The sequence below is a fragment of the Ranitomeya variabilis genome, chromosome 4, assembly GCF_051348905.1.
Source record: "Ranitomeya variabilis isolate aRanVar5 chromosome 4, aRanVar5.hap1, whole genome shotgun sequence".
In the NCBI taxonomy this organism is placed as follows: Eukaryota; Metazoa; Chordata; class Amphibia; order Anura; family Dendrobatidae; genus Ranitomeya; species Ranitomeya variabilis.
The window spans coordinates 753,085,843-753,230,021 of record NC_135235.1 but is presented as its reverse complement, the minus strand read 5'-3'; the positions used below and the strand labels follow the sequence as shown (position 1 = coordinate 753,230,021).

The 144,179-nt window shown below is 46.9% G+C and overlaps 2 protein-coding genes across 3 annotated transcripts; both read right to left on the bottom strand.

Annotated features, from left to right (window-relative positions):
* Positions 1-37,952: 37,952 nt before the first annotated feature.
* On the bottom strand, positions 37,953-47,370 carry LOC143766803 (uncharacterized). Of its 2 annotated transcripts, none has more exons than XM_077254765.1 (7): positions 47,264-47,370; positions 43,619-43,768; positions 43,310-43,489; positions 43,103-43,226; positions 42,922-43,019; positions 42,635-42,725; positions 37,953-39,447 (listed from the first exon to the last, which is right to left on the bottom strand). In XM_077254765.1, the coding sequence occupies exons 1-7, from the start codon at positions 47,267-47,269 to the stop codon at positions 38,006-38,008; spliced, it is 2,091 nt and encodes a 696-aa protein (XP_077110880.1). In that variant the 5' UTR covers positions 47,270-47,370; the 3' UTR covers positions 37,953-38,005. The 2 variants fall into 2 exon arrangements, with proteins under 2 accessions (XP_077110880.1, XP_077110881.1); XM_077254766.1 differs by having other exon boundaries at positions 37,953-39,444.
* A 32,289-nt stretch (positions 47,371-79,659) lies between these two features.
* LOC143768268 (uncharacterized) lies at positions 79,660-143,928 on the bottom strand. Its single transcript, XM_077256961.1, has 8 exons — positions 143,788-143,928; positions 103,091-103,240; positions 102,782-102,961; positions 102,575-102,698; positions 102,401-102,495; positions 102,114-102,204; positions 86,887-90,711; positions 79,660-79,795 (listed from the first exon to the last, which is right to left on the bottom strand). Exons 1-7 carry the CDS (start codon positions 143,926-143,928, stop codon positions 89,270-89,272), a joined length of 2,223 nt encoding a protein of 740 aa, XP_077113076.1. The 3' UTR covers positions 79,660-79,795; positions 86,887-89,269.
* Between the last annotated feature and the right edge of the window lie 251 nt (positions 143,929-144,179).

Genomic DNA, 144,179 nt, shown 5'->3' with positions numbered 1-144,179 from the left:
TCCGGCCGAACCTGTGGACGCTCCCCCATGGCTACGGCCCCACCCCCTTGACTAACCCCAACTACCGGGGAAAACAATAATAATGGCGACAAAACAGACACAGAATTGTCCTCACCAGGCTGCAAGGGAGCTGACGTCCCCCCAGCCGCAGTCGTCCCGCTCATCCAGCCGACGTCCGCTACCGATCCGCTGTGATGTGGACCCATCTGCTCTGGCCCCGTCCCGGCCTGCTGCCGATGATGCCGATGCGGCCCTGCCTGGTGGCACCTGGGGCCCACCGCTGTAGCCGGCGCCAGCCGGCCCTCTGCCGAGACTCCTTCCAGATCCAGCCGACCGCGTATGAGAAGGTCCGGCATCCCTGGTCGGGCACGACAGCTCCGCAAGTCCGGCGGCGCTGCCTGCCGCTGCAGCCGCAGGAGCTCTCCCACGTTGTCCAGGACAAGCAGGTGAAGCAGGCCGCTGGGCAGCGCCATTACCGCGGCGCCCTGCTGTGACGTCAGCGGAAGTGAAGGAAGATCCGGCGCGTGGAGGCCCCGCCCCCCGAAGTGAGGGAGAAGGCCTGTCCACCGCCGCAGGCCCCAGCGCGGCAGGTGGATTCCTCCCAGACCGGGCCCTGCTCGGACGCTTGCTGGCGGGCGCTCGGTCCGGAGGGTCCCTGGAGGGGCTCCGACGCCGTCGCTGAAGCTGAGGCACGTCGGGGGAGAAACGCTCCGGAGGCTGGACTCGCCGGGAGCGCCGCTCGCCTGCCGACGCCACCAGGACATCCCCGCTGCCTCCATCTAAAATGCCGGTCACTTGGGCTTCCAGCCAGCCAGGAGGCTGATTCGCAGCCGCTGCCCGCAGCCTCTGAAGCACCTGGTCTACGGCCGACATGGCAGGTCCTCGCTATTTGGCCTCCAGAGCGGGAACTGGCCAACCCCACCCCCTCCTAGCCCTATAAACCCCCCCTAATGCATACTATCCCCCTCCCCTAAAGCATGCCCCACCCCATCTATCCTCCCTCTCCAAACCCCTGTCATGACGGCCTGCACGTACGCCTTCTGGGGGGGGGAGGGGACGGCTCGCTCCGGCCTGCTCTGTATTAACGCACCGGGTATTCTACAATATGTATGTACGTATATAGCAGCCACATAGTATATAGCACAGGCCACGTAATATTTGTCTGCTATATACTACATGGCTCCTATATACTACATGGCCTGTGCTATATACTATGTGGCTGCTAGATACATACATACATACATATTCTAGAACACCCGATGCGTTAGAAATCGGGCCACCATCTAGTGGTTAATAAGTAATAAGAATGAATGTCAGCCTGGGGTGTTACATAGTGAGAAATAGAAGTGCTGGCAAAACAAGAAATTGATTGAATCTTGTATGTGACGGCTGTCTATTCGAAGAGCGCGTGTTGGTTCCTGATCACGGCTGTTCTGGTAACAGGAGACATTAACCTAGTGAGCATGTATCGGGGTCAGCTACTATGGTGGAAGCTGATAGAATGTGTAGTGAATGGGAGTAAGGAAAAATGAGGGAGGTGTTGTTGATGAGGGGAATAATGCGATACGAAGAGCGTCGGCTGACCACTCAGGCTACAGAATGGAGGATCCATTGGAGGAGCTCTCTGGATGCCAGAGACAATGAAAAAACTGGGGAACGAACTACACTAGTGATGAGCGAGCATACTCCGTAATGCTCGGTACTGGCCAGAGCATCGCTGTACCGAGCATTTCCGGGTTTGCTCGGCGGGAGTTCGGGTCCCCGCCAGGGGCGGATTATAATAGGGTCAATCTGGCCGGTAGCCCAGGGCCCAGCGGTGTGGGGGGCCCTTGGCTACCGCTCAGATTGCCCAACGCCTGTCAGGGCATTACTGCCCTGATTGGCGTATGGGCCCGGTGCGCAGAGAGGGGGCCCGCATCGGGCCCCATCTCATATGCTCAGCGGGCCCCTACCGGTGCTGGAGCAGTTTCACCTATTGACGTGCGGGCACGCGCCCGCACGTCAATAGTTAACAACAGCCGCCAGCCAATTGGAGGCTGGCAGCTGAAGTCTGCCGCAGGCGCAGCTCACACGTCGCCGGCGTCTGACGTCATTGTCAGTTGCCGGCGAGTGCGAGCTGCTGGAGGGAGCTCGCCGCTGGAGCGCACTGGTCAGGTGAGGAGAACTTTGTTTTGGGTTTTTTTCTTTGCGAACGGACAGATTGCTGGTCACACTGGGGGCAATATTGGAGACACTGACTGGGGCAGAATGCTGGACAGACTGGGGGCAATATGCTGGAGACACTGGGGCAGATTGCTGGACAGACTGGGGGCAATATTGGAGACACTGGGGGCAGATTGCTGGAGACACTGGGAGCAGATTGCTGGAGACACTGTGGGCAATATTGGACAGACTGGGGCAGAATGCTGGACAGACTGGGGCAGAATGCTGGACAGACTGGGGCAGAATGCTGGACACCCTGGGGGCAGATTGCTGGACACACTTGGGGCAGATTGCTGGACAGACTGGGGGCAATATTGGAGACACTGGGGGCAGATTGCTGGAGACACTGGGGGCAGATTGCTGGAGACACTGGGGGCAATATTGGACAGACTGGGGCAGAATGCTGGACACACTGGGGGCAGAAAGCTGGACACACTGGGGGCAGATTGCTGGACACACTGGGGGCAGATTGCTGGACACACTGGGGGCAGATTGCTGGACACACTGGGGGCAATATGCTGGACACACTGGGGGCAATATGCTGGACACTGGGGCAGATTGCTGGGCACACTGGGGGTAATATGCTGGACACACTGGGGCAGATTGCTGGACACACTGGGGGTAATATGCTGGACACACTGGGGCAATATGCTGGAGACACTGGAGCAGATTGCTGGACAGACTGGGGGCAATATTGGACAGACTGGGGGCAATATTGGACACACTGGGGCAGGATGCTGGACAGACTGGGGGCAATATTGGACACACTGGGGCAGAATGCTGGACACACTGGGGGCAACATGCTGGACACACTGGGGGCAGTATGCTGGACACACGGGGCAGATTGCTGGGCACAGTGGGGGTAATATGCTGGACACACTGGGGCAGATTGCTGGAAACACTGGGGAAGATTGCTGGACACACTGGGGGTAATATGTTGGACACACTGGGGCAATATGCTGGAGACACTGGAGCAGATTGCTGGACAGACTGGGGGCAATATTGGACAGACTGGGGGCAATATTGGACACAATGGGGCAGGATGCTGGACACACTGGAGCAGGATGCTGGACACACTGGGGCAGATTGCTGGACAGACTGGGGGCAATATTGGACAGACTGGGGGCAATATTGGACAGACTGGGGGCAATATTGGACACACTGGGGCAGGATGCTGGACACACTGGGGCAGGATGCTGGACACACTGGGGCAGGATGCTGGACATACTGGGGTAGATTGCTGGACACACTTGGGGCAGATTGCTGGACAGACTGGGGGCAATATTGGAGACACTGGGGGCAGATTGCTGGAGACACTGGAGGCAGATTGCTGGAGACACTGGGGGCAGATTGCTGGAGACACTGGGGCAGATTGCTGGAGACACTGGGGGCAATATTGGACAGACTGGGGCAGAATGCTGGACACACTGGGGGCAGAATGCTGGACACACTGGGGGCAGATTGCTGGACACACTGGGGGCAATATGCTGGACACACTGGGGGCAATATGCTGGACACACTGGGGGCAATATGCTGAACACACTGGGGGTAATATGGTGGACACACTGGGGGCAATATGCTGGAGACACTGGAGCAGATTGCTGGACAGACTGGGGGCAATATTGGAGACACTGGGGCAGAATGCTGGAGACACTGGGGCAGAATTCTGGACACACTGGGGGCATATTGCTGGACAGATTGGGGGCAATATTGAAGACACTGGGGGCAGAATGCTGGACACACGGGGACAGATTGCTGGGCACACTGGGGGTAATATGCTGGACACACTGGGGCAGATTGCTGGGCACACTGGGGGTAATATGCTGGACACACTGGGGCAGATTGCTGGACACACTGGGGGTAATATGCTGGACACACTGGGGCAATATGCTGGAGACACTGGAGCAGATTGCTGGACAGACTGGGGGCAATATTGGACAGACTGGGGGCAATATTGGACACACTGGGGCAGGATGCTGGACACACTGGGGCAGGATGCTGGACACACTGGGGCAGGATGCTGGACACACTGGGGCAGGATGCTGGACACACTGGGGGCAATATGCTGGACACACTGGAGCAGATTGCTGGACAGACTGGGGGCAATATTGGACACACTGGGGCAGAATGCTGGACACACTGGGGGCAACATGCTGGACACACTGGGGGCAGTATGCTGGACACACGGGGCAGATTGCTGGGCACACTGGGGGTAATATGCTGGACACACTGGGGAAGATTGCTGGACACACTGGGGGTAATATGCTGGACACACTGGGGGCAATATGCTGGACACACTGGGGGCAATATGCTGGACACTGGGGCAGATTGCTGGGCACACTGGGGGTAATATGCTGGACACACTGGGGCAGATTGCTGGACACACTGGGGGTAATATGCTGGACACACTGGGGCAATATGCTGGAGACACTGGAGCAGATTGCTGGACAGACTGGGGGCAATATTGGACAGACTGGGGGCAATATTGGACACACTGGGGCAGGATGCTGGACACACTGGGGCAGGATGCTGGACACACTGGGGGCAATATGCTGGACACACTGGAGCAGATTGCTGGACAGACTGGGGGCAATATTGGACACACTGGGGCAGAATGCTGGACACACTGGGGGCAACATGCTGGACACACTGGGGGCAGTATGCTGGACACACGGGGCAGATTGCTGGGCACAGTGGGGGTAATATGCTGGACACACTGGGGCAGATTGCTGGAAACACTGGGGAAGATTGCTGGACACACTGGGGGTAATATGTTGGACACACTGGGGCAATATGCTGGAGACACTGGAGCAGATTGCTGGACAGACTGGGGGCAATATTGGACAGACTGGGGGCAATATTGGACACAATGGGGCAGGATGCTGGACACACTGGGGCAGGATGCTGGACACACTGGGGCAGATTGCTGGACAGACTGGGGGCAATATTGGACAGACTGGGGGCAATATTGGACACACTGGGGCAGGATGCTGGACACACTGGGGCAGGATGCTGGACACACTGGGGCAGGATGCTGGACATACTGGGGTAGATTGCTGGACACACTTGGGGCAGATTGCTGGACAGACTGGGGGCAATATTGGAGACACTGGGGGCAGATTGCTGGAGACACTGGAGGCAGATTGCTGGAGACACTGGGGGCAATATTGGACAGACTGGGGCAGAATGCTGGACACACTGGGGGCAGAATGCTGGACACACTGGGGGCAATATGCTGGACACACTGGGGGCAATATGCTGGACACACTGGGGGCAATATGCTGGACACACTGGGGGTAATATGGTGGACACACTGGGGGCAATATGCTGGAGACACTGGAGCAGATTGCTGGACAGACTGGGGGCAATATTGGAGACACTGGGGCAGAATGCTGGAGACACTGGGGCAGAATTCTGGACACACTGGGGGCATATTGCTGGACAGATTGGGGGCAATATTGAAGACACTGGGGGCAGAATGCTGGACACACGGGGACAGATTGCTGGGCACACTGGGGGTAATATGCTGGACACACTGGGGCAGATTGCTGGGCACACTGGGGGTAATATGCTGGACACACTGGGGCAGATTGCTGGAGACACTGGAGCAGATTGCTGGACAGACTGGGGGCAATATTGGACAGACTGGGGGCAATATTGGACAGACTGGGGGCAATATTGGACACACTGGGGCAGGATGCTGGACACACTGGGGCAGGATGCTGGACACACTGGGGCAGGAGGCTGGACACACTGGGGCAGGAGGCTGGACACACTGGGGCAGGATGCTGGACACACTGGGGGCAATATGCTGGACACACTGGAGCAGATTGCTGGACAGACTGGGGGCAATATTGGACACACTGGGGCAGAATGCTGGACACACTGGGGGCAACATGCTGGACACACTGGGGGCAGTATGCTGTACACACGGGGCAGATTGCTGGGCACACTGGGGGTAATATGCTGGACACACTGGGGAAGATTGCTGGACACACTGGGGGTAATATGTTGGACACACTGGGGCAATATGCTGGAGACACTGGAGCAGATTGCTGGACAGACTGGGGGCAATATTGGACAGACTGGGGGCAATATTGGACACACTGGGGCAGGATGCTGGACACACTGGGGCAGATTGCTGGACACACTGGGGCAGGATGCTGGACACACTGGGGGCAATATGCTGGTGTTAAATATTAATTATTTATTGAATTATTCTGAATCTGAATTCAGTACATAGCACATTGCTTCTTGCTGACAGTACAAAGAGCTATTTTTGTGTATGTATAAGTCAACTCCATATACAGGGAACACGTGATCCGTAGAGAAGATATATAAGCATCTCTTAGGAGGGTGTGGGGGCCTTTTGTCACGTGGGACTGTCACCTCCCATCTTTACTTCATTCTCCATGGATGTCTGAGGAGGAAGCAACAGCTGGTAGCTGCAGCCATGATGACCTTCAAACTTCAGACACACAGACAGATGGCTTCCATTCGGAACTTGGGAAAGAGGGGTAACTAATGCTGATCTCTACACATGGACAATCCGTTCATAACTATTTTCATCTGTTTTATGTTTTTGCTGCAACCTGATTTTTCTGTGGACAATTCAATAAACCACTACCTTTTTTATGTGAATATGACGACATTTTTCTTTTAAGAATAACGCACCTGGTTAAGTCCTGATTTAAATGAATGTGCAGAATAAGCATATTTAACATTGCCGAAGCCAGCCAGTTTTGATTTTTGTGCTATTTTTTCGTGAATTTCCTTCATTTTTGCACACGGGGGGAAGACAGAAGAGTTTGCAAGATTTTGTGCAAGTATTCAGAAATTTCACTTCAAAACTTCAAGTCACAAAGATCTCACAAGAAGAACCTACGAATTACGGAGACTTTAACGGGTGTTAGTTGAATTGACAAGTAGTAGGAGTACTACAAGTGCTGGACGTGTTGAAAATAGACGTGCTAAAAATAGCCGTGGTGAAGTGAAGTTTGGAGCCCAGCAAAAGAACTACAAGCTGAGATTTCAAGGTAAGACAAATGGATTTGATTACCGTATATACTCGAGTATAAGCCGACCCGAGTATAAGCCGACCCCCCTAATTTTGCCACAAAAAACTGGGAAAACTTATTGACTCGAGTATAAGCCTAGGGTGGAAAATGCAACAGCTACCGGTGAATTTCAAAAATAAAAATAGATGCTCCATACTGTTCATTATGGCCCCATAGCTGTGCCATATAGTGCTCTGCACCATTATTGCCCCATAGCTGTGCCATATAGTGCTCTGCACCATTATTGCCCCATAGCTGTGCCATACAGTGCTCTGCACCATTACTGCCCCATAGCTGTGCCATACAGTGCTCTGCACCATTACTGCCCCATAGCTGTGCCATATAGTGCTCTGCACCATTACTGCCCCATAGCTGTGCCATACAGTGCTCTGCACCATTACTGCCCCATAGCTGTGCCATATAGTGCTCTGCACCATTACTGCCCCATAGCTGTGCCATACAGTGCTCTGCACCATTACTGCCCCATAGCTGTGCCATATAGTGCTCTGCACCATTACTGCCCCATAGCTGTGCCATACAGTGCTCTGCACCATTACTGCCCCATAGCTGTGCCATATAGTGCTCTGCACCATTACTGCCCCATAGCTGTGCCATACAGTGCTCTGCACCATTGCCCCATAGCTCTGCCATATAGTGCTGTGCACCGTCCATTATTGCCCCATAGCTGTGCTGCTGCTGCTGCAATAAAAATAATAAAACACATACTCACCTGTCTTGCTTGCAGCTTCTCGGCGCCATCTTCCCGGCGTCTCCCTGCACTGACTGATCAGGCAGAGGGCGGCGCGCACACTACATGCGTCATAGCGCCCTCTGCCTGATCAGTCAGAGCGGAGAGAGAGACGCCGGGAAGATGGAGACAGCGCCCGGCGTGTGGAACCAGGACAGGTGAATATGACATACTTACCTGCTCCCGGCGTCCCGCTCCTTCCCCCTGCCTGTGTTCGGTGCCGCAGCCTCTTCCTCTGTCAGCGGTCACCGGCACCGCTTCATTAGAGAAATGAATAGGCGGCTCCGCCCCTATGGGAGGTGGAGCAGCCTATTCATTTCTCTAATGAGCGGTCCCACGTGACCGCTCAGGGGAAGAGGCTGCTGCACCCGGAGACCGTGGGACGGGCAGGGGGAGTGACAGGATCGCCGGGACTAGGTAAGTATGCCTCAGCGCCCTCTCCCCCTCACCCGCCGACCCTGCCACAGACCGTGACTCGAGTATAAGCCGAGGGGGCACTTTCAGCCCAAAAATTTGGGCTGAAAATCTCGGCTTATACTCGAGTATATACGGTAATTCATATGCTAAATCAAGTCAGATAGAATTTGTAAGTTTGTATAGATCTAGTGTAGAAATATTTTGGTTTTCGTTATTTGCGGAATGCAGAATCGCAAATTTGAAGTTAGATTCTAAGCTAGTATCTAGGAAAAAAGAAAAAGAGCAACTGAAAAATATATTACATATGGTTAATGTATTTCATGAGTTTGTTACAGAGAAGTCCAAAAAAGACAGTGTAGAAAGAATTTCTAAGGAAAAGGAAATTAATGATGTCCCCAAGATTGAGTGTAAAGTAAAGAGTGAGGAAGATGAAGAGGTGACGCACGTGTCTGTTATGACCACCCAAGGTGACCTTGACTTTGTGCCTCATGATGAAAAACAAGATGGAGGACACGTAGGAGACATGACAACTGACAAAGATGATGTGGAAGGGCCACTAAAAATAGAAGACGGCTCAGAGGCCCAACTCCAAACTAAATCTAGGAAGACCTTGTTGAAATTATGTAAAATCATTCCTGCATATGATGACAAAATCGATGTGTGCAGAAATTCAGAAATATTTGAAAGTTTTGCCGATAAGTATGATCTGACTAATCAGGAGAAAAATAAATTATTTAAAATTTGGCTACCAGTAACTTTCTCCAGAAAATTCTCATTAAAAATGCAGAATGAAGAATTCCATGAAGAGATGACTGATGTAGAGAGATTAAAAATTTTGATATTTTGTGGACTAAAAGAAAATTATCCAGATCTTGATATTCTTCTAAAATTGAGGATTGGCCGGAAAGAATGTACGTTTACATTCATGTCCATTTTTGAAAGGGTTTACAGACTGATCAGTACTAATTCCAGTAGAAAATCAATGATAAATTGTTTTGTAAACAAATTCAGATTCCTAAATCCTGTATCTCGTGTTATTGCGTCACAGAAAGGTTCTTTATATGAATGTGCAGTCCATTGAATTTTTTAGAAAACATGAGAATCTTGAAAGGAAAACAAATCATACTAAGGTTTTTAAATCAGACAGAATTATATCTGATCAGAAGCCAAAATCAAAATCTCCAAAACTGACCCAGAATCACATCTATGAAGAACGAAGAAAATTACATATCTGCTACAAACCCTATAATGAAATGCAGAAGTCTCCCATTGAAGTTGTTCTTCTGAAAGGGTTAAAAGCTGAAGGGTCAGATCTGTCTGTAAAAATGGCGGAAATTGACAGACAGAAACAAGTGGTGAGTATCCCCGGGCCTGTTCAACTGAACACTCCATTATCTCAGTTCATAAGTTTAAAGATGATTTTATTAAATAGTGCTGTCCAACAAATTATCAACAGAGAGATAAATTTTGGGTTAGGAATTGGCTAAAAATGTAATCAATTATATGAGGTGTAGGGGAGTTATACAATGTATTATTTATTAATATGTAATTATTTTATACAATATATTTCTGCAGTTATATATATATTAATATAGTATACAGTAAGTACTGTAGCATATTTGTATAAGTAGAGATTATAGTAACTGTATATATATATATATATATATATATATATATATATATATATATATATATATATATATATACATACACACTCACCGGCCACTTTATTAGGTACACCTGTCCAACTTCTTGTTAACACTTAATTTCTAATCAGCCAATCACATGGCGGCAACTCAGTGCATTTAGGCATGTAGACATGGTCAAGACAATCTCCTGCAGTTCAAACCGAGCATCAGTATGGGGAAGAAAGGTGATTTGAGTGCCTTTGAACGTGGCATGGTTGTTGGTGCCAGAAGGGCTGGTCTGAGTATTTCAGAAACTGCTGATCTACTGGGATTTTCACGCACAACCATCTCTAGGGTTTACAGAGAATGGTCCGAAAAAGAAAAAAAATCCAGTGAGCGGCAGTTCTGTGGGCGGAAATGCCTTGTTGATGCCAGAGGTCAGAGGAGAATGGGCAGACTGGTTCGAGCTGATAGAAAGGCAACAGTGACTCAAATCGCCACCCGTTACAACCAAGGTAGGCCTAAGAGCATCTCTGAACGCACAGTGCGTCGAACTTTGAGGCAGATGGGCTACAGCAGCAGAAGACCACACCGGGTACCACTCCTTTCAGCTAAGAACAGGAAACTGAGGCTACAATTTGTACAAGCTCATCGAAATTGGACAGTAGAAGATTGGAAAAACGTTGCTTGGTCTGATGAGTCTCGATTTCTGCTGCGACATTCGGATGGTAGGGTCAGAATTTGGCGTAAACAACATGAAAGCATGGATCCATCCTGCCTTGTATGGAGCATCTTTGGGATGTGCAGCCGACAAATCTGCGGCAACTGTGTGATGCCATCATGTCAATATGGACCAAAATCTCTGAGGAATGCTTCCAGCACCTTGTTGAATCTATGCCACGAAGAATTGAGGCAGTTCTGAAGGCAAAAGGGGGTCCAACCCGTTACTAGCATGGTGTACCTAATAAAGTGGCCGGTGAGTGTATATATATATGTATGTATGTATATGGGTATAGTGAAATAATTAGAATTTATTCCAGTAATCATACTTAGAATTACATTAATTACATATATTAAATATATACATATGTATAACATATTTAAATTATTTTGTTTTTAAATAAATATGAAATTAACCTTTATCTTTTATTCTTCCTTAGAACTTTCATTTCAAAACAGGAATTGAACAAAAAACCTTCTTACATGAATTTATGTTTTATTTACACAGGAAGCTATAATATCTGCATGATTATATATTTAACACTTAATAAAAAAATAATACATAACTAATAAACTAAAAACTTGTTTTTTTCCCTTTGCATGGTAATAATAATGTAGTTTTTTTCTTCACTGCATGGGGTGACAGGTCACACTCTCTTGTTTCAACTTAAAGCTGTAAGAAGAAACTTTAGAAGCTCCTCAGCCTTTACATTCAAACGGATTCAGTTGCAGACTTGTACTAAATATAATTGTACAACAAATGCACACATTTCATATGGAAGAGTCCTATCTATAGGTTAGAACATAGTGTTAAGTTAGATAGTGTTAGATATATTTGGGGAATATTCAAAAAATATTAGAATACTAAATTTAATAATTTACAAATGCGCATTGATTGATAATTAGGATACAATATTTTGGGTTAATATACATGTCTTTGTATGTAATATATGTAGTGTCAACTTATATGTGAGTCATAGTTTGAGTGACATATGACAGATGAGCATTTGCTAAGTGCACTTAACGTAAGAGTGAAGTTAACGAAGGAGCGTGGAATGTGGAATGTACAGTATGTAAGAGGCCTCATGACTTATGGTATGTGGAGAGAAAGAAATAACAAAAAACTTGTGTGTATGAAAATAAGATTCAGTTAAATTACAAATGTTAAGATATATTGAAATATTATTTATTCAACATATTTCTATATTTCTTTAGTAATTATTTATTGATTTAGTTAATAGTGAATAAGTGCAATCACACATCAATATGGTTTATCAAGTCTACATTTAGAACATTTTCCAAATTATAATTTTTTTATATATATATCTAGTGTATTTTTTATTGATTACATAAATGCATACCCATTTTCAAACAAATATATGGCACAAGCTGATATGACAGTTATAAAATTAATTATTTTTAATTTTGGTTTTTACAAATTTATTTTTTTCATAAAATAATATTTTTTGGTATTAAGGGGGAAATGTGTTTTTGATCCAGATTACATCATCACATTTCATCAATACCTCTTTTTCACACATTTTAATAAAAAAGAAATATTAATAAGGTATTATTGGGTACAATACAATAAGTATTATAAAAGTCATTTTTTTTTCTCTAATGAAGGTTATTATATGCAAAGTTGCATAATTTCAATATTTTGGTAATCCAAGGTTATGACAACATCTAGATAATGGAAATATTAAAGGGAATGTGTTATTGAGACATAACCTTTGCATTCATCATCAACATATAAAGGCCTTATTTTTATTTTTATTTTTTATTTTCCACTTTTCATTTTTCACTTTATCTTCAATTTTTATTGTCAATTTTTATTTTTCATTTTTCACTTTTTTCTTCAATTTTTATTCTTAAATTTCATTTTTTTATCTCAAAAAGAAAAATCAATATTTAATAAAGTAATGTCTAATACAAGTATATTGCTTTATCAAATATAATGATCATATGGTTTCATTATATAAGAAATGTTTCAATTCTGAGTTAAATACAACAATTCATTCATTTATTCATATTCATATATATTTATCCTTATTTTGGTTCATGGCTACACATTCTTACATATTATTGGTTATAGTTTATTAATAAAGTTTTAGTAATATCAGCACTTGTTACATAAAAGACACACTGACATCTATGGGTTCAAAAAGAAATTACACCCATGACATAAAAATGTCCTATCACATGAAGAATATGGCTAATAATATATTATCATTATTATTATTATTTTATTTTTCCAAATATGAATTCCATATTAATATAATTTAATAATTATATGGATATTATTGATTGCTATGGTAAGCTATGATATTATAGGTTAGGAAAATTACCAGATTTGGTATAGAATAGGGAATGAAGACTTCAATCAAGATACTAAAGTTACGTTAATAAAGACTTTGTATATTTTTATATTCAATTAAAAGTTACAAGAAAAAGACGTTATCTAGAAGTTTCACAAGGTAACAATGCTATGATTTCTGAGTAATAATAGACTGTGTCAAATACAATTCATGTCACCACACACAACTACAGCATCCATTGCTGACAACTATGAGTACTGTATCTTACCTGCCAACCACGGAGAGGACGATGATCCTATGATGCTAAGATGAACTGTGTTATTACGTTCCAGTGGTTTCCTATCACCTATAAGACTTCCATGAAAGCTGGTGAACAATCAGGTGATTGTCAGGACGCTACAACCCTGACATGTGTCCGGTGCACTAAAGACTGGTTATGGTGCTATGTTTAGCAGGGAAGAGTCAATTTAACCCTTGCTGTGCTGACCAAAAACACCTGTTCCAAAACCACTACGGATGATATGGAGATTCCAGATGATTTCCAAGGCGAGCCAATGTAAGTCCAGGTTTCTAAAGGTGACACTGCACAGATATTAAAGCTACATCACATCTATGAACTTTGTTTTCTTATCAACATTTGAATTTATGGACTTTGATTGACACATGACACACAGTCTCTACAATATCTACATGCTATCATCTATTTCATAAGAATTATGATAAAGATTGTTTAAAAAGATCCAAGAAGAAGACATCAAGATGAAGACCAGATGACATCAGATGACATCAGACCTGAGATGCTTCAAGTAGATATAGGGAAGTATAATCACATATATTTTATATGAATATTAGTCACGGCTTACCATAACATGAATTTACATAACATTATATTATTGAGTACGTATAACAATATTATTATTATTATTGATATTATAAACACTAAATTATTTTGCTAAAGAAGAAAAGAAGATATTAATATATTTAATTTGAGGGTTCCAATCAATGAATGTCTTTCACCCTCAAAAGGGGGAATTGTTAAATATTAATTATTTATTGAATTATTCTGAATCTGAATTCAGTACAGAGCACATTGCTTCTTGCTGACAGTACAAAGAGCTATTTTTGTGTATGTATAAGTCAACTCCATATACAGGGAACACGTGATCCGTAGAGAAGATATATAAGCATCTCTTAGGAGGGTGTGGGGGCCTTTTGTCACGTGGGACTGTCACCTCCCATCTTCACTTCATTCTCCATGGATGTCTGAGGAGGAAGCAACAGCTGGTAGCTGCAGCCATGATGACCTTCAAACTTCAGACACACAGACAGATGGCTTCCATTCGGAACTTGGGAAAGAGGGGTAACTAATGCTGATCTCTACACATGGACAATCCGTTCGTAACTATTTTCATCTGTTTTATGTTTTTGCTGCAACCTGATTTTTCTGTGGACAATTCAATAAACCACTACCTTTTTTATGTGAATATGATGACATTTTTCTTTTAAGAATAACGCACCTGGTTAAGTCCTGATTTAAATGAATGTGCAGAATAAGCATATTTAACAGCTGGACACACTGGAGCAAATTGCTGGACAGACTGGGGGCAATATTGGAGACACTGGGGCAGAATGCTGGACACACTGGAGGCAGTATGCTGGACATACTTGGGGTAATATGCTGGACACACTGGGGGCAGTATGCTGGACATACTTGGGGTAATATGCTGGACACACTGGGGCAGATTGCTGGACACACTGGGGGCAGGACTGGAGACATGAGCAGAATGTAGATATGGGGCAGGATAAGATCATGGGCCAGGATGGATATGATGGAGACAGATGGGGCAGGATGGGGAGATCATATTGGGTAGAATGGATACTCATGAGGGCAGGATGCGAGAAGATATGGCTGGAGCCAGGAATGAGACACAAGGGGCCAGGGTGGGGAATATTATTACCATAGGGGCTAATTAAGGGATATTATTACTGCAGTGATGTATTTATTTTATTTTGAGTATATTGTTTTAAATGAGGGGGCGGTCCTGTTACTTTGCAGAGTGACACTATATCGCCTTTTTTTCTTCATGTGGTGTAATGTAGATGTTGGGAAAAATTAAGTAATGTGTTCTGCAAGCTGAGCTCTAGATAACTGTTATTTCCTGCAGAGACGAGCCCTGGCTGGAAGAAATGATGGCGGTCTGTGCTGGTTGAAAGATGGAGGACTTCACCTTGAGACGTCACTGGTGAGTCAGTGTTACCTATACACTGACACTATACACTGTATACTATATACAGAGGTCCTTTGTACAATGTCACCGGTGATCACTGTATAACCTCTACACAGACACTGCATACTAAGTACAGATCCCCTGTGAATACTGGCACTTATGGTGATAGTATTGTGTTTGTTTTGTTTTTTTTATCACTGATCAGTATTGTAGTATTCAGTCACTATGTGGTAGTAACATGTGGTCTGGAAATGGTGTTGTGGTATTTGTCCCTTGTATGTGCTATTTGGTCACCATGTGGTGGTAATATGTGGTCGTGACATGGTGTAGCGGTATTTGTTCCCTGTATGTGATATTATTCGATCACTGTAGTTGCAATATGTGGTCTGGTCATGGTGCGGTGGTATTTGTTCCTTGTATGTGATATTATTAGTCATTTTAAAAATTGAAAAATAAATCAAAATATACTTAAATTGTATTGCATATTTTAACAAATATTTAATAGGTTACAGTAGAGTAGGGCCCGGCCAAAAGTGTCTACCGTGTTATGGTGGCGGCTTACAAAATCTTTGTCACATGACCCCGTCACATGACCCCGGGGGGCCCACAGTGTCTGAACAGCCCGGGGCCCTGGCTACCCTTAATCCACCCCTGGTCCCCGCGCTGCATGTTTGGCGCTCTTTAGAGAGCCAATAAACATGCAGGGATTGTCTGCCATGCACTGTAAGGCAGTGTGCACACGATGCAGATTTAGTGCGGATCCGCAGGGTTTTTTCCGCGTAGAAACGCTGCAGTTCCGCAAAGTGATTTACAGTACAATGTAAATCAGTTGGAAAAAAAAATGCTGTGCTAATGGTGCAGAAAAATCTGCATGAAAACCGCTGCGGATCAAAAGAAGTAGCATGTCACTTCTTTGGTGTGGAACTGCAGCGTTTATCAACCCTTCCATTATAGAAATCCGCAGAGGTAAAAAAGCGCAGAAAATCCGCAACAAAAACGCACAAACTCAGCATAAAAAAGTGTCAAATCCGCACCTGCGTTTTCTGCCAGGAGATGCGGATTTTGTGCAGAAAATTCTGCACCCCAGTCCGCAACGTGTGCACATAGCCTAATGCCGTAGCCATGTTGGTTGTGGCATTACAGTGATTGGCGGATACACAGCTGATAGTCCTACCGAATAGACTGTTAGAATTTGTATTATGGCAAGAAAAAAGCAGCTAAGTAAAGAAAAACGAGTGGCCATCATTACTATAAGAAATGAAGGTCAGTCAGTCCAAAAAATTGGGAAAACTTTGAAAGTGTCCCCAAGTGCAGTGGCAAAAACCATCAAGCGCTACAAAGAAACTGTCTCACACAAGGACCTCCCCAGGAAAGGAAGACCAAGAGTCACCTCTGCTTCTAAAGATAAATTTATCCGAGTCACAAACCTCAGAAATCGCAGGTTAACAGCAGCTCAGATTAGAGACCAGATTAATGCCACACAGAGTTCTAGCAGCAGATGCATCTCTACAACTGGTAAGAGAAGACTTTGTGTGGCAGGCCTTCTGTTATGATCCTTAATGGCTGAGGATCACAAATAGACCAGCAAGTGAATAAACTAAGGACGAGCTCTAGGGAGATGGTAACTGGACTGATCGCAAATCTGAACCTATCCAACACAACTAGAGGTAGCCGGTGAACGTGCCTAAAAAATTTCTAGACGTCTCGAGCCAGCCTGAGGAACTAGCTACCCCTAAAGAGAAAGAAAGACCTCGCTTGCCTCCAGAGAAATAATCACCAAAGATATAGAAGCCCCCAACAAATATTAACGGTGAAGTAAGAAGAAGGCACATACATAGGGATGAAATCAGATTCAGCAAAAGAGGCCCACTAGTACTAGAAAGCAGAAAATAGAGCAGGGGTCTATGCGATCAATAAAAAACCCTTACAAAATATCCATCCTGAGATTTCAAGAACCCACACACCAACTAACGGTGTGTGGGGAGAAACTCAGCCCACTAGAGCAACCAGCAAGCGAGGGAATTACATTTTAGCAAGCTGGACAAGAAAACATGATAAACACTGCTGATCAAAAAAATGAGCAAACAAAACTTAGCTTATCCTGGATGGACTGGGAGCAAGGTAGACAGAAGGAATCTGAGTAGCACTGATTACATCGACAGCCGGCAACAAGTGGAAGCAACACAAAGCTATATAGGAACCTCCCAGAGGATAACGAACCAGCTGATAGCCAGAGACCAGCAGGATAACAGACAAAGCCACCAGGGGGAGCCCAAAGCAAAAGTCACACCATACCACCAGTGACCACAAGAGGGAGCCTGAAAACAGAGCTCACAACAGTACCCCCCCTTGAGGAGGGGTCACCAAACCCTCATGAAAACCGCCAGGGCGATCAGGATGAGCCACATGGAAGGCACGAACCAAATAGGCCGCATGAACATCAGAGGCGACCACCCAATAATTATCCTCCTGACCATAGCCCTTCCATTTAACCAAATACTGGAGCTTCCGTCTAGAAATACGAGAATCCAAGATCTTCTCCACCACGTATTCCAATTCTCCCTCAACCAGCACCGGGGCAGGAGGCTCAACCGGAGGAACCACAGGCACCACATACCTCCGCAACAACGAGCGATGGAACACTGTAATGAACTATACTTTTTGGCTCCCTCTTGTGGTCACTAGCGGTATGGCTCTTGGATACTCTTTCCCCAGGTTGGTAGTCACCTGGTTCGTTAAGACTCTGGGTGTTTCTATTTAAACTTCCTGGAGTCTTAGTCCATTGCCTGGCATCCATGTAATCAGTCCTTGTCTAGTTGCTCTTGTCTACTGGTCCTGATTTTTGCAACTTAAGCTAAGTCCTGCTTTCTTGTTTTTTGTTTATTTGTATTACTCTGTTTTTTGTCCAGCTTGTTCATAATGTGATTCCTGATTTTGCTGGAAGCTCTAAGGGGGCTGATATTCTCCCCCCATACCGTTAGTCGGTACGGGGGTTCTTGGATATTCAGCGTGGATATTTTTGTAGGGTTTTTCGCTGACCACATAAGTCCGCTTTCTATATTTCTGCTATTATTTAGTGGGCCTCTCTTTGCTGAATCTAGTTCATACTTACGTTTGTCCTTTCCTCTTACCTCACCGTTATTATTTGTTGGGGGCCTGTATCTACTTTGGGGTACCTTTCTCTGGAGGCAAGTGAGGTCTGTATTTTCTCTGAAAGGGTTAGTTAGATCTCCGGCTGGCGCGAGACATCTAGAACCAACGTAGGTACGTTCCCCGGCTGCTATTAGTTGTGGGCTAGGATCAGGTATGTGGTCAGCTCAGTTACCACCTCCCTAAGAGCTAGTTTTTATGTTTGCAGACTTTGCTGAAGACCCTGAGATCCTCTGCCATTAGGATCACAACAGTTTGCCAGGCGCTGTGGTTTTGTCCTGGAGCCTTTGGAAAATCCTATTCCTCTTAGAGGAATTGATGCTACGCCATTGGCGGAGAATAAGCCGCAGTATTGGACACAAGTGACCATGTGCATGACTCCTGAACATCGGGAGGTGATTCGTTTTCTTGTTCTGCATAAAATGCATGATTTGGTCGTTTTGGGTCTGCCATGGTTACAGGCTCATAATCCTGTTCTGGATTGGAGGGCTATGTCTGTGTCAAGTTGGGGTTGTCAGGGAATTCATTGCGATTCCCCGTCGGTGTCTATTGCTTCCTCCACTCCTTCAGAAGTTCCTGAGTATTTGCTTGACTATCAGGATGTGTTCAGTGAGTCCAGTGTTCTTCCTCCTCATAGGGACTGTGACTGCGCTATAGATTTGATTCCTGGTAGTAAGTTTCCTAAGGGACGATTATTTAATCTGTCGGTACCTGAGCATGCCGCAATGCGTTCTTATATAAAGTAGTCTTTGGAGAAAGGACATATTCGTCCATCCTCTTCCCCTCTTGGTGCGGGATTCTTTTTTGTGGCCAAGAAAGACGGATCTTTGAGACCTTGTATAGACTATCGGCTTCTGAATAAAATCACGGTTAAATTTCAATACCCTCTGCCACTATTGTCGGACTTGTTTGCTCGGATTAAGGGTGCCTGTTGGTTCACCAAGATAGATCTTCGTGGTGCGTACAACCTTGTGCGCATTAGGCAGGGAGATGAATGGAAAACTGCATTTAATACGCCCGAAGGTCATTTTGAGTACTTGGTGATGCCTTTTGGGCTCTCTAATGCTCCTTCAGTGTTTCAATCCTTTATGCATGACATCTTCTGGAAGTATCTAGATAAATTTATGATTGTTTATCTGGATGACATTTTAGTTTTTTCTGATGATTGGGATTCTCATGTAAAGCAGGTCAGGATGGTGTTTCAGGTTTTGCGTGATAATGCTTTGTTTGTGAAGGGCTCAAAGTGTCTCTTTGGAGTGCAGAAGGTTTATTTTTTGGGTTTTATTTTTTCCCCTTCTGCTGTGGAGATGGACCCAGTCAAGGTCCGAGCTATTCATGATTGGACTCAACCCACGTCTGTTAAGAGTCTTCAGAAGTTTTTGGGTTTTGCTAATTTCTACCGTCGTTTTATTGCTAACTTTTCTAGCGTTGTTAAACCTCTGACGGATATGACCAAGAAAGGTTCTGATGTCGCTAATTGGGCTCCTGCGGCCATTGAGGCCTTCCGGGAGCTGAAGCGCCGGTTTACCTCGGCGCCTCTTTTGTGCCAGCCTGATGTCTCACTTCCCTTTCAGGTTGAAGTGGATGCTTCTGAGATCGGTGCAGGAGCTGTTTTGTCGCAGAGAGGCTCTGGTTGCTCTGTGATGAAACCATGTGCTTTCTTTTCCAGGAAGTTTTCGCCGGCTGAGCGGAACTATGATGTTGGTAATCGGGACTTGTTGGCCATGAAGTGGGCATTTGAGGAGTGGCGTCATTGGCTTGAGGGAGCTAAGCATCGTGTGGTGGTCTTGACTGATCACAAGAATCTGATGTACCTCGAGTCTGCTAAACGCCTGAATCCTAGACAGGCTCATTGGTCATTGTTTTTCTCCCGTTTTGACTTTGTGGTCTCATACCTGCCTGGTTCGAAAAATGTGAAGGCTGATGCTCTCTCTAGGAGCTTTGTGCCTGACTCTCCTGGAGTCTCAGAGCCGGCTGGTATTCTTAAAGAGGGAGTGATTTTGTCGGCCATTTCTCATGTTTTGCGACGTGTGTTGCAGAGATTTCAGGCTGGTAGACCTGACTCTTGTCCACCTGATAGACTGTTTGTTCCTGATAAATGGACCAGCAGAGTTATTTCCGAGGTTCATTCCTCGGTGTTGGCAGGGCATCCTGGGATTTTTGGTACCAGAGATTTGGTGGCTAGGTCCTTTTGGTGGCCTTCCTTGTCACAGGATGTGCGTTCTTTTGTGCAGTCCTGTGGGACTTGTGCTCGGGCTAAGCCTTGCTGTTCTCGTGCCAGCGGGTTGCTTTTGCCCTTGCCCGTCCCGAAGAGGCCTTGGACACACATTTCCATGGATTTCATTTCAGATCTTCCGGTGTCTCAGGGAATGTCTGTTATCTGGGTGGTGTGTGATCGTTTTTCCAAGATGGTCCATTTGGTGCCCTTGCCTAAGTTGCCTTCCTCTTCCGATCTGGTTCCTTTGTTTTTTCAGAATGTGGTTCGTTTACACGGCATTCCTGAGAATATCGTGTCTGACAGAGGATCCCAGTTTGTGTCCAGATTCTGGCGATCTTTTTGTGCTAAGATGGGCATTGATCTGTCATTCTCGTCTGCCTTTCATCCTCAGACTAATGGCCAAACGGAGCGAACTAATCAGAGGCTGGAGGCTTATTTGAGATGTTTTGTTTCTGCGGATCAGGATGATTGGGTGACCTTCTTGCCATTGGCTGAGTTTGCCCTCAATATTCGGGCTAGTTCCGCTACTTTGGTTTCGCCTTTTTTTTGTAATTCAGGGTTTCATCCTCGTTTTTCCTCGGGTCAGGTGGAGCCTTCTGACTGTCCTGGAGTGGATGTTGTGGTGGATAGGTTGCATCAGATTTGGAATCATGTGGTGGACAATTTGAAGCTGTCACAAGAGAAGGCTCAGCGTTTTGCCAACCGCCGCCGCGGTGTGGGTCCCCGACTTCGTGTTGGGGATTTGGTTTGGTTGTCTTCTCGGTTTGTCCCTCTGAAGGTTTCCTCTCCTAAGTTTAAGCCTCGCTTTATTGGTCCTTATAGAATTTTGGAGGTCCTTAATCCGGTGTCTTTTCGTTTGGATCTTCCTGTGTCGTTTGCCATTCACAATGTGTTCCATAGGTCTTTGTTGTGGCGGTACATTGTGCCTGTGGTTCCTGCTGTTGACCCACCTGCTCCGGTCTTGGTTGAGGGCGAGTTGGAGTATGTGGTGGAGAAGATCTTAGATTCTCGTCTCTCTAGACGGAGGCTTCAGTATCTGGTCAAATGGAAGGGCTATGGTCAGGAGGATAATTCCTGGGTGGTCGCCTCTGATGTTCATGCGGCCGATTTGGTTCGTGCCTTTCACGCTGCCCATCCTGATCACCCTGGTGGTCGTAGTGAGGGTTCGGTGACCCCTCCTTAAAGGGGGGGTACTGTTATGAACTATTCTTTTTGGCTCCCTCTTGTGGTCACTAGCGGTATGTGTCATGGTTCCCAATGGCAGGGACTCAGGCAAAAACGGACTAGCTCTAGGAATGATGGAATCTCAGATGACCGCGACGCTGAACCTAACACGCAACTAATAGTAGCCAGGGGGTGTGCCTACGATTATCCCTAGACACCTCGCACCAGCCGGAGATCTAGTTACCCCCTAGTAGAGGAATACACAGACCTGGCTTGCCTCCAGGGAAACCCCAAAAGTGATAGTAGCCCCCCACATATAATAACGGTTAGGTAAGAGGAAAACACGTACGCAGTATGAATATAGATTCAGCAAAGAGAGGCCCTCTGACTAGATAGCAGAAAATACAAAAGAGGACTTCGCGGTCACCTCAAAACCCTAAACAGCCATCCTGAAATTACTTTAACTCCGTTATCAACTCATGACACCGGAGTAGTAATTTCAGATCACTAGAGCTTCCAGCAGCAAGAGAAATATAAATGCATGCTGGACAAACAAACACAAAAAATGCCAAAGATCCAACTTAGCTGAATTGCAGACTTGGAGCAGGTAGCAAGCAACAGAGGTGCTCTGGTAACATTGATTGCCGGCACTAGAATGACTGAGAAGCCAGACTAAATAGGAAACTCCCAGATTCCTGATGGGAACAGGTGCAAGACAAAAGTCAGCCAGTACCACCAGTAACCACCAGAGGGAGCCCAAAAACAGAATTCACAACAGTACCCCCCCCTTAAGGCTACTTTCACACTAGCGTCGGGAAAGACCCGTCGCTGTGCGTCGGGTCGACGTTCCCGACGCTAGCGTGGTCTCTGCCGCACAACGGGGGCAGCGGATGTATTTTTCCAACACATCCGCTGCCCCATTGTGAGGTGCGGGGAAGTGCGGGGAGGTGGGGGCGGAGTTCCGGCCGCGCATGCGCGGTCAGAAAAAGCGGACCGTCGTGAGCAAAAAACGTTACATGTAACGTTTTTTTCTCCCGACGGTCCGCTACCACACGCCCAAGCGTCGCAAAACGGACGTGACGTTTGGCAATGCGTCGCAAATGCATCGCTAATGTTAGTCTATGGCGAAAAAACGTATCCAGCAAGAACTTTTGCTGGATGCGTATTTTCGGCAAAACGACGCATTTGCGACGTATTGCAGTTAGCGCTAGTGTGAAAGTAGCCTAAGGAGGGGGCACCGAACCCTCATGAGAACCACCAGGGCGATCTGGATGCGCCCTATGAAAGGCGCGAACCAAATCAGAGGCATGAACATCGGAGGCAGTCACCCAAGAATTATCCTCCTGACCGTATCCCTTCCATTTAACCAAATATTGAAGTCTCCGTCTGGAAACGCGAGAGTCCAAAATCTTCTCCACAACATACTCCAATTCACCCTCCACCAACACAGGAGCAGGAGGCTCAACAGAAGGAACAACCGGTACCTCGTACCTCCGCAACAACGACCGATGGAAGACATTATGAATGGTGAAAGATGCTGGTAGGTCCAAACGAAAAGATACAGGATTAAGAATCTCCAAAATCTTATAAGGACCTATGAACCGAGGTTTAAACTTAGGAGAAGAGACCTTCATAGGGACAAAATGAGAAGATAACCACACCAAGTCCCCAACGCGGAGATGATGACCCACACGACGATGACGATTAGCAAACTGCTGAGTCTTCTCCTGAGACAACTTCAAATTGTCCACCACATGACTCCAAATCCGGTGCAGTCTATCCACCACCGTGTCCACTCCAGGGCAATCCGAAGATTCCACCTGGCCAGATGAAAAACGAGGGTGAAACCCTGAATTGCAAAAGAAAGGAGAAACCAGAGTGGCAGAACTGGCCCGATTATTGAGGGCAAACTCTGCCAACGGCAAAAAGGCGACCCAATCATCCTGATCAGCAGACACAAAACACCTCAAATAAGTCTCCAAGGTCTGATTAGTTCGCTCCGTCTGGCCATTAGTCTGAGGATGGAATGCAGACGAAAAAGACAAATCAATGCCCATCCTGGCACAGAACGCTCGCCAGAACCTAAACACAAATTGAGACCCCCTGTCAGAAACGATGTTTTCCGGGATACCATGTAAACGAACCACATTCTGAAAAAATAAAGGAACCAACTCAGATGAAGAAGGCAATTTGGGCAAGGGTACCAAATGAACCATCTTAGAAAAACGGTCACACACCACCCAAATGACGGACATTTTCTGAGAAACCGGGAGGTCCGAGATAAAGTCCATAGAGATGTGCGTCCACGGCCTCTTCGGAATAGGCAAGGACAACAACAATCCACTAGCCCGAGAACAGCAAGGCTTGGCCCGAGCACAAACATCACAAGACTGTACAAAGGCACGCACATCCCGAGACAGGGAAGGCCACCAGAAGGACCTGGCCACCAAATCTCTGGTACCAAAAATTCCAGGGTGACCTGCCAACACAGAAGAATGAACCTCCGAGATGACTCCACTGGTCCATTCATCTGGAACAAACAGTCTCCCAGGCGGACAACGATCAGGCCTATCAGTTTGAAACTCCTGCAAAGCACGTCGCAAGTCTGGGGAGACAGCAGACAAAATCACCCCATCCTTAAGGATACCCGTAGGCTCAGAATCACCAGAGGAGTCAGACTCAAAACTCCTAGAAAGGGCATCTGCCTTCACATTTTTTTGAACCCAGCAAGTATGAAACCACAAAATTAAACCGGGAGAAAAACAACGACCAGCGCGCCTGTCTAGGATTCAGACGCCTGGCAGACTCAAGGTAAATCAGATTCTTGTGATCAGTCAAGACCACCACCTGATGTCTAGCACCCTCAAGCCAATGACGCCACTCCTCAAATGCCCACTTCATAGCCAAGAGCTCCCGATTACCGACATCATAATTTCGCTCGGCGGGCGAAAACTTTCGAGAGAAGAATGCACATGGTCTCATCACTGAGCAATCGGGACTTCTCTGCGACAAAACCGCCCCCGCTCCAATCTCGGAAGCATCAACCTCGACCTGAAAAGGGAGCGAAACATCAGGCTGGCGCAACACAGGGGCGGAAGAAAAGCGGCGCTTAAGCTCCCGAAAGGCCTCCACAGCCGCAGAGGACCAATTGGCAACATCAGCACCCTTCTTAGTCAAATCAGTCAGAGGTTTAGCAACACTTGAAAACCCAGTTATAAATCGACGATAGAAATTAGCAAAGCCCAAGAACTTCTGAAGACTCTTCTGGGAAGTAGGCTGCGTCCAATCACAAATAGCCCGAACCTTGACAGGATCCATCTCAACAAAGAAGGGGAAAAAATATACCCCAAAAAGGAGATCTTCTGAACCCCAAAAATACACTTTGAACCCTTTACAAACAAAGAATTGGCCCGCAAAACCTGAAAAACCTTCCTAACCTGTTGAACATGCGACTCCCAGTCATCCGAAAAAATCAAAATATCATCCAAATACACAATCATAAATTTATCCAGGTATTTACGGAAAATATCGTGCATAAAGGACTGAAAGACTGAAGGAGCATTAGAAAGACCAAAAGGCATTACCAAATACTCAAAATGGCCCTCGGGCGTATTAAATGCAGTTTTCCACTCATCTCCCTGCTTAATCCGCACCAAATTATACGCACCCCGAAGATCAATCTTAGAGAACCACTTTGCCCCTTTAATACGAGCAAATAAATCAGTCAATAGTGGCAAAGGATACTGGTATTTGACTGTAATCTTATTTAACAGGCGATAATCAATACAGGGCCTCAGGGAGCCATCTTTTTTACCCACGAAAAAAAAACCTGCTCCTAAAGGGGATGAGGATGGACGGATATGTCCCTTTTCCAAGGACTCCTTAATATACTCTCGCATAGCAGCATGTTCAGGCACAGACAGATTAAACAAACGACCCTTGGGAAACTTGCTGCCCGGAATCAAGTCTATAGCACAATCACAATCCCTGTGAGGGGGGAGAGAACTAAGTTTGGGCTCCTCAAAAACATCACAATAGTCAGACAAAAATGCCGGAATTTCAGAGGGAGTAGATGAAGCAATGGAAACCAAAGGTACTTCCCCATGAGCCCCCTGACATCCCCAGCTTAACACAGACATTGTTTTCCAGTCAAGGACTGGATTATGAGTTTGCAACCATGGCAATCCAAGCACTAAGACATCATGCAAGTTATGCAACACAAGGAAGCGAATCACCTCCCGATGGTCAGGAGTCATACACATAGTCACTTGTGTCCAGTATTGTGGTTTATTCCTAGCCAATGGTGTGGAGTCGATACCCTTCAGAGGGATAGGAATTTCCAAAGGCTCTAGGCTAAACCCACAGCGTCTGGCAAAGGACAAATCCATAAGACTCAAGGAAGCGCCAGAATCCACATAGGCATCCACAGTAATAGATGATAATGAACAGATCAAAGTTACAGACAAAATAAACTTAGACTGTAAAGTGCCAATTGCAAAAGACTTATCAACCTTTTTTGTGCGTTTAGAGCATGCTGATATAACATGAGCAGAATCACCACAGTAGAAGCACAACCCATTTTTACGCCTATAATTCTGCCGTTCACTTCTGGACAGAATTCTATCACATTGCATAATCTCCGGTGTCTGCTCAGAAGACACCACCAAATGGTGCACAGGTTTGCGCTCCCGTAAACGCCGATCAATCTGAATAGCCATAGTCATGGATTCATTCAGACCTGTGGGCGTAGGAAACCCCACCATGACATCTTTAACGGCGTCAGAGAGACCTTCTCTGAAATTCGCCGCCAGGGCGCACTCATTCCACTGAGTAAGCACAGACCATTTTCGAAATTTTTGACAATATATTTCAGCTTCATCATGCCCCTGAGAGAGGGCTATCAAGGCCTTTTCAGCCTGAATCTCCAAATTAGGTTCCTCATAGAGCAACCCCAGTGCCAGAAAAAACGCATCCACATTGAGCAGCGCAGGATCCCCTGGTGCCAATGCAAATGCCCAATTCTGGGGGTCACCCCGCAACAAGGAAATCACAATTTTAACCTGCTGAGCGGAGTCTCCAGCGGAGCGAGATCTCAGAGAAAGATACAATTTACAATTGTGCTTAAAATTCAAAAAACGAGATCTATCTCCAGAAAAGAACTCAGGTATAGGAATCTTGGGTTCTGACATAGGAGCATGTATAACATAGTCTTGGATATTTTGAACCTTAGAAGCAAGAGCACTCAGGCCTGTAGCTAAACTCTGGATATCCATTTCTCAACAGCTGAGATCTGAGCCATTCAGGGGTTAAGAGGAGAGAAAAAAGCAGCAGATTGCAATTATGGCTAGACAGAACTTCTGAGTAAAAAAAAAAAAAAAAAAGTGTCAGAAACTTCTTCTTTTCTCTCTTTCTTCAGCCAATACCTTTAATACATTTGTGGCCGGCAATACTGTCATGGTTCCCAATGGCAGGGACTCAGGCAAAAATGGACTAGCTCTAGGAATGATGGAATCTCAGATGACCGCGACGCTGAACCTAACACGCAACTAATAGTAGCCAGGGGGTGTGCCTACGATTATCCCTAGACACCTCGCACCAGCTGGAGATCTAGTTACCCCCTAGTAGAGGAATACACAGACCTGGCTTGCCTCCAGGGAAACCCCAAAAGTGATAGTAGCCCCCCACATATAATAACGGTTAGGTAAGAGGAAAACACGTACGCAGTATGAATATAGATTCAGCAAAGAGAGGCCCTCTGACTAGATAGCAGAAAATACAAAAGAGGACTTCGCGGTCACCTCAAAACCCTAAACAGCCATCCTGAAATTACTTTAACTCCGTTATCAACTCATGACACCGGAGTAGTAATTTCAGATCACTAGAGCTTCCAGCAGCAAGAGAAATATAAATGCATGCTGGACAAACAAACACAAAAAATGCCAAAGATCCAACTTAGCTGAATTGCAGACTTGGAGCAGGTAGCAAGCAACAGAGGTGCTCTGGTAACATTGATTGCCGGCACTAGAATGACTGAGAAGCCAGACTAAATAGGAAACTCCCAGATTCCTGATGGGAACAGGTGCAAGACAAAAGTCAGCCAGTACCACCAGTAACCACCAGAGGGAGCCCAAAAACAGAATTCACAACAGGTATGGCTCTTGGATACTCTTTCCCCAGGTTGGTAGTCACCTGGTTCGTTAAGACTCTGGGTGTTTCTATTTAAACTTCCTGGAGTCTTAGTCCATTGCCTGGCATCCATGTAATCAGTCCTTGTCTGGTTGCTCTTGTCTACTGGTCTTGATTTTTGCAACTTAAGCTAAGTCCTGCTTTCTTGTTTTTTGTTTATTTGTATTACTCTGTTTTTTGTCCAGCTTGTTCATATGTGATTCCTGATTTTGCTGGAAGCTCTAAGGGGGCTGATATTCTCCCCCCATACCGTTAGTCGGTACAGGGGTTCTTGGATATTCAGCGTGGATATTTTTGTAGGGTTTTTCGCTGACCACATAAGTCCGCTTTCTATATTTCTGCTATTATTTAGTGGGCCTCTCTTTGCTGAATCTAGTTCATACTTACGTTTGTCCTTTCCTCTTACCTCACCGTTATTATTTGTTGGGGGCCTGTATCTACTTTGGGGTACCTTTCTCTGGAGGCAAGTGAGGTCTGTATTTTCTCTGAAAGGGTTAGTTAGATCTCCGGCTGGCGCGAGACGTCTAGAACCAACGTAGGTACGTTCCCCGGCTGCTATTAGTTGTGGGCTAGGATCAGGTATGTGGTCAGCTCAGTTACCACCTCCCTAAGAGCTAGTTTTTATGTTTGCAGACTTTGCTGAAGACCCTGAGATCCTCTGCCATTAGGATCACAACAGAACACATTATGAATAGCAAATGATGCTGGGAGGTCCAGACGAAATGACACAGGGCCAAGGACTTCCAGAATCTTATAAGGACCGATAAACCGAGGCTTGAACTTAGGAGAGGAGACCTTCATAGGAACGAAGCGAGAAGACAACCACACCAAGTCCCCAACGCGAAGTCGGGGACCCACACAGCGACGGCGGTTGGCAAAGAGCTGAGCCTTCTCTTGAGACAGCTTCAAATTGTACACCACATGATTCCAAATCTGATACAACCTATCAACCACAACATCCACTCCAGGACAGTCAGAAGGCTCCACCTGACCCGAGGAAAAACGAGGATGAAACCCCGAATTACAAAAAAAAGGAGAAACCAAAGTAGCAGAACTAGCCCGATTATTAAGGGCAAACTCGGCCAACGGCAAAAAAGTGACCCAGTCGTCCTGATCAGCAGAAACAAAACATCTTAAATAAGTCTCCAAGGTCTGATTAGTTCGCTCGGTTTGGCCATTCGTCTGAGGATGGAAGGCCAACGAAAAAGACAAATCAATGCCCAATTTAGCACAAAAGGTCCGCCAAAATCTAGACACAAACTGGGATCCTCTGTCAGAAACAATGTTCTCAGGAATCCCGTGCAAACGAACCACATTTTGAAAAAACAGTGGAACCAACTCGGAGGAGGAAGGCAACTTAGGCAAGGGCACCAAATGGACCATCTTAGAAAAACGATCACACACCACCCAGATGACAGACATTCTCTGAGAGACAGGGAGATCTGAAATAAAATCCATGGAAATGTGCGTCCAAGGCCTCTTCGGGACAGGCAAAGGTAACAGCAAACCACTGGCTCGAGAACAGCAAGGCTTAGCCCGAGCACAAATTCCACAAGACTGCACAAAGGAACGCACATCCCGCGACAAGGAAGGCCACCAAAAAGACCTGGCCACCAAGTCTCTGGTACCAAATATTCCAGGATGGCCCGCCAACACCGAAGAATGAACCTCGGAGAGGACTCTGTTGGTCCATCTATCCGGGACAAACAGTCTCTCCGGTGGACAGCGATCAGGTCTATCCGCCTGAAACTCTTGCAGCACACGTCGCAAATCTGGGGAGATGGCAGACAAAATCACCCCTTCTCTAAGGATACCAGCCGGCTCTGAATCTCCAGGAGAGTCAGGCACAAAACTCCTAGAAAGAGCATCAGCCTTCACATTCTTCGAACCAGGCAGGTACGAAACCACGAAATCAAAACGAGAGAAAAACAACGACCAGCGAGCCTGTCTGAGATTCAGCCGCTTGGCCGACTCGAGGTAAATCAAATTCTTGTGATCAGTCAAGACCACCACACGATGCTTAGCTCCCTCGAGCCAATGTCGCAACTCCTCAAATGCCCACTTCATAGCCAACAACTCCCGATTACCGACATCATAATTCCGCTCGGCAGGCGAAAACTTTCTTGAAAAGAAAGCACATGGCTTCATCACAGAGTCATCGGAGCTTCTCTGCGACAAAACAGCCCCCGCTCCAATCTCGGAAGCATCAACCTCCACCTGGAAGGGAAGTGAGACATCTGGCTGACATAAGACCGGAGCCGAAGAAAACCGGCGCTTCAGCTCCCGAAAGGCCTCCACAGCCGCAGAGGACCAATTAGTCACATCAGAACCTTTCTTGGTCAAATCCGTCAAAGGCTTAACAACACCAGAAAAATTAGCTATGAAGCGACGGTAAAAATTAGCAAAACCCAAGAACTTCTGAAGACTCTTAACAGATGTAGGCTGCGTCCAGTCATGAATAGCCTGAACCTTGACTGGGTCCATCTCAATAGTAGAAGGAGAAAAAAATGAAACCCAAAAAAGAAATCTTCTGGACTCCAAAAAGACATTTTGAGCCTTTCACAAATAAAGCATTGTCACGCAGGACCTGAAAGACCATCCTGACCTGCTTAACATGAGACTCCCAATCATCCGAAAAAACCAGAATATCATCCAGATACACAATCATAAACTTATCCAGATATTCACGGAAGATGTCTTGCATGAAGGACTGAAAGACAGAAGGAGCATTAGAAAGTCCAAAAGGCATCACCAGGTACTCAAAATGGCCTTCAGGCGTATTAAATGCAGTTTTCCATTCATCACCCTGTTTTATACGCACAAGGTTATACGCACCACGAAGATCTATCTTGGTGAACCAACTAGACCCCCTAATGCGAGCAAACAAATCAGTTAACAATGGCAAAGGATACTGAAATTTGACCGTGATTTTATTCAAAAGGCGATAATCAATACAAGGTCCAGGGAACCATACTTCTTAGCCACAAAAAAGAATCCTGCACCAAGAGGGGAAGAGGATGGGCGAATATGTCTCTTCTCCAAAGACTCCTTTATATAACTCCGCATGGCAGCATGCTCCGGCACAGATAAATTGAAAAGTCGTCCCTTAGGAAACTTACTACCAGGAATCAAATTTATAGCACAATCACAGTCCCTATGAGGAGGTAGAGAATTGAGTTTGGGCTCCTCAAATACATCCTGGTAGTCTGACAAAAACGTAGGGACTTCAGAAGGAGTGGACGAAGCAATTGACACCACAGGAGCGTCACCATGAATTCCCGGACAACCCCAACTTGACACAGACATAGCTTTCCAATCCAGGACTGGATTATGAGTCTGCAACCATGGTATACCCAACACGACGACATCATGCAAATTATGCAATACAAGAAAGCGAATCACCTCCTGATGAACAGGAGTCATGCACATGGTCACTTGTGTCCAGTACTGAGGTCTATTCGTAGCCAATGGTGTAGAGTCAATTCCCCTTAGTGGAATAGGGAATTTTAAAGGCTCCAAATCAAAACCACAGCGCCTGGCAAATGACCAATCCATCAGACTCAGGGCAGCACCTGAATCTACAAAGGCATTAACCGGGTAAGATGACAGGGAACAAATCAGGGTAACAGACAAAATGAACTTAGACTGTAAAGTACCAATGGTGACAGATTTATCAACCTTTTTTTTGCGTTTAGAGCATGCTGAGATAACATGAGCTGAGTCACCACAGTAAAAGCACAACCCATTTTGCCGTCTATAATTTTGCCGTTCACTTCTGGTCAGAATTCTGTCACATTGCATAGATTCAGGTGTCTGTTCAGAAGACACCGCCAAATGGTGCACAGGTTTGCGCTCCCGCAACCGCCGATCAATCTGAATGGCCAGAGTCATTGACTCATTCAGACCTGCAGGCGTAGGGAACCCCACCATGACATTCTTAATGGCTTCAGAAAGACCTTCTCTGAAATTAGCAGCCAGGGCACACTCATTCCACTGAGTAAGCACTGACCATTTCCGAAATTTCTGGCAGTACACCTCTGCTTCATCTTGCCCCTGCGAGAGGGCCAATAACGCTTTTTCAGCCTGGTTCTCAAGATTAGGTTCCTCATAGAGCAATCCAAGGGCCAGAAAAAACACATCTACACTAAGCAATGCAGGATCCCCTGGCGCCAATGCGAAGGCCCAATCTTGTGGGTCACCACGCAAAAAGGAAATGATAATCTTAACTTGCTGAACGGCATCACCAGAGGAACGAGGTTTGAAAGAAAGAAACAACTTACAATTGTTCCTAAAATTCAGGAACCTAGATCTATCTCCAGAAAACAACTCCGGAACAGGTATTCTAGGCTCAGACATAGGACTGTGAACAACAAAATCCTGAATACTTTGAACCCTAGCAGCAAGATGATCCAGACTGGAAGCCAAGCTCTGGACATCCATGTCAGCAGCTGAACTCAGAGCCACACCAAGATTAAGAGGAGGAGAGAAGCTAGCACAGCAGCTAGACACACGGCAACAACAAGAAAAAAAAAATAAAAAAATTCTCAAGGCTTCTTTTCTCCTGCTTCTGCCATGCAATTAACACTTTGTAGGCCGGCTGTACTGTTATGATCCTTAATGGCTGAGGATCACAAATAGACCAGCAAGTGAATAAACTAAGGACGAGCTCTAGGGAGATGGTAACTGGACTGATCGCAAATCTGAACCTATCCAACACAACTAGAGGTAGCCGGTGAACGTGCCTAAAAAATTTCTAGACGTCTCGAGCCAGCCTGAGGAATTAGCTACCCCTAAAGAGAAAGAAAGACCTCGCTTGCCTCCAGAGAAATAATCACCAAAGATATAGAAGCCCCCAACAAATATTAACGGTGAAGTAAGAAGAAGGCACATACATAGGGATGAAATCAGATTCAGCAAAAGAGGCCCACTAGTACTAGAAAGCAGAAAATAGAGCAGGGGTCTATGCGATCAATAAAAAACCCTTACAAAATATCCATCCTGAGATTTCAAGAACCCACACACCAACTAACGGTGTGTGGGGAGAAACTCAGCCCACTAGAGCAACCAGCAAGCGAGGGAATTACATTTTAGCAAGCTGGACAAGAAAACATGATAAACACTGCTGATCAAAAAAATGAGCAAACAAAACTTAGCTTATCCTGGATGGACTGGGAGCAAGGTAGACAGAAGGAATCTGAGTAGCACTGATTACATCGACAGCCGGCAACAAGTGGAAGCAACACAGAGCTATATAGGAACCTCCCAGAGGATAACGAACCAGCTGATAGCCAGAGACCAGCAGGATAACAGACAAAGCCACCAGGGGGAGCCCAAAGCAAAAGTCACACCATACCACCAGTGACCACAAGAGGGAGCCTGAAAACAGAGCTCACAACAGCCTTCATGCTAAAACAGCTGCTCGGAAACCACTGCTAAGGACAGGCAACAAGCAGAAGAGACTTGTTTGGGCTAAAGAACACAAGGAATGGACATTAGACCAGTGGAAATCTGTGCTTTGGTCTGATGAGTCCAAATTTGAGATCTTTGGTTCCAACCACCGTGTCTTTGTGCGACGCAGAAAAGGTGAACAGATGGACTCTACATGCCTGGTTCCCACCGTGACGCATGGAGGAGGAGGTGTGATGGTGTGGGGGTTCTTTGCTGGTGACACTGTTGGGGATTTATTCAAAATTGAAGGCATACTGAACAAGCATGGCTACCACAGCATCTTGCAGCGGCATGCTATTCCATCCGGTTTGCATTTAGTTGTACCATCATTTATTTTTCAACAGGACAATGACCCCAAACACACCTCGAGTCTGCGTAAGGGCTATTTGATGAAGAAGGAGAGTGATGGGGTGCTATGCCAGATGCCCTGGCCTCAACAGTCACCTGACCTGAACCCAATCCAGATGGTTTGGGGTGAGCTGGACCGCAGAGTGAAGGTGAAGGTAAAAGGGCCAACAAGTGCTAAGCATCTCTGGGAAATCCTTCAAGATTGTTGGAAGACCATTCCCGGTGACTACCTCTTGCTCATCAAGAGAATGCCAAGAGTGTGTAAAGCCATCATCAAAGCAAAAGGTGGCTACTTTGAAGAACCTAGAATATAAGACATATTTTCAGTTGTTTCACACTTTTTTGTTAAGTATATAATCCCACATGTGTTAATTCATAGTTTTGATGCCTTCAGTGTGAATGTACAATTTTCATAGTAATGAAAATACAGAAAAAAATCTTTAAATGAGAAGGTGTGTCCAAACTTTTGGTCGGTACTGTACCTGTGTGTCATCTCCTCCTGTATATAGTATATACTTTTGTGTCATCTCCCTTGTATATAGTATATATCTGTGTGTCCTCTCCCTTGCATATAGTATATACCTGTGTCTCGTCTCCAGGTTCCCTCCTGTCTGCACACGGTGTCCTCGCAGCACAGAGCATTTCAGTAATACCATTTAGTTAGAGATTGTATAGAAGGAGTCATTTAGAGCGGCATTAGTTGTAGCTGTATAAATAGGTGTACAGTGAACCCGGCATTGTCAGGGTGACGCTGTTACACCGAGTAAAATGGTTCCTGGGTTGGAGAAATCCGTCTTGTGGTTCTTTCTTTAATCTGTGGTTGAAGTTAATGAGAAGCTTCATGCCAGACAAAGAAGTTCCTGATTCTGGGCCCCCTGCAGTCTGTGGCAGAGGGTGGTCTGTTTCGGCACGGTAATAAATTGTGTCATTTCCAGCTTTACAGAAGGACAATAACACCATAGAAATGAGAGGAATAATAGGCCTCAGTTACCACAACTGTCTACAAGGAAAACTGTTGCTCATAGCAGCCAATCACAGCTCAGCTTTCATGTTCTAAACAGCTCTGGTGAAATGAAAGTTGCTTAGTGATTGGTTGCTATGGGCAACACAGGCAGTGTAAGCTATTGTGGTCAAGAAGATGTGCCTATGAAATAGATATATTAGATATTATACGGGGCTTTGCGTGTGGAGTGAGTGTGGCTATGTGAAATGGGCGGGGCTTCATACACACATACATATATGTATGTATACATGATTGATTACAACTTCTGTCTCTGTAAAAACAATCCCCATTTAACCCCTAAATGTACGCTGATGTCAGACTCCCTCCCTTTGATGTGGGCTCCAGCGCTGAGCCACATCTTTTCTGGCACGTCAGCAAGCGCGCCAGAAATCCCGCTCATCAGTGATCCCGCCACATGATCGTGGCTCACCGATGGGTTGGCATGACAACCAGAGGTCTCCAGCAGAAGTCTATGGTTGTCACTGCCGGATTGCTATGAGCTCCGCCCGCTAGCCAAAAACGCATGCACCAGGGATGGTCTCACTGAACCCCCCCCCCCCCCCTCTCCTTTTAACATGGGCAAAACGCTACTCAGGCAACACAGGGTGAGGGTAAAACAGTGAGGCAATGCTTTATTGTACCACAAAACAGGCAGATAACACATAGAACAGTCCCAGCAAACATCCCAAGATGGTGCACATTAGAGTCTCGCCCTTCCGCTGACTCGCTGGGATAATAGCACCTGTGACTAGAGATCTTCCAGGGTCGCTACCCCACCTGTGGCATGCACAGAGAGGAGGTAACTACAAGCGTAGGAAGATCAGTCCACTGAGTCCATACAAGCTACAAGGCCAGTGGATCTAAGGATCACAACCTGGCTTCATATTCCAGGGTCGGTTACTCCACCTGTGGCACGCACACAGAGAGGAGGTACCAACAAGTGTAGGAAGATGACAGTCCACCGAGTCCATACAAGGTACAAGGCCAGTTGATCTGAGGATCACAACCTGGCTTCTCCAAACGTATCCATGGTTCAGCGATGGTCTATGGAACAGATCTGTATTCTTCCAACTGAGGCTGAAAACCCCTAGGTTGTTACCTATAGAATGATAGCTCCATGTCCCTCGTAATGGAGCCATGATGTAAAATAGCTGCTGTCCTTTCTCTGGTCCTTTTGAGATATATGGATGTCTTGGCAGAATCTCTCTGGCTGTTTCTCAGTATCTTTATACAGAGGCATGTAACCTATTTTTAGACTTAACAAGTGGTCCTCATTCAGTATTTACATGAAGGGTAAGAATGCAGACGAGATCAAATAGCATTACTTGATTATTTAAACTATCTGCATAGCTTTTCCCTCTCTGCTTTAGAAGTCAATAAACATGCTAAATATGCATTGTTTTATTGAGCCAAACAGCAAACATCACTAGTGATCAAGGATAAGCCACAATAAGGGTATGTGCACACGTCAGGATTTCTTGCAGATATTTTCCTGACAAAAAAAACGGACATTTCTGCCAGAAATCCGCATGCGTTTTTACCGCATTTGATGCATTTTTGACACGCTTTTGGTGCGTTTTTTTCCCAAATGCATAGAATAGCGGGAAAAACGCAGAAAATCCGCAAAATTAATGAACATGCTGCTTTTTTTACCGCGATGCGTTTTCGCGGAAAAAAAACGCATTAATGTGCACAAAACATGCAGAATGCATTCTAAATGATAGGATGCATAATGTATGCGTTTTTAATGAGTTTTTATAGCGTTTTTACCACAAAAAAACGCGAAAAAAACTGAACGTGTGCCCATAGCCTAAAAGTCAATATTCCAGGCTTACACTAACAAAAGTCTGTTTTCTTGACCAACCAGAAAACAACACTTAAATTTGAAAACAAACAAACATACAGATAACATTCTATTATTCTTCATTTGCTAAGAATAGTTTTCTGGTTAATTAAGATACAATGCTGTATGTTGCTTGGTCGTGTCACACTGGGCCAGTCACTCCGTGACATTTTCACACTAAATAATGGCACAGATCCTCCATACATTATGGTTGCACACATCCCTAGTCTTTATAAGGATATTTCACTCATTCCTTGACAGACCGCAGCCTGGCCATTAGAAGCTGCTATTGATCTTTGGAGCAGGTAAGGCTAGGTTCACATTGCGTTAGTGCAGTCCGTTCAACGCATACGTTAAACGGACTGCGTTAACGCAAGTGCCGAAAAAGATTGCGTTTATGCGATCGCACTAGCACAGATGCTCTATCTGTGCTAGCGGTGACGGACCTGAAAACACTGCAGACTGCGTCCGAGGGTCCGTCACAGAATGACGGCACATCGCTAACGCATGCCGATTATGACATGCGTTGGTAATGCGCTACATAATGGCAGTTAATGGGTGCACTAACGCATCCGTTACATAGCGTTAGTGCCGCTATGTAACGGATGCCGTCAGCGCATTGCTATTAACGCAATGTGAACCCAGCTTAAGGTTTCCCTGAGTAGTACATATTGGGCCATCTGAAAACTGAGTTTAGCCTAGGAGAGCTTGCCCTACTAATTAACAGCTGTTACAATACCAAACTAGGGAAGTCACTATAGGAGAAAAACACAAGAATTATACTGTATTTTTCACATACTATCTATTCCTGACACTGGAGTGGCTTATAATTATAAACTTATGAAGTATATAGTTTGAGGTCTGGGATCTGCCAATATGTGGCTGGTTTTCTGACTGTTTCGGATAACATGATACATGGTTTTAGTTTTTTGTCTAGTTTTGCTTAAATATAGGTCAATATTAGTCTCCTGATGAGTTGCCTTTGGTGAGGACGATGAAACCCGTAGAAATGAGAGGCTTGGAGAGTGAGTGTGTATACGTCACCTCACCCTATATACTGAACTGTGGGGTACATGTTTTTTCTATTAGTCACCTACTGACTAACCTTCAGGGGGTAAATTATGGGTATAGTTTTACATTTGGAATTAATAAAGTGTAGTTTATCCTTTTGTCAGCAAACATGAGGAATGACAAGAGACAACCCATTTAAGAAGATTCAATTTTGGTTAAAACTATTCCAACATTATGAACATAAAAAAGGCTTCTCCCCTATGTGATGTCTCTGATGTTTATTAACAGTTGATTTCCAAGTAAAGTATTTCCCACATTAAGAAAATGAAAAAGGCTTCTCTGTGTGACTGCTCTGATGCCTAACAAGAAGCGCTTTCCTGTTAAAACATATCCCACATTCTGAACAGGAAAAAGGCTTCTCCCCTGTGTGAGTTCTATGGTGCCTAACCAAATCTGATTTCAGGTGAAAACTTTTCCCACATTCTGAACAGGAAAAAGGCTTCTCCCCTGTGTGAGTTCTATGATGCCTAACCAAACCTGATTTCAGGTTAAAATATTTCCCACATTCTGAACAGGAAAAAGGCTTCTCCCCTGTGTGAGTTCTATGGTGCCTAACCAAATCTGATTCATGTATAAAACATTTCCCACATTCTGAACAGGAAAAAGGCTTCTCCTCTTTGTGAGTTCTCTGGTGAGTAACAAGATTCCATTTCTGGTTAAAACATTTCCCACATTCAGAACAGGAAAAAGGCTTCTCCCCTGTGTGAGTTCTATGATGCCTAACCAAACCTGATTTCAGGTTAAAATATTTCCCACATTCTGAACAGGAAAAAGGCTTCTCCCCTGTGTGAGTTATATGATGCCTAACCAAACCTGATTTCAGGTTAAAATATTTCCCACATTCTGAACAGGAAAAAGGCTTCTCCCCTGTGTGAGTTCTATGGTGCCTAACCAAATCTGATTTCAGGTTAAAACATTTCCCACATTCTGAACAGGAAAAAGGCTTCTTCTCTTTGTGACTGCTCTGATGTCTAACAAGATTCCTTTTCTGGTTAAAACATTTCCCACATTCTAAACAGGAAAAAGGCTTCTCCCCTGTGTGGGTTCTCTGGTGACTAACACGATTCCTTTTCTGGTTAAAACATTTCCCACATTCTGAACAGGAAAAAGGCTTCTCCCCTGTGTGAGTTCTATGGTGATTAGCCAAATCTATTTTCAATTTAAAACCTTTCCCACACTCTGAACAGGAAAAAGGTTTCTGCCCTGTGTGGATTCTTTGATGGCTATCAAGATTTATTTTCCAATTAAAACATTTCCCACATTCTGAACAGGAAAAAGGCTTCTCTTCTGTGTGATTTCTCTGGTGACTAACAAGATGCCATTTCTGGTTAAAACATTTCCCACATTCTGAACAGGAAAAAGGTTTCTCCCCTGTGTGAGTCCTATGGTGCCTAACCAAATCTGATTTCTGGTTATAACATTTACCACATTCTGAACAAGAAAATGACTTATTTGCTTTAGGAGCAGTTTGTCTTTTAATGCCTCGTTTATGACTTTGATTTTCCTTAGTAGTTAGCAATGAATCAGAAGATGGGACCTGTTTCATAGGACCAGATGACAGATCTTTACTGTGAATGGATGATGATATATCTGGAGTAATGGCATTCACTTCAGTTGTATCTTGTAGGATCTCAAGATCATCAGATTTAAAAACTGAAGATGTCAACTGTCCCTCTGATCTCCTGGTACAGTCATCTGCTAAGATAAAAAAAACAACATATTTTTAATAAAATATCCTTGAGTTTTATATTTTTGAACATTTCAACTTAAACCATCCATAAAAATGGCAAGCTATGTAAAAACTTTATTTACTAAACAATAACTGTTCACAGTCTAAGGCCGGGATCACACATACGCGAGATACGTCCGAGTCTCGCAGGTGAAAACCCAGCTCTGGTGCCGGCACTCCGGAGCGGAGCGTGCAGCCGCACAGCAACACATGGAGCCGCACGCTCCGCTCTGGAGTGCCGGTGCCAGATCTGGGTTTTCACCTGCGAGACTCGGACGTATCTCGCATATGTGTGATCCCGGCCTAATAGAAAATCTTGTTGGATGAACCAGTAGTGTGTGGTGTTCAACTGTTTGTTCATTCTGCCTCCCAAATATTGAATAAAAAGAATCAATCAATGTTATGTAGGCAAAAATAATACCAATTCTCATCTCACAAAAAAACAAGTCCCCTGTCAGGTCCATCATCGATCAATGGATAAACAGAGGTTAGAATATAGCACGGAGAGTCTCCCAATAATTAAAACTTAACTTTTAATCACTAAGATAAAATGGACAAACTAACATGACAAAATTAACACATGTGAATAAGGTGCTCATGAAAACCAGTGCGCAAGATAAAAATTGGTTTGGTCTCACCAATGGGAACGACAAACGTCCACAGCAGGTTCCTCCTGTTGCCTTCTCTAGATAGGAGGAGAGGAAAGAGAGGGAGGGGGTTATAGGGCTTTACTAAACTCCCTGTCGTGCCCCTTGTATTGCTCCTGTCCTAACAAGGACAGGCCCCAAGTTTACCCTGCTAGGGACAACAACCATCCACTACATATAATATATAAGTCTCCCTACGTGTTTCCTCCCCAGTCACACAAATTCATTAGGGGAGTTGATTTAAAGCCAATGGGACAAAGTATAAAAAAAAATTAAGTGTCCGTCATCTAGGTAACCCTGCAGTGCCAGGGTACCTATGAATGGATGTGACAATATGTGTCACTGCCTATGGGTAGTTATGAATCCCTGTGACTGGGGAGGAAACGCGTAGGGAGACCTATATATTAGATGTCGTGGATGGTGATTGTCCCTAGCAGGGTATACTTGGGGCCTGTCCTTGTTAGGACAGGGGCAATACAAGGGGCACGACAGGGAGTTTAGTAAAGCCCTATACCCCCTCCCTCTCGTTCCTCCCCTCCTATTTAGAGAAGGCAACAGGAGGAATCTGCTGTGGACATTTGTCTGTTCCCATTGGTGAGATCAAACCAATTTTTATCTTGAGCACTGGTTTGCACGAGCACCTTATTCACATGTGTTAATTGTGTCATGTTAGTTTGTCCATTTTATCTTAGTGATTAAAAGTTACGTTTTCATTATTGGGAGACTCTCCGTGCTATATTCTACTGATATACAACACCTATTGTATAGGTGTGACCCATCTCACACTTTTGCTAGGTTTGAAAAACAGGTTCCCACACTATTAGCAGCTCAAAGGCTGTTGAAAAGCAACAGAGTCTCTATAAACCAATCCAGAAAAATCCGCTCTCACTTCTGAGTCTTGCAGTGAGCTCAAACAACATTTAGGATCCCTGTATTTAGCAAAATTATAGTGAGAAGAATCCACTTACTCTGCGGTGTGTGTCTCCTGGAGCACAATCTGGGCACTATGTGCTGGGTAATAAAATGGCAAATGTGTAATTTTCACATCCACTTCGTGCTAATTTCCAGAAAGTGGATGTGGATTCAAAATATTCACTCCTCCTACACACGTGGTCAAAATTGTTGGTACCCCTCGTTTAATGACAGAAAACCCCACAATGGTCACAGAAATAACTTGAATCTGACAAAAGTAATAAATCACAAATCTATGAAAATGAACAAATAAAAGTCTGACATTACTTTTCAACCATGCTTCCACAGATTTAAAAAAATAAATAAAACTCAGGAAATAGACCTGGACAGAAATGATGATACCCTTAAATTAACCGCTTTGTGACCGCCAACGGTAGATAAACGTCAGCGCTGCACAAAGCCCTGCTAGCGCCAACGTTTATCTACCGTTTGTCGGTTTTGTGCTCATCAGGACCCCCACGTACCTTATAACGAGAGGATTCTGGCGCACAACACTTACTGTGACCCCCGACCTCATTGAGACTTGATTGGTTCAGGTCGTGATGACGTCAGCGTCACACCAGCCAATGAGACAAATCACTAAGAAAGTGTGTTGTAGCAATTAACTTTCCCGGGCGATCTGCCTCATAAAAACGCTGTTTCTCCTCAGATGTCCATTCAGTGAGAGATTAGAGGAGAATCAGTGTTACAAGTGCTGCTGGCAACAGCTGTGTCAGTCAGCGATCTTGTTATAAAGTAAAAATAACAGATAAGGCAGGTTAGGGTTAGTGCTATAGTTAGGGTTAGTGCTATAGTTAGGGTTAGTGTTGGGGCTAAAGTTAGGGTTTATTCTAAAGTTAGGGTTAGGCTAAAGAATTAAGCTGTTCTCAATTGTCTCCCCAATAATTTGGTCACATCAGTGTTTTCTATTTCCGAAAAAAACAGAAAAACAAATAAAATGGCCCATCAGTATTATAGTGTAGAGGAGGCTTATGCACTTTTATGTTATGACAGCGAAGACAGCGCAGTGCCGGATGGGGATGTGGATTTCGAGGGCTTTAGTAGCAGTGACAGTGATAGCTCAGAAATGAGCAGTGATTCTGGTCGATCCTCACACACAAGGACCAGTACAACAAGAAGGACCAGTAACGCTTCTGGAAAAATGTCTCCAACTCAGGGAACAATGCCCAGTACTAGCAATGTCCCTAGTGCCCGTGAGTTGGTGCACACCAATGTCCAAAGGGCTTTGCCTCTTGATGTAGCATTTCCCAGATGGGAGGATTCGGATTCGGCTACTCCATTCATCCCTAATTTTACTGCCATTCCTGGTATAATGTGGAGGTGGAATATTTTGGACCAATCAATTTTTTTTAATTTGTTTGACAGATAGCTTGCTAGAGCATAGTGTCCTACAAAGAAATTTATGTGTGTCCCAATTCATCAGCCAGAATCCATGGCAATCATGGTAATACGGCCGGACTACACCACCGATAAAGCAGCCACAGCCGGTGACTGAGAAGAATCTGTGACCTCTCTGCATTTAGTGATTACTACTCACCTGGGTAGTCATATGTGGGAATCTCCTCTTTACACCACTCATCCCCCCTCACATATGTCTCTGTAGCATTAATATGGGTCAGATCTTCACCCTGAAACAAATATTATAAGTCACCGACAGATGGAGAAGTCACATCTATGATCAGCTCTAATCCTGCCATCTCCACCGTTCTCATTACACAAGTATAAAACATATAATACTGGTGGATAAAACAAGACTGAGCACAAGACCTTCACCGGCGTCTACACATCATAGGGGAGATCTCCTGACACCTTCTCTCCATCTACCTGATGATCCTGAGGAGCATTGGGATATTCTTGCTTGCAGTCCTGTGGAAGAAGAGGACGGGGACATCTCTCTGGTGTTGTCCTCTTACTGGATAGATCTGGAGGAAACACATACAGGGACTGAATTCATTCTTTACATACAGATAATTATAGGCCGTGTATATTTAGTCCTGTCTATTACCTGGTGATGTGAGGGGCTGGGGAACCTCCATTATGGCGTTTTTGTACAGATCTCTGTGTCCTTCTAAATACTCCCACTCCTCCATGGAGAAATAGACAGCGACATCCTGACACCTTATAGGAACCTGACACATACAATGATACCGTCATCCCCCCTATCCCTTCATAGCGTTACTGTATAATGTCCCAGCATTCCCAGCAGTGTCACCTCTCCAGTCAGCAGCTCAATCATCTTGTAGATGAGTTCTAGGATCTTCTGGTCATTGATGTCCTCATGGATCAGGGGGTGAGGTGGAGGCCCCGTGATTGGGCTCAGGGGTCTTCCCCATCCCTCAGACACAGGGTCCTGACAGCGATCACTAGAGGTCTTCTTCACCACTGTGTAATCCTGGTAATGGAGAGACACATTAATAAATCTCACTACAGACATTTCCAGAGTCCTCACCTCTCCAGTTCTGTCCATCTGTTATTCCCATAGATAAGAATGATGTAATGTGACGTCATCAGAATCTCTCACCTCTCCAGTAAGCCGGAAGAGGATCTCTAGGGTGAGGTGTAATATCCTCTCCGCCATCTTGTCTCTGTCCATATCCATCTGTGATGGGTAAATCAGGAAAATTCTCTTTTGTAGAAGATCTTCACTGAGAGGATCCGATATTGTAGAGACCTGAATGAGAAGATGAGCCGATGTAACATCATAAGAATCCTGTGTAATAATACAATTACTGGAGATAATAAGGGAAACATATGAGGAGATTTATTATTTTACAGTATTTAGTTTCCTTCTTTACATCTACTAATAAATCCTATATATTTAGGCCACAGACAACAAGCAGTTTCTTCCTCGGAGTCGGCAGCTGAATACGTTCCTCATAGACTCATCTTCCATAACGCTAATTCTCGTCTCATTTACCGACCCTGGAATCGGCATTAGCAATACTGCAGGAGATATTCATTACACGCGACATGAGAAATAACTACTTCATGATGAGGACGACATCTTCATCTTCTACTACGGCTCTAGAGACATATTTGGCCAGAGTCGGTCACTGACTCCATCACCACCGGCCGTCTATATGAAGGTTTCCCGTCTTCCTCGCACTGTAATCTTCTATCACGTTAGATCTCAGCTCTGATTCACACACAGAAGTTTGAGGCTTTTAAGGCCCCGTCTCACATAGCGAGATCGCTAGCGAGCTCGCTGCTGAGTCACTAGTTTTGTGACGCAACAGCGACCTCCATAGCGATCTCGCTATGTGTGACACGTACCAGCGATCAGGCCCCTGCTGTGAGATCGCTGGTCGTGTCCGAATGGCCTGGACCTTTTTTTGGTCGTTGAGGTCCCGCTGACATCGCTGAATCGGTGTGTGTGACACCGATCCAGCGATGTCTTCACTGGTAACCAGGGTAAACATCGGGTTACTAAGCGCAGGGCCGCGCTTAGTAACCCGATGTTTACCCTGGTTACCAGCGTAAATGTAAAAAAAAACAAACAGTACATACTCGCCTTTCGGTGTCCAGGTCCCTCGCCGTCTGCTTCCTGCTCTCACTGACTGCCGGCCGTACAGTGAGAAGTGAGAGCGCAGCAGTGACATCACTGCTGTGATCTGCTCTCACTATACGGCCGGATCTCAGTCAGAGCAGGAAGCAGATGGCGAGGGACCTGGACACCGAAAGGCGAGTATGTACTGTTTGTTTTTTTTGGTAACCAGGGTAAACATCGGGTTACTAAGCGCGGCCCTGCGCTTAGTAACCCGATGTTTACCCTGGTTACCCGGGTGCTGCAGGGGGACTTCGGCATCGTTGAAGACAGTTTCAACGATGCCGAAGTCGTTCCCCTGATCGTTGGTCGCTGGAGAGAGCGGTCTGTGTGACAGCTCCCCAGCAACCACACAGCGACTTACCAACGATCACGGCCAGGTCGTATCGCTGGTCGTGATCGTTGGTAAATCGTTTAGTGAGACGGGGCCCTTAGAAAAGCTGTTTTCTTTCCACAATCAACACGGACAGAAATTATCTGATCCCAAAGTCTCCATGTACAGTGATTTATGGGGTTTATTTCTGGCCTTAGGCTTTCCGATATTACAAGAAAAACACCAGAAAAACAAGATATTAAAATGTTTCTAAAGAAAATTGGCTCCAACAATTCTTGTAAAAAGAAAAAAAAACATGGAAAAAGCAGAAGACACATTTTATAATTTTTAACTTGTTAAACATCTATTAAAAATAAATTAATCTTTTAGTGCCCCAGAACATAGATGTGCACCGCAGGGACGGCACAGATGAGGCTTCAACAAAAACCCTGGCAGTTTAACCACTTGCTGCTGTGAAAAGCAAACATGACATCTAAGAAGGTGACAGAGTTTGGCTGAACGCCCCCCGCCCCCAAGTACTCGATAGTATGGGGCGGCCTAGTTATTACGATACTTACATGCCTAATAATGGGGTCTGGGCAGCAATGTATGAAGGTCTATTAGGCCAGAGGCAGCGTCCAATAAGTTACCTTTTACCGCCCCCATACACATTAGACTAAAGTTACATGAAAGCACTGATTTCGGGGGTTTGGGTGACTATATAATGTATTTGGGGCCTCCCGACAGATGATGTCAGGGCAGAGAAGGATCTGACATCCTGAATTTCAGAGGATAATCCGTTTGTTCTTCCTGTAGATAATCCTCCGCTAGAGGAGTCTGGAGGCGACTCTCTCATACAGACCCCAGGAAAGCTGGAATATTTGTGTGTATGGGGGAGTCGGGAGAGATGGCCGTCTGCCAAATGACCGTTCAGCCAACTCTTATCTCATGTGTATGGCATACCTCAACTTTTGAAGAAAGGAAAGAGGGACAAAGTTTGTGGCACGTGCAGTGGCAAATTTTAGGCCACGCCTCTAACCACACCCATTTCACAACTAGTCACACCCATATCCATGCCCCAACACACCTATTTAGCACTGCTGATCACACTGTTTCATAAACAATAATTATAAACGAAAAAAATATGGCCACACAGTGCTCCATACTGTATAATGGCTACACACAGTGCTCCATACTGTATAATGGCCACACAGTGTTCCATACTGTATGATGGCTACACATAGTGCTCCGTACTGTATAACGGACCCACATGACGCTCCATAATGTATAATAGCCCCCTTTTCCTCATAGATTGTAAGCTTGCGAGCAGCAGGGCCCTCATTCCTCCTGGTATCTGTTTTGAACTGTGATTTCTGTTATGCTGTAATGTCTGTTGTCTGTATAAGTCCCCTCTATAAGTTGTAAAGCGCTGCGGAATATGTTGGCGCTATATAAATAAAATTATTATTATTATTATTATTATTATTTAATAGCCCCACATGATGCTCCATACTGTATAATGGCCACACATGATGCTCCATACTGTATAATGGCCCCACATGATGCTCCATTCTGTATAATGGCCCCACATGATGCTGGGTACAGTATAATGGCACCACATGATAATGCGTACAGTATGATGGTCACACATGGTTACCTCACCCTCATAATTGCCTTCTCCATCACTACACACACACCCCTACACACAAACACACACACACCTTTCAACGCGCTCCCTAGCAGCAGCCGGCAGCTTCCATTCCCACTGCGCTGAATGATATCATCCAGCCACACCGTACCGCTGACTGCTCACGTCGCTGCAGCTCCGATACGCCACTGATGAAGACCTCTCCGTGTCTCCTGTGCCAGTCAGTGTCAGAGCGAGGAGCAATATCTGATCCGACCCGACACAGCTAGCTAGTGTACACTTCATACACACGCAACTCTGCTTCGTACACACACGACTCCGCTCTGTACACCTCGCACACACGCGGCTCCGCTCCGTACACCTCGCACACACGTGGCTCCCCTTCGTACACCTCGTTCACATGTGGCTCCGCTCCGTACACCTCGTACACACGCGGTTCTGCTCCGTACACACAAACATCTCTGCTCCATATACTTTGCACACGTGGCTCCGCTCCGTACACTTCATACACACATGGCTCCACCTCCGGACACCACTGCTCTGCGCCGTTCACATGCGGCTCCGCTACTTACACCTTGTACACACACAACTCTGCTCTGTACACACACAGCTCTGCTACAGCCACACTGTAAACACCTCCTGACCCCACACACAAACTTACCCTCATCCAGCACCATGACACCCAGCAGAGTACTGCATGTATACACAGAGGCCTCAATGATGTGACCCCTGACTCCTCCCCTCCTGTGACCTCATCACAGGTTCTGTGCACACAGAGCAGCCATATATGTGGTGTGCTGCTCTGCAGGTGGAGGGATGAGGCTGAGGCTCACATTGCAGTGCGGGAAAAGTGAGATCCCGCCTGTGACAGCGGGGTAGACTGTCAAAATCGGGACTGCCCGCTGGATCTGGGATGGTTGGGAGGTATGGTATGGGGCCATTAGTATTACACTGACAGGCAGTGATCATACACTACAGTAGTACAGGGCATCATCGGAGACCTGGTTAATCCAGGCAACGTCCGAGCCGGCATGACTCTCTTTGCTCTTGACACTCTCGTTTATTGAGGTGAGAACATTATACTGTGTGTGAGGGGGATGCCAATCCTGTGGAAAACATTATCCTGTGTCTGTGTGAAGCCACTATTGTGGGAACAAAATACTGTGAGTGGTGGATGATGGTACTGTGGGAACTTTATACTGTGTGTGGGGGTATGGTGATACTGTGAGAACATTATACTATGTGCGGTGGGATGGCGGTACTGTGAGAACATTTTACTGTGCGTGGGGGTATGGCGGTACTGTGAGAAGATTATACTCTTTGTGGTGGGATGGAGGTACTGTAGGAACATTATACTGTGTGTGGGGGTATGGCAGTACTGGGAGAACATTAAACTGTGTGTGGGGGGTATGGCGGTACTATGAGAACATTATACTGTGTGTGGGGGTATGGCGGTACTATGAGAACATTATACTGTGTGTGGGGGTATGGCGGTAGTGTGAAAATACCTTTTTTACGAGAGATGCCAGTGCTGTGGGAACATTATACTGTGTGAGCGGCATCATATATATTACATAAGGGGTGTAAAAAGGAGCATCATAAAAAAGACTCCTCAGGGCTGTGCTGCATTTGTACAGACCGCTATCTGCCGTCCAGACGGGACCATGTGACACCAATGGGAAGAGGGAGGGTTTCTGGAGGGAAGAGTCTAGAGGGTGCACCTGTTCAGGAGACCTTGATGGCGCAGTTACTGATATTATAAAGGCCGGAGCCCCAAAGGCAGAACAGATTTGGCGCCAAGCAAAGGAAAGGGGTGCGGGGAAGAATCTGAGGTACCAGCTCATGGTAAAGTGCCCGAGGCAGCTGGTTGTGGGGCAGAACCCTGCTTACAGGGCATAATGGGGGCATTACACTGTGTGGGGCCAAGAAAGGGGCCCTGTACTAGGAGAACAATCCGTTCCCTCACTTCCTGTCCTCCATAGTTGGTGTTGGAGACAACATGGACAATGCACGTATCATAGAAATCACTGAGATATATTGAATTTATGAGTGCTGAATATTTCCTGGACTCTGTTGATGAGATAAACCAGATACAAGACTGTGTAAAACTATTAAGGTACCGTCACACTCAGCGACGCTGCAGCGATATAGACAACGAGCCGATCGCTGCAGCGTCGCTGTTTAGGTCGCTGTAGAGATGTCAAACACAGCAGCTCCACAACGATGCAGGAGCGATCCTGTGACGTAACGGTGACTCACTTATCGTTCTCACAGGTCGTTAGCTCCATGTTTAACATTGCTGACATTGTTGCTTTTGCTGTCAAACACGACGATACACGCCGATCTGACGACCAAATAAAGTTCTGGACTTCTAGCTCCGACCAGCGATATCACAGCCGGATCCAGATCGCTGCTGCGTGTCAAACACAACGAGATCGCTATCCAGGACACTGCAACGTCATGGATCGTTGTCGTTCTCGTTGGAAAGTTGTTTAGTGTGAAGGTACCTTTAGGCCATGTGCACACGTACAGTATTTTTCGAAAATAATTTCACGAAAAAAACGCTTACATATTACTCCCATTATTTTAAGTGTATTCCGCATTTCTTGTGCAAATGTTGCTTTTTTTTCCGCAAAAAAAAAAGCAACATGTTCATTAAATTTGCGGAATTGCAGGGTTCCGCACACCTAGGAATGCATTTATCTACTTACTTTCCACATGTGGCTGTGCACACCATGCGGGAAGTAAGCAGATCATGTGCGGTTGGTACCCAGGGTGGAGGAGAGGAGACTCTCCTCCACGGACTGGGCACCGTATAATTGGTAAAAAAAAAAGAATTAAAATAAAAAAATCGGGATATACTCACCTTCGATGGCCCCCGCCCCTCAGCGCTGCCTGCTGCCGCTTCGGTTCCTATAGATGGTGTGGTGAAGGACCTGCGATGACGTCGCGGTCTTGTGATTGGTCGCGTGACCGCTCATGTGACCGGTCACGTGACCGCGACGTCATCGAAGGTCCTGCGCACACACACCATCTATGGGAATGGACGCCGCTGAGGAGATCGGCTGTCTGCAGGTGAGTATAACCATTTTTTTTAATTATTTTTAAACATTCTTTTACTATTGATGCTGCATAGGCAGCATCTATAGTAAAAAGTTAGTCACACATGTCAAACACTATGTTTGACAAGTGTGACCAACCTGTCAGTCAGTTTTCCAAGCGATGCTACAGATCGGTTGGAAAACTTTAGCATTCTGCAAGCTAATTTCGCTTGCAAAATGCTAAAAAAAAGCGAAAAAAATGGGAAAAAAACGCAAAAAAAAATGCGGATTTCTTGCAGAAAATTTCCGGTTTTCTTCAGGAAATTTCTGCAAGAAATCCTGATGTGTGCACATACCCTTAGGCGGTCAGGCCTGTGTTCTTTTGTGTGATGTCCTTTGTGTGATGTCCTTTGTTTCAGTGATAAGGCAGAGGTGCATCTACATACTAAATGAATATTAGCCCTCCAACCTAATGGAGGATATAGGTGTACACTGTGGAAATCTTGAATGAATAGCCTGTATCCTGTTATGATCCGGTGACCTTGGAGCAGCATGAGACTTTCTCTGGAGTAGGTGGAACCTGTACTGACCGCAAACCCTAAACTGACACCGCAACTAGAAGTAGCCGTGGGGTGTACCTAACACATCCTAGACACCTCGACACAGCCGGAGGACTAAATACCCCTATAGATAGAAATGGGAATACTATCTTGCCTCAGAGCAGAACCCCAAAGGATAGGCAGCCCCCCACAAATATTGACTGTGAGTAGGAGAGGGAAGACACACGCAGACTGAAAACAGGATTTAGCAAAGGAGGCCACTCTAGCTAAATAGGAAAGGATAGGACAGAATACTAAGCGGTCAGTATTAAAACCCTAAAAAATATCCACAGCAGATAATACAAAAATTCCACCATCTAACTAAGGGTACTGTCACACTATACGATTTACCAACGATCATGACCAGCGATACGACCTGGCCGTGATCGTTGGTAAGTGGTTGTGTGGTCGCTGGGGAGCTGTCACACAGTCAGCTCTCCAGTGACCAACGATGCCGAAGGCCCCGGGTAACCAGGGTAAACATCGGGTTACTAAGCGCAGGGCCGCGCTTAGTAACCCGATGTTTACCGTGGTTACCAGCATAAAAGTTAAAAAAAACAAACCGTACATACTTACATTCCGGTGTCTGTCCCCCGGCGTTCTGCTTCTCTCCACTGTGTCTGCGCCAGCCGGAAAGCACAGCGTTGACGTCAGACGTCACCGCTGTGCTCGCTTTCCGGCTGGCCGGCGCTCACAATGCAGAGAAGCAGAACGCCGGGGGACAGACACCGGAATGTAAGTATGTACGGTTTGTTTTTTTAACTTTTACGCTGGTAACCACGGTAAACATCGGGTTACTAAGCGCGGCCCTGCGCTTAGTAACCCGATGTTTACCCTGGTTACAAGCAAACGCATCGCTGGATCGCTGTCACACACAACGATCCAGCGATGACAGCGGGAGATCCAGCGACGAAAGAAAGTTCCAAACGATCTGCTACGACGTACGATTCTAAGCAGGGTCCCTGATTGCTGCTGCGTGTCAGACACTGCGATATCATATGGATATCGCTGGAACGTCACGGATCGTACCGTCGTAGCGACAAAAGTGCCACTGTGTGACAGTACCCTTAAGACATGGAATGTATACCTGTATCTCCTGAGAATCCAACTTGACTGAATAAATCCTTACACAGTCTAAGCTGGACAAGAAAAAACAATGAATAGTACTGAATTGTAAAGCACACAGCATGTGTGCTGCTGAAACAAAAACCAGACACTTATCTATGCTGATATGGCAGCAGGGCAGGAGGAACCAGACAGAGATGCAAAACCTCCAAGAACAATGGACAACTGGCAAGGACTGATGAATCCTGCACACCTAAATACCCCAGTGAGAACAGCAATAAGCAGGAACACCTGAGCAGGATTACAACCCAGGGACAACTGCAATACCACCAACAACCACTGGAGGGAACCAAAGAGCAGAATTCACAACAGTACCCCCCCCTTGAGGAGGGGTCACCGAACCCTGACCAGAGCCCCCAGGCCGATTAGGACGAGCCAGATGAAAGGCACGGACCAAATCAGCAGCATGGACATCAGAGGCAAAAACCCAAGAATTATCCTCCTGGCCATAACCCTTCCATTTGACAAGGTACTGAAGCCTCCGCCTCGAAAAGCGAGAATCCAAAATCTTCTCAACCACATACTCCAACTCCCCATCAACCAACACAGGGGCCGGAGGATCAACAGAAGGAACAACGGGCACCACATATTTCTGCAACAAAGATCTATGGAAGACATTATGGATAGCAAAAGAGGCCGGAAGGGCCAATCGAAAAGACACCGGATTAATAATCTCAGAAATCCTATAAGGACCAATAAATGACGGGAAGACAACCAGACCAGATCCCCAACCCGAAGCCGGGAACCAACACACCGACGACGGTTAGCAAAACGTTGAGCCTCCTCCTGAGACAACACCAAATTGTCCACCACATGAGCCCAAATTTGCTGCAACCTATCAACCACAGAATCCACACCAGGACAGTCAGAAGGCTCAACCTGCCCCGAAGAAAAACGAGGATGAAAACCAAAATTGCAAAAGAAGGGCGAAACCAAAGTAGCCGAACTAGCCCGATTATTAAGGGCAAACTCGGCCAATGGCAAGAAAGCCACCCAATCATCCTGATCAGCAGACACAAAGCATCTCAAATAGGTTTCCAAAGTCTGATTAGTTCGTTCGGTATGGCCATTTGTCTGAGGATGAAATGCGGAAGAAAAAGACAAATCAATGCCCAGCCTAGCACAAAAGGCCCGCCAAAACCTAGAAACAAACTGGGAACCTCTGTCAGACACAATATTCTCCGTAATACCATACAAACAAACCACATGCTGAAAAAACAACGGAACCAAATCAGAAGAAGAAGGCAATCTAGGCAAAGGCACCAAATGAACCATCTTAGAGAACCGGTCACAAACAACCCAGATAACCGACATCCTCTGGGAAACCGGAAGATCAGAAATAAAATCCATAGAAATATGCGTCCAGGGCCTCTCAGGGACCGGCAATGGCAAAAGTAACCCACTAGCACGGGAACAACAAGGCTTGGCCCGCGCACAAGTCCCACAGGACTGCACAAAAGAACGCACATCACGTGACAAAGAAGGCCACCAAAAGGACCTACCAACCAAATCCCTGGTACCAAAAATACCAGGATGGCCAGCCAACACAGAACAATGAACCTCAGAAATCACTCTACTTGTCCATCTATCAGGAACAAACAGTTTCCCCACTGGACAGCGGTCAGGTTTGTCAGCCTGAAATTCCTGAAGAACCCGTCGTAAATCAGGGGAAATGGCAGAAAGGACCACCCCTTCTTTCAAAATGCCGAGCGGTTCAAGGACCTCAGGAGAATCAGGCAAAAAACTCCTAGAGAGGGCATCAGCCTTAATATTCTTAGAACCCGGAAGATACGAGACCACGAAATCGAAACGGGAAAAAAACAAGGACCATCGAGCCTGCCTAGGATTCAGCCGTCTGGCAGACTCGAGGTAAATCAGATTCTTATGATCGGTCAAGACCACAATACGGTGCTTAGCTCCCTCAAGCCAATGTCGCCACTCCTCAAACGCCCACTTCATAGCCAAGAACTCCCGATTGCCGACATCATAATAGCGTTCAGCAGGCGAAAACTTATGGAAAAAGAAGGCACACGGTTTCAACAAGGAACCAACAGAATCCCTCTGGGACAAAACGGCCCCTGCCCCAATCTCAGAAGCGTCAACCTCAACCTGAAACGGAAGAGAAACATCCGGTTGACGCAACACCGGGGCAGAAGTAAATCGGCGTTTAAGCTCCTGAAAGGCAGAGACAGCCGCAGAGGACCAATTCGTCACATCAGCGCCTTTCTTCGTCAAATCGGTCAAGGGTTTAACCACACTGGAGAAGTTAGCAATGAAACAGCGATAAAAATTAGCAAACCCCAAAAATTTCTGAAGGCTCTTCACGGATGTGAGTTGAATCCAATCATGAATGGCCTGAACCTTAACCGGATCCATCTCTATAGATGAGGGAGAAAAAATAAAGCCCAAAAAAGAAACCATCTGCACTCCAAAGAGACATTTAGACCCCTTCACAAACAAGGCATTATCACGAAGGATTTGAAATACCATCCTGACCTGTTCCACATGAGACTCCCAATCATCGGAAAAAATTAAAATGTCATCCAAATATACAATCATGAATTTATCAAGATAAGTCCGGAAAATATCGTGCATAAAGGATTGAAAAACAGAAGGAGCATTAGAGAGCCCGAATGGCATCACAAGGTATTCAAAATGACCTTCGGGCGTTTTAAACGCAGTTTTCCATTCATCACCCTGCTTAATACGAACAAGATTATATGCCCCCCAAAGGTCAATCTTCGTAAACCAACTAGCCCCCTTAATCGTAGCAAACAAATCGGAAAGCAGAGGTAAAGGGTATTGAAACTTGACCGTGATCTTATTCAAGAGGCGATAATCAATACAGGGTCTCAAGGATCCATCCTTCTTAGCAACAAAAAAAAATCCCGCTCCCAATGGTGAAGAAGATGGCCGAATATGCCCTTTCTCCAAAGACTCCTTAACATAACTCCGCATGGCGGTATGTTCAGGCACAGACAGGTTGAAAAGTCTGGAATTTCAAAAGAGGAAGAAGAGGAGATTGACATCAAAGGAACGTCATTATGAGCCTCCTGACAACTCCAACTAATCACAGACATAGACTTCCAATCCAACACAGGATTATGTACCTGCAACCACGGAAATCCCAGCACGATAGTGCAGCGCCCCAGAGTCCTGGTCGTTGCAGTACTATGGCTCCGCCGCTAAGGGGGGGCTATGGTACGTCTGATGGCACTGAAGGAGTTCATCTGACCAGGTATCACATACACCAATACATTTCACAGTCTGGCCTCCAGGGGGAGCTAAGGGTACTATTCATTAGGCCACTCCTCACAGTCTGGTAAAACTGGGGGTTAGGCAGGAAGTGAGAGAGAACGCTGACTGGGTTGGAACCAGGCAACACCTTGTGGCAGAGGGTGTTGTAGGGGAAGATTCGGTAGGGTCCCTGTCAGGGGTGGGATCCTGACAGAGGCCTGGCAAACAGAGAGAAAGCTACGGGACCGCGCCTGCACTTCATAGCGGCGTTGCCCTAAGAAAGGATAAGAAGCGAGATTTATTGTGCTGAGTGAGAAACGAGATCAAAGCAAGAAGGAGAATACCAGTAGGAGTCATGCTGTAAGATCGAGGCAACATCCTACTGAGGCGTAAACAACCGGCGGCCGGAACACCGAGGAGGTACAGAGCTCTAAGCCATACTTCAAACCAACGGCAGGACAGTCAGTCATAGGCGGGCTGTCTCACCTAAATCACCTACGCAGACATAGGGGGCAACCTTTGGAGAGGGGCGACTCTAGGGTCCCGGAAGAGCTCCGAGCCTACCCGTCATACGGGTGCGTCCCAACCATTACATCTGGGAGGGACGGAAGATTAGCAGAAGATCATCTAATCGAGTTGTGAGGGAACACGAGAAACAGACACAACAGTTGTGGGGACTATCCCGTAAGCTCAGCAGGGGAGGACCACAACACATAGCGCTAGCAGGAAGGCACAGATTTCCACCTGCAAAGGGAACTCTGGAGGTGCCATCGGACTGGCCGGACTTGCGCAGCCTGGTTAACCGTATTCCGGATTGAGGACTCAGAAGCCTTCAGTAAAGAGGTAAAGAGACTGCAACCTGGTGTCCTCGTTATTGACTGCGACCGGCACTACACCGCACCATAACATCAGCACCATACCACCATCTTTTATTGTGCGCCCCTCAGCAGGGTCACGGACCGGGTCTAGCCACCGTGACAACCCCAGAGCAGAGACTCAGAGGCCCGGTACCGGGTACCCCTCGGCCCTGCGGCAGTGGGGGCGCTGCAATAGCGTCATGCAAATTATGCAACACCAGAAATTGACAATCTTCCTGATGTACTGGCGCCATGCACATGGTCACCTGTGTCAAAAACTGAGGCTTATTTTTAGCCAAAGGTGTAGTATCAATGCCCCTTAAAGGAATAGGATTCTGCAAAGACTGCAAGGGAAAACCACAACGCCTGGCAAACTCAAAGTCCATTAAGTTCAAAGCGGCGCCTGAATCCACAAACGCCATGACAGAAACTGATGACAATGAGCAGATCAAGGACACAGATAACAGAAATTTAGGTTGTACAGTACTGATGGTAAATGAACTAGCGATCCTCTTTGTACGTTTAGGGCAGACTGAAATTACATGAGAAGCATCGCCACAATAAAAAACACAACCTATTCTGACGTCTGAATCCATGTTGTTCCGTTCTAGACAGAATCCTATCACACTGCATTGGCTCAGGCATCTGCTCTGAGGACAACGCCACAGCGCGCACAGTTCTGCGCTCCTGCAAGCGCCGATCAATCTGAATGGCCAGAGACATAGAATCACTCAGACCGACAGGCGTGGGAAACCCCACCATAACATCTTTATCGGATTCAGAAAGACCCTTTCTGAAAATTGCCGCCAAAGCATCATCATTCCATTTAGTCAACACAGACCATTTTCTAAATTTCTGACAATACAATTCTGCCGCTTCTTGACCCTGAGACAGGGCCAACAAGGTCTTCTCCGCTTGATCCACAGAATTTGGTTCATCATATAATAATCCTAAAGCCTGAAAAAAGGCATCTATATTAAGCAAGGCCGGATACCCATATTCCAGGGAAAATGCCCAATCCTGAGGATCGCCACGCAGCAGGGAGATGACAATTTTAACCTGCTGAATGGAATCACCAGAGGATCAAGGTCTTAGAGCAAAAAACAGTTTACAGTTGTTTTTAAAACTCAAAAATTTGGACCTGTCACCAAAAAACAAATCAGGAGTAGGAATCTTAGGCTCCAAAACCGGAGTCTGAACAATATAATCAGAAATACCCTGTACCCTAGCAGCAAGCTGGTCTACACGAGAAGCTAATCCCTGAACATCCATGCCAGCACAAAACTCCTCAGCCACCCAGAGAAAAAGAGGGAAGGAAAGACAAAGCAGACTACAGAAAAAAAATGGCTCAACACGTTTCTTCCCTTCTTCTGAGATGCATTTAACTCATTATGGGCCAGTTGTACTGTTATGATCCGGTGACCTTGGAGCAGCATGAGACTTTCTCTGGAGTAGGTGGAACCTGTACTGACCGCAAACCCTAAACTGACACCGCAACTAGAAGTAGCCGTGGGGTGTACCTAACACATCCTAGACACCTCGACACAGCCGGAGGACTAAATACCCCTATAGATAGAAATGGGAATACTATCTTGCCTCAGAGCAGAACCCCAAAGGATAGGCAGCCCCCCACAAATATTGACTGTGAGTAGGAGAGGGAAGACACACGCAGACTGAAAACAGGATTTAGCAAAGGAGGCCGCTCTAGCTAAATAGAAAGGATAGGACAGAGTACTATGTGGTCAGTATTAAAACACTAGAAAATATCCACCACAGAAAATACAAAATCTCCACATCTAACTAAAGATATGGAGGGTATATCTACATCTCCAGAGATACCAGCTTGGCTGAACAAATCCTTATACAGACCAAGCTGGACAAGACAAAACATGGAATGAACTGAACTATAAGGCCCACAGCATGTGGACTGCAAAAAACAAAGCCAGAACTTATCTTTGTTGAAAAACAGCAAAGCAGGAGAGACCAGGCAGGGATGTGAATCCTCCAGGAACAATGGACAACTGGCACTGACTAAAGGGTCAAGCAAGACTAAATAGCCCAGTCAGAATTGCACTAAGTGGACACACCTGATGAATGCTGCGATCCAAAGACAGCAGCGCTACCACTTATAACCACCGGAGGGAGCCCAAGAGCAGAATTCACAACAGGACAGAATACTAAGCGGTCAGTATTAAAACCCTAAAAAATATCCACAGCAGATAATACAAATATTCCACCATCTAACTAAAGACATGGAATGTATATCTGCATCTCCTGAGAATCCAACTTGACTGAATAAATCCTTACGCAGTCTAAGCTGGACAAGAAAAAACAATGAATAGTACTGAATTGTAAAGCACACAGTATGTGTGCTGCTGAAACAAAAACCAGACACTTATCTTTGCTGATATGGCAGCAGGGCAGGAGGAACCAGACAGAGATGCAAAACCTCCAAGAACAATGGACAAGTGGCAGGGACTGATGAATCTTGCACACCTAAATACCCCAGTGAGAACAGCAATAAGCAGGAACACCTGAGCAGGATTACAACCCAGGGACAACTGCAATACCACCAACAACCACCGGAGGGAACCCAAGAGCAGAATTCACAACACTATCCTGTTTGTGACCTATCATTATCTACATATGTACACAACTCCTGTGGGTTTCCATTAGAAGCCAGTGGTCCTGAGATAGACATCCTGTCTTTGGCCTATGGATATGTATATTGATGCACAATGCCTCTGGCGTTTGGGTGATAAACCATTGTTCTTTGAATGGACATGTTGGAGCCAGCCCAAATTCAGTTTAACCTGTCCTACACAAGAACTTTCTTCCCAAGTACAAGGATGCCATCTGCAGGAAGGTGATGATTACTGCAGCCAATGACAGTGTTCACATTGCCAGAAGATGATTGGACATTTGCCACAGAAGATACCGGAAGCAAGGGTGGAGTCATGGCTTGTATGTGGGTGTGGATGTGCATTGGTTTAATATATATGTAAGGATCAGTTATGTATCTTCTCCTTCCCACATCCCAGTTTCCTCTACCCTCTCCTATTACCTCTTCCCTTTCATTTACCCTTGTCCCTTAGTTTAACTTCCCTTTTGTATGTCATTGTAAATGCCTTGTTTGTAATAAACCCCCTTTTAAAGATCCAGTAGTTCTTGTTAATTAGTATCAACTGGCCCCCGAAAGCACAGCAGATTCTACCGTTGGGTTGTATGTATCTATTACAGGAAACAGAACAACAACGTTATGGTTCTTATAAAGGGGCAACAACAACCCCAAAAGAGTCTCCTCCGTGCAGAAGGGGTTAATGTCCCCGGCTGCGCTCAGTACTGGGGAATCTCCACATACCTCCACCTGCAGAGCCGCACTCCACAGATATGGCTGCTCTGTGCGCACAGGACCTGTGATGAGGTCACAGGGGGAGGAGTCAGGGGTCACGTGATCCGCAGTGAAGACGCTACATGGAGACTTCTCCTCAGTCAGTGACATTCCCGCCATTATTCGCCCTCACTACTGGCACAATCACCTCGCGCCGCCTTTTCTACACAATGTTCTGTGTGGAATGTAACGTGTGATTTCTCTGGAGACAAATAGACCCCACACATGAGGGGATTATCACCGGTTACCGGACGTCTAGTATATGGCGGCATATGATTGTGCTATCGCCTCCACACCAGGAGCTAAAATGCCGAAATCTCGCTTATTTACCCCCTTCCAGTGTCCGGCTTAGGGCTCATTTCCACTTGCAAGGAAAACGGATGAGTGCAATCCGCTAAAAAAATCGGATTGCACTCGGACCAATGTTATTCAATAGGTGTCTTTTCATTTGCGATTTTTTTCTCAGCCGATATCGGACGAGACTCGCCAATGCAAGTCAATGGGTGCGAAAAAAAAAATATCGCACAGCACTTGCACCATGCGAGTTCTGTCCGATTTTTACGCACCGGTGTCCTTTGAAAAGCCGGTAATTCAGCGCGGTGTACAGTAAAATCACACTGACAGGTTAGAATAGAGAAGATATATACACATAGAATAGGTATATATACATATATATATATGTCAGTGAGACACCTATATATATATTTATATTTAATGCAGCGCTAGATAGCATAGAAGCCGCTAATTCAATTGCCGGCTTTTCATTTCTCCTTCACAAACCCGAAAGGATATGAGACATGATTACATACAGTAAACCATCTCATATCCCTTCTTTTATTACATATTCCTCTTCACTAATGTAAGAAGTGTCTGTGTGTCAAATTTGGGCGCTGTAGCTATTAAATTAAAGGGTTAAATCGTGGAAAAAATTGGCGTGGGCTCCCGCACAATTTTCTCCGCCAGAGTGGTAAAGCCAGTGACTGAGGGCAGATGTTAATAGCCAGGAGAGGGTCCATGGTTATTGCCCCCCCCCCCCCCCCCGGCTAAAAACATCTGCCCCCAGCCACCCCAGAAAAGGCACATCTGGAAGATGCGCCTATTCTGGCACTTGGCCACTCTCTTCCCACTCCCGTGTAGCGGTGGGATATGGGTAATGAAGGGTTAATGTCACCTTGCTATTGTAAGGTGACATTAAGCCAGATTAATAATGGAGAGTCGTCAACTATGACACCTATCCATTATTAATCCAATAGTACGAAATGGACCCTCTCCTGGCTATTAATATCTGCCCTCAGTCACTGGCTTTACCAGCTACAGCGCCCAAATTTGACACACACACACTTCTTACATTAGTGAAGAGGAATATGTAATAAAAAAAGGGATATGAGATGGTTTACTGTATGTAATCATGTCTCATATCCTGTCGGGTTTGGGAAGGAGAAATGAAAAGCCGGCAATTGAATTACCGGCTTTTCTCTAACACCGGTGCGTATTTCTCGCAAGTCACACTGCTGGTCCGTGTGGAATCCGTATTTTTCTCGCCCCCCATAGACTTTCATTGGCGATTTTTTTTGCACAATACGGTGACAAACGCAGCATGCTGCGATTTTCTATGGCCGTACAAGACCGTATATTACAGATGTGTAATATACGGCAGATAGGAGCTGGGCCATAGAGATTCATTGGGCCGTGTGCACGGACGTAGTTTATGCGCTCATACGTCCGTAAAACTTGCTAGTGTGACGCCGGCCTTATATGCAGTCTTTTTGAAAAAAAAAAGCCAAACAAAGCGCGATATGTCAGAGTTCATGAGAAAGTCCATCAAGCAAAGATAAATTATGGTTCATATTAAAAAGTACTTATGAATGAAGTGAGGTCACCTAAAAGAAGGAATAAACATGTATGTGATGTGAATGAGAAAGTTCTTGCCAGTAAATAAATCCTTTATAAATGGTGTTATTGAGTTGTGTCAGTAGTTTCCTATATGAGATGTGACCTGGTGTTCTGGAAGGTTCTGAAGTCACAGGTATAGTGGTGTAAAGCTGGGCACCACTAGTGAACTGGATGGATCAGCATTGGACTGAAAAAATAGGATTATTGGAAAAGAATCCCCTGAAGCAGAAGACAAATCCGTAACCCAATCTATATACATAATTGTCTAAGGGGTACTTCCGTCTGTCTGTCTGTCTGCAACTTCCGTAACGGAAATCCCGCGTCGCTGATTGGTCTCGCCAGCTGCCTGTCATGGCTGCTGTGACCAATCAGCGACAGGCACAGTCCGATTAGTCCCTCCCTACTCCCCTGCAGTCAGTGCCCGGCGCCCGCATACTCCCCTCCACTCGCCGTTCACACAGGGTTAATGCCAGCAGTAACGGGCTGCGGGTACCGCACTCTGTAACCGCTGCTATTAACCCTGTGTGACCAAGTTTTTACTATTGCCTATGCAGCATCAATAGTAAAAAGATCTAATGTTAAAAATAATTTAAAAAAAACAAACAAAAAACCTGCTATGCTCACCTTCTGTACTCCGACGATGCGCTCGCGGCTGCCGCCAGCTTCCGTTCCCAGAGATGCTTTGCGAAATTACCCAGAAGACTTAGCGGTCTCGCGAGACCGCTAAGTCATCTGGGTAATTTCGCAATGCATCCTGGGAACGGAAGATGGCAGCAGCCGCGCGCATAGAGACAGCTTCGCTGGATCCCTGCAGGTGAGTATATAACTGTTTTTTATTTTAATTATCTTTTCTTAACACGGATATGTGCCTACACTGCTATATACTACGTGGGCAGTGTTATATAGAGCATGGGCTGCGTTATATACAGCGTGGCTGCTATATACTACGTGGGCAATGTTATATAGAGCATGGGCTGCGTTATATACAGCGTGGCTGCTATATACTACGTGGGCAATGTTATATACCGCGTGGGGTGCTTTATAAACTACTAGATGGTGGCCTGATTCTAACGCATCGGGTATTCTAGAATATGTATGTCCACGTAGTATATTGCCCAGCCACGTAGTATATTGCCCAGTTACATTGTATATTGCCCAGTGACGTAGTATATTGCCCAGTTACATTGTATATTGCCCAGTGACGTAGTATATTGCCCAGCCACGTAGTATATTGCTCAGCCACGTAGTATATTGCCCAGTTACATTGTATATTGCCCAGTGACGTAGTATATTGCCCAGTGACGTAGTATATTGCCCAGCCACGTAGTATCTTGCCCAACCATGTAGTATATTGCCCAGCCACGTAGTATATTGCCCAGCCACATAGTATACAGCACAGAGCCACGTAGTGTAATGCCCAGCCACGTAGTATATTGCACAGCCCATGTAGTATATTGCCCAGCCACGTAGTATATTGCCCAGCCACGTAGTATATTGCCCAGCCACGTAGTATATTGCCCAGCGACGTAGTATATTGCCAGCCACGTAGTATATTGCCCAGCCACGTAGTATATTGCCCAGCCACGTAGTATATTGCCCAGCCACGTAGTATATTGCACAGCCCATGTAGTATATTGCCCAGCCACGTAGTATATTGCCCAGCCACGTAGTATATTGCCCAGTTACATTGTATATTGCCAGCCACGTAGTATATTGCCCAGCCACGTAGTATATTGCCCAGCCACGTAGTATATTGCCCAGCCACGTAGTATATTGCACAGCCCATGTAGTATATTGCCCAGCCACGTAGTATATTGCCCAGCCACGTAGTATATTGCCCAGAGACGTAGTATATTGCCAGCCACGTAGTATATTGCCCAGCCACGTAGTATATTGCCCAGTTACATTGTATATTGCCCAGCCACGTAGTATATTGCCCAGCGACGTAGTATATTGCCCAGCCACGTAGTATATTGCCCAGCCACATAGTATACAGCACAGAGCCACGTAGTGTAATGCCCAGCCACGTAGTACATTGCACAGCCCATGTAGTATATTGCCCAGCTACGTAGTATATTGCCCAGCCACGTATGTCACAGGTTAAAAAAATAAACATATACTCAACTTCCGCAGGCGCGTTGTAGCTCTGTCGCCTGTGTGGAGTGCAGGCGGCAGCTTCCGGTCCCAGGGTGTGATGACGTCGCGGTCACGTAACCGTGTCGCGGTCACATGACCGTGACGTCACGACACGTCCTTGTCGCGCAGGACCTGTGATGACGTCGCGGTCACATGATCGTGACGTCACGGCAGGTCTTTCCTGCGCAGGACTTGTGATGGCGTCACGGTCACATGACCGTGACGTCATGGCAGGTCCTTCTCCCAAACCATCCTTGCCACTGGAACGTGCCGCTTGCATCGCGAGGAGCTGGAAAGGCGGCGTAGCTGAGTATATACACTGTGTTCCAAATTATTATGCAAATAATATTTCCTCATATTTTCTCTAAATTACCTATCTGAATTGCAGTCATTGTTATTTTCCAGTCATCTACTATTCCAGTATAATTGCAATATTTTGGAAAAAACTGCCTATGAAAACAGTATCTTTTTAAAAAAAATAAACAGTCAAAATGCATGTTCCAAATTATTATGCACAGCAGAGTTTTCAACCTTTTTTTTTATTTTGAACCAAAAAATGGTCAACTGTGAAGTTATAAGCATTATCAGCTTATTACAGAATGAAATCAAACAGTTTTCAAGTGAAAACTTTATTTTAGGTGATGTTACATTTGCACATAGGACCCCTTGTTCAAAAGAAGCTTCTGAACTCTCTCGTCCATTGAATTTGTCAGGTTTTGGATGGTTTCTGCTTCAATTGTTTTGCATGTGGACAGAATACCCTCCCAGAGCTGTTGCTTAGATGTGAACTGCCTCCCGCCATCATAGACACTCCTTTTGATGATGCTCCAGAGGTTCTCAATGGGGTTGATGTCCATCCTCCACTCCATCCATCTGGACCATCGAGTGTTGCACGGCACTCATCGGTGAACAAAACAGTTTGGAAGTTAGTCTTCATGTATCGTTTGGCCCACTGGAGCCGTTACTGCTTGTTGCAGTGGATAGAGGTGGTCGACAGGATGGCTTACGCACAGCTGCAAACCTCTGAAGGACCCTGCATCTTGTTGTTCTGGGGACGTTCGAGGCACCAGCAGCTTCAAAAACTTGTCTGCTGCTATGACAAGGCATTTTTGCAGCTGCTCTTTTAACCTTACACAATTGCCTGTTGGAAAGAGTCCTCAATTTTTCCTTATCAGCACGCACACGTGTGTGCTGGGAATCAGCTACATACTTCTTGATTATGCGATGATCACGATGAACTGTCTTGGCAATGTTGATTGTAGTCATGCCTTGACCTAAATACTCCACAATTTGCTGCTTCTCAGCAGCCGACACATCCTTTTTCTTTCCCATTTTGGCAAAAAATGTAGGCTGCTTAATAATGTGGAACAGCCTTCTTAAGTAGAATTGCCTTTATTTGGACACACCTGCCAAACTAATGTGCACAGGTATCTGCAATTGCTTTCAGTGATATAAAGAGCCCTGACACACAACACCATCAATGAGTTTAAATGAAAAACAAAAAAATTCTAACCTTATCACTCCTAAACTCTATGTACATAATAATTTGGAACACAGTGTAATGATTTTTTTTTATTATTATTATTTATAACATTAGATGTTTTTACTATTGATGCTGCATAGGCAGCGTCAATAGTAAAAAACTTGGTCACACGGGGTCAATAGTGGCGGTAACGGAGTGCGTTACCCGCGGCATAACGCGGTCCGTTAACGCCGGCATTAACTTTGTGTGAGCGGTGACTGGAAGGGTCTATGCGGGCGCCGGGCAGTGAGTGCGGGGAGTAAGGAGCAGCCATTTTCTTCCGGACTGTGCGCGTCGCTGATTGGTCGTGGCAATGGTCGTGGGCGTTTTGCCACGCCCAATCAGCAACTTGGATTCCATGACAGACAGAGGCCGCGACCAATGAATATCCGGGACAGACAGAAGGACAGACAGAAAGATGGAAGTGACCCTTAGACAATTATATAGTAGATGTGGGCAGTGTTATATACCGCGTGGGCTGCATTATATACTATGTGGGCTGTGTTATGTACTGCGTAACCTGTGCTATATATTACGTGACCACTGTTATATACTGCATGGCCTGTGTTATATACTACGTCGCCTGTTATATACTGCGTGGCTGCTATATACTGCGTGGGCTGTGTTATATACTATTTGGGCTGTGTTATATACTGGGTGACCTTGACATTGGTATTGTTTGATAGCTTAGTCGGATCCTCCTATCTACAGGCCCCCCTCCCAAGTACCCAAATAAACCCCAACTCAAATAAAGACAGGATTCAAAAATTGGATAATTATTGGCCACAGTGGCCTTTATTATAAACATACAAACATTAATGGTAAAGTAATGTGGGGAGGTCCTTGAAGCTCCAAACTGGTGGTAAACCATAATATATAGAGTGGACATAAAACCAGACCATAATTTACTCCCAGCCGCGACCACCTGGCTCAGGAGCACCAAAATACCCCGAAGGGCTACCATTGTCCACTTGACACCTGGGAATCCGGCCCACCGTTGCCAAGATCCCCCCAAACCACCAGACCCGAAACCAAACTTTACACCAACTGAAGAATCCGTATCCCGACGGATCCCCCAGGCCAATTTAGTACCAACTCCAAGGACCCCTCCCACCGCTACCAGCCACTATGACCCGGAGCAACTTAGCCCCAAAAACACTCCAAAAGAGAAAATGGAAAAAACAGGGCAGGCGGGTGGGCGGGAACTCGCTATTTGGCCTCCAGAGCGGGAACTGGCCAACCCCACTCCCTCCTAGCCCTATAAACCCCCCCAATGCATACTATCCCCCTCCCCTAAAGCATGCCCCACCCCATCTATCCTCCCTCTCCAAACCCCTGTCATGACGGCCTGCACGTACGCCGTCGGGGGGGGGGGGGAGGGGACGGCTCGCTCCGGCCTGCTCTTGACATTGGTATTGTTCGATAGCTTAGTCGGATCCTCCTATCTACAGGCCCCCCTCCCAAGTACCCAAATAAACCCCAACTCAAATAAAGACAGGATTCAAAAATTGGATAATTATTGGCCACAGTGGCCTTTATTATAAACATACAAACATTAATGGTAAAGTAACGTGGGGAGGTCCTTGAAGCTCCAAACTGGTGGTAAACCATAATATATAGAGTGGACATAAAACCAGACCATAATTTACTCCCAGCCACGACCACCTGGCTCGGGAGCACCAAAATACCCCGAAGGGCTACCATTGTCCACTTAACACCTGGGAATCCAGCCCACCATTGCCAAGATCCCCCCAAACCACCAGACCCGAAACCAAACTTTACACCAACTGAAGAATCCGTATCCCGAATATCCCGTATAGCCAATTTAGTACCAACTCCAAGGACCACTCCCACCGCCACAACGAGAGGTACTTGAACACCTCAAGGACCCGAGGCCCCCCCAAACTTGACCGCTATGGCCCTTTCAATACCGCTCTGCAATCCGAGAGCCCACAAATCGATGCCCACCGCATTTAAATGGACACCATCTCCCAGGAGAAATTCATCTCCCCCTTTTTCCAATTCAAAATGACGGATGAACAGACCACCGTTTCTAACGACAAAACTAGATATAGCCCGATTCACCTTGATTCTAGCCTTGTTGATCCTATCCACAGATCTGGCGTGTCGCCAGCACCTCCTCGGGACGATATCTGACCACACAACTAACAAATCCCGGAAAGACACCCATAGCCTCAGCAGATCAGGTTTTATATCCCGGATCAATTCACGGCAAGGGCGAACCCCAAAATCGTTGCCCCCCACGTGAAAAACTAAAATGTCGGGAGTTCTGTCCAACCTGATACCATTGTGCACCTCCCGCGTAACCCCACTCCAACACAAACCCCTAAAACCCAGCCACCTGACCACGGCCACGTCCCTTGAAAAACCGAGTTGACGTCCGTCCCGCCGAACATCCGCTCACATTGCGCCCCAATAGACGAAAGAGTGGCCGACGATCCAAACCAACAGGGGGGTGCGACCTAGAAAATACAGACAACTTAAAATCCAAAACAATAACACAACAAAATACAGGGGTACAAGAAAAAACGCAAGGCCTTCATGGTCTAACATAGCTCTTGTAACGCCCAGACTCCCATCTCCCTATCCTCTGAACCACTTCAGGGGCCAAGCCCCCCAGAGCCGCTTCAGTCGCGGCCCCAATACGAAATGGGTGCGACGCAAAACGAGAAGCGTCCAAACCCAGCCCCAACAAAGCTTTCCGAAAAACAGCAACAAACTGGAATTTGGATAAAAAGGAACCATCCTCGTGACACAAAAAAGGACCATCCAAAACCGGCCGAATGCTAGTAAAAGCCTGAAAACAACGAACAGGACACATAACCGAACCACTGACCGAGCCCAACTCAACCCGTTTACCTTTTCCCGCCTGATCAGTCTTTGACCGACGTATCCAAAATTGTAAACGACTCCCAATAAGCACCACATCCTTGGCCCAGAGCCCCCTTCGCCTAAACGTGGTGGGAGACACCAGCTCCCCAACCCTCAAAGCCCCAAAAAACGCCAGGGAAAAGGCTAAACGAAAGAGAGCCACCTCAAAGTTAGATAAGCAAATGTCACTCAAACTCGTGCCCACCTGCTCCAACACGCTAAAAGAGACTGGGCGCCGAAGATCACCTCGCCCCGCCTTTCTACGAAAACCCTTTACCGCCTGCCGTACCAAAAACAACTTCGTCAAATCCTGCAATCCTCGAAGCTGAAAACCGAAAGCCAGAGCCGCCCGAACTCTATCCACCTTCGAAGCCGACCACCCCTCTTCCGCGCCGCGTCTCAACCACAACAACAAAGCGCCCAGCTGATCTTCACCCCCGTTAGTAACCCCACAAGACACCATCCAAGAATCCCAATCACACCATACCGACCGATACGCTGACCACGTGCTGGGCGCCAAAGACGCGCGAATCAAAGGTCCTGCAGCCCGGATACCACGTCCCAGAGCTCCGGCGGGCAGTCCAGACCCGTCTCCTCCGCGTCCGGGGCCAGAGACCGAAACCGTTCCCACTGAAACCGAAACAAAGAGTCAGCCACAGAATTCTCCACTCCGGGTACATGAGTCGCCATAATGTACACATTGATAGACATGCAGAACAACACCAACTGACGGAGAACCCTGATAACCGAAGGAGAAGCCGTCAAACCGTTTATGACACACACAACCGCCATATTGTCACAATTAAAACGAACCCTCCGATTGCGCAAATCCTCCTTCCAAATCCTCCTTCCACAAGTAAACTGCAACCAGGATAGGAAAGATTTCCAACAAAGTGACGTTCTTCGCCAACCGGGACGCGAACCACTCGTCCGGCCACCTAGTGGCACACCACCTGGCGCCAAAACCAACACCGCCTGAAGCATCAGTAAACAAATCCAACTCAGCGTTGCCGACTACGTCCTCCATCAACAACGAACGGCCATTGTACCGTGCCAAAAAACTGTCCCACACCTCCAAATCAGCCTTATGCTCACTAGACAGGCGAACAAAATGATGCGGGGCCTTAACCCCAGCCGTGGCACCGGCTAGCCTCCTTGAAAAAACCCTCCCCATCGGGATGATCCTGCAGGCAAAATTCAATTTGCCAAGGAGGGACTGCACCTCCCGCAAGGGCAACTTTTTTAAGCGACGCGCCCGAGCCACTTCGTTTCTCAATCCAACCACCTTCTCTTCAGGCAACCGAAATTCCCAGTTAACGGAGTCAATAACAATGCCCAGGAACGAAAGACTCGTGCAATGCCCCTCAGTTTTTTCCGGCGCTAACAGAACACCAAAACGCTCCGCTACCCATATCACCGTTCTCAAGACCATGTCACAACTTCCAGACTGACTCGGCCCGATGCACAGAAAGTCATCCAAATAGTGAATGACCGAGTCCAAACCCGACACCTCCCGAACGACCCACTCAAGAAAAGAACTAAAAGCCTCAAAGTATGCGCAAGACAACGAGCAACCCATCGGCAAACATCTGTCCACGTAAAAACCACCGTTCCAATAACAACCCAACAGCCTCACACTGTCCGGATGAACGGGCAATAAACGAAAAGCCGACTCAATATCAGTCTTGGCTAACAACGCGCCCCTCCCGCAACTACGCACCCAGCGTGCAGCCTCGTCAAAGGACGTATAAACCACCGAGCAAAGCTCAGGGTCTATCCCGTCGTTCACGGACCTCCCTTTGGGGTAAGACAAATGCTGAATCAGCCTGAACTTGTTTGGTTCCTTCTTCGGAACCACACCCAACGGCAAAACTACCAAATCCTCTAGCGGCGGAACAGGAAAAGGACCGGACATTCTCCCTAACGAAACCTCCTTATGCAACTTGTCCGATACCACCGCCGCGTGTAACTCAGCTGATCTCAAGTTCTTCAAAACCCGGGGGATACCGAAAGGAGGAGCAGGTATACGAAAACCATCCCTGAAACCCAACAACAACAACTCCGCTTTTTCCCTATCCGGGAACCTACTTAGATAGGGGACCATCGCGTCCAGCCTCACTGGCGTCTCCCCCTTTGGAATTGCCCTCTGGCTTTCCCTTTTTCTTGAAGCACTTGGCGGCGCCATGGGAAGAACCGCTGCAGTGCGAGCACGCGTGTTTAAATTTACAAGTAGCTCCGAATTTGCACTGGCCGTCATTAAACTGCCAGCATAAACCGTGCTTCTGTCCTCCCGATTGCCCGGACTGACCCCCCGACCCCGAAGAACTACCTTGCGATGCGGAGTGGCCGGCAGTTCCGGCCCCGCCTTGAAAGGAATGGCCAAATTTCGTTGGCGCCATAACCCGCAGCCACAAACCGATATCCTTCTGATCCCAGCGAATCGAAGGACGGACCGCCTTCCTCTGTCTAAACTGCTCGTCATACCGGAGCCAAGCTTGGCCCCCGTATGCCCTATGTGCCTCACCTATCGAGTCCATGTAACAAAACAACGCGGAACAGTTTTCCGGAGCCTTCTCGCCAACCACGCTTGCCAAAATCGCAAATGCTTGCAACCAATTCACAAACGTCTGAGGAATAAGACGCCATCTGCACTTCTCCTCATCCTCCTTCTTACTGTCCTCCTTCTTGCTCTTATCTAAATTGAATTTCTCCAAAGGAAGGAGCGAGAAGATCTCCTCCACGTACTCATCCTTCCAAATCTTCTCCCTAACTTCCTTTTTCAAATGAGCCCCCAGTGGCCCCTCAAAACAAACATAAACCTCTCCCCGCGCTTTATCGTCTAAGCGAATACCGCCCTCCTTCTCCTTCTCCGTCTGTACTGACACGAAAACGGGCTCCGACGACCTACTTGGCGCCGCTAAGCCCCCCAAAGACCCTCCCAGACCTATCTCCGAGGCACCCACCCACGCCGCCAATGGTGACGGCACCGACCTAGTGCCCCCCAAACGTGAAAGCAACTCGCGGACACTACACAATAACTCCCCTACCCCATCACTCCCGCACTCCGGCCGAACCCGTGGACGCTCCCCCATGGCTACGGCCCCACCCCCTTGACTAACCCCAACTACCGGGGAAAACGATAATAATGGCGACAAAACAAACACAGAATTGTCCTCACCAGGCTGCAAGGGAGCTGACGTCCCCCCAGCCGCAGTCGTCCCGCTCATCCAGCCGACGTCCGCTACCGATCCGCTGTGTGGCACTGCCGGAATCAGAGGCTCGCCCTGTGATGTGGACCCATCTGCTCTGGCCCCGTCCCGGCCTGCTGCCGATGATGCCGATGCGGCCCTGCCTGGTGGCACCTGGGGCCCACCGCTGTAGCCGGCGCCAGCCGGCCCTCTGCCGAGACTCCTTCCAGATCCAGCCGAACGCGTAGGAGAAGGTCCGGCATCCCTGGTGGTGCACAACAGCTCCGCAAGTCCGGCGGCGCTGCTTGCCGCTGCAGCCGCAGGAGCTCTCCCACGTTGTCCGGGACGAGCAGGTGAAGCAGGCCGCTGGGCAGCGCCATTACCGCGGCACACTGCTGTGACGTCAGCGGAAGTGAAGGAAGATCCGGCGCGTGGAGGCCCCGCCCCCCGAAGCGAGGGAGAAGGCCTGTCCACCGCCGTAGGCCCCAGCGCGGCAGGTGGATTCCTCCCGGACCGGGCCCTGCTCGGACGCTTGCTGGCGGGTGATCGGTCCGGAGGGTCCCTGGAGGGGCTCCGACGCCGTCGCTGAGGCTGAGGCACGTCGGGGGAGAAACGCTCCGGAGGCCGGACTCGCCGGGAGCGCCGCTCGCCTGCTGACGCCGCCAGGACATCCCCGCTGCCTCCATCTAAAATGCCGGTCACTTGGGCTTCCAGCCAGCCAGGAGGCTGATTCGCAGCCGCCGCCCGCAGCCTCTGAAGCACCTGGTCTACGGCCGACATGGCAGGTCCTCGCTATTTGGCCTCCAGAGCGGGAACTGGCCAACCCCACCCCCTCCTAGCCCTATAAACCCCCCCCTAATGTATACTATCCTCCTCCCCTAAAGCATGCCCCACCCCATCTATCCTCGCTCTCCAAACCCCTGTCATGACGGCCTGCACGTACGCCGTCTGGAGGGGGAGGGGACGTCTCGCTCCGGCCTGCTCTGTATTAACGTATCGGGTATTCTACAATATGTATGTATGTATATAGCAGCCACATAGTATATAGCACAGGCCACGTAATATTTGTCTGCTATATACTACATGGCTCCTATATACTACATGGCCTGTGCTATATACTATGTGGCTGCTAGATACATACATACATATTCTAGAACACCCGATGCGTTAGAAATCGGGCCACCATCTAGTGGTTAATAATTAATAAGAATGAATGTCAGCCTGTGGTGTTACATAGTGAGAAATAGAAGTGCCGGCAAAACAAGAAATTGATTGAATCTTGTATGTGACGGCTGTCTATTCGAAGAGCGCGTGTTGGTTCCTGATCGCGGCTGTTCTGGTAACAGGAGACATAAACCTAGTGAGCATGTATCGGGGTCAAGCTACTATGGTGGAAGCTGATAGAATGTGTAGTGAAGGGGAGTGAGGGAAAATGAGGGAGGTGTTGTTGATGAGGGGAATAATGCGATACGAAGAGCGTCGGCTGACCACTCAGGCTACAGAATGGAGGATCCATTGGAGGAGCTCTCTGGATGCCAGAGACAATGAAAAAACTGGGGAACGAACTAAACTCGTGATGAGCGAGCATACTCCGTAATGCTCGTTACTGGCCAGAGCATCGCTGTACCGAGCATTTCCGGGTTTACTCGGCGGGAGTTCGGGTCCCCGCCAGGGGCGGATTATAATAGGGTCAATCTGGGCGCTAGCCCAGGGCGCAGCGGTGTGGGGGGGCCCTTGGCTACCGCTCAGATTGCCCACCGCCAGTCAGGGCATTACTGCCCTGACTTGCGTATGGGCCCGGTGCGCATCGGGCCCCGTCTCATATGCTTAGCGGGCCCCTACCGGCGCTGCAGCAGTTTCACCTATTGACGTGCGGGCACGCACCCGCACGTCAATAGTTAACAACAGCCGCCAGCCAATTGGAGGCTGACAGCTGAAGTCTGCCGCAGGCGCAGCTCACACGTCGCCGGCGTCTGACGTCATTGTCAGCCGCCGGCGAGTGCGAGCTGCTGGAGGGAGCTCGCCGCTGGAGCGCACTGGTCAGGTGAGGAGAACTTTGTTTGTTTTTTTTTTCTTTGCGAACGGCCAGATTGCTGGTCACACTGGGGGCAATATGCTGGAGACACTGGGGCAGATTGCTGGTCAGACTGGAGGCAATATTGGAGACACTGGGGCAGATTGCTGGAGACACTGGGGGCAGATTGCTGGAGACACTGGGAGCAGATTGCTGGAGACACTGGGGGCAATATTGGACAGCCTGGGGCAGAATGCTGGACACACTGGGGGCAGAATGCTGGACACACTGGGGGCAGATTGCTGGACACACTGGGGGCAATATGCTGGACACACTGGGGGCAATATGCTGGACACACTGGGGGCAATATGCTGGACACATTGGGGGCAATATTGGAGACACTGGGGCAGAATGCTGGAGACACTGGGGCAGAATTCTGGACACACTGGGGGCATATTGCTGGACAGATTGGGGGCAATATTGAAGACACTGGGGGCAGAATGCTGGACACATGAAAGCAGATTGCTGGGCACACTGAGGGTAATATGCTGGACACACTGGGGCAGATTGCTGGGCACACTGGGGGTAATATGCTGGACACACTGGGGCAGATTGCTGGACACACTGGGGGTAATATGCTGGACACACTGGGGCATTATGCTGGAGACACTGGAGCAGATTGCTGGACAGACTGGGGACAATATTGGACAGACTGGGGGCAATATTGGACACACTGGGGCAGGATGCTGGACACACTGGGGCAGGATGCTGGACACACTGGGGGCAATATGCTGGACACACTGGAGCAGATTGCTGGACAGACTGGGGGCAATATTGGACACACTGGGGCAGAATGCTGGACACACTGGGGGCAACATGCTGGACACACTGGGGGCAGTATGCTGGACTCACGGGGCAGATTGCTGGGCACACTGGGGGTAATATGCTGGACACACTGGGGCAGATTGCTGGGCACACGGGGGGTAATATGCTGGACACACTGGGGAAGATTGCTGGACACACTGGGGGTAATATGCTGGACACACTGGGGCAATATGCTGGAGACACTGGAGCAGATTGCTGGACAGACTGGGAGCAATATTGGACAGACTGGGGGCAATATTGGACACACTGGGGCAGGATGCTGGACACAATGGGGCAGGATGCTGGACACACTGAGGGCAATATGCTGGACACACTGGAGCAGATTGCTGGACAGACTGGGGGCAATATTGGAGACACTGGGGCAGAATGCTGGACACACTGGGGGCAGTATGCTGGACATACTTGGGGTAATATGCTGGACACACTGGGGCAGATTGCTGGACACACTGGGGGCAGGACTGGAGACACTGGGGCAGAATGTAGATATGGGGCAGGATAAGATCATGGGCCAGGATGGATACGATGGAGACAGATGGGGCAGGATGGGGAGATCATATTGGGTAGAATGGATACTCATGAGGGCAAGATGCGAGAAGATATGGCTGGAGCCAGGAATGAGACACACGGGGCCAGGGTGGGGAATATTATTACCATAGGGGCTAATTAAGGGATATTATTACTGCAGTGATGTATTTATTTTATTTTGAGTATATTGTTTTAAATGAGGGGGCGGTCCTGTTACTTTGCAGAGTGACACTATATCGCCTTTTTTTCTTCATGTGGTGTAATGTAGACGTTGGGAAAAATTAAGTAATGTGTTCTGCAAGCTGAGCTCTAGATAACTGTGTTATTTCCTGCAGAGACGAGCCCTGGCTAGAAGAAATGATGGCGGTCTGTGCTGGATGAAATATGGAGGACTGCACCTTGAGACGTCACTGGTGAGTCAGTGTTAGGCCGGGGTCACACTAGACCGTAATACGGACGAGTGCTATGCGATAAAAAAATCGCATAGCACTCGGCCCAATGTTAATCTATGGTTCAGCTCCCATCATCCGATATTTTCTCCACCGTATTTCGGATCCGAGGGAACTCGCAGCATGCTGCGATTGTCAGCGTATCTCGGCCGAGACTCGCCAATGGAAGTCTATGGGTGCGAGAAAAAATCGGATTACACACGGACCATGCGTGTGCATTGCGAGAAATACGCAGCGGTGTTCTATAGAAAAGCCGGTAATTCAATTGCCGGCTTTGCATTTCTCCTTCACAAACCCGACAGGATATGAGACATGATTACATACAGTAAACCATCTCATATCCCCATTTTTTTTGCATATTCCACACTACTAATGTTAGTAGTGTGTATGTGCAAAATTTGGGCGCTGTAGCTACTCAAATAAAGGGTTAAATGGCGGAAAAAATTGGCGTGGGCTCCCGCGCAATTTTCTCCGCCAGAATGGTAAAGCCAGTGACTGAGGGCAGATATTAATAGCCAGGAGAGGGTCCATGGTTATTGGCCCCCCCCCCCCCCCCCCCCCGGCTACAAACATCTGCCCCCAGCCACCCCAGAAATCTGATTTCTATCAATGACCTATAGTTACCTTCAGTCGTGGTGATGCGCCCCCTGGTGGATGTCCTCATATGACCTGGAGCGTGGGAAAAAGTTCCCAGGCTGCAGTTCATGAGAACATCCACCAGAGGGCGCCTCACCGCGACTGAATGTAAGTATAGATCACTGCTTTCCTTTCAGCACCCGGGGATTACAGGCACGAGCGAGTGGTTTATCACAGCTCGTGCCTGTAATATTAGTTAACCCCTTCAGATGGATTACTTCGTGGGACGTGATAGGACATCAGAGAGGGTATGTATATTGTGTGTTTATTGTTTTGCCAAGCGAGGGTCTGAAAATGGATTGAGAGATCAATAAATTATTAAAACAACCGCTGTGTTTATTGCATTAAAATACTTTTAAATCATGTGTGTGTGTTTTTTAACCCTTTCATACAATTGGATTAATAATGGATAGGTGTCATAATTGACGCCTCTCCATTATTAATCTGGCTTAATGTCACCTTCCAATAGCAAGGTGGCATTAACCCTTCATTACCCCATATCCCACCGCTACAGGGAGTGGGAAGAGAGTGGCCAAGTGCCAGAATAGGCGCATCTTCCAGATGTGCCTTTTCTGGGGTGGCTGGGGGCAGATGTTTGTAGCCAGGGGGGGGCCAATAACCATGGACCCTCTCTAGGCTATTAATATCTGCCCTCAGTCACTGGCTTTACCATTCTGGCGGAGAAAATTGCGCAGGAGCCCACGCCAATTTTTTCCGCCATTTAACCCTTTATTTGAGCAGCTACAGCGCCCAAATTTTGCACATACACACTACTAACATTAGTAGTGTGGAATATGCAAAAAAAAGGGGGATATGAGATGGTTTACTGTATGTAAACCATGTCTCATATCCTGTCGGGTTTGTGAAGGAGAAATGCAAAGCCGGCAATTGAATTACCGACTTTTCACAGATATCGCGCTGAATGAAATCTAAATACAGAATATATATATATATGTGTCTCAATGACAGAATATATATATATACTGTATATATGTTTTCCCGAACATTTGAGCACATAAATCCATTAGATGTCGGTTTTGCAAGCTTGCGAGAAAATCTCGGCATACGGATGCCATACGGATGACACACGGATGTCACACGGATCATTTGATGCGAGGAAATCGCATCCTCGCACTGCACACGGATCACTGTTTTTGAAACATTTGTGCGATTCCCGGCTGTGAAAAACGGACGTTTAAGTACGTTAAGTGTGTCCCCGGCCTTACCTATACACTGACACTATACACTGTATACTATATACAGAGGTCCTGTGTACAATGTCACCGGTTATCACTGTATAACCTCTACACAAACACTGCATACTAAGTACAGATCCCCTGTGAATACTGGCACTTATGGTGATAGTATTGTGTTTGTTTTGTTTTATCACTGATCAGTATTGTAGTATTCAGTCACTATGTGGTAGTAACATGTGGTCTGGAATTGGTGTTGTGGTATTTGTCCCCTGTATGTGCTATTTGGTCACCATGTGGTGGTAATATGTGGTCTTGACATGGTGTAGCGGTATTTGTTCCCTGTATGCGATATTATTCGATCACTGTAGTTGCAATATGTGGTCTGGTCATGGTGCGGTGGTATTTGTTCCTTGTATGTGATATTATTAGTCATTTTAAAAATTGAAAAATAAATCAAAATATACTTAAATTGTATTGCATATTTTAACAAATATTTAATAGGTTACAGTAGAGTAGGGCCCGTCCAAAAGTGTCTACCGTGTTATGGTGGCGGCTTACAAAATCTTTGTCACATGACCCCGTCACATGACCCCGGGGGGCCCACAGTGTCTGAACAGCCCGGGGCCCTGGCTACACTTAATCCACCCCTGGTCCCCGCGCTGCATGTTTGGCGCTCTTTAGAGAGCCAATAAACATGCAGGGATTGTCTGCCATGCACTGTAAGGCTGTGTTCACACGATGCGGATTTAGTGCTGATCTGCAGGGTTTTTTCCGCGTAGAAATGCTGCAGTTCCGCAAAGTGATTTACAGTACAATGTAAGTCAATTGGAAAAAAAAAATGCTGTGCTAATGGTGCAGAAAAATCCGCATGAAAACCGCTGCGGATCAAAAGAAGTAGCATGTCACTTCTTTGGTGTGGAACTGCAGCGTTTATCAACCCTTCCATTATAGAAATCCGCAGAGGTAAAAAAGCGCAGAAAATCCGCAACAAAAACGCACAAACTCCGCATAAAAAAGCGTAAAATCCGCACCTGCGTTTTCTGCCAGGAGATGCGGATTTTGTGCAGAAAATTCTGCACCCCAATCCGCAACGTGTGCACACAGCCTAATGCCGTAGCCATGTTGGTTGTGGCATTACAGTGATTGGCGGATACACAGCTGATAGTCCTACCGAATAGACTGTTAGAATTTGTATTATGGCAAGAAAAAAGCTGCTAAGTAAAGAAAAACGAGTGGCCATCATTACTATAAGAAATGAAGGTCAGTCAGTCCGTAAAATTGGGAAAACTTTGAAAGTGTCCCCAAGTGCAGTGGCAAAAACCATCAAGCGCTACAAAGAAACTGTCTCACACTAGGACCTCCCCAGGAAAGGAAGACCAAGAGTCACCTCTGCTTCTGAAGATAAATTTATCCGAGTCACAAACCTCAGAAATCGCAGGTTAACAGCAGCTCAGATTAGAGACCAGATCAATGCCACACAGAGATCTAGCAGCAGACGCATCTCTACAACTGGTAAGAGAAGACTTTGTGTGGCAGGCCTTCATGGTAAAACAGCTGCTCGGAAACCACTGCTAATGACAGGCAACAAGCAGAAGAGACTTGTTTGGGCTAAAGAACACAAGGAATGGACATTAGACCAGTGGAAATCTGTGCTTTGGTCTGATGAGTCCAAATTTGAGATCTTTGGTTCCAACCACCGTGTTTTTGTGCGACGCAGAAAAGGTGAACAGATGGACTCCTTATGCCTGGTTCCCACCGTGACGCATGGAGGAGGAGGTGTGATGGTGTGGGGGTTCTTTGCTGGTGACACTGTTGGGGATTTATTCAAAATTGAAGGCATACTGAACAAGCATGGCTACCACAGCATCTTGCAGCGGCATGCTATTCCATCCGGTTTGCATTTAGTTGGACCATCATTTATTTTTCAACAGGACAATGACTCCAAACACACCTCGAGTCTGCGTAAGGGCTATTTGACGAAGAAGGAGAGTGATGGGGTGCTATGCCAGATGCCCTGGCCTCAACAGTCACCTGACCTGAACCCAATCCAGATGGTTTGGGGTGAGCTGGACCGCAGAGTGAAGGTAAAAGGGCGAACAAGTGCTAAGCATCTCTGGGAAATCCTTCAAGATTGTTGGAAGACCATTCCCGGTGACTACCTCTTGAAGCTCATCAAGAGAATGCCAAGAGTGTGTAAAGCCGTCATCAAAGCAAAAGGTGGCTACTTTGAAGAACCTAGAATATAAGACATATTTTCAGTTGTTTCACACTTTTTTGTTAAGTATATAATTCCACATGTGTTAATTCATAGTTTTGATGCCTTCAGTGTGAATATACAATTTTCATAGTAATGAAAATACAGAAAAAAATCTTTAAATGAGAAGGTGTGTCCAAACTTTTGGTCGGTACTGTACCTGTGTGTCCTCTCCCCTGTATACAGTATATACCTGTGTGTCGTCTCCAGGTTGCCCCGTCTGTACACGGTGGAGGTGCAGTGTCCCCGCAGCACAGAGCATTTCAGTAATACCATTTAGTTAGAGATTGTATAGAAGGAGTCATTTAGAGCGGCATTAGTTGTAGCTGTATAAATAGGTGTACAGTGAACCCAGCATTGTCAGGGTGACGCTGTTACACCGAGTAAAATGGTTCCTGGGTTGGAGAAATCCGTCTTGTGTTTCTTTCTTTAATCTGTGGTTGAAGTTAATGAGAAGCTTCATGCCAGACAAAGAAGTTCCTGATTCTGGGCCCCCTGCCGTCTGTGGCAGAGGCGGGTCTGTTTCGGTACGGTAATAAATTGTGTTATTTCCAGCTTTACAGATGGACGATAACACCATAGAAATGAGAAGAATAATAGGCCTCAGTTACCACAACTGTCTACAAGGAAAACTGTTGCTCATAGCAGCCAATCACAGCTCAGCTTTTATCTTCTAAACAGCTCTGGTGAAATGAAAGATGCTTAGTGATTGGTTGCTATGGGCAACACAGGCAGTGTAAGCTATTGTGGTCAAGAAGATGTGCCTATGAAATAGATATTATATGGGGCTTTGCGTGTGGCTATGCGGAGTGGGCGGGGCTTCATACACACATACATATATGTATGTATACATGATTGATTACAACTTCTGTCTCTGTAAAAACAATCCCCATTTAACCCCTTTACGACACCAGCCATAAATGTACGCCGATGTCAGACTCCCTCCCTTTGATGTGGGCTCCAGCGCTGAGCCACATCTTTTCTGGCACGTCAGCAAGCACGCCTGAAATCCCGCTCATCAATGATCCCGTCACATGATCGCGGCTCACCGATGGGTTGGCATGACAACCAGAGGTCTCCAGCATAAGTCTATGGTTGTCACTGCAGGATTGCTATGAGCTCCGCCCGCTAGCCGAAAACGCATGCACCAGGGATCGTCTCACCGAACTCCCGCTCTCCTTTTAACATGGGCAAAACGCTACTCAGGCAACACAGGGTGAAGGTAAAACAGTGTGGCAATGCTTTATTGTACCACAAAACAGGCAGATAACACATAGAACAGTCCCAGCAAACATCCCAAGATGGTGCACATTAGAGTCTCGCCCTTCCGCTGACTCGCTGGGATAATAGCACCTGTGACTAGTGTTGAGCATTCCGATACCGCAAGTATCGGGTATCGGCCAATATTTGCTGTATCGGAATTCCGATACCGAGATCCGATATTTTTGTGGTATCGGGTATCGGTATCGAAACAACATTAATGTGTAAAATAAAGAATTAAAATAAAAAATATTGCTATACTCACCTCTCCGACGCAGCCTGGACCTCACCGAGGGAACCAGCAGCGTTGTTTGCTTAAAATTCGCGCGTTTACTTCCTTACGTGAAGTCCCGGCTTGTGATTGGTCGCGTGCCGCCCATGTGGCCGCGACGCGACCAATCACAAAGCCAGAACGTAATTTTAAAATCCTGAAGGACCTGAAATTACGTCACGGCTTGCTGTGATTGGTCGCATCGCGGCCACATGGGCGGCACGCGACCAATCACAAGCCGGGACTTCACGTAAGGAAGTAAACGCGCGAATTTTAACCCCTTAACGACCGCCGATACGCCTTTTAACGGCGGCCGCTAAGGGTACTTAAACCACAGCGCCGTTAATTAACGGCGCTGTGGAAAAAGTGAATAGCGCCCCCCAGAGTCGGATTTTCTCTGGGGTCTCGGTTGCCGAGGGTAGCCGAGACCCCAGAGAACATGATTCGGGGGGTTTTTACCGACCCCCGAGTTGCGATCGCCGGTAATTAACCGTTTACCGGCGGTCGCAACAAAAAAAAAAAAAACGCGATTTGCCGTTTAATTTCTCTGTCCTCCGATGTGATCGCACATCGGAGGACAGAGAAATGTGGTCCCCGATGGCCCCCAATAGCCCCCCAATACTTACCTACCTCCCCCGGTGCTCCTCGTGTCTCCCCATGGGCGCCGCCATCTTTTTTCCGGGAAAAAATGGCGGGCGCACGCGCAGTGCGCCCGCCGCCCGGCACCCGGATGTTCTTTGGGGTCTCGGCTGCCGGGGGTAGCCGAGACCCCAAAGAACATGATCGGGGTCGATTTGCACCGACCCCTGCTTTGCGATCGCCGGTAATTAACAGTTTACCGGCGACCGCAAAAAAAAAAAAAAAAAAAAAAGCGATCAGTTATTTCTCTGTCCTCTGATGTGATCGCACATCAGAGGACAGAGAAATAGGGGGATTCGGGGACCCTAACATACTCACCCGGGGTCCCTGGGTCCTCTTCTGTCTTCTCCTGCCAGCCGGCTTTTTCATCATGGCGGGCGCATGCGCAGTGCGCCCGCCATCTGCTGCCATCTGCCGGCCGGCAGGAGAAGACAAGTTGGGGCTAAAATTAGGGTTAGGGTTAGAGTTAGGGTTAGGGTTAGGGTTGGGGCTAAATTTAGGGTTAGGGTTAGGGTTAGGCTACTTTCACACTAGCGTTTTTTGGCTTCCGTCGCAATGCGTCGTTGGAGAAAAAACGCATCCTGCAAAAGTGCTTGCAGGATGCGTTTTTTCTCCATTGGCTTGCATTAGCGACGCATTGCGACGGATTGCCACATGTCGCATCCGTCGTGCGACGGATGTGTCGTGCTTCGGCGGACCGTCGACACAAAAAAAACTACATGTAACTTTTTTGTGCGACGTGTCCCACATATTTCAGTGCCACGTGCCACGTATTTAAGTGACACGTGCCACGTATCAAAGTGCCACGTGCCACATATTTCAGTGCCACGTATCAAAGTGCCACGTGCCACGTATCAAAGTGCCACGTGCCACGTATCAAAGTGCCACGTGCCACATATTTCAGTGCCACGTGCCACGTATCAAAGTGCCACGTGCCACGTATCAAAGTGCCACGTGCCACATCTTTCAGTGCCACGTGCCACGTATTTAAGTGACACGTGCCACGTATCAAAGTGCCACGTGCCACATATTTCAGTGCCACGTATCAAAGTGCCACGTGCCACGTATCAAAGTGCCACGTGCCACGTATCAAAGTGCCACGTGCCACGTATTTCAGTGCCACGTATTTCAGTGCCACGTATCACGTATAAGTGCCACGTGTCACGTATTTAATTGCCACATATTTAAGTGCCACGTATCAAGATTTTCCATGGAGAACAGACACATCCAGAGATATGTCTGCTCTCCACGGCTGCAGCAACACACTGACAGGAGCCATAGTTCCTGTCGGTGTGTCACTGCGCATGCGCGAGCGAGTTTACCGGCGGTCATTGACCCCGGCACTCTCGCTTAACGGCAGTGCTGCGTGGGAAAGTTCAACGCAGCTGTACTGCTGTTAACCGAGACGCCGGAGTCATTGAACTCTGGAACAGTACGCGATACACTGCTAGGAGCTTCGCTCCTGGCAGTGTATCGCCGGAGAGCAGCCGATCGGCGTGGGACACTCGTTTTATGGATTCTGCGGACAGGGAGTATGAATTTGGTTTATTATTTTTGGATTTTTTCCTGGAGGATCGAGGGCTTCGCCTACAAGTGTGCTGTTGGTGAGTATATACTCTGTGTTATATGTTGTATGTACTGTGTGTCATGTATGTGTATTGTGTGTAGGTGTTTTGTGTAACTTTACAATTGTGCTAAGTCGCCGGACACAGGGACAACTCTCCCATCCTAATACCGGATGGGAGTAGTAGTCCCATACGGCGACTTAGCACAATGGTGGCACTAGCGTCGCATGGGGACACACACACGCACACACACGCACACACACACACACAGAAGGACTCCATGCTGCTTCACTGGGGGGCGGGGGCTTCCCTCTTCCTGTCCGACGTCACGTCCGGTCCTGGGTGTCAACCCCTCCGTACAAAGACGCCGACACCCAGGACAAAGGCGCTGTGTGTGGAAGGTAATATGGGGCCCTAGGGGGATACGCAGACACGCCGCTGCGTAAAGAATTGACATGTCAATTCTTTTTACGCCGGCGTGTTTGCAGACAAAAGCGCCGCGTTTTTTTGCGGTGTGTCTGAACGGCAAAGTGAATTTCTCATTCACTTTGCCGGCAGACGAAAATGACATTGCGCATTTTTGAAAAGCGCCCGCAAAATAGCCCGCAAAATAGCGCTCAAAAATGCGCTATGTCTGAAAGTAGCCTAAGGCTTCTTTCACACTTGCGTCGGTACGGGGCGGTCGCAATGCGTCGGCCCGATGTACCGACGCACGTTGTGAAAATTGTGCACAACGTGGGCAGCGGATGCAGTTTTTCAACGCATCCGCTGCCCAGTCTATGTCCTGGGGAGGAGGGGGCAGAGTTACGGCCACGCATCCGTGGAAATGGCGGACGCGACGTACAAAAAAAAGGTTACATTGAACTTTTTTTGTGACGACGGGGGCTAAAGTTATGGTTAGGGTTGGGGCTAAAGTTAGGGTTGGGGCTAAAGTTAGGGTTAGAGTTGGGATTAGGGTTAGGGTTTGGATTAGGGTTGGGATTAGTGTTACGTTTGGGATTAGGGTTGGGATTAGGGTTAGGATTAGGGGTGTGTTGGATTTAGGGTTTTGATTAGGGTTATGGTTAGGGTTGAGATTAGGGCTGTTTTGGGGTTAGGGTTGTGATTATCGTTAGGGTTGTGATTAGGATTATGGATCGGGTTGAGATTAGGGTTAGGGCTGTGTTGGGGTTAGGGTTGGAGTTAGAATTGGGGGGTTTCCACTGTTTAGGTACATCAGGGGGTCTCCAAACACGACAGCCAATTTTGCGCTAAAAAAGTCAAATGGTACTCCCTCCCTTCTGAGCTCTGCCGTGCGCCCAAACAGTGGTTTACCCCCACATATGGGGCATCAGCGTACTCGGGATAAATTGGACAACAACTTTTGGGGTCCAATTTCTCCTGTTACCCTTGTGAAAATAAAAACTTGGGGGCTAAAAATCTTTTTTGTTGGAAAAAAATATATTTTTTTATTTTCACTACTCTGCATTATAAATTTCTGTGAAGCACTTGGGCATTCAAAGTTCTCACCACATATCTAGATAAGTTCCTTTGGGGGTCTATTTTCCAAAATGGGGTCACTTGTTGGGGGTTTCTACTGTTTAGGTACATTAGGGGTCTGCAAAGGCAACATAACGCCCGCAGACAATTCTATCAAAGTCTGCATTCCAAAATGGCACTCCTTCCCTTCCGAGCTCTGCCATGCGCCCAAACAGTGGTTTACCCCCACATATGGGGTACCAGCATACTCAGGACAAATTGGACAACAACTTTTGGGGTCCAATTTCTCTTGTTACCCTTGTGAAAATAAAAACTTGGGGGCTAAAAAATCTTTATTGTTAAAAAATATATATTTTTTATTTTCACGACTCTGCATTATAAACTTCTGTGATGCACTTGGGCATTCAAAGTTCTCACTACACATCTAGATAAGTTCCATGGGGGGTCTAGTTTCCAAAATGGGGTCACTTTTGGGGGGGTTTCTGCTGTTTAGGCACATTAGGGGCTCTCCAAACGCGACATGGCGTCCGATCTCAATTCCAGTCAATTTTGCATTGAAAAGTCAAATGGCGCTCCTTTGCTTCCGAGCTCAGCCATGCGCCCAAACAGTGGTTTACCCCCACATATGGGGTGTCGGCGTACTCAAGACAAATTGTACAACAGCTTCTGGGGTCCATTTTCTCCTGTTACCCTTGGTAAAATAAAAATTTGGAGGCAAAAAGATCATTTTTGTAGAAAAAATGCGATTTTTTTATTTTCACGGCTCTACGTTATAAACTTCTGTGAAGCACCTGGGGGTTTAAAGTGCTCACCACACATCTAGATAAGTTCCTTAAGGGGTCTAGTTTCCAAAATGGTGTCATATGTGGGGGGTCTCTACTGTTTAGGCACATCAGCGGCTCTCCAAACGTGACATGGCGTCCGATCTCAATTCCAGCCAATTCTACATTGAAAAAGTAAAACGACACTCCTTCTCTTCCAAGCTCTGCGGTGCGCCCAAACAGTGGTTTACCCCCATATATGGGGTATCGACGTACTCAGGAGAAATTGCACAACAACTTTTGTGGTCTAATTTCTCCTGTTACCCTTGTGAAAATAAAAATTTGGGGGCAAAAAGATAATTTTTGTAGAAAAAATGAGATTTTTTATTTTCACGGCTCTACGTTATAAACTTCTGTGAAGCACTTGGGGGTTCAAAGTGCTCACCACACATCTAGATAAGTTCCTTGGGGGGTCTAGTTTCCAAAATGGTATCACTTGTGGGGGGTTTCCACTGTTTAGGCACATCAGGGACTCTCCAAACGCGACATGGCATCCGATCTCAATTCCAGCCAATTCTGCATTGAAAAAGTCAAACGGTGCTCCTTCACTTCCAAGCTCTGCGGTGCGCCCAAACAGTGGTTTACCTCCACATATGGGGTATCGACGTACTCAGGAGAAATTGCACAACAACTTTTGTGGTCTAATTTCTCCTGTTACCCTTGTGAAAATAAAAATTTTGGGGCAAAAAGATCATTTTTGTAGAAAAAATGAGATTTTTTATTTTCACGGCTCTACGTTATAAACTTCTGTGAAGCACTTGGGGGTTCAAAGTGCTCACCACACATCTAGATAAGTTCCTTGGGGGGTCTAGTTTCCAAAATGGTGTCACTTGTGGGGGGTTTCCACTGTTTAGGCACATCAGGGACTCTCCAAACGCGACATGGCATCCGATCTCAATTCCAGCCAATTCTGCATTGAAAAAGTCAAACGGTGCTCCTTCACTTCCAAGCTCTGCGGTGCGCCCAAACAGTGGTTTACCTCCACATATGGGGTATCGACGTACTCAGGAGAAATTGCACAACAACTTTTGTGGTCTAATTTCTCCTGTTACCCTTGTGAAAATAAGAATTTGTGGGCGAAAAAATCATTTTTGTGAAAACAAATGCGATTTTTTATTTTCACGGCTCTACGTTATAAACTTCTGTGAAGCACTTGGGGGTTCAAAGTGCTCACCACACATCTAGATAAGTTCCTTGGGGGGTCTAGTTTCCAAAATGGTGTCACTTGTGGGGGGTTTCCACTGTTTAGGCACATTAGGGGCTCTCCAAACGCGACATGGCGTCCGATCTCAATTCCAGCCAATTCTGCATTGAAACAGTCAAACGGTGCTCCTTCACTTCCAAGCTCTGCGGTGCGCCCAAACAGTGGTTTACCTCCACATATGGGGTATCGGCGTACTCAGGAAAAATTGCACAACAAAATTTGTGGTTAAATTTCTGTTTTTACACTTGTGAAAATTAAAAAAAATGGTTCTGAAGTAAAATGTTTGCAAAAAAAAGTAAAATGTTAATTTTTTTCTTCCACATTGTTTTAGTTCCTGTGAAGTACGTAAAGGGTTAATAAACTTCTTGAATGTGGTTTTGAGCAGCTTGAGGGGTGCAGTTTTTAGAATGGTGTCACACTTGGTTATTTTCTATCATATAGACCCCTCAAAATCACTTCAAAGGTGATGTGGTCCCTAAAAAAAACATGGTGTTGTAAAAATGAGAAATTGCTGGTCAACTTTTAACCCTTATAACTCCCTAACAAAAAAAAAAATTGTTTCCAAAATTGTGCTGATGTAAAGTAGACATGTGAGAAATGTTATTTATTAACTATTTTTTGTGACATATCTCTCTGATTTAAGGGCATAAAAATACAAAGTTTGAAAATTGCAAAATTTTAAAAATTTTCGCCATATTTCCATTTTTTTCATAAATAATCGCAAGTAATATCGAAGAAATGTTACCACTAACTTGAAGTACAACATGTCACGAAAAAACAATCTCAGAATCAGCGGGATCCGATAAAGCGTTCCAGAGTTATAACCTCATAAAGTGACACTGGTCAGAATTGTAAAAATTGGCTCGGTCATTAAGTACCAAATTGGCTCTGTCACTAAGGGGTTAAGCAAACAACGCTGCCGGTTCCCTCGGTGAGGTCCAGGCTGCGTCGGAGAGGTGAGTATAGCAATATTTTTTATTTTAATTCTTTATTTTACACATTAATATGGTTCCCAGGGCCTGAAGGAGAGTTTCCTCTCCTTCAGACCCTGGGAACCATCAGGGATACCGTCCGATACATGAGTCCCATTGACTTGTATTGGTATCGGGTATCGGTATCGGATTGGATCCGATACTTTGCCGGTATCGGCCGATACTTTCCGATACCGATACTTTCAAGTATCGGACGGTATCGCTCAACACTACCTGTGACTACAGATCTTCCAGGGTCGCTACCCCACCTGTGGCATGCACAGAGAGGAGGTAACTACAAGCGTAGGAAGATGACAGTCCACTGAGTCCATACAAGCTACAAGGCCAGTGGATCTAAGGATCACAACCTGGCTTCATATTCCAGGGTCGGTTATTCCACCTGTGGCACGCACACAGAGAGGAGGTACCAACAAGTGTAGGAAGATGACAGTCCACCGAGTCCATACAAGGTACAAGGCCAGTTGATCTGAGGATCACAACCTGGCTTCTCCAAACGTATTCATGGTTCAGCGATGGTCTATGGAACAGATCTGTATTCTTCCAACTGAGGCTGAAAACCCCTAAGTTGTTACCTATAGAATGATAGCTCCGTGTCCCTCGTAATGGAGCCATGATGTAAAATAGCTGCTGTCATTTCTCTGGTCCTTTTGAGATATATGGGTGTCTTGGCAGAATCGCTCTGGCTGTTTCTCAGTATCTTTATACAGAGGCATGTAACCTATTTTTAGACTTAACAAGTGGCCCTCATTCAGTATTTACATAAAGGGTAAGAATGCAGATGAGATCAAATAGCATTACTTGATTATTTAAACTATCTGCAAAGCTTTTCCCTCTCTGCTTTAGAAGTCAACAAACATGCTAAATATGCATTGTTTTATTGAGCCAAACAGCAAACATCACTAGTGATCAAGGATAAGCCACAATAAGGGTATGTGCACACGTCAGGATTTCTTGCGGACATTTTCCTGACAAAAACCGGACATTTCTGCCAGAAATCCGCATGCGTTTTTACCGCATTTGACGCGCTTTTGGTGTGTTTTTTTCCAAAATGCATAGAATAGGGGGAAAAGCGCAGAAAATCCGCAAAATTAATGAACATGCTGCTTTTTTTACCGTGATGCGTTTTTTTTGCGGAAAAAAAAAAGCATTAATGTGCACAAAACACGCAGAATGCATTCTAAATGATAGGATGCATAATGTATGCGTTTTTAATGAGTTTTTATAGCGTTTTTACCACAAAAAAACGCGAAAAAACCTGAACGTGTGCACATAGCCTAAAAGTCAATATTCCAGGCTTACACTAACAAAAGTGTTTTCTTGACCAACCAGAAATAAACACTTAAATTTGAAAACCAACATACAGATAACATTCTATTATTCTTCATTTGCTAAAAATAGTTTTCTGGTTAATTAAGATACAATGCTGTATGTTGCTAGGTCGTGTCACACTGGGCCAGTCACTCCGTGACATTTTCATACTAAATAATGGCACAGATCCTACATACATTATGATTGCACACATCCCTAGTCTTTATACGGATATTTCACTCATTCCTTGACAGACCGCAGCATGGCCATTAGAAGCTGCTATTGATCTTTGGAGCAGGTAAGGCTAGGTTCACATTGCGTTAAACGGACTGCGTTAACGCAAGAGCCGAAAAAGATCGCGTTTATGCGATCGCGCTAGCGCAGATGCTCTATCTGTGCTAGCGGTGACGGACCTGAAAACACTGCAGACTGCGTCCGAGGGTCCGTCACAGAATGACGGCACATCGCTAACGCATGCCGATTGGTTGGTGATGCGCTACATAGTGGCAGTTAATGGGTGCACTAACGCATCCGTTACATAGCGTTAGTGCCTCTATGTAACGGATGCCGTCAGAGCATTGCCATTAACGCAATGTGAACCCAGCTTAAGGTTTCCCTGAGTGGTACATATTGGGCCATCTGAAAACGGAGTTTAGCCTAGGAGAGCTTGCCCTACTAATTAACAGCTGTTACAATACCAAACTAGGGCAGTCACTATAGGATAAAAACACAAGAATTATAATGTATTTTTCACATACTATCTATTCCTGACACTGGAGTGGCTTATAATTATAAACTTATGAAATATATAGTTTGAGGTCTGGGATCTGCCAATATGTGGCTGGTTTTCTGACTGTTTCGGATAACATGATACATGGTTTTAGTTTTTTTTGTCTAGTTTTGCTTAAATATAGGTCAATATTAGTCTCCTGATGAGTTGCCTTTGGTGAGGACGATGAAACCCGTAGAAATGAGAGGCTTGGAGAGTGAGAGTGTATACGTCACCTCACCCTATATAATGAAATGTGGGGTACATTTTTTTTCTATTAGTCACCTACTGACTAACCTTCAGGGGGTAAATTATGGGTATAGTTTTACATTTGGAATTAATAAAGTGTAGTTTATCCTTTTGTCAGCAAACATGAGGAATGACAAGAGACAACCCATTTAAGAAGATTCAATTTTGGTTAAAACTATGCCAACATTATGAACATAAAAAAGGCTTCTCCCCTATGTGATGTCTCTGATGTTTATTAACAGTTGATTTCCAAGTAAAGTATTTCCCACATTAAGAAAATGAAAAAGGCTTCTCTGTGTGACTGCTCTGATGCCTAACAAGAAGCGCTTTCCTGTTAAAACATATCCCACATTCTGAACAGGAAAAAGGCTTCTCCCCTGTGTGAGTTCTATGGTGCCTAACCAAATCTGATTTCAGGTTAAAACATTTCCCACATTCTGAACAGGAAAAAGGCTTCTCCCCTGTGTGAGTTCTATGGTGCCTAACAAAATCTGATTTCAGGTTAAAACATTTCCCACATTCTGAACAGGAAAAAGACTTCTCCCCTGTGTGAGTTCTATGGTGCCTAACCAAATCTGATTCATGTATAAAACATTTCCCACATTCTGAACAGGAAAAAGGCTTCTCCTCTTTGTGAGTTCTCTGGTGAGTAACAAGATTCCATTTCTGGTTAAAACATTTCCCACATTCAGAACAGGAAAAAGGCTTCTCCCCTGTGTGAGTTCTATGATGCCTAACCAAACCTGATTTCAGGTTAAAATATTTCCCACATTCTGAACAGGAAAAAGGTTTCTCCCCTGTGTGAGTTCTATGGTGCCTAACCAAATCTGATTTCAGGTTAAAACATTTCCCACATTCTGAACAGGAAAAAGGCTTCTCCCTTGTGTGAATTCTATGGTGAGTAACAAGTAGTGATTTACGTGTAAAACATTTCCCACATTCTGAACAGGAAAAGGACGTCTCCCCTGTGTGAGTTCTATGGTGCCTAACCAAATTTGATTGATGGATAAAACATTTCCCACATTCTGAACAGGAAAAAGGCTTCTTCTCTTTGTGACTGCTCTGATGTCTAACAAGATTCCTTTTCTGGTTAAAACATTTCCCACATTCTGAACAGGAAAAAGGCTTCTCCCCTGTGTGAGTTCTATGGTGATTAACCAAATCTATTTTCCATTTAAAACATTTCCCACATTCTGAACATGAAAAAGGCTTCTCCCCTGTGTGGGTTCTCTGGTGACTAACAAGATGCCATTTCTGGTTAAAACCTTTCCCACATTCTGAACAGGAAAAAGGTTTCTCCCCTGTGTGGATTCTTTGATGGCTATCAAGATTTATTTTCCAATTAAAACATTTCCCACATTCTGAACAGGAAAAAGGCTTCTCCCATGTGTGAGTTCTATGGTGATTAACCAAATCTGATTTCCGGTTAAAACATTTCCCACATTCTGAACAGTAAAAAGACTTATTTGCTTTAGAAGCAGATTGTCTTTTAATGCCTCGTTTATGACTTTGATTTTCCTTAGTAGTTAGCAATGAATCAGAAGATGGGACCTGTTTCATAGGACCAGATGACAGATCTTTGCTGTGAATGGATGATGATATATCTGGAGTAATGGCATTCACTTCAGTTGTATCTTGTAGGATCTCAAGATCATCAGATTTAAAAACTGAAGATGTCAACTGTCCCTCTGATCTCCTGGTACAGTCATCTGCTAAGATAAAAAAAAACAACATATTTTTACTAAAATATCCTTGAGTTTTATATTTTTGAACATTTCAACTTAAGCCATCCATAAAAATGGCAAGCTATGTAAAAACTTTATTTACCAAACAATAACTGTTCACAGTCTAAGGCCGGGATCACACATACACGAGATACGTCTGAGTCTCACAGGTGAAAACCCAGCTCTGGCGCCGGCACTCTGGAGCGGAGAGTGCAGCAACACATGGAGCCTCACGCTCCGCTCTGGAGTGCCGGCGCCAGATCTGGGTTTTCACCTTCGAGACTCGGACGTATCTCGCATATGTGTGATCCCGGCCTAATAGAAAACCTTGTTGGATGAACCAGTAGTGTGTGGTGTTCAACTGTTTGTTCATTCTGCCTCCCAAATATTGAATAAAAAGAATCAATCAATGTTATGTATGCAAAAATAATACCAATTCTCATCTCACAAAAAAACAAGTCCCCTGTCAGGTCCATCATCGATCAATGGATAAACAGAGGTTAGAATATAGCACGGAGAGTCTCCCAATAATTAAAACTTAACTTTTAATCACTAAGATAAAGTGGACAAACTAACATGACAAAATTAACACATGTGAATAAGGTGCTCATGAAAACCAGTGTGCAAGATAAAAATTGGTTTGGTCTCACCAATGGGAACGACAAATGTCCACAGCAGGTTCCTCCTGTTGCCTTCTCTAGATAGGAGGAGAGGAAAGAGAGGGAGGGGGTATAGGGCTTTACTAAACTCCCTGTCGTGCCCCTTGTATTGCTCCTGTCCTAACAAGGACAGGCCCCAAGTATACCCTGATAGGGACAATCACCATCCACTACATCTAATATATAAGTCTCCATACGTGTTTCCTCCCCAGTCACACGAATTCATTAGGGGAGTTGATTTAAAGCCAATGGGACATAAAGTATAAAAAAAATTAAGTGTCCGTCGTCTAAGTAACCCTGCAGTGGCAGGGTACCTATCAATGGGTGTGACAATTTGTGTCACTGCCTATGGGTAGTCATGAATCCCCGTGACTGGGGAGGAAACGCGTAGGGAGACCTATATATTATATGTAGTCAATGGTGATTGTCCCTAGCAGGGTATACTTGGGGCCTGTCCTTGTTAAAGGTACCTTCACACTAAACGATATCGCTAGCGATCCGTGACGTTGCAGCGTCCTGGCTAGCGATATCGTTTAGTTTGACACGCAGCAGCGATCAGGATCCTGCTGTGATATCGCTGGTCGTTGAATAAAGTTCAGAACTTTATTTGGTCGTCAGACCGGCGTTTATCGTCAGGTTTGACACCAAAAGCAACGATACCAGCGATGTTTTACGCTGGTAACCAGGGTAAATATCGGGTTACTAAGCGCAGGGCTGCGCTTAGTAACCCGATGTTTACCCTGGTTACCAGCGTAAAAGTAAAAAAAACAAACAGTACATACTCACCTGCGTGTCCCCTGCCGTCCGCTTCCTGCTCTGACTGAGCGCCGGCCGTAAAGTGAAAGTACAGCACAGCGGTGACGTCACCGCTCTGCTGTTAGGGCCGGCGCTCACATAGTACAGGAAGCGGACGCCGGGGGACGCGCAGGTGAGTATGTACTGTTTGTTTTTTTTACTTTTACGATGGTAACCAGGGTAAACATCGGGTTACTAAGCGCGGCCCTGCGCTTAGCAACCCGATGTTTACCCTGGTTACCCGGGGATCGTTTACCCTGGTTACCTCGGCATCGTTGGTCGCTGGAGAGCGGTCTGTGTGACAGCTCTCCAGCGACCAAACAGCGACGCTGCAGCGATCGGCATCGTTGTCGCTATCGCTGCAGCGTCGCTAAATGTGAAGGTACCTTTAGGACAGGGGCACGACAGGGAGTTTAGTAAAGCCCTATACCCCCTCCCTCTCTTTCCTTCCCTCCTATTTAGAGAAGGTGTCACGATATGGTATGAAATATCATATAGGTTTAGTTTCTCTTGTCAGCCCAGGATGTGGGCTAAGAAACCCCCTCTTCTCTTTTACTTCAGAGTTGAGCTTGCCTTTCCACTGTGCATGGGGGAAGAGAGTTTTATTGACGAAAGGCATTTACGACCGGCATTTCCTGTAGTAGAAAGTGCTCAGCTTCAACTGTTAGAGAAGATTCTAGAATCATGAAAGTCCTTTGTTCTGTTTTTGTAAGATATTAGGCAAACGATTTAAAATACGAACACAAAAATATATCGTCATAATCACACTCGGAGGATCTACCCATCCCTCGAAACACAGGTTTCTAGCTCCATCTGGTACAGAGGTAGGGATTTCTCTGTCAGTGTGCGTGACAGGTGGGACATGTTTGGTCTCACTGGAATGCCGGCGATGATACGAGATGAATGAGGGGTATGGTGCGATTATGATATGTTCAGCAGCGGAATTACAAGTCTTAGAAAGATTTAGCTTATACTTAGTCTAAATGTAGAGAGAGGAGGGTCTGGGATAGCCAGCCCTTTTGGTGATGTCACCGATCTAAGCTATAACTGTTTTGGCCGGACTCCAGCAGTCAGTCTGTTGCTGGAAGAACATGTGGGTCTGACCTGAAGAGCTGTACCTCATGCATTGGGATTTCTGGGAGCCCCTCCCCCTAGCATGGTGTTTGCCTGAACTGATATGAACTAAGAACATGTGAGTTATCTTTTCTTCCTTTAATCCTTTTATTTTCATAATTACCTTGTACATATTTGCAATTGTCTCATTTGTAACATCTTTGTAAAATATTTTTATAAAAAGCACTGCCTACATTCTGTGGGGTATATTATTTGATGCCAGTCCTTTCTCCCTGCTCTAAAAACGTACCCCAAGTCTCTTGAAGGGGAATTACGCTACTGTTTTGGGGTTAGCTCCGGACCCGTTTGATCGGAGCTGGTGGCAGCTTACCGTGTGCCGGCTTTTGGGGGGTCACTGTAGCGACTGCGACTTGATAATTATTGTTCCTGCCTGAGTGGGAGTAGTTATCGCGTCGCTGCAGTGCGCCCAATAGCCAGTACATAGCAGGCAGCCTTTCTGCCGACTAATTACCCTAGGTGCAGTACCTAATCTGACCTGAGAGTAAGGGGGCGCCAGAGAGCTGCAAGTGTTGAGTGAAACTGTAAGCGGGATACACAAATCCCTGCAGTTCATGGTATATTGAAGAGCAGTGGGATACCTAAAATAAGCCCCTGCTGTAAACTAAGAGGTCAATAGCATTGTGTGTGTTCTTTTCATCACATTGTGGCAGTGGAGGAATAACTAGGATAAGCCCCCTACACATGTGATAGCCGTCTGCTGGTCTAAAGTCACCCCAATCCGTGACATCTTGTGGGCAGCGGCTAAGGGATCCTGACAGTCACGGTGTGAATCGTGACATAGTGGTGGCAGCGGTGGGATATTAGAGCATTAGTGATTTGGTTTGAGCAATCATTCCTCTCACTAAAAACTTGCAGAAAGTTCTTGCGAGAACTTGCGCAAATAAGTTTGGAGAAAGAACTCAGTGTTTATTAGTTGTGAGACAATTGTGTACTGGAAATTATCCCTTCCCTTTCTCTTCGTTTTTCTATCCTATCTTTTATTTGGCAACCATGGCTGCGAAAGGAGAAGCCTGGTACGCCCAGCAGAAGAGGGACGCTCTTGCTGGGATATGCACGTATCATGGCCTGAACCCCCACAGCATGTCCAAGACTCAAATGGTCGCTGAACTGGTGCAACTCGAAGCAGACCAAGCCAGGCTACAGAGCCCAGAGGCCGCAGAAGCCGGCACAAGCGAACATGGTGCTGCAGCAGAGGTCCAACCACTGAATACGGGCCCTACTGGCAACCAAGGGGGCGCAGACCTCCTCCTGCAGCTGGCTCTGCAACAATGCTCCGCAGATGACCTGGACCAACGTCTGCAGCTGATCCAGCAATACCAAGAGAGCCGAGCGAGAGGCTGAGAGAGCCGAGCGAGAGGCCCAGGCCCAGCGAGCCGAGCGAGAGGCCCAAGCGCAGCGGGAGTACCAGCTGCAGATGGCTCAACTGCAAATGCAGGGGTCGTCCCAGAGCCGTGAGCCCAGCAGCGCTCAGACACCAAAGCCCCGGCCCGACCACTTTCCTGTTATGGAAAAGGATGGGGACTTGGACACTTTTCTGCGGGCCTTTGAGAAAGCCTGCAGACAGTACCAGCTGCCTTCACAAGAATGGGCACGATACCTGACACCAGGGCTGAGAGGAAAAGCTCTGGAGGCGTTTGCTGCACTCCCTCAAGAACAAGATGGTGACTATGAGGCCATCAAGCAGGCTCTCATAGCCAAGTACCAGCTTACACCCGAGGTGTACCGTAAAAAGTTTCGGACCCTCCAACGTGGCCCACACGACAGTTACAATGATGTGGTACATGGACTGGGGACCCACTTTGACCAGTGGACCCAAGGACTGTCAGTGACTACCTTTGCACAGCTGCGAGACCTGATGATCAAAGACCAGTTCTTCCATCTTTGCCCAACTGAGGTGCGACAGTTCGTGATGGACAGAGAACCCAAAGACGTGACGAAAGCAGCGCAGATTGCCGATGCCTATGAGGCCAACCGTAGATCGGAAGTGCGGAAGCCAGTCACCACCAGCTGGAGAGGGGGTAAGCCTGCAGCCAACGCCAGTACCCCTGCCAGCCAACCCACCAGAGGTCCTGTCCCCGTGGCCAACAGCACCAGACCAACCACCGAACTTCGCCAGTGTTACCACTGCAGGCAGACTGGACACCTCAGTCACCGATGTCCAGCCAAGCAGAAGAACCCCTCCTCCCAGGCCCCAGGGCCTAATGCAGCAGTTCTTTTGGTGGGTGGTGTGGCTGGGAGGGGGTGTGATAACGTACAGCCTGTCATTGTGGGAGGTCGTGTTGCTACAGGCCTCAAGGACACCGGGGCTGAACGAACCCTCATCCGACCCGAACTGGCGGCCCCTGAAGAAATCATTCCGGGGAAAACCCTAACTGTCACTGGGATTGGGGGCATCAGCTGTCCCTTGCCAATGGCCCGGGTTTTTATTGATTGGGGTGCCGGGAGCGGGGTGAAGGAAGTGGGGCTGTCTGATAATTTGCCCACTGATGTTTTGTTGGGGACTGATTTGGGGAGGTTGTTTGCATACTACGTCATTGACACCCCTCCCCAATCTACTAATGAGGGTAAAGTTAACCCTGGTGATGATGATGATGATGATGGGAAATCGCATGTGTTACCTGACCATGCTTTATCTTGTAATGATGCATCTGTTAACACTTTTTTCCCTAGGATTGATGGTGAAAATGTTGTACCTGTGCCAACTGTACCTGATAATGATGTTTCTATGAAAGTTGATGTGTCCGTAGGTACAGGAGTGCTCAGCCACATCGCTCTGCGGAGTGAGACGGCTGAGGAACCCCTAGCAGGGGCAAGTGTCGATGCTACCGGAAATGGGGAGATACATGGGAACCGTGAGGAAGGTGATGCCATGCAATTGACCAGTGCCACCGAGGAAGGTAACTGGCCCATAAGTAGCAATGCTCCTGAGATAATGGGGGTGGATGGGGAGGTAGAGCCCATAGCAGCGTCGGCTGATGGGTCTGTAGAAACCCCCGGGGAGACAGCCTACGTAGCTGCTGTCACCCGCAGTCAGAGTGCCCGGAACGCAGATAACTGTTTGCCTCCCGGACCCTCCTCAGTCATCAGTATGACTGAACCAGAGGTGGACCCAGAGCAGGTCCCAGAGGGCTCCCGTGGGGAAGGGACCCTGACATCGCTTCTGGCTTCCCCTAGCCAGGAGATTCAGGCCGCTCTGCACACAGATGCGAGCCTAGAGAGTTTGAGACAACTCGCCGGGACGTCATTCTCCGAGACTGATAAGGAGAAGGTGTTCTGGGAAGGAGGAAGGTTGTACCGGGAGACAGTACCCGGAGAATCACAAAAGGAGTGGTTGAGGGAAAGACAGCTGGTCGTCCCACAGCAATTCCGGGGTGAGTTGTTGTGGATTGCCCATGAGATCCCGCTAGCTGGACACTTGGGGATCAGCAAAACTAAGGCCCGGCTGTCTCAACACTTCTATTGGCCTAAGATGGGGACAGATGTGTCAAACTACTGCCGCTCCTGTGTCACCTGTCAAAGAGTGGGGAAGGCGGGGCCTGCTCTTAAGGCTCCCCTGATCCCTTTGCCAGTGATAGAGGAGCCTTTCCAGAGGATTGCGGTGGACATTGTGGGCCCGCTGGCCGTCCCCAGCAGCTCTGGAAAGCAATATATTCTTACTGTGGTAGACTACGCTACCCGGTACCCAGAGGCAGTAGCTCTGTCTTCAACTAGGGCAGATAAGGTGGCGGATGCCCTGTTGGCTATCTTTGCCTGGGTAGGATTTCCCAGGGAAATGCTTACTGATCGAGGGACCCAATTTATGTCTCACCTAATGGAGGCTCTCTGTAAGAAAATGCAGGTGAAGCACCTGGTATCGAGTGCGTATCACCCACAGACCAATGGCTTGTGTGAACGCTTCAATGGTACCCTCAAACAGATGCTACGCATGCTGGTTGAGACACAAGGGCGCAACTGGGAGCGGTACCTCCCACACCTGCTATTTGCTTACCGAGAGGTTCCGCAGGCCTCGACGGGGTTCTCCCCCTTCGAGCTCCAGTACGGCAGGCGAGTCCGGGGACCCCTTGGGTTGGTAAGAGAATCCTGGGAAGAGGAGCCGAACCCTTCTGAAGTGTCCATAGTGGAGTATGTCCTGCGCTTCCGTGACAAGATGCAGACCTTGACGCAGTTGGTGCATGACAACATGACGCAGGCTCAGGCTGATCAGAAGCACTGGTACGACCAGAACGCCCGGGAGCGGACCTACCACGTGGGTCAAAAGGTGTGGGTGCTGGTTCCTGTACCAACGGATAAGCTTCAGGCAGCCTGGGAGGGCCCGTACGTCGTCCACCAACAGCTCAACCCGGTCACCTACGTGGTCACGCTTGACCACACTCGGGGTAGGCGAAAGGCCTTTCACGTCAACATGATGAAGGCTCATCACGAACGTGAACCTTTCGTCCTACCGGTCTGCAGCGCACCCGAAGACGGGGAGGAAGACGCCCTCCTGGACATGCTGGCCCAAGCCAAGGCCCGTGGGTCCATTGAGGACGTGGAGGTAAGCGCCTCGCTAGATGAACCACAGCGGTTGCAGTTGCAAACCACACTGGAACCCTTCCGGGTCGTGTTCTCCAACCGGCCTGGAAGGACTGAGTTAGCCGTCCACGAGGTGGACACCGGGAATCACGCCCCACTACGGCGAACACCCTATCGAATCTCTGACCAGGTGCAGCAGATTATGCGCCAGGAGATCGATGAGATGTTACAGCTGGGGGTGATTCGACGGTCAAAGAGCGCGTGGGCCTCACATGTAGTTCTCGTGCCAAAGAAGGACCGGACCACCCGGTTCTGCGTGGACTACAGGGGGCTCAACGCCATTACAGCCTCTGATGCGCACCCAATGCCGCGCATCGAGGAGCTGCTTGAGAAGTTAGCTGGCGCAAAATACCTGACAATAATGGATCTGAGTCGCGGATACTGGCAGATTCCCCTGAGCCCCGAGGCGCAGGAGAAGTCCGCCTTTATCACACCCTTTGGACTGTACGAGTCCACGGTCATGCCCTTCGGCATGAAGAATGCCCCTGCCACTTTCCAGCGGATGGTCAATCTCCTGCTTCAGGGACTGGAGAAGTACGCTGTGGCGTACTTAGATGACATTGCCATCTTCAGTCCCTCCTGGGATGAACACCTGCAGCATCTCGAGGAGGTGCTCAGGCGAATTCACCAAGCAGGCCTGACTATCAAGCCGGGAAGGTGCCAGATGGGCATGAGGGAGGTTCACTACCTGGGACACCGGGTAGGCGGAGGCACCCTGAAACCGGAGCCTGACAAAGTGGGCGTGATCGTGAACTGGCCCACTCCTGGGACCAAGAAACAGGTGATGTCCTTCCTGGGCACTGCAGGGTACTATAGGCGCTTTGTGCAGCACTATAGTAGCCTGGCAAAACCTTTGACGGACCTCACCAGGAAGAAGCTACCCCACATCGTCAACTGGACAGATGGCTGTGAGGTGGCCTTCCAGGCGTTGAAAACAGCACTGTGCAACGCCCCTGTGTTGAAAGCAGTCGACAGCAGTCGACCGTTCTTGGTACAGACCGACGCCAGCGAGTTTGGCCTTGGTGCTGTGCTCAGCCAGGTTGACTCGGAGGACCAAGAGCACCCCGTGTTGTACCTGAGCCGGAAACTTTTGCCGAGGGAAGTGGCCTACTCCACCATTGAGAAGGAGTGCCTGGCCATAGTCTGGGCCCTGCAGCGCTTGCAGCCCTACTTGTACGGTCGCACCTTCACTGTGGTGACCGACCACGACCCTCTGCGCTGGCTAAGCACCATGTGTGGAACCAATGGCAGGTTGCTACGCTGGAGCCTTGCCCTTCAGCAATTTGACTTCACCATTAAACACAAAGCGGGCAAAGAGCATGGTAATGCAGATGGACTCTCCCGCCAGGGTGAACCCACGGAGGTGCGCATGGAGGCATACCGAGAGTTTCTGCCGCCGTAGCGCACGCTAAAAGGGGGAGGTGTCACGATATGGTATGAAATATCATATAGGTTTAGTTTCTCTTGTCAGCCCAGGATGTGGGCTAAGAAACCCCCCCTTCTCTTTTACTTCAGAGTTGAGCTTGCCTTTCCACTGTGCATGGGGGAAGAGAGTTTTATTGACGAAAGGCATTTACGACCGGCATTTCCTGTAGTAGAAAGTGCTCAGCTTTAACTGTTAGAGAAGATTCAAGAATCAAGAAAAGCCATTGTTCTGTTTTTGTAAGATATTAGGCAAACGATTTAAAATACGAACACAAAAATATATCGTCATAATCACACTCGGAGGATCTACCCATCCCTCGAAACACAGGTTTCTAGCTCCATCTGGTACAGAGGTAGGGATTTCTCTGTCAGTGTGCGTGACAGGTGGGACATGTTTGGTCTCACTGGAATGCCGGCGATGATACGAGATGAATGAGGGGTATGGTGCGATTATGATATGTTCAGCAGCGGAATTACAAGTCTTAGAAAGATTTAGCTTATACTTAGTCTAAATGTAGAGAGAGGAGGGTCTGGGATAGCCAGCCCTTTTGGTGATGTCACCGATCTAAGCTATAACTCTTTTGGCCGGACTCCAGCAGTCAGTCTGTTGCTGGAAGAACATGTGGGTCTGACCTGAAGAGCTGTACCTCATGCATTGGGATTTCTGGGAGCCCCTCCCCCTAGCATGGTGTTTGCCTGAACTGATATGAACTAAGAACATTAGAGTTATCTTTTCTTCCTTTAATCCTTTTATTTTCATAATTACCTTGTACATATTTGCAATTGTCTCATTTGTAACATCTTTGTAAAATATTTTTATAAAAAGCACTGCCTACATTCTGTGGGGTATATTATTTGATGCCAGTCCTTTCTCCCTGCTCTAAAAACGTACCCTAAGTCTCTTGAAGGGGAATTACGCTACTGTTTTGGGGTTAGCTCCGGACCCGTTTGATCGGAGCTGGTGGCAGCTTACCGTGTGCCGACTTTTGGGGGGTCACTGTAGCGACTGCGGCTTGATAATTATTGTTCCTGCCTGAGTGGGAGTAGTTATCGCGTCGCTGCAGCGCACCCAATAGCCAGTACATAGCAGGCAGCCTTTCTGGCGACTAATGACCCTAGGTGCAGTACCTAATCTGACCTGAGAGTAAGGGGGGCGCCAGAGAGCTGCAAGTGTTGAGTGAAACTGTAAGCGGGATACACAAATCCCTGCAGTTCATGGTATATTGAAGAGCAGTGGGATACCTAAAATAAGCCCCTGCTGTAAACTAAGAGGTCAATAGCATTGTGTGTGTTCTTTTCATCACATTGTGGCAGTGGAGGAATAACTAGGATAAGCCCCCTACACATGTGATAGCCGTCTGCTGGTCTAAAGTCACCCCAATCCGTGACATCTTGTGGGCAGCGGCTAAGGGATCCTGACAGTCACGGTGTGAATCGTGACAGAAGGCAACAGGAGGAATCTGCTGTGGACATTTGTCTGTTCCCATTGGTGAGACCAAACCAATTTTTATCTTGAGCACTGGTTTGCATGAGCACCTTATTCACATGTGTTAATTGTGTCATGTTAGTTTGTCCATTTTATCTTAGTGATTAAAAGTTACGCTTTAATTATTGGGAGACTCTCCGTGCTATATTCTACTGATATACAACACCTATTGTATAGGTGTGACCCATCTCACACTTTTGCTAGGTTTGAAAAACAGGTTCCCACACTATTAGTAGCTCAAAGGCTGATGAAAAGCAACACCCACGTACCTTATAACGAGAGGATTCTGGCGCACAACACTTACTGTGACCCCCGACCTCATTGAGACTTGATTGGTTCAGGTCGTGATGACGTCAGCGTCACACCAGCCAATGAGACAAATCACTAATAGTGTGTTGTAGCAATTAACTTTCCCGGGTGATCTGCCTCATAAAAACGCTGTTTCTCCTCAGATCTCCTGTCAGTGAGAGATTAGAGGAGAATCAGTGTTACAAGTGCTGCTGGCAACAGCTGAGTCAGTCAGCGATCTTGTTATAAAGTAAAAAAAACAGATAAGGCAGGTTAGGGTTAGTGCTATAGTTAGGGTTAGTGTGGGGGCTAAAGTTAGGGTTTATTCTAAAGTTAGGGTTAGGCTAAAGAATTAAGCTGTTCTCAATTGTCTCCCCAATAATTTGGTCACATCAGTGTTTTCTATTTCCGAAAAAAACAGAAAAACAAATAAAATGGCCCATCAGTATTATAGTGTAGAGGAGGTTTATGCACTTTTATGTTATGACAGCGAAGATAGCGCAGTGCCGGATGGGGATGTGGATTTCGAGGGCTTTAGGAGCAGCGACAGTGATAGCTCAGAAATGAGCAGTGATTCTGGTCGATCCTCACACACAAGGACCAGTACAACAAGGACAAATAGCGCTTCTGGAGAAATATCTCCAACTCAGGGAACAATGCCCAGTACTAGCGCTGTCCCTAGTGCCCGTGAGTTGGTGCACACCAATGTCCAAAGGGCTTTGCCTCTTGATGTAGCATTTCCCAGATGGGAGGATTCGGATTCGGCTTCTCCAGTCATCCCTAATTTTACTGCCATTCCTGGTATAATGTGGAGGTGGAAAATTTTGGACCAATCAATTTTTTTTTATTTGTTTGACAGATAGCTTGCTACAGCATATTGTCCTACAAACAAATTTATGTGTGTCCCAATTCATCAGCCAGAATCCATGGTAATCATGGTAATACGGCCGGACTACACAACCTATAAAGCAGCCACAGCCGGTGACTGAGAAGAATCTGTGACCTCTCTGCATTTAGTGGTTACTGCTCACCTGGGTAGCCATATGTGGGAATCTCCTCTTTACACCACTCATCCCCCCTCACATATGTCTCTGTAGTATTAATATGGGTCAGATCTTCACCCTGAAACAAATATTATAAGTCACCGACAGATGGAGAAGTCACATCTATGATCAGCTCTAATCCTGCCATCTCCACCGTTCTCATTACACAAGTATAAAACACATAATACTGGTGGATAAAACAAGACTGAGCACAAGACCTTCACAGCCGTCTACACATCATAGGGGAGATCTCCTGACACCTTCTCTCCATCTACCTGATGATCCTGAGGAGCATTGGGATCTTCTTGCTTGCAGTCCTGTGGAAGAAGAGGACGGGGACATCTCTCTGGTGTTATCTTACTGGATAGATCTGGAGGAAACACATACAGGGAGTGAATTCATTCTTTACATACAGATAATTATAGGCCGTGTGTATTTAGTCTTATTACCTGGAGATGTGAGGGGCTGGGGAACCTCCATTATGACGTTCTTGTACAGATCTCTGTGTCCTTCTAAATACTCCCACTCCTCCATGGAGAAATAAACAGCGACATCCTGACACCTTATAGGAACCTGACACATACAATGATACCGTCATACCCCCGATCCCTTCATAGTGTTACTGTATAATGTCCCAGCATTCCCAGCACTGTCACCTCTCCAGTCAGCAGCTCAATCATCTTGTAGATGAGTTCTAGGATCTTCTGGTCATTGATGTCCTCATGGATCAGGGGGTGAGGTGGAGGCCTCGCGATTGGGCTCAGGGGTCTTCCCCATCCCTCAGACACAGGGTCCTGACAGCGATCACTAGAGGTCTTCTTCACCACTGTGTAATCCTGGTAATGGAGAGACACATTAATAAATCTCACTACAGACATTTCCAGAGTTCTCACCTCTCCAGTTCTGTCCATCTGTTATTCCCATAGATAAGAATGATGTAATGTGACGTCATCAGAATCTCTCACCTCTCCAGTAAGCCGGAAGAGGATCTCTAGGGTGAGGTGCAATATCCTCTCCGCCATCTTGTCTCTGTCCATATCTATCTTTGATGGGTAAATCAGGACAATTCTCTTTTGTAGAAGATCTTCACTGAGAGGATCCGATATTGTAGAGACCTGAATGAGAAGATGAGCCGATGTAACATCATAAGAATCCTGTGTAATAATACAATTACTGGAGATAATAAGGGAAACATATGAGGAGATTTATTATTTTACAGTATTTAGTTTCCTTCTTTACATCTACTAATAAATCCTATATATTTAGGCCACAGACAACAAGCAGTTTCCTCCTCAGAGTCGGCAGCTGAATACGTTTCTCATAGACTCATCTTCCATAACGCTAATTCTCGTCTCATTTACCGACCCTGGAATCGGCATTAGCAATACTGCAGGAGATATTCATTACACGCGACATGAGAAATAACTACTTCATGATGAGGACGACATCTTCATCTTCTACTACGGCTCTAGAGACATATTTGGCCAGAGTCGGTCACTGACTCCATCACCGCCGGCCGTCTATATGAAGGTTTCCCGTCTTCCCCGCACTGTAATCTTCTATCACATTAGATCTCAGATCTGATTCACACACACAAGTTTGAGGCTTTTAGAAAAGCTTTTTTGTTTCCACAATCAACGCGGACAGAAATGATCTGATCCCAAAGTCTCCATGTACAGTGATTTATGGGGTTTATTTCCGATATTACAAGAAAAACACCAGAAAAAAACAGATATTGAAATGTTTCTAAAGAAAATTGGCTCCAACAATTCTTGCAAAAAGAAAAAAAACATGGAAAAAGCAGAAGACACATTTTATAATTTTTAACTTGTTAAACATCTATTAAAAATAAATAAATCTTTGTGTGCCCCAGAACATAGATGTGCACCGCAGGGACGGCACAGATGAGGCTTCAACAAAAACCCTGGCAGTTTATCCACTTGCTGCTGTGAAAAGCAAACATGGCATCTAAGGCCTCTTTCACACTTCAGTTGTTTGGCGTCAGTCTAAAACCGCCATTTTCATCAAATAACGGATCCGTCATTTTTTGTGACGGATCCGTTATTTTCCCCATAGACTTGCATTAGCGACGGATTGTGGCGGATGGTCGTCTGTTCCATCCGCCATGCGACGGATCCGTCGAAATTTGGCGGACATTGTCTAGACATTGACGGACTTTGTAACTTTTTTTTTCTACGCCTAATTGGCGGTCCGCGACGGATCCTTCGCGTCTGCCATTTCATAGAATGGGCGCCTATGGGCGACGGATCCGTCGCGATCCGTCATTTGGCGAATCCGTTGCCCCAATCCGTCTTTTTCAACTGAGCATGCTCCAAAAAGTAGATACTTTTTCCAGACAACCCCAAAACTATATAAACAGGACAGGTGGGCCTCATTTCTCAATGTGTCATCAAGAGAGAACACAGACCCTGCCAGCAAGAGAGAGACCCTGCCAGCAAGAGAGAGACCCTGCCAGCAAGAGAGACCCTGCCAGCAAGAGACCCTGCCAGCAAGAGAGAGACCGTGCCAGCAAGAGAGACCCTGCCAGCAAGAGACCCTGCCAGCAAGAGAGAGACCGTGCCAGCAAGAGAGAGACCCTGCCAGCAAGAGAGAGACCGTGCCAGCAAGAGAGAGACCGTGCCAGCAAGAGAGAGACCCTGCCAGCAAGAGAGAGACCCTGCCAGCAAGAGAGAGACCGTGCCAGCAAGAGAGACCGTGCCAGCAAGAGAGACCGTGCCAGCAAGAGAGAGACCCTGCCAGCAAGAGAGACCCTGCCAGCGAGACAGACCCTGCCAGAGAGACATACCCTGCTAGCAAGAGAGACAGTTCCTGCCAGCAAGACATACCCTGCTTGCAGCCATCAAGACCCTGCCAGAGACTGCTATGTGAGTACTGCCATCCAGCGTGTGTGTGCCCGCCTTGCATGTTTTTTAATTTTCATACTGTGCTGGTATTTTTAATGGCTGTGCTGTGACGTGTGTGTGTGTGTGTGTGTGTGTGTGTGTGTGTGTGTGTGTGTGTGTGTGTATAAATGCCGTGTGATGTGTTCTGCCTTTTTTTTTATTTTTCATACATTAACATACTGTACTGCTATTTCAAATAAAGAGCAGTGTAGCTCCTACTTTCCAACCAAAAAAAAAGAAAAAACAAAAACAAAATTGTAATAAAAATTACACAAAACTGTCCGTAGTATGATTTCAAGATAAATTTATAACTGGTCTACATTCAATAAAGGTGTTTGAGGTTCTATATATATATATATATATATATATATATAAATGCAGAATGCAAACCTTTGGTATACAAAATGTTATCTGGTTAAAGAAAATAGTAACTAGGGTCACCATAATTTTCATTTTTGGGTATTGGTATTTTAACTTTGAATGAGGGAATTTTTTTATAAGGTTGAAACTGTGTCTGGAGGAGGGGGTGGGGTAGGTTTACCAACATGCGCATGGCGCATATCAAGATTGAAGTAGTTTTGGTGTTGCTTTCATGGAATTTTGGGGGGAAACAGGAGGTGGAGGGTTTTGCAGCTTGTACATCAAGCATATAACATTTTTATTTTTTTTATTTTTTAGGTGTGGTTAAAAATTTTTTTAGGGGGGGGGAATGTAATTTGGCATAGCAATTCATAGTATAGTAGCTTAGAACTCTCTTTATACTTGAAGATTCTAGGTACCAAGTGACTAGGGACCAAGGGACCAAGACAGACGCAGGCAGGCCCCCCAAAGCTTTGAAAACAGATGTAAGTATAAAGTCCCGAAAAGCTGCGTCTATCCTTTTGTATAGTAGCTTAGAACTCTCTTTATACTTGCAGATTCTAGGGACCAAGGGACTAGGGACCAAGACAGACGCAGGCAGAAAACGGATACCATAATGTCTTCTTCTGAGAGCCCCCTCACATCGTCAGCCACCTGAGGTTTTTTTTTTTTCCTTCATAAATTTTTTTGGGGTACATCTCTGGTAATATGTTTTTGAACCCTATATGTAGTTATTCTGTTTTCACAGGAAGATGAAGCAGAGGGGCTTCCAGAAGGAGACGGGCAGGGTGGAGAAATGAGAGGAGCGGGAGCGCATAGTGTAAGTTTTGCAGATACAGATCCTCACATAAAACACACTACACCCAACACAAACATTCAGCACAGCACACACACAGTAGATATGCCTCCATCCAAGCACATTTTTTTTTTTTTTATTAGTCTTCACAATCCGTGGCTCGACGTAGAGTTCCTCAGAGCACCTCCCATAGTCGTCGGAATGCTAATCGCGGTGGTCACAGAAGAGTAAGTTCCTTTTTTGGTTTGGTGTTTAGCATACTGTAAAATTTATGTGGTATAATATTTCCCTTTTTATTCTTTTGTTTTGTTGCTTCACAGCGTGCTCCCGAACAGGATGAGGAAGAGGAGGGCATTGATGTGGACACCCTCATCCAAGCGGTCCAAAGTCGGGAGCCGTTATGGAACATGGGAGACCGCCGCCATGCTGACCAGTTCGTCACCCGACGGCTATGGGAGGAAGTGTGCAGTGCTGTTATTGATAACTGGGAGGAACTCGAAGCTGGGGCCCAGGATCTAGCGCGTAAGTATTCACACTTCATTACCTTATGTTAGCATGATTTAATGTGTTGTATAGTAACCAATTTTTGCTTTATCTTTCCAGGTAACAGGGTTATCGTGCGGTGGCGGTCACTCAGGGATCGCTTCAGGAGGGAATTTAACAAGGAGATGCAGGCCCCGAGTGGATCTAGAGGACGCAGGAGCAGATACAAATATTACAGAGCCCTGTCGTTCCTCCGGTTGACGCTGCTGAGCAGAAGGTAAATATTCAACACCACATGTTTTCAGTCAAACTGTTAAAATGTGTAACCTTCATATTTTTTTGGCAGCAAGGGCAATTGTAATATCAAGATACTAACTTTTTTTTTTTTCTTCTTTAACAGTACTGTCTGCAGCACTCAGGAGCCTGCATCAGAGTTGCACCCCTCTGGAGAGATCTCTCAGGGGTCCGCCACCGGGACCACGTCGACCCCTCTGTGTCTGTACCTTCCCTTTTGTGTGATCCCTCGGCCCCATCCACCAGCGCTGGAGCAGCAGGGTGGACTTCGTCACTTGAAGCTGCAGGTGATGAGTTAAGGTACCGTCACACTAGGCGATATCGCCAGCAATCCGTGACGTTGCAGCGACCTGGATGGCGATATCGCTGTATTTGACACGCAGCAGCGATCTGGATCCCGCTGTGAAATTGCTGGTCGCTGCTAGAAGGTCTGCACATTATTTGGTCGCTAGGTCGCCGTGTATCGCCGTGTTTGACAGCAAAAGCGACGATACCAGCGATATTTTACACTGGTAACCAGGGTAAACATCGGGTTACTAAGCGCAGGGCCGCGCTTAGTAACCCGATGTTTACCCTGGTTACCAGCGTAAAAGTTAAAAAAACAAACAGTACATACTCACCTGCGCGTCCCCCAGCCTCTGCTTCCTGACACTAAAGCGCCGGCCCTAAACTGAAAGTGAAAGCAACAGCGGTGACGTCACCGCTGTGCTGTTAGGGCCGGAGCTCAGTCAGCGTCAGGATGCAGAGGCTGGGGGACGCGCAGGTGAGCATGTACTGTTTGTTTTTTTAACTTTTATGCTGGTAACCAGGGTAAACATCGGGTTACTAAGCGCGGCCCTGCGCTTAGCAACCCGATGTTTACCCTGGTTACCCGGGGACCTCGGCATCGCTGGTCGCTGGAGAGCGGTCTGTGTGACAGCTCTCCAGCGACCACACAGCGACGCTGCAGCGATCGGCATTGCTGTCGCTATCGCTGCAGCGTCGCTTAGTGTGACGGTACCTTTAGAGTTCCCTTTACCCCACCCCTCTGACACTGCCGCAACATCTAGACCACCTTTGGGGTCAGGACGGCAGTGCCAGAGAGGTCAGGAAAGGAGATATGCGCCTGAGTTTTTGCATCTGAATGCAGCCTTCCAGAATGCCATCAAGCTTTTGGGTGAGCAAACATCTGCTGGGTACAATATGCTTAACAAAAGCATATTGGAACTCAGCAGTCGTCTGGATAGGATGCAATCAGATGCAAACCAGTCACCAAGACACTGTTTTTTTCAGTCAGTCCTCAGGCACATGGAAAACCTAACTCCTGACCTGCAGATGCATGTGATGCAAGGCTGCCACACTGCTCTAGTGCAGGCGATGTCCCAAGCCCCTCCACCCACCCTTCATGTTTCAACACCTTTCCCCTCTCAAGTCGCCGTCTATCCTCCCGTCCGTCCTCCTCCCGTCCATCCTCCTCCCGTCCATCCTACTTCTACTCCTTCACCATACCTTCCTTCCCCCCTCAGTATTTCCCAGTTCCTACTTTCCCCTTTCCAATCTTCCCCTTTAACTTCACCGTTCCCAATCCCACCAACACCTTCACCATACCTCCCACAAACCACATCTGTACCTCAACTCCCTGCCCAACCTCATGTTTTCACCACCCATTCCACTTCTGTTCCTCCCCGTGATGTCGTGTCCCCCCCTATCGACGTGGCCCGCCACTATCTCCACCCCAAATTATGAGAACCTTTAAAAACTTGTACATAAATAAAACTTTTTGTGGTTTAAAAACAATTTTGTCTTTCTCTTTTTTTAAAAAAAAAAACTGTATTAAAACCACCAAGGTTATGGTAATAGTAACAGTAGAAAATGTGTAAAGGGTACCGGTTCAAAACATACAATACTGCAAGGTTAAAGTACAAAGGTTTTGTAACCAAACAAAAAAATTGTATTTTTACAAGTGTGAAAATGTAAAAAATTTTTTTTACACCATTTCATACTGCCAGTCAACTGATCCTGGAGGAGACATGAAGTAGTCTGCAAACTTGTCCCGCATTCTGGAGACTGCTACTGTACTGCGAAAAGTTGTGTTGTGGTAATCCCGCAAGGTGCTTTCTGACACATTATCCTCCAGGGAAACATGTTCTTTTGATAAAACAAAATTGTGAAGTACCACGCAAGCCTTCACCACATCATCGACAGTTTCAGTCTGCAGTTTAATTGCAGTTAGTAGTATTCTCCATTTAGCAGTTAGGATGCCAAAAGCACATTCCACTACTCTTCGTGCTCTGGTTAAGCGGTAATTAAAAATTTTCTTCCTCTGGGTCAGTCCACTACTTCCAAAGGGTTTAAGCAAATGTGGGGAAAGCTGGAAGGCATCATCTCCAACGCAAACAAATGGTAACGGTGGACCGGTGGTTCCAGGGAGAGGTCTAGGGGGGAGGAAAGTTAAATGTCTCTCCATACAACCGACGCCCCATTGGTGAAGTTTTAAAAATCTGTGAGTCATTTGCGCGTCCATACGCACAGACATCCACAGCGATGAACTTGCAGTGTGCGTCGGCTATGGCCATCAATACAATTGAGAAGTACTTTTTGTAGTTGTAAAATTCTGATCCAGAGCCAGAAGGTTTGACGATCCTTATATGCTTCCCATCGACTGCTCCGACACAATTTGGGAACTGGCATATCTGTTCAAAATTTTGTGCAATCTCCAGCCACCTCTCCTGTGATGGCTCTGGAATATATTCCGCTTGTAAGCACTCCCACAATGCCCGGCAGGTATCTCTGATGATCCCTGAGATGGTGGATATCCCAAGCCTAAACTGAAAATGTAGGGATGAAAATGACTCTCCAGTTGCAAGGAATCTGTTAACAAAAGGAAAAGACAATAATTAATAAAAACTTCAAAAAACAACATTGCAGTTATAAGTCTAATGAATGAGAATCGTTTAAAAAAAAAAAAAACTTACCGAATAGTCACCATGAGACGCTCTGCTGGTGATATGGAGAAGTGCATCTGGGTGTCTCGTCTCCGTATAGAGTCTTCCACATGGCCCAATAAAATTTCAAAATTTTCTGCTTTCATCCTCACATAGTTGAACAACTTCTGAGGGTTTTCCCTCAGTTCAATGTAAAGTGTGGAATAAACACCACGGGTCATGCGTTGGGCTGTGATGGGATGGATCCACAGCCTTCCCTTCCGCTGCTGCTGCAGGATGCGCAGTCTTTCCTACTCCTTGTCCCGAACGATGACTGCCAACCGATTTTGCCTCAAAAGTAAAATCCGCACATATCTTCGCTATGTTTGCCAGCACCCCTTCCATCTTTGCCACTTTCTGTACAACCTTTCAAAGATGTGATGTAAATACACAGTATATATAGTTTTCCAGTAGTTTCCAGTAGCCAATCACATTGAGATCCTCCCTTTTAAAAAAACTGATCCGACAAAAAACGGTTCCAACGGATGTAAAAACGGTCGCAACGGTTCCAACGGATCTGTTTTTGTGACGGATCAATATAACTGATCCGTCAGAAAAACGGATCCGTCGGAACCGTTTTTCCAACAATTGTGACGGATCCGTTACGATGTCGGAGCTGACTGACGCCAAACAACTGAAGTGTGAAAGAAGCCTAAGAAAGTGTGACAGAGTTTGGCTGAATGCCCCCTGCCCCAAGTACTCGATAGTATGGGGCGGCCTAGTTATTACAGTACTTACATGCCTAATAATGGTGTCTGGGCTGCAATGTATGAAGGTCTATTAGGCCGGGCCAGAGGCAGCGTCCAATAAGTTACCTTTTACCGCCCCCATACACATTAAAGTTACATGCAATCACTGATTTCGGGGGTTTGGGCGACTATATAATGTATTTGAGGGCCTCCCGACAGATGATGTCAGGGCAAAAAAGGATCTGACATCCTGAATTTCAGATAAGCCGTTTGTTCATCCTGTAGATAATCCTCCGCTAGAGGAGTCTGGAGGCGACTCTCTCATACAGACCCCAGGAAAGCTGGAATATTTGTGTGTATGGGGGAGTCGGGAGAGATGGCCGTCTGCCAAATGACTGTTCAGCCAACTCTTATCTCATGTGTATGGCATACCTCTCAACTTTTGAAGAAAGGAAAGATGGACAAAGTTTGCGGCACTTGCAGCTGCAAATTTTAGGCCACGCCTCTGACCACACCCATTTCACAACTAGTCACACCCATATCCACACCCCAACACACCCATTTATCACTGCTGATCACACTGATTCATAAACAATAATTATAAACAAAAATAAACACGGCCACACAGTGCTCCATACTGTATAATGGCCACACATGATGCTGGGAACAGTATAATTGCCCCACATGATGCTCCATACTGTATAATGGCCCCACATAGTGCTCCATACTGTATAATGGCCACACAGTACTCCATACTGTATAATGGCCACACATGATGATGTGTACATTATAATGGCCACACATGATGCTCCATACTGTATAATGGCCCCACATGATGCTCCATACTGTATAATGGCCCCATATGATGCTGGGTACAGTATAACGGCCACACATGATACTGCATACAGTATGATGGTCACACATGGTTACCCCACCCTCATTATTGCCTTCTCCATTACTACACACACACCTTTCAACGAGCTCCCTAGCAGCAGCCGGCAACTTCCACTACTGCGGTGCTGAATGATATCATCCAGCCACACCGCGCCGCTGACTGCTCACGTCGCTGCAACTCCAGTACGCCACTGATAAAGACCTCTTCGTGTTTCCTGTGCCAGTCAGTGTCAGAGCAAGGAGCAATATCTGCTCCGATCCGACACAGCTAGCGTCCGTTGCGTACACCTCTTATACATGCAGGTCTGCTTCGTACACACACACACACACACACACACACACACGACTCCACTCAGTACACCTCGCACACACGCGGCTCCGCTCCGTACACCTCGTACACACGCGGCTCCGCTCCGTACACCTCATACACATGCGGCTCCGCTCCGTACACCTCGTACACACGCGGCTCTGCTCCGTACACACAAACGTCTCTGCTCCATATACCTTGCACACGTGGCTCCGCTCCGTACACTTCATACACACATGGCTCCGCCTCCGAACACCACTGCTCTGCGCCGTTCACACGCGGCTCCACTACATACACCTTGTACACACACAACTCTGCTCCGTACACACACGGCTCTGCTACATCCACACTGTAAACACCTTCTGACCCCACACAGAAACTTACCCTCATCCAGCACCATGACAACCAGCAGAGTACTGCATGCATACACGAGGCCTCAGTCATGTGACCCCTGACTCCTCCCCTCCTGTGACCTCATCACAGGTCCTGTGCGCACAGAGCAGCCATATATGTGGTGTGCTTCTCTGGGGGTGGAGGGATGAGGCTGAGGCTCACATTGCAGTGTGGGAAAAGTGAGATCCCGCCTGTGACAGCGGGGTAGACTGTCAAAATCAGGACTGCCCCACTGTATCTGGGATGGTTGGGAGGTATGGTATGGGGCCATTAGTATTACACTGACAGGCAGTGATGATACTGTGACGCCCGAGGAGACGGACAGAGAGTGGACCCTCTGGGTCACGGTACTGACGCACCCTAGGGCGAGCGATCCCGAGGGCTACCCCTATACAGGGACAGTTGGGAGCAGGCCGGAGGAGGTCGAATACCGCAACAGCTGGTGCCAAGAGGGACGGCTCAAGGAGAGGCGGGTAGGAATATCAACAGAAACAGGAGGAAGGAAGTAGGAGAGAACCGGAGGCAGGCAAGGGGAATGGAGGAAGGGAAAAGGGAAAAACAAGGGAATAAGTCTGCGAGGGCAGACCAGGCAGGAACGGTAGGAGACCGAACCACAAGGACCTGAGTTAAGCACAAAAAGCACAATAATAATCAGGCGCCTCCAATATGGAGGAGCCGCCTGATATAGCCGGAGGAGGTACCTGATTGAAGGAAGGGGAGGCGTGGAACAGGTTAAGAGGAGTGAGGGGCGCGCGCCCGCGTCCTAAGGCGCATGTGCGGGGCAGACACAGGACGGGGAAGAGAGGAAGCGCGGACACCACGCCGGAATCCCCGGACAGCAGGAGGAGGAACCAGGGAACCGGCGCGGCGCAGAGAGCGGCGACTGCAGCGAGAAGAGCCGGCAGGAGCAGGGACTGCAGCAGCGGGTATGACAGTACCCCCCCTCTTAAGACTCCCCCCTCTGAGGCTGGCCCAGAATCTATTCAGGATCCGTGGGGCGTTAACGTTCTCCCTAGGTTCCCAAGACCTCTCTTCAGGACCAAACCCCTTCCAATCAATAAGATAGAAGATTCTCCCTCTAACCCTCTTCATGGCCAGAATATCCTTTACTTCGAAATCCTTGTCACTGCTTAGAGGCAGAGGAGAGTCAGGTGGTGCAGGACAGAACTGATTAAGGATGAGAGGCTTCAGGAGCGAGACATGGAAGGCATTAGGGACTCGGAGCGAAGCCGGCAATCTCAACTTGTAAGCGACGTCGTTGATACGTCCCAGAATCTCGAAGGGGCCGATGTATCGAGGACCCAACTTGTAAGAAGGGATCTTCAAACGGATATGTTTAGTTGAAAGCCAGACTTTGTCACCAGGACGGTATGGTGGAAGATCTCTTCTCCTCTTATCAGCGTGTCTCTTCATTTGGGCAGAGGCCCGTACGAGTGCCTCCTTCATCTCCCGCCAGACTTGAGAAAATTCAGAAGAGAGAGCATCCGCAGCAGGTACACCCGAAGGAGAAGATATGGGGAGGGGTACTCCCGGGTTCAGACCGACCACAAAAAATGGAGATTTAGAAGTAGCCTCACTAGAATGATTATTATGGGCAAACTCCGCCCAAGGGAGAAGAGTCACCCAATCATCGTGATGAGCGTTGGTAAAGTTGCGTAGATAGGAGGTCAAGATCTGATTTATCCTCTCCACTTGCCCGTTGGTCTGAGGATGGTAGGCGGAGGAGAAATCCAGGGATACGCCTAAGAGCTTACAGAGTGCTCTCCAGAACTTGGAGGTAAATTGAACCCCCCGATCGGATACAATTCGCAGAGGAAGTCCATGTAATCTGAAAATATGAAGGAAAAAAATTCTTGCTAATTCAGAAGCTGAAGGTAGTCCCGGTAGGGGAATAAAATGGGTCATTTTGGAGAAGCGATCCACAACTACAAGGATGGTTGTACACCCAGAGGAGCGAGGCAAATCTGTGACAAAATCCATGGCTATCTGTTGCCAAGGGGCTTCAGGAACGGGTAAAGGATGTAAGAGACCAGAAGGTAGTTCTCTGGGTACCTTGTTTCTAGCACAGGTTATGCAGGAGGCTACGAAATCTGAAACATCTTGTCGTAGAGATGGCCACCAATAATATCGGGAGAGAAGAAAAAATGTCTTCTTAGTACCGACATGTCCGGCAATCTTAGAGGAATGTCCCCAATGCAATACCTCTGTTCTCTTGTCACACGGGACAAAAGTTCTGCCAGGCGGAACAGAGAGGAGATTTGAAGGAGCAACCATGATGAATTTGGCAGGATCGATGATGTGAGAAGGGACCTCTTCCACCTCGGAAGATTGCAAGGACCGAGAAAGCGCATCTGCTTTAGCGTTCTTGTCTCCGGGTCGAAAATGAAGTTTGAAATCAAAACGAGAAAAGAACAAAGACCACCTAGCTTGCCTGGAATTGAGTCTCTGAGTGGATTGAATGTAGGCTAAGTTCTTGTGATCAGTGAAAATTACAAAGGGATGAATGGCCCCTTCCAAGAGATAACGCCATTCCTGTAGAGCCAATTTTATAGCCAGCAATTCTCGATCTCCAATAGAATAATTGCATTCCGCGGGAGAAAATGACTTTGAGAAGAATCCACAAGGAACCAGATGACCAGAGAGAGACCGTTGGGAGAGAACCGCCCCGGCACCAGTAGAGGAGGCATCCACCTCAAGGATGAAGGGTCTGCTGGCTACAGGCCGATGAAGAACAGGAGCAGAAGCGAAGGCCCGTTTCAAGGAAAGAAAGGCATCTTCAGCCTCCTGAGGCCAAACGTTTGGTTTTGCTCCTTTCCGGGTAAGGCCGACGAGAGGTTTAGTTACTGAAGAGAAATGCGGGACGAACTGTCTGTAGTAGTTCGCGAAGCCTAAAAATCGTTGGATAGCCTTGACTCCAACGGGACGAGGCCACTTGAGAATGGCAGACAATTTCTCTGGGTCCATCTTCAGCCCCAAGTCAGAGATAATGTACCCCAGGAAGGGCAGGGAAGTTTGTTCGAACAAACATTTCTCGATCTTCGCGTAGAGACGATTCTCCCGAAGTCGTTGTAGAACAAGACGGACGCTTCTCCTATGGGAAGACAAGTCGGGAGAAAAAATAAGGATGTCGTCTAAGTACACTACTATGCAGGAATACAGTAAGTCACGGAAGATCTCATTCACGAATTCCTGGAAGACTGCTGGAGCATTACAGAGACCAAAGGGCATGACCAGGTATTCATAATGACCATCCCGAGTGTTAAAGGCGGTCTTCCACTCGTCTCCAGCGCGGATTCGGACCAAAGTATAGGCCCCTCTTAGATCAAGTTTGGAAAAAATTCAGGCTCCCCTCAACCGGTCGAAAAGCTCAGGGATCAGTGGTAGAGGATATCTATTCTTGACCGTGATGGCATTCAGACCCCGGTAGTCTATACAAGGCCGAAGGGATCCATCCTTCTTCCGGACGAAGAAAAAACCGGCTCCAGCCGGGGAAGACGACTTTCGGATGAAACCCTTGGCTAGATTCTCTTGGATGTATTCAGACATGGCTATGGTTTCTGCAGGAGACAAAGGATAGGTTCTTCCCTTAGGAAGAGAAACTCCAGGGATTAGCTCGATAGGGCAGTCGAAGGTTCGATGTGGAGGAAGGGTCTCTGCATCCTCCTTATCAAAGACATCGGCAAACGAAAGATAAGCAGAAGGAAGATTTGGAAGGTTGACGGACGTTTGAGGGGGGGCTGAACGGGAAACGGACTGCAGACAACGTTCATGACAACCATGCCCCCATCGAAGAATCTCCCCAGAGCGCCAATCCAGAACTGGCTCGTGCGACCTGAGCCAGGGTAAACCCAAAAGCAGGGCATGAGACAGGTAGGGCAAAACATAAAATGCAATCTTCTCCCGATGTAGAGCTCCAATCTGCATCTCCAACTCGAGAGTGACCATCTTAATGGGAACAGAAAGCAGTCTGCCGTCTACTGCAGAGATTTGACGCGGAGTCTCAAGGGCAACCACCGGTATCTGAAACTGGTTCACCACGTCCTCACGAATGAAATTACCAGCCGCACCCGAGTCCACATATGCCTCCACAGACCTGCGCTCCAGACCTAAAAAGATCAATGCTGAGATAGTTAAGGGTAGAGAGGGATTAGAGTCACCTAGGAAGGCCTCTCTTACCTGGCCTAGGTGGAGGTGTTTCCCGGCCTTTCTGGGCAGGCCCGTAGGAAATGATTGACCCCTCCGCAGTAGAGACACAAACCCTGTGCCAACCTCTCTTTACGTCGCTGCTCCGACAATTTAACACGATCTACCTGCATAGGCTCTGGAGGAGGAAAAGCGGGAGGTTTGAACGAAGGAGAACCGGATGCCAAATTGGTTTTAAAGGGTCTCCTCTCCCTGACTAACTCCCGAGAGCGTTCCTGAAAGCGTAAATCAATACGCGTGGCCAGAGATATAAGGTCCTCCAAGGTAGTGGGAGTATCCCGGCCAGCGAGCTCGTCCTTAATCTTGGACGAAAGTCCTCTCCAAAAAGCCCCTACCAATGCCTCATTATTCCACCCAAGCTCAGAGGAAAGAGTTCGGAAGCGGATAGCATACTGCCCAACTGTGAGATTTCCTTGTTGCAGGTTAAAGAGGGATTCAGTAGTAGAAGCCACCCGACCTGGCTCATCAAAGACTCTACGAAAAGTATCTAAGAAAATCTGTATGCTGGCAACTACCGGATCATCCCGCTCCCATAAAGGGTTTACCCAGGACAGGGCCTCCCCCTCCAGATGAGACACAATGAAGGCCACTTTAGCACGGTCAGACGGGTACTGCTGGGGTAGAAGTTCGAAGTGAAGGCGGCACTGGTTCAAAAAACCCCGACACAATTTGGGGTCACCGCTATACCTAGGGGGCTTTCCCAAACGAGGAGGAGGAGCAGGTACTGGATCACGGTGAGAGACAGAAGCAGTGGCCGTAGATTGTAGAGACAGTAAACGGTCGTCTACGGAGGCCATATAAGTGAGGATATGGGATTGGGTATCACGCTGCTGCGCAAGCTCCTGCTGGAGACCTGCCAGCAGTGGAGCGTTACCAGGGTCAGAAGTCTGCAGGGCTGTCAAACGGGAGTCCATAGACTTCATGACAGACATGATCCGGGTCTGATTCTCCCGTAAGAACAACAACTCTTTCTGAGTTGCTGCAGAAGCACCAGCGGGGTCCATGGCCTGATTATACTGTGACGCCCGAGGAGACGGACAGAGAGTGGACCCTCTGGGTCACGGTACTGACGCACCCTAGGGCGAGCGATCCCGAGGGCTACCCCTATACAGGGACAGTTGGGAGCAGGCCGGAGGAGGTCGAATACCGCAACAGCTGGTGCCAAGAGGGACGGCTCAAGGAGAGGCGGGTAGGAATATCAACAGAAACAGGAGGAAGGCAGTAGGAGAGAACCGGAGGCAGGCAAGGGGAATGGAGGAAGGGAAAAGGGAAAAACAAGGGAATAAGTCTGCGAGGGCAGACCAGGCAGGAACGGTAGGAGACCGAACCACAAGGACCTGAGTTAAGCACAAAAAGCACAATAATAATCAGGCGCCTCCAATATGGAGGAGCTGCCTGATATAGCCGGAGGAGGTACCTGATTGAAGGAAGGGGAGGCGTGGAACAGGTTAAGAGGAGTGAGGGGCGCGCGCCCGCATCCTAAGGCGCATGTGCGGGGCAGACACAGGACGGGGAAGAGAGGAAGCGCGGACACCACGCCGGAATCCCCGGACAGCAGGAGGAGGAACCAGGGAACCGGCGCGGCGCAGAGAGCGGCGACTGCAGCGAGAAGAGCCGGCAGGAGCAGGGACTGCAGCAGCGGGTATGACAGATACACTACAGTAGTACAGGGCATCATCGGAGCCATCGGAGGCTTATCTATAATATAACGCTGGGAGCGTCACTCTGTCCGAAGCCTTTATAGACTGCGCAAGTGCCGGCGCAGTCTGGACCCCACAGAGTGACGCTCCCAGGAGATCGCGGTATGCGTAAGCACTGAACGCACACCGCGATCTCCAACGGAGAAGCAGGGACGTGCCAGGAAGGTGAGTATATTTACCTGTCCCGTTCCACCGATGCGATTCCAGGCCATGAATGTCCCCCTGCTCCCGGAATCGGCGCCTGCGCAGTCCGCGCTTTCCGGCGCCATTTTCTTGAAGACACACTGCGTGTCTTCAAGAAAATGGCGCCGGAAAGCGCGGACGCCTGTGACGTTCAGTTCAGAGGGCGTGATGACGCGCTTAATGCGCGCCGCCCTCTGACTGAACAGTCACAGCCAGAGGACCCGGAAGACGGAGCGGTGGAACGGGGGACAGGTAAATATAGCAAGTGCCGGGGGCCTGAGCTAGCGGCGACTCCGGCACCTGACCCCCACAGCGAGCCGGTGTCCCCGCCTGCTCAGGCCCCCAGCACTCGGTGCCCAGCACAGCCGCCCGCACTCTCAGCACCACCACGCACAGCCGCCCGCACTCTCAGCACCGCCACGTACAGCCGCTGTGATGTATTGTACATAGTCTGTTTAGCGTCTTGTGCTTGGGTGCGAGGAAGACACAGTAGACACAGGTTTAGTTATGACTTGCTTGTATTACTGCATACAAGTATGCCACAGGAAAAAAGGCTTTACACAATTGCAGGTACACAGGCAGGAGACATGGCAGATGACATAGCAGATCAGAATAAACGTTGAGTTCAACACGAAGCACAAACTGGTTCAGAGTCTCTCTCTGTGTTACTTCCCTTGCAAATGTAGATTAGCATGCAGCAGAGTTCCAGTGTCCACAAATACCAAGTCCAGACTTCCAGGAGCAGGTCACAGGCTGACTGCAGACATGATTCAGAAGCACTGATTGAACAGCTGAGGCTGCTTATAAAGGCAAGAGACAGAGAACAGGGCGGAAACAAGGAAGCTAGAAACTCCATACTGACTCAGGGCAAAGTAGCTACAACAAGACAAAGCAAAAATGGCGACGGAAAACTTAGGTTTCAATAACAGAAAACAACAGCAAATGTAGCAAAAATACTGAGAACCTTACATTACTCCCCCCTTAGGGACAGCCTCTGGATGACCTCAGAGCAGGCTTGTCTGGGTACCTCTGATGGAACTGGCGGAGTAAGCGAGGAGCATTAATGTTATTAACCGGTTCCCATGAGTTATCCTCAACTGGGTAACCCTGCCATTTGATCAGATATTGTAGCCGATTCCTATATAATCTGGAATCCAGAATCTTCTCAACCACAAATTCCTCCTGACCATCAATCAGCACCGGATCAGGATGGGGAGAAGAACGTCCAGGGAACGTATTGGGTACTGCTGCCTTTAGTAAGGAAACGTGAAAGACAGGGTGAATTTTCATAGTTCCGGGCAGTTGAAGACGGCAAGCAACAGCACTTACAATCCTACTGATCTTATAGGGTCCAATGTACTTATGTCCCAATTTGGATGATGGGATTCTCAATTTAAGGTTTTTGGTTGACAGCCAGACCAAGTCTCCTACCTTGAAAGCTGGTGCAGGTTTGCGAAACTTATCTGCTGCTCTTTTATACCTTTCCTGAGCCAATTGCAGATTTTCCTTTAGCAGATCAATATTGCGTTGTAAAGACGTGATTCTTTCAGCCACAGCTGGCAATGGCGTATCTATGGGAAATTGAGGCAGAATGTTAGGATGATAACCTAGATTGGCATAAAAAGGAGACTGCTTAGTGGAAGCGCTCTGAGAGTTATTATAGGAGAACTCAGCCAGTGGAAGTAAATCCACCCAGTCATCCTGTAGGTGGCAGATAAAGCAGCGGAGATACTGCTCCAGGGTCTGATTAGTCCGTTCTGTTTGTCCATTAGTCTGGGGATGAAAAGCAGAAGAAAGGTTTACTTTAATGTCCAATGCGGCACAAAAATTCTGCCAAAACCTTGAAGTGAATTGCACTCCTCGATCAGAAATGACCTCATCTGGTACTCCATGCAAGCGAAACACATTTTGAATAATTAAATCTGATGTTTGTTTAGCAGTTGGTAGGCCGATGCAGGGAATAAAATGAGCCGCCTTTGTTAACCGATCCACTACCACTAGAATGGTGTTTTTCCCTTGCGAGGTTGGCAACTCCACAATGAAATCCATGGAAATGGATCCCCATGGACGGGAAGGGGTGGGTAGGGGTTGCAATAGACCCGTTGGCGAGGAACGTGGTGTCTTGCATCTCGCACAAACTTCACATGAAGTGACATAGTTTAGAACGTCCTTTCTGAAAGTGGGCCACCAAAAGAAACGTGAAAGAAATTCCTGTGTCTTTAGAACTCCTCTATGCCCAGCTATCTTAGAATCGTGGATGAGTTGCATTACTCTTAATCTGACCGTTTCAGGTATATACAGGCGTTGCCCCTGAAACCACACACCACTCTTATAAACAAGACTTACGTCTCTAGGAGGTTGTGCCAGCAAAGAATCCGCATGGTAAGCTTCCTTGATGTCTTTGAGTAGGTCTTGATTATGAATCACTCCCAGGAATCTAGAATCAGGAAGAATAGTCTTAGGAGGAGTAGGTGGACGGGTCTCTGTTGAATGGATCCTAGAGAGTGCATCAGCTTTTCCATTGTGCGATCCGGGCCTATAAGAGATTATGAAATTAAATTGGTTTAGGAAAAGATTCCAACGAGCCTGACGAGGAGTCAGGCACTTAGCCGACCTTATAAATTCAAGGTTGCGGTGGTCAGTTAGGACGACTATTTGCTGTGCAGCTCCCTGAAGAAGGTGTCTCCATTCTTTGAATGCGGCAATAATGGCTAGCAATTCTCTATTGCCTACATCATAGTTCCTCTCAGCCGCAGATAACCGCTGGGAAAAGAAAGCACAGGGATGAAGCACATTCTTCTCACCTGTCCTCTGAGAGAGAATAGCTCCGATGGCGCAGTCTGAGGCATCCACTTCTATTATAAAGGCAAGTTCAGGGTTGGGATGCACTAGGATAGGAGCTGTGGTAAATTTATCCTTCAGACTGGAAAATGCTTCTTGAGCTTGAGGGGTCCAAGTGAAGCTAGACGCTTTCCGGGTAAGTTGTGTGATGGGTGATACTACCTCAGAAAAATTCCTAATAAAACGTCTGTAGAAGTTGGCAAACCCGATGAAGCGCTGCACTTCCTTCACATTCTTAGGAACTGGCCAATTCTTGATGGCTTGGGTCTTGCTTCCATCCATACTGATTCCTTGTGTAGACATTACATACCCCAGAAATTGAATTTCGGTCCGATGGAATTCACACTTCTCAAGTTTAATGTAAAGATGGTTTTGTCTTAGGCGTTCTAAGACCATTCTCACGTGTCCATGATGTTCCTCTGTGGAGTTAGAAAAAATCAGAATATCATCCAGATAAATCACCACGAATGTATCCAAAAGATCCCTGAAAATGTCATTCACCAAGTGTTGGAAAGTGGCTGGGGCGTTACACAGACCGAAAGGCATAACTAGATATTCAAAGTGTCCGTAGCGTGACCTGAATGCAGTCTTCCATTCATCCCCAGGTCTAATACGGACCAAATTATAGGCCCCACGGAGGTCCAGTTTAGAAAAAATCTTGGCATGCCGTACTCTCTCTAATAACTCAGGAATCAATGGCAATGGATAACGGTTTCTAATAGTAACCTTATTGAGCTCCCGATAATCTATGCAGGGTCTAAGAGATCCATCTTTTTTCTTCACAAAGAAGATGGGTGCACCTGCAGGAGATGAAGAGTGGCGTATGAAGCCCTTGGCTAGATTTTCGTCAATATAGTCCTTCAACGCCTTTAATTCGGGCCCTGCCAGAGGGTAGATCTTACCAAAGGGTATTTCTGCTCCGGGCAATAATTCAATTGGACAATCGTATGGACGATGAGGGGGAAGCTGGTCAGCGTTCCTTTTGTCACATACATCCGCATACTCCTGGTATATAGCTGGTATTTCAGAGACTGACGTGGGTCTCTTAGGAACCGAACAAGCTGAAACTTCTGGACCCATCTGTTTCTCTGGAAAATGCAGCTCCTTGGTCTCCCAGTTAATTGTAGGGTTCTGAGCCTGCAGCCATGGTAGCCCTAGAATAATGGGGAAGTGAGGAGAAGAGATGAGCATAAAAGACAGCTTCTCCTGATGATTCTTACCCATAAGGACCTTCAAAGGCTCTGTTTCTTGATCCACTGGTCCAGAGGTTAGCAGGGAACCATCCACAGTCTCCATCTGTAAAGGAGTAGCCTTCTTCACTGAACGTATCCCATGTTTCTGGGCAAAGGAGATGTCCATAAAATTACCGCTTGCCCCTGAGTCAATCATACCAGAGCTAGACACCCAGACCGAGTCAACCCAGAGCTTGATGGAAAGAAAGCAATGAGACTTGTTCTTACAGCTCAGCTGAGACACTGCTGAGGAAACTTGAAAAACTGCCGCATTTACACAGTCATCAGAATCCGAAATAACAGAGTTTAAGTCCGAGAAATCAGCATCTATAGCGGCAGATCTTTCTGGAGCCTGAGGTTCAGACATGACTGATCTCCTTTCACAACACTCACAGTGAATGACTGCTGCAGTAGTTTTACGAGAACGGCTGGGGCAGTTGATAATGAAGTGCCCTGACTTACCGCAATAGAAACATAGATTTTCCTTTAAGCGATGTTCTTTGCGTGCGTCACTAACCCGTCTCTGTAAAGAGTCTACCTGCATGGGTTCAGGTTCTGGTTCCCGTGTGATCTTGCTCAGAGGGTCCCTAGCTGGGGAGGAAGGTAGGAAATGGTTAATGCGATTATTTTCAGACCATCTCTCCTGTCTGCGTTCAGTAAGACGGGCATCAATACGGATGCAGTAGTTAATAAAGTCACCTAACGCAGTGGGAGGGTCAGCACGAGCAAGTTCATCTTTAATCATGGGAGACAACCCTTTCCGAAAGATAGATTTTTTGGCAGAACTGTCCCAAGTGGTATCGAGGGCCCATCTCTTGAAATCCAAGGCATATTCAACTACTGAGCGCTTACCTTGGCGCAAAGTTAACATGGCTGCTTCAGCTGTCGCACCTCGGTTAGGGTCATCAAACACCTGCCCCATGGCTGAAATGAAAGCATCCAAATTATTCAAACACTCATCCTCAGTCTCAATCAGGGGGTTTGCCCACATCAGAGCTTTGTTGGAGAGCAGCATGATTATAGTAAGCACTTTGGACCGTTCCGAGGTAAATTGCGAGGCATGTGCAGAAAAAAAAAGTTTGCATTGGTTAATAAACCCCCTGAATTTTTCACGTTCACCACCAAAATGAAAAGGGGGTAACTTGGGAAACCCAGAACCCGGAGGTAGGGGTGGTGCCCGGACTCGTTCCTCCAATGCCTCAATCCTGGCTCGTAAATCCTGAGTATTTTGTCCGAAAACTTGCAGATTGTGGTTGTTCAGATCCTGCAGATTTGCAAAGCTGGTCTTTAAAGCCTGTATATCCGCAATTATTGTATCGGTAATTCCACACAAGTCCTTTAAGCGAGCCTCCATTTTCCCAGATCCTTTAAGGCAGAAGTGCTAGAAAAGGAAAAAAAAAGCACACAATAGTGTTTACCCGTGGTAACACACCTGGCTGGAAAGAAGGGAATGCGCTCACCTGAAATGGTTGTGAGAAGTCACAACCACTGTCATCACAGAAGGTATAAATGAAATATCTTCCCAGATCCTCTAAGGCAGAAATGCTGGAAGAGAAACAAGGGCGCACAATAGTGTTTACCTGTGGTAACACACCTAGCTGAAAATAAGGGAATGCGCTCACCTGAAATGGTTGTGAGAAGTCACAACCACTATCATCGCAGAAGTATAAAGGATACACGGTCCACAGCAGACTCGGCGTCCTCAGACCCAGCAGACACTAAAGTTGGCTTCTGAATCTTGTGATGTATTGTACATAGTCTGTTTAGCGTCTTGTGCTTGGGTGCGAGGAAGACACAGTAGACACAGGTTTAGTTATGACTTGCTTGTATTACTGCATACAAGTATGCCACAGGAAAAAAGGCTTTACACAATTGCAGGTACACAGGCAGGAGACATGGCAGATGACATAGCAGATCAGAATAAACGTTGAGTTCAACACGAAGCACAAACTGGTTCAGAGTCTCTCTCTGTGTTACTTCCCTTGCAAATGTAGATTAGCATGCAGCAGAGTTCCAGTGTCCACAAATACCAAGTCCAGACTTCCAGGAGCAGGTCACAGGCTGACTGCAGACATGATTCAGAAGCACTGATTGAACAGCTGAGGCTGCTTATAAAGGCAAGAGACAGAGAACAGGGCGGAAACAAGGAAGCTAGAAACTCCATACTGACTCAGGGCAAAGTAGCTACAACAAGACAAAGCAAAAATGGCGACGGAAAACTTAGGTTTCAATAACAGAAAACAACAGCAAATGTAGCAAAAATACTGAGAACCTTACAGCCGCCCACGCTCACCACCGCCGCGCACAGCCGCCCGCGCTCACCACCGCCGCGCAGTCGCCCGCGCTCACCACAGCCGCCCGCGCTCACCACAGCCGCCGCCCGCACTCAGCACAGCCGCCGCCCGCACTCAGCACAGCCGCCGCCCGCACTCAGCACAGCCGCCGCCCGCACTCAGCACAGCCGCCGCCCGCACTCAGCACAGCCGCCCGCACTCAGCACAGCCGCCCGCACTCAGCACAGCCGCCCGCACTCAGCACAGCCGCACTCGGGCAGAAGAGCCAGAGAGAGAAAGATGGGAGCAACATATGGCAGAATGGAAACAGGAACAGGCAGAATGGGTGCAGCACATTACAACAGAATGGGGGCACAGGATGCGAGCAGCACATGACAGAATGATTGCGCACGATGGGAGCAGCACATGACAGGATGGGGGTGCAGGATGGGAGCACATGACAGGATGGGGCGCAGGATGGGAGCACATGAAAGGATGGGAGCAGCACATGACACAATGGGGGCACTGTTGTGAAATTGGATTTTGGGCTCCCCCGGTGGCCACTGGTGGAATTGAACTGGTGTGCATCATCCTCTCTGTTCACCTGTTTCCATCAGGATGTGGGAGTCGCTATTTAGCCTTGCTCCTCTGTCACTTCCATGCCGGTCAACATTGTAATCAGAAGCCTTTCTGTGCATGTTCCTGCTGCTAGACAACTCCCAGCTAAGTTGGACTTTAGTCCTTGTTTGTTTTTGCATTTAGTTCCAGTTCACAGCTGTAGTTTCGTTTCTGTGTCTGGAAAGCTCTTGTGATCTGAAATTGCCACTCTGATGTTATGAGTTAATACTAGAGTCTTAAAGTAATTTCAGGATGGTGTTTTGATAGGGTTTTCAGCTGACCATGAAAGTGCCCTTTCTGTCTTCCTGCTATCTAGTAAGCGGACCTCAATTTTGCTAAACCTATTTTCATACTACGTTTGTCATTTCATCTAAAATCACCGCCAATATTTGTGGGGGCCTCTGTCTGCCTTTCGGGGAAATTTCTCTAGAGGTGAGCCAGGACTATATTTTCCTCTGCCAGGATTAGTTAGTCCTCCGGCCGGCGCTGGGCGTCTAGGGATAAAACGCAGGCTACGCTACCCGGCTACTGTTAGTTGTGCGACAGGTTTAGTTCATGGTCAGTTTAGTTTCCATCCTTCCAAGAGCTAGTTCTTATGTTTGCTGGGCTATGTTCTCTTGCCATTGAGAACCATAACAGGGCACAGGATGGGAGCAGCACATGACAGAATGGGGGCACAGGATGGGAGCAGCACATGACAATGGGGGCACACACATGACAGGATGGGGGTGTAGGATGGAGCAGCATATGACAGGATGGGGGCGCAGGATGGGAGCACATGACAGGATGGGGGCGCAGGATGGAGCAGCACATGACAGGATGGGAGAGCAAGATGAGAGCAGCACATACCAGGATGGAGGCCATATACCAATATAAATGCTCGCCACCCGGGCGTAGAACGGGTTCAATAGCTAGTCTAATATATAAACCTGAATGTGTGTATGTATGTGTGTATGTATGTATGTGTGTGTGTGTGTGTGTGTGTGTGTGTGTGTGTGTGTGTGTGTGTGTGTGTGTGTGTGTGTGTGTGTGTGTGTGTATGTCTGGGATTGGCATCTGCACCGTCGCAGCTACAGCCACAAAATTTTGCACAGTCACACGTCTGGACCCTGAGAGCGTCATAGGCTATGTTGTGAGGTGAAATTTTAACCCCGCGCGTTCCAATTTACCAAACAATTTTGCCCCTATCTACATAATGGGGAAAAAGTGAAAGAAAAGGTGTTGGAGGCAAATTGACAGCTGCCAGATGTGAACAAGGGGGACTAAATGAGTGAGAGCGATGGCGCCAAAGAGTATATACCGTACAGTTGCTAAGGTGGGGCCCCGACATGGGATACTCACCACACACGGGGATATGAACACACAAAATGCACCACACTACCACGTGCTTGAACACATATAATCCTCAGCACACATTTCACCACACATACACCAACCTCACCACATAAAAGTCAAAACACAAAAGTCGCCGCTCAAAACTCGCCACGCGCAAAACACGCCACATGCAAAACTAGGCTCACGCAAAACTCGCCACACGTGCAAAACTCACCTCATGGAAAACTCGCCACACGCAAAACTTGCACATGGGAAAAATTGCCACATGCACAAAAGTTGCCTCACACAAAACTTGCACATACTCAAAACGCACCACACATAAAACTCGCCACGCGCAAAACTTGCTGCACACAACTTGCTACACTAACCTGTCACATGCAACTCAACACAAAAAGTTGCTACACGCATGTCGCCACACAAAACTCATCTCACAAAAGTCGCTACATGCATGTCGCCACACGCAACTCAACACACACAACTTGACACATGAAACTCGCCCTAAAACACACACGTCTGGTATTATCCTTCAAAAATAAAAATCTGATTAATAAGCAGACAAACTACAAGAGCAACAACCGTACCATATAGGAAATACGGCAGCTGTCAGTCACATGACCTGTCTATTATGTGTATGTGAGAGCTAATATATACTGCCAGGGGGAGGGCTTCCTGTTGGCTGGGGATTTATCAGGCTGCCAATTTAGCTTACAAATACTGAGGTAAAAATACTGAGCAAATAACGTGTGAACGAGGTCTAATACAGGAGGAGATGACACACAGATATATCCTATATACAGGAGGAGATGACACACAGGTATATACTATATACAGAGGAGATGACACACACACATATATCCTATATACAGGGGAGATGACACACAGGTATATACTATATACAGGAGATGACACACTGGTATATACTATATACAGGGGAGATGACATACAGGTACATACTATTTACAGGGGAGATGACACACAGGTATATACCCTTTGACAAAAGAAAAAGAAAAAAAAAAAAAAAAGAACGGCACTACCTTCCACTTGGAGACCCACAGCCTCTGTGCACATCAAGTGCTTTCATACAGCAAAGCAGTCCAAATTCCACCACAAGCTGCCGGGTGCTCCTCCAGAAATCACATGAGAATCAGTGCATTGCATAAGAAAGGAAGGAGGGCACTCACCGATCTGAAGCTTGACTTGACTATTGAATGTTCATAAAAACATCATGGCCGGGAGAGTAAACAAGGAGCTCCTGTGAGCAGTGTGAAGACCTTCACACTGCTCACAGAAGCTCCTTGTTTACTCTCCCGGCCATGATGTTTTTATGAACATTCAATAAAGTCAAGTCAAGCTTCAGATCGGTGAGTGCCCTCCTTTCTTTCTTATGCAATACACAAGTATATACCATATACAGGGGAGATGACACACAGGTATATACTATATACTGGAGGAGATTACTTACAGGTATATACTATATACAGGAGGAGATGACACACATATATACTATATACAGGAGCAGTTGACATACAGGTATATACTATATACAGGAGCAGTTGACACACAGGTATATACTATATACAGGAGGAGATGACATACAGGTACATACTATATACAGGAGCAGATGACACAGGTATATACTATATACAGGAGCAGATGACTTACAGGTATATACTACATACAGGAGGAGATGACACACATATATACTATATACAGGAGGAGATGACATACAGGTATATACTATATAAAAGAGGAGATGACACATAGGTATATAGAGGAGGAGATGACATACAGCAGGTATATACTATATAAAGGGGAGATGACATACAGGTATATACACTATATACAGGAGATAACATACAGGTATATACTATATATAGGAGGAGATAATATACAGGTATATACAGAAGAGATGACACAAAGGTATATACAATATACAGGAGGAGATGACATACAGCAGGTATATACTATTTACAGGGGAGATGACACAGGTATATACAGGAGATGACATACAGGTGTATACTATATATATAAGGGAGATGACAAACATGTATATACTGAGGGGAAAATGAGAGGTGTGAGGTGAAAACGAGGGGTGTGAGGTGAAAATGAAAAGGTGTGAGTGCAAAATGAGAGGAGTGAGGGAAAATAGTGGAGTGATCGGAAAATGACAGATGTGAGGTCGAAATGACAAGTGTTAGAGGGAAATGAGAGGAGTGAGGGGGAAAATGGGAGATGTGAGGGGAAAATGAGAGGCATGATGGGAAAATAAGAGAAGTGAGGTGCTATAACTAACCACAGATATTTACTATGCCCAGGCAACGCCGGGCTCTTCAGCTAGTATGTTATATGATTGCACTGATCAGAGGTGTTTAACAAAGGTTTAAAGTGAAAAAAATCATTGTTTTAACCCCTTAACGACCTTTGACGCATACGCTGCGTCATGAAAGTCGGTGCCAAAACGACCTATGACGCAGCGTATGCGTCATGGAATGATCGCGTCCCTGCAGATCGGGTGAAGGGGTTAACTCCTATTTTACCCGATCTGCAGGGAGAGGGGGAGTGGTGCTTCAGCCCAGGGGGGGTGGCTTCACCCCCCCGTGGCTACGATCGCTCTGATTGGCTGTTGAAAGTGAAACTGCCAATCAGAGCGATTTGTAATATTTCACCTAAAAAACTGGTGAAATATTACAATCCAGCCATGGCCGATGCTGCAATAACATCGGCCATGGCTGGAAATACTAAAGTGCCCCCCCCCCCACACCCACCGATCGCCCCCCCAGTGCTCCGTTAGTCCTCCGGTCCCCTCCGTCCGCCTGCCGGCTCCCCCGTCCTGCTGTCCGCTCCCTCCTTGCTCAGATCCCCCCCCCCTGTGCTCCGATCACCCCCCCTGTGCTCCGATCCACCCCCCCACCACCCCTTCATACTTACCGATCCTCCCGGTGTCCGGCCGTCTCCTCCCTGGGCGCCGCCATCTTGGAAAATGGCGGGCGCATGCTCAGTGCGCCCGCCGAATCTGCCAGTCGGCAGATTCCTTACAGGTACATTTTGATCGCTGTGGTAGGTTCTATCACAGCGATCAAAATAAAAAAAATAATAAATAACCCCCCCCCCCCTTTATCACCCCCATAGGGACAATAATAAAATAAAGAATTTTTTTTTTTTTTTTTTTCCACTAGGGTTAGGGTTAGAACTAGGGTTAGAACTAGGGGTAGGGTTAGGGGTAGGGTTAGGGTTACGGGTAGGGTTAGGGGTAGGGGGTTAGGGGTAGGGTTATGGCATGTGCACACAGAGCGGATCGGCCGCGGATCCGCAGCGGATCGGCCGCGGATCCGCAGCGGATCGGCAGCGGATCCGCAGCGGATCGGCAGCGGATCCGCAGCGGATTGGCCGCGGATCCGCAGCGGATTGACAGCGGATCCGCAGCGGATTGGCAGCGGATTGGCCGCGGATCCGCAGCGGATTGGCAGCGGATCCGCAGCGGATTGGCCGCGGATCCGCAGCGGATTGGCAGCGGATTGGCCGCGGATCCGCAGCGGATTGGCCGCTGCGAATTCGAAGCAGTTTTCCATCAGGTTTACAGTACCATGTACACCTAAGGAAAACCAAATCCGCTGTGCCCATGGTGCGGAAAATTCCGTGCAGAAACGCTGCGTTGTATTTTCCGCAGCATGTCAATTCTTTGTGCGGATTCCGCAGCGTTTTACACCTGTTCCTCAATAGGAATCCGCAGGTGAAATCCGCACAAAAAAACACTGGAAATCTGCTGTAAATCCGCAGGTAAAACGCAGTGCCTTTTACCTGCAGATTTTTCAAAAATCGTGCGGAAAAATCTCACACGAATCCGCAACGTGGGCACATAGCCTTAGGGTTAGGGTTGGAATTAGAGTTAGGGTTGGAATTAGGGCTAGGGTTTGAAATAGGGTTAAGATTAGGCTTGTGGTTAGGGTTACGGATAGGGTTAGGGGTGTGTTGGGGTTACAGTTGTGGTTAGGGTTGGGATTAGGGTTACGGTTGGGATTAGGGTTAGGATTAGGGTTGGAATTAGGGTTACGGGTGTGTTGCGGTTAGGGTTGTGGTTAGGGGTGTGTTGGGGTTAGGGTTGTGATTAGGGTTATGGCTACAGTTGGGATTAGGATTAGGGGTGTGTTGGGGTTAGTGTTGAAGTTAGAATTGAGGGGTTTCCACTGTTTAGGCACATCAGGGGTCTCCAAACGCAACATGGCGCCACCATTGATTCCAGCCAATCTTGCGTTCAAAAAGTCAAATGGTGCTCCCGCCCTTCCAAGCCCCGACGTGCGCCCAAACAGTGGTTTACCCCCACATTTGGGGTACCAGCGTACTCAGGACAAACTGGGCAACAACTGTTGGGGTCCAATTTCTCCTGTTACCCTTGCAAAAATAAAAAATTACTTGCTAAAACATAATTTTTGAGGAAAGAACAATTATTTTTTATTTTCACGGCTCTGCGTTATAAACTTCTGTGAAGCACTTGGGGGTTGAAAGTGCTCACCACACATCTAGATAAGTTCCTTCGGGGGTCTAGTTTCCAAAATGGGGTCACTTGTGGGGTGTTTCTACTGTTTAGGCACATCAGGGGCTCTGCAAATGCAATGTGACGCCCGCAGACCATTCCATCAAAGTCTGCATTTCAAATGTCACTACTTCCCTTCCGAGCCCTGACGTGCGCCCAAACAGTGGTTTACCCCCACATATGGGGTATCAGCGTACTCACAACAAACTGGGCAACAAATATTGGGGTCCAAATTCTCCTGTTACCCTTGTGAAAATAAAAAATTGCTTGCTAAAACATCTTTTTTGAGGAAAGAAAAATGATTTTTTATTTTCACGGCTCTGCGTTGTAAACTTCTGTGAAGCACTTGGGGGTTGAAAGTGCTCACCACACATCTAGATAAGTTCCTTCGGGGGTCTAGTTTCCAAAATGGGGTCACTTGTGGGGTGTTTCTACTGTTTAGGCACATCAGGGGCTCTGCAAATGCAATGTGACGCCCGCAGACCATTCCATCAAAGTCTGCATTTCAAATGTCACTACTTCCCTTCCGAGCCCTGACGTGCGCCCAAACAGTGGTTTACCCCCACATATGGGGTATCAGCGTACTCACAACAAACTGGGCAACAAATATTGGGGTCCAAATTCTCCTGTTACCCTTGTGAAAATAAAAAATTGCTTGCTAAAACATCTTTTTTGAGGAAAGAAAAATGATTTTTTATTTTCACGGCTCTGCGTTGTAAACTTCTGTGAAGCACTTGGGGGTTGAACGTGCTCACCACACATCTAGATAAGTTCCTTGGGGGGTCTAGTTTCCAAAATGGGGTCACTTGGGGGGGGGGTTTCTACTGTTTAGGCATATCAGGGGCTCTGCAAACGTAACATGATGCCCGCAGACCATTCCATCAAAGTCTGCATTCCAAAACGTCACTACTTCCCTTCCGAGCCCCGGCATGTGCCCAAACAGTGGTTTACCCCCACATATGGGGTATCAGCGTACTCAGGAGAAACTGGACAACAACTTTTGGGGTCCAATTTCTCCTGTTACTCTTGCAAAAATAAAAAATTCTGGGCTAAAAAAATATTTTTGAGGAAAGGAAACACATTTATTATTTTCACGGCTCTGCATTATAAACTTCTGTGAAGCACTTGGGGGTTCAAAGTGCTCACCACACATCTAGATAAGTTCCCTTGGGGGTCTAGTTTCCAAAATGGAGTCACTTGTGGGGAGTTCCTACTGTTTAGGCACATCAGGGGCTCTGCAAACGCAACATGATGCCCGCAGAGCATTCCATCAAAGTCTGCATTTCAAAACGTCACTACTTCCCTTCCGAACCCCGACGTGTGCCAAAACAGTGGTTTACCCCCACATATGGGGTATCAGCGTACTCAGGAGAAACTGGACAACAACTTTTGGGGTCCAATTTCTCCTGTTACTCTTGCAAAAATAAAAAAATTCTGGGCTAAAAAAATATTTTTGAGGAAAGGAAACACATTTTTTATTTTCACGGCTCTGCGTTATAAACTTCTGTGAAGCACTTGGGGGTTCAAAGTGCTCACCACACATCTAGATTAGTTCCTTGGGAGGTCTAGTTTCCAAAATGGGGTCACTTGTGCGGGAGCTCCAATGTTTAGGCACACAGGGGCTCTCCAAACGCGACATGGTGTCCGCTAATGATTGGAGCTAATTTTCCATTCAAAAAGCCAAATGGCGTGCCTTCCCTTCCGAGCCCTGCCGTGCGCCCAAACAGTGGTTTACCCCCACATATGGGGTATCATCGTACTCAGGACAAACTGGACAACAACATTTTGGATCCAATTTCTCCTATTACCCTTGGGAAAATAAAAAATTCTGGGCTAAAAATCATTTTTGAGGAAAGAAAAATTATTTTTTTATTTTCACGGCTCTGCGTTATAAACTTCTGTGAAGCACCTGGAGGTTATAAGTGCTCACTATGCATCTAGATAAGTTCCTTGGGGGGTCTAGTTTCCAAAATGGGGTCACTTGTAGGGGAGCTCCAATGTTTAGGCACACAGGGGCTCTCCAAACGCGACATGGTGTCCGCTAACGATTGGAGCTAATTTTCCATTCAAAAAGTCAAATGGCACGCCTCCCTTTCCGAGCCTTGCCGTGCACCCAAACAGTGGTTTACCCCCACATATGAGGTATCGGCATACTCAGGAGAAATTGCCCAACAAATTTTAGGATCCATTTTATCCTGTTGCCCATGTGAAAATGAAAGAATTGAGGCTAAAAGAAATTTTGTGTGAAAAAAAAGTACTTTTTCATTTTTGCGGATCAATTTGTGAAGCACCTGGGGGTTTAAAGTGCTCACTATGCCTCTAGATGAGTTCCTTGGGGGGTCTAGTTTCCAAAATGGGGTCACTTGTGGAGGAGCTCCAATGTTTAGGCACACAGGGGCTTTCCAAACGCGACATGGTGTCCGCTAACGATGAAGATAATTTTTCATTCAAAAAGTCAAATGGCGCTCCTTCCCTTCCGAGCCTTACCATGTGCCCAAACAGTGGTTTACCCCCACATGTGAGGTATTGGTGTACTCAGGAGAAATTGCCCAACAAAATTTAGGATCCATTTTATCCTGTTGCCCATGTGAAAATGAAAAAATTGAGGCTAAAATAATTTTTTTGTGAAAAAAAAAGTACTTTTTCATTTTTACGGATCAATTTGTGAAGCACCTGGGGGTTTAAAGTGCTCACTATGCTTCTAGATAAGTTCCTTGGGGGGTCTAGTTTCCAAAATGGGGTCACTTGTGGGGGAGCTCCAATGTTTAGGCACACAGGGGCTCTCCAAACGTGACATGGTGTGGGCTAAAGATTGGAGCCAATTTTTCATTCAAAAAGTCAAATGGCGCTCCTTCCCTTCCGAGCCCTGCCGTGCGCCCAAACAGTGGTTTACCCCCACATATGAGGTATCAGCGTACTCAGGACAAATTGGACAACAACGTCCGTGGTCCAGTTTCTCCTTTTACCGCTGGGAAAATAAAAAAATTGTTGCTAAAAGATCATTTTTGTGACTAAAAAGTTAAATGTTCATTTTTTACTTCCATGTTGCTTCTGCTGCTGTGAAACACCTGAAGGGTTAATAAACTTCTTGAATGTGGTTTTGAGCACCTTGAGGGGTGCAGTTTTTAGAATGGTGTCACTTTTGGGTATTTTCAGCCATATAGAACCCTCAAAATGACTTCAAATGTGAGGTGGTCCCTAAAAAAAATGGTTTTGTAAATTTTGTTGTAAAAATAAGAAATCACTGGTCAAATTTTAACCCTTATAACTTCCTAGCAAAAAAAAAAAATGTTTCCAAAATTGTGCTGATGTAAAGTAGACATGTGGGAAACGTTATTTATTAACTATTTTGTGTCACATAACTCTCTGGTTTAACAGAATAAAAATTCAAAATGTGAAAATTGCGAAATTTTCAAATTTTTTGCCAAATTTCCGTTTTTTTCACAAATAAACTCAGAAATTATCGACCTAAATTTACCACTAACATGAAGCCCAATATGTCACGAAAAAACAATCTCAGAATCGCTAGGATCCGTTGAAGCGTTCCTGAGTTATTACCTCATAAAGGGACACTGGTCAGAATTTCAAAAAACGGCAAGGTCATTAAGGCCAAAATAGGCTGGGTCATGAAGGGGTTAACAAGAAATATCTGTTACTATATGGAAAGCAGAGTCACTGCGCAATGTTAGTTAAGTCTTGTCCATAGCTACTTTATTATACTCTATTATCCTGTACACAGTGGAGGAGATAGAAATCACAGGTCCGACAGCAATAGCTGGAATTGAGCCCTCCAACGTAAAGAAAAAAAAAATCTATCTATCTATCTATCTATCTATCTACAAAACCCCTGGCAAAAATTATGGAATCACCGGCCTTGGAAGATGTTCTTTCAGTTTAATTTTGTAGTAAAAGAGCAGATCACAGATATGGCACAAAACTAAAGTCATTTCAAATGGCAACTTTCTGGCTTTAAGAAACACTAAAAGAAATCAAGAACAAAAAAATGTGGTAGTCAGTAATGGTTACTTTTTTAACCAAGCATAGGGGAAAAATTATGGAGTCACTCAATTCTGAGGAAAAAATTATGGAATCACCTTGTAAATTTTCATAACCAAAAACAACACCTGCATCAAATTAGATCTGCTCGTTAGTCTGCATCTAAAAAGTAGTGATAACACCTTGGAGAGCTGTTACACCAAGTGGACTGACATGAATCATGGCTCCAACACGAGAGATGTCAATTGAAACAAAGGAGAGGATTATCAAACTCTTAAAAGAGGGTAAATCATCTCCAAAACAGGAAATGCACAACAAAACAAATGAGGAGCGAATGGGTGGAAACTGGAGTCAACGTCTGTGACCAACCTGTAAGAAACCGCCTAAAGGAAATGGGATTTACATCCAGAAAAGCCAAACGAAAGCCGTCATTAACACCTAAACAGAAAAAAACAAGGTTACAATGGGCTAAGGAAAAGCAATTGTGGACTGTGGATGACTGGATGAAAGTCATATTCAGTGATCAATCACAAATCTGCATTGGGCAAGGTGATGATGTAAGTCTCATCTCGCGAGACCGCTACGTCATCATCTCACAAGACCGCAATGCATTCTTGGGACCGGAGCATCGCGAGGAGCATCGCTAAACGCCTCGCCTGGATCCGGGGGCCACAGGAAGGTGAGTATATAACTATTTTTTTATTTTAATTCTTTTTTTCTTAACAGGGATATGGTGCCCACATTGCTATATACTACGTGGGCTGTGTTATATACTACATCGGTGTGCTATATACTACGTGGGCTGTGTTATATACTGTGTGAGCTGTTATATACTGCGTCTATGTGCTATTTACAGTATACAGTAATCTTCCGCACTCCCTAAGTGGAATATCTTATGCAGAAATGTAGTTTTCAAAATGCTAATTTATTTAAATACAATAGGACAATATCGGATCAAACATGAAGTGAATAATACAATATGTATATGCGACACAACAGTGATGACGTTTCGACCCTCCCGGGTCTTAGTCTAAGGTCGCTTAGTCCAGGTACTGTGAGTGTTTCTTTTGGAGCAAGGTATCCCTGTAATATCCAGGGGCATTTAAAGCTCATAGAATGTGCGACCTGGTTGCTGATCCGTATAAGATGAGAAACCTTAAGAGTCTGTGTTTTAAGCGGCGCATCAGCGTCTTGCTTTGGAGAAAGTGAAAGCCTTGTGTAGTAGAAGGGCAGCGCTCCTGCATCCTGCTGTGTGATGTGTTGTCTTGAGTTGACTTCCAATGTTGTTCTCCATAGCCCCATTGAGTTTCTGAGGAAGGTTCTAAATTTCCTGTTGACATTGTACAGAGCCAAGCATTCACAGATCCATGTATGTGGCATTGAGTCATAGGCTATCCTGTAGTCAATCCAGGCTGTGCTGAGATTGGTCTGTCTGGATCTTGAGTCTTGAGCGACTGCTCTATCTACTAGGAGCTGGTGCTTAGAGCCTCTGGTGTCAGTCCCAATGCCTTTCTGAGCTGGATTCATGTACTGGTTCATATGGTTCTGTAGCTTGGTGGCTATCAGGGTCGGACTGGGACTAAAATTCAGCCCTGGCATTTGAAGTTACACAGGCCCACTTGTCACATGGTGACTGTATAATATCTTTGTACACTTGTAGGCAGGGCCGGTTTTAGGCAAAGTGGGGCCCTAGGCAAAGTTTAAAATGGGGCCCCAAATGCTAACATATTGCACATCACACAAAAGCATTTTGGTTGTATTTACAAGCGCTGAGTTCAGGCCACTAAATGAGTTTGATCGACCATACTGAAGTTGTTCAACGCTTGTTTCCCGGCCTCTTTCCACCGTCTGAGACAGAATGATGGGACAGAACGATCACTAACAGATCATCATACAGTATCATGTTATCAGATACACAATCTCAGGGATCGATAACATAGTAGACTTTAGGACAACCCCTTAAAGCTACTCAGAATATAAAGAAGTGATGCTTCCAACTAACTTATTAAAACACAACCTTGAAGCATATGACCACACAAGATAATTAGTAAAATATATATACCTTTATTATTATTGGTTAAAACGTATGCAAGAACAGTACCAAGTCAATTTTAACAACAATTATAATTTAACAAAACCTGAGTAAATACAATGAGGAGAAAAGGGTGCACCCACTAAAAAGTGCTGCACCATGGAAATAGCATGAGCATTCAGATGGGGGGTACCAGAACAATCATAATAAATCAGTAGTCCGCTAAAGTGCTTAATGCCTAAGGTGCCACAATAAATATAGCTACCTCATTATGAGGTGAACACACCGATGCCCCCCGAGGAAGCCGAGGGCGAAACGCGCGTTGGGGCGCGGGTGCGTGCACGTGGATCTAAGCATGGGTAAGGATCTTTGATGGGAACATTGTTTTTTCATGGGGCATCGGTGTGTTCACCTCATAATGAGGTAGCTATATTTATTGTGGCACCTTAGGCATTAAGCACTTTAGCGGACTACTGATTTATTATGATTGTTCCGGTACCCCCCATCTGAATGCTCATGCTATTTCCATGGTGCAGCACTTTTTAGTGGGTGCACCCTTTTCTCCTCCTTGTATTTACTCAGGTTTTGTTAAATTATAATTGTTGTTAAAATTGACTTGGTACTGTTCTTGCATACGTTTTAACCAATAATAATAAAGGTATATATATTTTACTAATTATCTTGTGTGGTCATATGCTTCAAGGTTGTGTTTTAATAAGTATCATGTTATCAGCAGCACATCTACAGTTTACGCTGGCGATGTGCTGCTGAGAACAATGATTTTTGTTCCGGCAAAAACAATCTGAATATGCAGCATTTTACTTGTTTAGTAAAATACACCCCATAGTCCTCCATATATTATAATGTGCACCACAGTCCTCCATATAGTATAATACACTCCCTATAGCCCTCCATATATTAAAATACACTGCTCAGTCCTCCACAGAGCATAATACACTCCTCATAGTGCTCCATATAGTATAATGCACCGCCATAATCATCCATGTAGTACAATTCACTTCCCATAGTATAATGCACCCCATAGTTCTTCATATAGTATAACGTATTCCCCATAGTCCTCGATACAGTATAATGCAGCCCACATACAGTATAATGCAGCCACCACCCTACAGAGTATAATGCAGCCACCCCAGAGTATAATGTAACCCCCCCATAGAATATAATGCAGCCCCCCCATAGAGTATGATGAAATCACCCCTCATAGAATATATATATAATACAGCCCCATAGAAATTAATGTAGCCCCGAATAGAATAGAATACAGCCCACCTCCCCATAGAATGCAGCCCCATCAGAGTATGATGCAATCATCCCTCATAAAATCTAATACAGCCCCCCATAGAATATAATACAGCCCACCTCCCCATAATATATAATGTAGCCCCCCATAGAATATAATGCAGCCCCCCATAGTATATATAAGACAGCCTCCCCCATAGAATATAATATACCCCCATAGTATATAACACAGCCTCCCCTACAGAATATAATATACCCCCGCAATAGTATATAACACAGCCACATAGTATATAACACGGCCTCCCCCATAGAATATAATATACCCCCTATAGTATATAGCACAGCCTGCATAATATAGCACAGCCCGCGTAGTAGTATACAGCACAGCCCGCGTAGTAGTATACAGCACAGCCCGCGTAGTAGTATACAGCACAGCCCACACAGTGCTATATACAGCACAGCCCACACAGTGCTATATACAGCACAGCCCACACAGTGCTATATACAGCACAGCCCACACAGTGCTATATACAGCACAGCCCACACAGTGCTATATACAGCACAGCCCACACGGGGGTATATACAGCACAGCCCACACGGGGGTATATACAGCACAGCCCACACGGGGGTATATACAGCACAGCCCACACGGGGGTATATACAGCACAGCCCACACGGGGGTATATACAGCACAGCCCACACGGGGGTATATACAGCACAGCCCACACGGGGGTACATACAGCACAGCCCACACGGGGGTACATACAGCACAGCCCACACGGGGGTACATACAGCACAGCCCACACGGGGGTACATACAGCACAGCCCACACGGGGGTACATACAGCACAGCCCACACGGGGGTACATACAGCACAGCCCACACGGGGGTACATACAGCACAGCACACACGGGGGTACATACAGCACAGCCCACACGGGGGTATATACAGCACAGCCCACACGGGGGTATATACAGCACAGCCCACACGGGGGTATATACAGCACAGCCCACACGGGGGTATATACAGCACAGCCCACACGGGGGTACATACAGCACAGCCCACACGGGGGTACATACAGCACAGCCCACACGGGGGTACATACAGCACAGCCCACACGGGGGTACATACAGCACAGCCCACACGGGGGTACATACAGCACAGCCCACACGGGGGTACATACAGCACAGCCCACACGGGGGTATATACAGCACAGCACACACGGGGGTACATACAGCACAGCACACACGGGGGTATATACAGCACAGCACACACGGGGGTATATACAGCACAGCACACACGGGGGTATATACAGCACAGCACACACGGGGGTATATACAGCACAGCACACACGGGGGTATATACAGCACAGCACACACAGGGGTATATACAGCACAGCACACACAGTGGTATATACAGCACAGCCCACACAGGGGTATATACACAGCACAGCCCACACAGGGGTATATACACAGCACAGCCCACACAGGGGTATATACACAGCACAGCCCACACAGGGGTATATACACAGCACAGCCCACACAGGGGTATATACACAGCACAGCCCACACAGGGGTATATACACAGCACAGCCCACACAGTGGTATATACAGCACAGCCCACACAGGGGTATATAGAGCACAGCCCACACAGGGGTATATAGAGCACAGCCCACACAGGGGTATATACAGCACAGCCCACACAGGGGTATATACAGCACAGCCCACACAGGGGTATATACAGCACAGCCCACACAGGGGTATATACAGCACAGCCCACATAGGGGTATATACAGCACAGCCCACACAGGGGTATATACAGCACAGCCCACAGTGGTATATACAGCACAGCCCACATAGGGGTATATACAGCACAGCCCACATAGGGGTATATACAGCACAGCCCACACAAGGATATATAGAGCACAGCCCACACAAGGATATATAGAGCACAGCCCACACAAGGATATATACAGCACAGCCCACACAGGGATATATAGAGCACAGCCCACACAGGGATATATACAGCACAGCCCACATCTCATCTCTCCCCCACCAACCCCCCCGATAATGGCCCCACAGTCCAGTTAAAAAAAAACAACACTCTTCTCACCTTTCCTTTTGCCCGCGCTGCTCCCTGCTCCTGTCTCGGCGGCTGCAGTCTGCCCAGGACACAGCAGGTGCGCGATGATATGACGTCATCGCGCACCCGCAGTGTGCTGTCAGAGGCAGAGTGAGGAATGATGGGAGAGGGAGCGTCAGGAGACGCTCTCTCCTCCATCATTGCATTGAACTATACCGGCGTCATAGACGCCGGTATAGTTAAATGCGGCGGCGGTGGGGGGAGGGGGAGGAACAGTGCAGCGGCCCACTACTGGCACCGGCCCTTCTGGCATTTGCCAGAAGTGCCCGATGGCCAGTCCGGCCCTGGTGGCTATGATGCCTGACAGAAGTTTCCATGTTGTTGTAAGGCAGGTTATTGGGCGGTAGTTAGATGGAACTGTTCCTTTGTGAGAATCCTTCATGTTCAGCACTGTTCTTCCTTGTGTTAGCCAAGCTGAGTGTTGGCCTGCTTCCAGCAGTTGGTTCATCTGCATTGCCATGCATTCATGTACCGCTGTGAATTTATTTAACCAGTAGGTGAGGATCATGTCTGTGCTGTCCAGCTCTTCATGTCCTTGACCCGTTGTTGGATGTCTGCTACTGTAATGGTGACTGCTTCCTGCTCTAGGTGGTTGCTGTGTTTCATTCTCAGATATTGCAGCCACATTGCACTGGTGTTGCGTTTTTTACACTTTGGATGGTTCTTTGGAGAACAGGGCATTTATCTTCTTGGCCTCAGCTTCTCCAATGTATCTCTCTAGTCTTGCAGCAAGTTTTGTGAGCCTTTGTTTAGCAGTCTCTTCAGTTGGGGTCAGGCTTTGTACTTGTCCAGCTTGGTCTTAGGGTACCGTCTCACAAAACGATTTACCAACGATCACGACCAGCGATACGACCTGGCCGTGATCGTTGGTAAGTCGTTGTGTGGTCGCTGGGGAGCGGTCACACAGACAGCTCTCCAGTGACCAACAATGCCGAGGTCCCCGGGTAACCAGGGTAAACATCGGGTTACTAAGCGCAGGGCCGCGCTTAGTAACCCGATGTTTACCCTGGTTACCGTTGTAAATGTAAAAAAAAACAAACAGTACATACTCACATTCCGGTGTCCGTCAGGTCCCTTGCCGTCTGCTTCCCGCACTGACTGACTCCCGGCCGTAAAGTGAAAGCAGATCACAGCGGTGACGTCACCGCTGTCAAAGCATCCTCATTCCACTTAGTCAGCACAGACCATTTTCTAAATTTCTGACAATACAATTCTGCCGCTTCTTGACCCTGAAACAGGGTCAACAAGGTCTTTTCAGCATGATCCACAGAATTTGGTTCATCATACAATAACCCTAGAGCCTGAGAAAAGGCTTCTACATTAAGCAAGGCAGGATTCCCAGATTCCAGGGAAAATGCCCAATCCTGAGGATCGCCACGCAGCAGGGAGATGACAATTTTAACCTGCTGAATGGGATCACCAGAAGAACGAGGTTTCAGAGCAAAAAACAGTTTACAGTTATTTTTAAAACTCAAAAATTTAGACCTGTCCCCAAAAAATAAATCAGGAGTAGGAATCCTAGGCTCTAAAACCGGAGTCTGAACAATATAATCGGAAATACCCTGTACCCTAGCAGCCAGTTGGTCTACACGAGAAGCTAATCCCTGAACATCCATGCTAGCACACAGCTCTTCAGTCACCCAGAGGAAAAGAGGGAAGGAAAGACAAAACAGACTACAGAAAAAAAATGGCTCAGCACTTTTCTTCCCTTCTTCTGAGATGCATTTAACTCATTGTTGGCCAGTTGTACTGTTATGATCCGGTGACCCTGGAGACGCATGAGACTATCTCTGGAGTAGGTGGTACCTGTACTGACCACAATCCTAATACTGACACCACAACTAGAAGTAGCCGTGGGATGTACCTAACATGGCCTAGACACCTCGACACAGCCGGAGGACTAAATACCCCTAAAGATGGAAATGGGAAATCCTATCTTGCCTCAGAGCAGAGCCCCAAAGGATAGGCAGCCCCCCACAAATATTGACTGTGAGTTTAAGAGGAAATACATACACAGGCAGAAAAGACAGAGTTTAGCAAAAGAGGCACTTCTAGCTAAAATAGAAAAGGATAGGACAGAATTCTAAGCGGTCAGTATTAAAACTCTAGAAAAATCCACAGCAGAATATACTATCACTACATCTAACTAAAGACATAGGATGTATATCTGCATCTCCAGAGAAATCAGCATGACAGAAAAATATAAACAAAGTGTAAGCTGGACAAAAACACAATAGATTGCACTGCACATAAAAGCACACTGCATGCGTGCTACAGAGAACCAAAACAAGGCACTTATCTTAGCTGAAATAACAGCAGGGGAAGTGGAGCCAGACAGAGATGCAATCCCTCCAAGATACAATGGACAACTGGCAGGGATTGATGGATCCTACACACCTAAATACCTAATAGAGCTGAAATAAGCAGAAACACCTGCCCTGGCTTACAATCCAGAGACCACTGCACTACCACTAACAACCTCCGGAGGGAGCCCAAGAGCAGAATTCACAACAACTGTGAGAACATTATACTGTGTGGGGGGGTATGGCGGTACTATGAGAACATTATACTGTGTGGGGGTATGGCGGTACTATGAGAACATTATACTGTGTGGGGGTATGGCGGTAGTGTGAAAATATATCTTTTTACGAGAGATGCCAGTACTGTGGAAACATTATACTGTGTGAGCGCCATCATATATATTACATAAGGGGTGTAAAAAGGAGCATCATAAAAAAGCCTCCTCAGGGCTGTGCTGCATTTGTACAGACTGCTATCTGCCGTCCAGACGGGACCATGTGACACCAATGGGGAGAGGGAGGGTTTCCGGAGGGAAGAGTCTAGAGGGTGCACCTGGTCAGGAGACCTTGATGGCGCAGTTACTGATATTATAAAGGCCGGAGCCCCAAAGGCAGAACAGATTTGGCGCCAACAAAGGAAAGGGGTGCGGGGAAGAATCTGAGGTACCAGCTCCTGGTAAAGTGCCCGAGGCAGCTGGGTGTGGGGCAGAACCTGCTTACAGGGCATAATGGGGGCATCACACTGTGTGGGGCCAAGAAAGGGGCCCTGTACTAGGAGAACACTCCGCTCCTCACTTCCTGTCCTCCATAGTTGGCTCGTATGTATCTATTACAGGAAACAGAACAACAACATTATGGTTCTTATAAAGAGTCTCCTCCGTGCAGAAGGGGTTAATGTCCCCGGCTGCGCTCAGTAATGGGGAATCTCCACATACCTCCACCTGCAGAGCCGCACTCCACAGATATGGCTGCTCTGTGCGCACAGGACCTGTGATGAGGTCACAGGGGGAGGAGTCAGGGGTCACGTGATCCGCAGTGAAGACGCTACATGGAGACTTCTCCTCAGTCAGTGACATTCCCGCCATTATTCGCCCTCACTACTGGCACAATCACCTCGCGCCGCCTTTTCTACACAATGTTCTGTGTGGAATGTAACGTGTGATTTCTCTGGAGACAAATAGACCCCACACATGAGGGGATTATCACCGGTTACCGGACGTCTAGTATATGGCGGCATATGATTGTGCTATCGCCTCCACACCGGGAGCTAAAATGCCGAAATCTCGCTTATTTACCCCCTTCCAGTGTCCGGCTAAGGGTCATATAC

Bases quoted from the DNA above. Each gene is read 5' to 3' on its own strand.
- LOC143766803 (XM_077254765.1), bottom strand. The intron at 43,490-43,618 runs GTGAGAGATTCT...CTCCATTACCAG, and splicing joins TCTTCCGGCTTACTGGAGAG to GATTACACAGTGGTGAAGAA. The intron at 43,227-43,309 runs GTGACACTGCTG...TGTATGTGTCAG, and splicing joins TTGAGCTGCTGACTGGAGAG to GTTCCTATAAGGTGTCAGGA.
- LOC143768268 (XM_077256961.1), bottom strand. From the start codon at position 143,928: ATGTCACTGACTGAGGAGAAGTCTCCATGTAGCGTCTTCACTGCGGAT. The intron at 102,496-102,574 runs GTAATAAGACTA...TGTTTCCTCCAG, and splicing joins CCAGCCCCTCACATCTCCAG to ATCTATCCAGTAAGATAACA. The intron at 102,205-102,400 runs GTAGATGGAGAG...TATTTGTTTCAG, and splicing joins ATGCTCCTCAGGATCATCAG to GGTGAAGATCTGACCCATAT.